Here is a 144179-nt window from a genome sequence, read left to right as displayed (position 1 = left end):
GCTGAAAAGTTGCAGCTGGAGTTCAATGTGGATAAATGTGAAGAGTTTCATTTTGGAAGGTTGAATTTGAATGCTGAATACAAGGATGAAGACAGGGTTCTTGGCAGTGTGGAGGAACAGAGGGATCTTGGGGCCCATGAACATAGATCCCTCAAAGTTGCCACCCAAGTTGATAGGGCTGTTAAGAAGGCATATGGTGTTTTGGCTTTCATTTACAGGTAGATTGAAGTTAAGAGTTGCGTGGTTTTACTACAGCTCTATAAAACCTTGGTTAGACCATGCTTGGAATATTGTGTCCAGTTCTGGTTGCCTCATTGTGGGAAGGATGTGGATGCTTTAGAGAGGGTGCAGAGAAGATTTACCAGGATGCTGCCTGGATTGGAGGGCGTGTCTTATGAAGGGAGGTTGAGTGAGCTCGAACTTTTCACACTGGAGAGAAAAAGGAAGAGAGGCGACTCATTAGAGTGTACTAGATAATGAGAGGCTTGATAGTGTAAATAGCCAGAGACTGTTCCCCAGGTCAGGAATGACTGCCACAAGAAGTCATAATTTTAAGGTGATTGGAGGAAGGTACAGGGCAGATGTCAGAGATAGGTTCTTTATGCAGAAAGTGACGGGTGTGTGGAATGCACTACCAGCGGTGTTGGTGGTGCCAGAGACATCAGGGACATTTAAGCGACTGCTGAACAAGCACATGGATGGCAGTAAATTGAGGGGTGTGGAGGTTAGGTTGATCTTAGACTAAGATAAATGCTCAACACAACATTGTGGGCAAAAAGGGTCTGTACTGTGCTGTACTGTTTTATATTCTATGTTCTATGTAAAGTGATGGAAGGGGTCATCAACAGTGCTATCAAGCAGCATCTGCTCAGCAATAACTTGCTTAGTGACGCCCAGTTTGGGTTCCGCCAGGGCCACTCAGCTCCTGACCTCATTACAGCCCAGTTGATTTGCACTGCATCTACAAGCATCCACTCCCTCCACCATTCATGCTCAGTAGCAGCAGTGTGTACTATCTACAAGACCCACTGCAGAAATTCACCAAAGATCCACAGATAGCACTTTCCAAATCCATGACCACTTCTATCAGAAGGACAAGGGCAGCAGATACATGGGAACACCACCACTGCCAAGTTCCCCTCTGAAACACCCACCATCCTGACTTGGAAATCTATCACCGGTCCTTCAGTGTCACTGGGTCCAAATCCTGGAATTCCCTTCCTAATGGCATTGTGGGTCAACCCACAGCATGTGGACTGCAGCAGATTAAATGAGGCAGGTCACCACCACCTTCTCAAATAAGGATGGGTAATAAGTACAGCAGGCGATGCTCACATCCCTCAAAAAATAAACAATTTTTTTTTAAAAACCCTGCGGAGAGAGCATGTTGACTAAGATTGGAGAACTGTAACATCAGGAGAGAAAGTGACATCGGTAGAAGTGTTGAGGTTGTAAACCAGGTCTTGCATTAGGTTTGCATTATTCCAGGCCCAAAGAGCAGGATGAAAATTCTTTGAGGGACATTATGCTGAGGAGAAGAAGACATGCCCAATGCACAAAAAGCAGTGTTCTCACCACAAAAAGCTGCATCGTTTTGCACAGAAGCATACAGTTAAAACCAAACACAACAACGGTACAGGTATCCTCTGGAGAGATAACAGCTTAAGATCTTGACGAATCACTCTATAATGTAGCAGGCTGGTTTAGTCAGTTTAAGAGTCAGTGAGACATGGTTTGTGACTTTCGAAATGAGGACTGCAGAAGGAAAATATTTACTCAATATGAAATGCCAGACATCAGTGCATCATGCATTCACAGACATGTACAAAGTGGTGCAACATGACAATGTAAAAATGAAGTAAGATTAACTTATCCAGTGCTGAGCAGACAGATTACCCCATGAGTCTAATGAGTTCCAGATCATAGGCAGAAGCAAGAGCCAGTTGAATCAGCTGGAGTAAGTCAAAAGTTTGGACGAGTAATACTTAACATATCAATAGAGATTTACAACATGTCGCAGTGCATGAAACTATTGATCATGCCCCGAGGAGTACAGGGCTTTTACAGGATGTGATGATAGATTTAAGATTTACAGATATTAATATCCTTTCAAGAGTTTGAAGTTCAAACTAGTGGCATATGGGTTTTGGTCGATTTTTTTATGAAGATGTTCAACTATTAATTGGATAAGTCTTTCTGGAACCATGATTTTAAACCCAGTACTGTACATATCAGAAAGCAAATGACTGGAGTGTTAATGAGTGTTTCTTTATATTAGACAGCAAAGAGAAAACTTTACAAGAAAAAGTAGCTCACTTTTGGGTTTTAATTTTATCTCGGAAAAAAAAGAGGTTGGACAAGTTTTGTGACAATTTGAAGGAGACCTGATTGAAGTCAGATGCTCATCAAGCCCTTCTTTAGGAGATTATTCAGAGCAGTTATGACAAAGAAAAAGTTTAGTTTGTGTAACTCACAGGCTAGGGTTTTTTGGTTAGAATTCAGCAATTTCAAACCTACAGCTCAGTGAGCAAACCTACACCCAAAACTCAGCGATTATTAAAAGACTGGGAAAGTCTTAAGTTCTCACTTATGTAAAATTCCAGGGAAATGCCCTGACACTTCACTAATTGAGAAAAAATTCTGACAGATTTGATGTAGAGCCATAAAGTCATACAGCATGGAAACAGACCCTTCAATCCAACACATCCATGCCAGCTAAGTTTTCCATTTGCCTGCATTTGGCCCATATCCCTCTAAATCTTTGCTACTCAAGTACCTGTCCAAATAGCTTTTAAATGTTGTAATTGTACCTGCATCTACCACTTCCTCTGGCAGTCCATTCCACACACAAACCACCCTCTGTGTGAGAAAGTTGACCCTTTTAAACCTTTCTTCTCTGAATTAGTGGAACTCTGAAGAAGAGAGTTAGAGAAGTTAGAGGAAAATATGTTAGCCATTGAGAGCAAGTTTAGGCTATCCAGGGGCACAGTAAAGTCTTCTGGTTTAAAGTGCATTTATTTCAATGCATGATGCAGAAGAGCTGAGAGGATGGATTGACTCTGGGAACTGGGATATGATAGCCATAACAGAAACATCACTGACAGAAGGACAGGACTGGTAACTCAACGTTCCAGGGTGCAGAAGCTTTTGGCATGACAGAAGTCGACGGTGTGGTACTGGAAAAGCACAGTAGCCAGGCAGCATACGAGGAGCAGAAGAATCAATGTTTTGGACATAAGCCCTTCATCAAGAAGTACAAGGAAGCAACGAGGGGGAGTTGCCCTTTTGATAAGGAAGAACATAACAATAGTGCTTAGAGAGGATATTCTTAAGGAGTCATGAAATGATGCCGTATGTTTAGAACTTAGAAACAAGAAGCAGATGGTCACTTTGTTGGGGCTGTATTACAGACTCCCAAACAGCCAAATAGAGGAGAAGATGTGTAGAGAGATTACAGACAGCTCTATAAATACAGTGGCTCAGTGGTTAGCACTGCTGTCTCACAGCACCAGAGTCCCAGGTTCAATACCAGCCTCAAGCAACTGTCTGTGTGGAGTTTGCATAGTCTCCCGTGTCTGCGTGGGTTTCCTCCAGGTGCTCCGGTTTCCTCCCACAATCCAAAGATGTGCAGGTCAGGTGAATTAGCCATTCTAAATTGCCCATAGTGTTAGATTACTTACAGTGTGGAAACAGGCCCTTCGGCCCAGCAAGTCCACACCGACTCGCCAAAGCACAGCAACCCATTCCCCTACATTTATCCCTTCACCTAACACTATGGGCAATCTAGCATGACCAATTCACCTAACCTGCGCATTTTTGGACTGTGGGAGGAAACTGGAGTACCTGGAGGAAACCCACACAGATACGGGGAGAATGTACAAACTCCACACAGTCACCTGAGGCGGGAACTGAACCCGAGTCTCTGGCGCTGTGAGGCAGCAGTGCTAACTGCTGTGCCACCATGCCGTTAGGTGCACTAGTCAGAGGGAAATGGATCTGGGTGGGTTACTCTTCAGAGGTTCGGCGTGGACTTGTTGGGCCAAAGGGCCTGTTTCCACACTGTAGGGAATCTAATTTAATCTAAATAATAGATTCGTAGTAGTTGGAGTTTTTCATTTCCCCCATATTGATTGGGCCAACTAGAGTGTAAAAGGTCCAGACACAGTGGAATTTGTCAAATGTGTCCAAGAAAGTTTCCTAAATCAATATGCAGAGGGCCCTACTCAGGAGGATGCAACACTAAAACTCCTCTGTGGAAATAAGGTCGCGCAAGTGACTGAAGTGTCAGACGGAAAGCACTGAGACCAATGACTATCACTTTCTTAGTTTTACATAGTAGGACAGGTCCACAGGTTAAGGTGCTAAACTGGAGCAACTTATCTATGCCCTTCATGATTTTATAAACCTCAATAAGGTCATCCCTCAACCTCCTACAGTCCATTGAAAGAAGCCCCAGCCTATCGAGTCTCTCCTATCTCAAGCCTTCCATTCCTGGCAACATTCTGGTAAATCTTCAGCTTAATAATCTCCTTCCTAAAGCAGGCCAAAAAGAATTGTACACAGTACTCCAAAGTGGCCTCATTAACAGTCCTGTAAGTTAACTAAGTCTACTTCTGTTTGTCATTTATATTAATGATTTAGTTGGAAGGTATGGTTAGTAAGCTTGTGGATGACACCAAGATCGGTGGTTAGAGTGCGCAGTGAAGAAGGTTATCTAAGATTACAAAGAGATCTTGATCAATGGGGTCAATGGGCTGCGAAGTGGCAAATGGAGGTTAATTTGGATAAATGTGAGGTTTTGCATTTGGTAAAACAAAGACAAGATTTATACAATTAGAAGTAGGGCCTTAGGCAGTGTTGTAGAACAGAGAGACCTAAGGGTTCAGGTATATATTTCTTTGAAGTTTGCATCACATTTGATGGTTAAGAAGGCATTGAGCATGTGTGACATATTATGTTATAAGTTATCTTTACTAACTTACTCACCAGCTCAGTGCATTCATTAATACCGAGTTCCTGTTCATTCATTCATAACCCTTTACTAACCAATTGCTTACTACAACACGGTTTTACTCATTCATTCATAAAACTGCATTTTGTAGTATATTTTACGATTACAACATAGACTCTATGACTTGATAATGTGACGGTATTGGCCATAGATAGGATTTTGCTTGTGTTTTGACATCTTTCAAACTATTATATTTAGATAGCTTAGTTTGTTTAATTCATTTTTATTTCATTTATGTAATAAACTTCTGTTTTAGTGTTAAAAACAGATCTACAGCTTTGTGCAGTTCAGTGGAAGACTGCAATGTTAATTTTATTTAAGAAGACCTACCAAACCAATTTCATTCTGGGATCTGACTTATCGCAGTGGCTCAGTGGTTAGCACTGCTGCCTCACAGCGCCAGGAACCCGAGTTTGACTCCAAGCTAGAAAAGCAGAAAATAAGCAAATAATTTAAAGACTGACAACTCCTCCAGATTAGATTAACAGCATGGGTGACAGTGAAACTATCCAGGTCAAGACACCAGGTTATAATCGAACAGGTTTGTTGGAAGTTACATGCTTTCAAAGCTCTGCCCCTTCATCAGGTGAAGTGCAGAGAGGCATATACACACAGAATTTATCGCAGAGAAATCAAAAGATCATACAAGTGGTGTGTGTGGAGTGTCAACAGGCTGAATAGTAAGTCTTTACAGGTAATCAAAAAAGTCAGACAGTGTGAGTAAAGTGTGAACAACAAGTGAAGGGATGATCTATGATCCAATCAATTGAGGCAGAGAGATAATTGCAAAAAATTAAACATAAGCTGATGCTGGAGACAAGTCAAATAACTGGACTGACCTGACAGGTATAAGAGTCATGTGCCAAGGGTCTAACCAAAGTAACAAGCTTCTAAACTACTTCTAAACAAGTACAAACTACTTAAGGTAGAGATATCACAACAAGCTATCAAGTTGATGGTGTGAGAACAGGACATTGAGGTAGGGTCAAGTGTAGCACAACATGAATCCAAGATCATGTTGAGTCTGTCTTCATGGGTATGGAAGTTGGTTATCAGTTGGATAGAGCCCTCAAGGATAGTGGAATTGGAGAGAAGGCAGGAATAGGATACTGATTAAGGATGATCAGCCATGATCATATTGAATGGTGGTGCAGGTTCGAAGGGCAGAATGGCCTACTCCTGCACCTATTGTCTTATTGTCTATTGTTTCTGCTCAGTGATTCTGCGTTTTTGGATTCCTCAAAGGCCATCTCAAAGGATGTTTACCTGAAGATCGTAGGCTGAGTGGCCTTGACCACCTGAAGTGTCCCCCAATTGGAAGGGAACATTCCTATTTGGCGTCTGTTTGCACACAGTCCATTCACTCATTGGCATAGCATCTGCATGGACACACATATTTCCAACAAGGACAGAAGCCTCAGTAGCTCACTCTACTGCAAGCCAACAGATAATCTCATGTACTTCTCTAGCTTTCACCCTCAACATGTTAAAGAAGCTATCACCAAGAGACAAGCCCTGCTCACGATCTGCTCAGGTGAGCAGGAATGCAACTTATACCTAAAGATGCTGAAAGACACCATCACAAGAATGGGATACCAGTTCCAATATGCCACAGCGAAAAACCACAACGACTGCCTCAGTAGACAGACACAGGACATGACTGATAGAGTACCCTTCATCATCCAGCACTTTCCCAAAGCAGAGAGACTACACCATGTTGTTCACAGCCCTCAACATGTCATTGATGACGATGAACATCTTGCCAAGATCATTCCTACACTTCCACTTGTCACCTTCAAACAACCGCTAAATCTTAAATGGACCATCCTTTGCAGCAAACTGTCCAGACTTCAGATTAACCTCAACCACAATACCACACAATACCTCACCATGGCAACCTCAGCAAAATGTGTCAGAGTGTCAACATGGATGCTACTATCACATGTAGGGACCCCACCATGTGTACGGCAGATACTCATGTGACTTTGACAATGTTGTCTACCTCACTGTAGGCAAGGATCCCCAGAGACATGGTATATTAACAAAACCATGCAGACGCTACAACAAAGCACAAATGACACCATGCAACAAACACCAGACAGGAATGCTCCCTCCCAGTCAGGGAACTCTTCAGCAGTCAAGGCCATGCAGCCTTCGATTTCCAGGTAAGCGTCCTCTAAGGCGGCCTTCAAGATACACAACAATGCAGATCACTGAGATAGCCAAGTTCCATACCCATGAAGATGGCCTTGGGTTCATGTCGCACTTCATGTAACCCCACCATATCTCTGTGTCTGTAAACTCTTCCTTACTGTTCTGTTTTCACACCATCACCTTGATAATTTGTTAATATCTTAATTAGTTTGCACAGTTTTGGAATACGTGTTACTTTGGTTAGACCCTTGGTATGTGACTCTTATACTTATCATGTTATTCCAGTTATCTGGTTTATCTCCGGCATCACCTTACATTTAGTTTTTTGTAATTATCTCTCTGCCTCAAATAATCCGATCATAGGCCATATCTTCACTTGCTATTCAGCCTGTATATTCACACTGTCTGACATTTTTGATCATCTGTAAAGACTTGTTATTCAGCCACTCACACCATTCATATGATCTTTTGATTTCTCTGCAATAAATTCTGTGTCTATCTCTGCTCTTCACCTGATGAATAAGTTGTTGGAGTATAACCTGGTATCGTATAACTTCTGACCTTGTTTACCCAGTCCAACACCAGCACCTCCACATCATGAACCTATTCGGAAAACTTGAGAGCCTGCATCAACACAAAGGATCTGAATAAAGCTGTGAAGATTTTTCACTAATCTATAAACACCTACAACACAGAAGGAGGCTGTTAGGCCCATCATGTCTGCGTTGGTCAACCAAGATCTGATTCAACTAATCCTGTTTTCCACACCTTGGTGCACAATCTCAGAGGCAAATCAATATCTAAACATTGCTTAAATGTGATGAGAGTTTCTGCTTAGCCACCCATTCAGGCTGTGAATTTCAGACTCCCACCACACACTGGGTGAAAATATTTCTCCTCCCCTGCTTAGCCTTCTATCTCTTACCGATACTTCCTTCTCATTGACCAGTCTATTAATGGAAAAATTGCATTTCTATCCATTCTATCTGTGCCTCAAAGTCTTATACACCCCTATCAGGTTCTCTCTCAGCCTTTGGTGCTTCAAGGAAAACCATCCCAGTCGATCTAGCCTTTCTGCATAGCTCAAACGCTCTAGTCTAGCCAACATCCAAGTGAACCTCCTCTGCACCCCTTCTAGGGAGACCACATCTTTCCTATAATGTGGTGAGCAGAACTACATGTAGTGGCATAACCTGAGTCTGGTCCAATTCCAGCCAAACCTCCATGTTGTTGTTTCTGTGCTCCAAATGCTTTCTTTCTGTCCTTTTCCCATCAGTGATCTGTTAATATGCATGCCAAGTTCCCTCTGAACTTCAGTACTTTCCAGGATCACATCATTCACACCTTGCCTTAATAGTCCACCCTGAGTGTATTATCTCACACTGTCCTAAATTGAATACCATTTCCCAATCCTCCTCACCCTTTACCACTTACCAATTTTCATGACATCCTTGAACTTCTTGATCATACCCACTCAGTCTAACTCATTAATGTACACCAGAAACAGCAATCATGGCACGACCCCACTGAAAACAGACTCCCAATCACAGAAACATCCCTCTAACATCACCCTCTGTTTCCTGCCAATTTTGGATCCAATGTGCCACTTCACCTGGATCCCAGGGGCTCTTACTTTCTTGAACAATCAGTCATGAGGTTAATGATCAAAATCCTTAAAGGGTGCATTACATCAATATATTATCATCATCATCAACAGTCCTGATTACCAGCTCAAAGAATTCAATCAAATCTATAAGATACAATCTTCTCTCAACAAATGGTATGGTAGCACAGTGGTTAGCACTGCTGCCTCACAGTGCCAGAGATCTGGGTTCAATTCCCGCCTCAGGCATCTGTCTGTGTGGAATTGGCACATTCTCTGCATGGGTGTGCTCCAGTTTCCTCCCACAGTCACAAAGATGTGTCGGTTAGGTGAATTGGCCATCCTAAATTGCCTGTAGTGTTAGGTGAAGGGGTGAATGTATGGGGATGGGTTGCTCGTCGGTGTGGACTTGTTGGGCTGAACGGCCTATTTCCACTATGTAAGTAATCTAATCTAAAACCCATGCTGACTATCTCTAACTAATTAAAGTGTCTCCAAGTGTAGGTATATTCTGACCCTCACGACTCTTTTCCGTTACCGCTGCCACAGATAGACTGTAATTTCCTGCAATCCCTCACTTCTTATTAACAATGGGACAATGTTAGCAGTCTGCTAGTCCTCTGGCACCTCACCTGTGGCCAAAGATGGTTTGAAAATTAGTGCCAAGGCTTCTGATACTGCCTCCCTTGCCTCTCTGAGCAGCCTGGGAAATGTCCTATTCTGGCCATTACATGAATGTTGCCTTTGATGTAAATGGTGGGTAATGGCAGGTGTAGCTGGAGAAGGCAACGCCTTTCTGATGACATACTATGTGCCCTTCAGGAGATACAGATGATTTCAAAAAATCAGTGCAATGCTTTTCTGAGTTTGTCAACTGCCACCATTTTTCCTCAATTTGTTATCAGATTGTGAACCATTTCTTTAATCAATGACCAACTGCATGAAGTGGTCCTGGAGCACTGAACAAGAAGCAGCATTCACTAGAATCAAACATATATGGTGGAGTTATCATGCCGAGTGATACAGGATTTGGAACAAATCTTAGTCCAGTAAGGACAACCAATTGGTTTTGCACTCCAAGGTTTAGAACAAACAGACTGACTCTACACTCAAATTGAGGAAGAGTGTCTGACCATTATCAACATCATTACCATGAGGATTACCATTGACCAGAAACTGAACTGGGCTGGCCATATATAAACACCATGGTTACAAGAGCAGGTTGGAGGGTAGACATTCTGTGGAGTGTAACTTAATTCCTGACTCCCCAAAGCCTATCCACCATCTACAGAAGTGTGATGAAATACTCTCTACTTGCCTGGATGGGTGCAGCTCCAACCACACTCACGAAGCTTGGCCCCATCCAGGACAAAGCAGCCCACTTGATTGGTACCTCCATCCACAACCATTTCTTTCCTCCACCGCTGATGTTCAGTAGCAGCAGTGTGTACTAGCTACAAGATGCTCTGCAGAAATTCACCAAGGCTGTTAAGCAACACTTTCCAAACCCATGACTAATGCCAGACTATTGAGAGAGGTAGTGGAAGTGAAACATAGAATAGTACATTCAGCCCACCATGACTGTACTGAGCATGATGCCATTCTAAATAAATTCCATCTGCCTGCACATGGTCCATATCACTCTATTATCTGCCTGTTCACGTGCCTATCTAAACTCCTCTTAAATGTTGCTTGTATCTGCCGGAACCACTCCCCCGGCAGCATGTCCCAGACACCTATCACGCTCTGCATAATAAACTTTCCGCACATGTTATGGACCAGACTAGACCCCCTCAATATATTTTAAGCAGGTGGCCTAGACCCTAACTTTTTCTTATTTTAAAGTAGATGTGAAGTGGGTGTTCCAGTGTGATGCAATTGGTCAAACCACTCAACGTTAAGCAAAACACAATTTATTTCAACTCGACAGTTAACATACAAACAAAAACATGTTAGTTAAAATACAAATTAAAAATGCTATAGTTAAAATACAGACAAAGGAAAAAAGAGTTTAGAATAACTGAGCTCATGAAAACTTCAGCCCAACTCGTCTATACTGACCAGATATCTCAATCCAATTTAATCCCACCTGCCAGCACTTAGCCCATTCCCCTCCAAATCCTTCCTATTCATATATCCATCCAGATGTCTTTTAAATGTTACAAACGTACCAGCCCCCACCACTACCTCTGGCAGCTCATTCCATATACATACCACCCTCTGTGTGAAAACGTTGACCCGTAGGTCTCTTTTATATCTTTCTCCTCTCACCCTAAACCTATGCCCTCTAGTTCTGGACTCAGGGAAAAGACTTTATCAATTTGTCTTATCCATGCCCTTCATGATTTTATAAATCTCTATAAGGTCAGCTTCTGACATTCTAGGGAAAACAGCCCCAGCTTGTTCAGCCTCTCCCTGTAGCTCAAATCCTCCAACGCTGGCAACAACCCATTAAATCTTTTCTGAACCCTTTCAAGTTTCACAACATCTTTCCGATAGGAAGGAGACCAGAATTACACACAATATTCCAACAGTGGCCTAACCAATGTCCTGTACAGCCGCAACATGACCTCCCAACTCCTGTACTCAATACTCTGACTAATAAAAGAAAGCATACCAAACGCCTTCTTCACTATCCTATCTACCTGTGGCTCCACTTTCAAGGAGCTATGAACCTGCACTCCAAGGTCTCTGTTCAGCAACACTCCCTAGGACCTTACCATTAATTGTATAAGTCCTGCTAAGATTTACTTTCCCAAAATGCAGCACCTCACATTTATCTAAATTAAGCTCCACCTGCCACTTCTCAGCCCATTGGCCCATCTGATTAAGATCTCGTTGTAATCTGAGGTAATCTTTTTTTGCTGTCCACTACACCTCCAATTTTGGTGTCATCTGCAAACTTACTAACTGTACCTCTTATGCTTACATCCAAATCATTTATATAAATGACGAAGAGTGCCTTGTGGCACTCCATTGGTCACAGGCCTCCAGTCTGAAAAACAACCTTCCACCACCACCTTTGAGCCAGTTCTATATCCAAATGGTGAGTTCTCCCTGTATTCCACGAGATCTAACCTTGTTCACGTCTCCCATGGAGAACCTTATCAAATGCCTCACTGAAGTCCATATATATCACATCTAACACTCTGCCCTCATCAATCGTCTTTGTTATTTCTTCAAAAAATCTCGATAAGGATGTTGATTAATTGGAACAGCATTCCCTACATCTACATCCTGCATAATCAATTTAGTACTTCCCAGCTTATTTCGACATATCTCCCATGCAATAGTAATGACTCTTTCAGGACATTTTGATTTTCCTCTTCAAGGTAACTCAATAATTACCAATAAATGCCAATTTTTGAGAACTTCCTCATTGTCCAATCTAATTTGAGGAATGTCCAGTTCAGAACCCTCTGAACTTGGTTCTTCACTCTGTGTTGTAACCAGTAACACATTCTCCTTTTGCTTTCCTTCCCTATCAAAATACTTTTCGAGCAAATTCACATGACGCACTCTGTGAGATTTCTTTCCAACTGGCATTCTTATCAAATAGTTTGCCTCATTCAATCTCCTTATGATTAGATAAGGTTCACTAAACCTTGTTTTTAGAAGTTTACCTATCACCGGATGTAACACTAACACTTTATCTCCATTAGTAAAAGGGTGAGTTTTTTTATTGCTTGTCTGCTCCCTGTTTCATCATGTGCTGTGATAATTTTAAATGCTGTCTAGCCAACTCCTCTCTCTATTTAATTGTTCCCAAAAGTTTGACACATAATCCAAATATGTGGTCTCTGAATTCTGACTTACCAATTTTTCCTTAATTAATTTCAATGTTCCTCTCACTTCATTTCCAAAAAACTAATTTAAATGGACTCTGAATTTGGTAGATTCATTTGGGGCATCCCTAATTGCAAAAAGTACAAGCTTAATTCCTGTATCCCTATCCTCTGGATAGTCTTTACTATAAGCCCTCAACTTGTCTTTAAAGTTTGATGCCATTGTTCTAACATTCCCTGTGATTCTGAACGGTATGAAGTGGGTATGAATTCCTAAGCTATCCATAATTTCTCTGAATAATTTTGATGTAAAATTAGAACCTTGATCTTATTGTATCTCTGAGGGTAGTTCATATCTAGTGAAAATTTTGAGTAACTCTTCTACAGTCCTTTTAGCTGTGATATTGTGCAATGGAATGGCCTCTGGAAATCTAGTGGACACATCCATTATTGACAACAGATACTGATTTGTTTTAGGTAGGGATTCTAAGCAATTAAGTAATACTCTTGTAAAAGGTTCTTCAAATGCAGGAATGGGTATTAAAGGTGCTGGTTTTATTACTACCTGAGGTTTTCCCATTACCTGACATGTATGACATGTCTGGCAAAATTCAATTACATCCTTACACAGTCCAGGCCAATAAAAATATTTTTGTATTTTAGCTTAAATTTTTCTTACCCCTAAATGACCTCCTATTAGTAATTCATGTGCTACCCGCAATACTTCCTTTCTACAACCCTTTCTGCTAATACAACTTGATTATCTTCTGTCCATTTCTCATCCAACTGAATATGCGATGGCCTCCATTTTTTCATCAAGATTTCATTTTTAAGAAAGTAGCATTCTGGAATACACTCAGACCCTTCTTCGGCATATGTCTTTCAATTGCTTCAGTTTTTCATCTTTCTGTTGCAGAGTCATAGAGACATAGGAAGGTAGAGCACAGAAACAGACGCTTTGGTCCAACTCGTCCATGTCAACTAGATATCCTAAAATAATCTAGTCCCATTTTCCAGGACTTAGCCCATATCCCTCTCAACCCTTTCTATTCATGTATACACCCAGATGCCTTTAAAGTGCTGTAGTTATACCAGCCTCCACCTGACAGCTCATTCCATACATACACTATGCTCTGCATGAGAAACCTTCCTCTTAGGTCCCTTTTAAATCTTTCCCCCTCACTCTAAAGCTATGGCCTCTAGTTCTGGACCCTCCCACCCTAAGAAATATACCTTATCTATTTAACCTATCCATGCTCCTCATGATTTCATAAACCTCCGTAAGGTCACCCCTGACCCTCCGACACTCCAGGGAAAGTAGCCCCAACCTATTCAGCCTCTCCCTATAGCTCAAACCCTCCAACTCTGGAAGCATCCTTGTAAGTCTCTTCTGAACTTTCTGTTGTAACTCAGCTAATTTCTCTGAATGAACAATATCCACTTTTTCCTTCACCTATTATTGTTTGTTCTCAAACATTCAATCAAACGTGCTCTCTGATAATTGTACTTCAACCTCCTTATCTTTATTTTTTGATTTCTCCTCCTCTTCATCCAATAGCTTTGTGACCTTGTTATCCTGTAATAGCTTTCAACGCACAGTGGGCAGCACTCTTACCTGTGAACCAGCTACATTGTTACCAAGGACACATTGCATTCCTGGAGACAAGAGTTCCTCAGGTGTCCCTACCACCACTCCTCCACTTTTCACTGGACACTCCAACCTTATTTAATATAATGAAGCACCTTTCCTCTCACCATGAATTTCCCATATTAACACTATTTCTGGCAATAGTCCTTCTGAATTACGTATCTCCTCATCTTTCGCCATCAAAGATTGACATTTTCCCGTATCTCTTCATACTGTAGTTTCCTTATCTTCTTCTCCTGGTATTGTGAGTAAACCTTACCTTCGCAAGTAAATGGTTTAAGAAGATCTGACACTTCCTCCTTAACCAACCTCTGACCAGGTTGTACATTCTGGTGCAGCTTTTTAGCCTCCAATGTGCTTTCCTTTACCACCTTAACAAAGTTCACTGGCTTATCCTGGTTTCCTACATCCACCTTCCCAGTGCTTTTCCTAACCTGCCAACTCTGTGACTTCATGTGGCCTACTTCATTGCAGTGAAAACATTGGACCTTTTTAACTTCTCTTTCCCCTTCATGGGTTTCCATTTTACCCTGTGGTAAGCTATCTTTATTATCTTCATCGAGATTTACTTTTGACGAACCACCTGAGAATTTCTCTTTTCCCCAATTTCTGACTCTCACAGATTGAAATTGATGTTGGAAGCCATGCTTTGACTTGGGAACTAACACATATCCATCAGCCATTTCCGCTGCTAATCTTACCATCTTAACTCTCTGCTCTTCCACATGAGTTCTCACCACTTCAGGAAATGAATTTTTGAACTCCTCTGAAATAATTGCTTCTCTAAGAGTGTCATATATTTTTAATACCCTTACCAACCTATCAAAACTGCAATTCATAGAGTCATAAAGTCATAGAGATGTACATCATGGAAACAGACCCTTCGGTCCAACCCGTCCACACTGACCAGATATCCCAACCCAATCTAGTCCCACCTGCCAGCACCCAGCCCATATCCCTCCAAACCCTTCCTATTCAAATGCCTTTTAAATATTGCAATTTTACCAGCCTCCACCACTACCTCTGGCAGCTCATTCCATACATGTACTAACCTCTGTGTGAAAACGTTGTCCCTTAGGTCTCTTTTATATCTTTCCATCTCACCCTAAACTTACACCCTCTAGTTCTGGATACTCCCACACCAGGGAAAAGACTTTGTCTATTTATCCTATCCATGCCCCTCATAATTTTGTAAACCTCTATAAGGTCACCCCCCCAACCTCCGACGCTCCAGTGAAAACAACCCCAGCCTGTTCACCTCTCCATATAGCTCAAATCCTCCAACCCTGGCAACATCCTTGTAAATCTTTACTGAACCCTTTCAAGTTTCACAACACCTTTCCGATAGGAAGAAGACCAGAAACGCGCACAATATTCCAACAGTGGCCTAACCAATGGCCTGTACAGCTGCAACATGACCTCCCAACTCCTGTACTCAATACTTATGACTAATAAAGGAAAGCATACTAAATGTCTTTTTCACCATCCTATCTACCTGCAACTCCACTTTCAAGGAGCTATGAACCTGCACTCCAAAGTCTCTTCGTTCAGCAACACTCCCTACGACCTTATCATTAAGTGTATAAGTCCTGCTAAGATTTACTTTCCCAAAATGCAGCACCTCATGTTTATCTAAATTAAACCCCATTTACCACTTGTCAGCCCATTGGCCCATCTGATCAAGATCCCGTTGTAATCTGAAGTAACCTTCTTCACTGACCACTACACCTCCAATTTTGGTGTCAACTGCAAACTTATTAACTATGCCTCTTATGCTCACATCCAAATCATTTATATATATGACAAAAAGTAGTGACCCAGCACTGATCCTTGTGGCAATCCACTGGTCACAGGCCTCCAGTCTGAAAAACAACCCTCCACCACCACCCTCTGTCTTCTATTTTTGAGCCAGTTCTGTATCCAAATGGCTAATTCTCCCTGTATTCTGTGAGATCTAACCTTGCTAACCAGTCTCCCATGGGGAATCTTGTCGAACGTCTTACTGAAGTCCATATCGATCACATCTATCGCTCTGCCCTCATCAATCTTCTTTGTTAACTCTTCAAAAAGCTCAGTCAAGACATGATTTCCCACGCACAAAGCCATGTTGAATATCCCTAATCACTCCTTGCCTTTCTTAGATTACTTACAGTGTGCAAACAGGCCCTTCAGCCCAACAAGTCCACACCAACCCATCGAAGCCCACCCACCTAAACTTACCCCTGCACCTAACACTACAGGCAATTTAGCATGGCCAATTCACCTAAAATGCGCATTTTTTTGGACATTGGGAGGAAACCGGAGCACCCGGGGAAACCCATGCAGACACGGGGAGAATATGCAAACTCCACACAGTCAGTCACCCAAGGTGGAAATTGAACCCCAGTCTCTGGTGCTGAGAGGCAGCAGTGTAACCACTGTGCCACAGTGCCACTCAACTAACCACTGTGCCACCATGCCGCCCAAATACATGTCCCTCAGGATGCCCTCCAACAACTTGCCCACCACTGAGGTCAGGCTCACTGGTTTTTCCTTACCACCCTTCTTAAACAGTGGCACCACATTAGCCAACCTCCAGTCTTCCGGTACCTCATCTGTGACTATCGATGATACAAATATCTCAGCAAGAGGCCCAGCAATCACTTTCCTAGCTTCCCACAGAGTTCTAGGGTACACCTGGAGTTGTTGTGGGTAACATTGCAGACCTGGAAATTGGGATTGTAGCTGTTTTATCCCCCTCCTATGTGCTATCCTAAGTGCTGTGGAGCCTCCTGCGAAGCACCTCCAGTACCCCAGCTCAGCGAACATACCCACAACTGAAACCAGCCACTCGAGCTACATTCCTTTACATAAACCTTGAACTGATCAAAATTACTTTGTTTTATCCTTTCAAACTCAGCTACCTCCTCTGATAGTGATGCAAATGCCTCACTCGCTCTACTTACCAGCTTTGTTTGGATCAACAAAATCCACATGGTTGCCAGACACTTCATTTGTTTAGCCACATTCTTCAATGAAATGAAAAAGGCTTCACATCCTTCTCATCAAATTTAGACAAAGCTTGGACATATTTAAACAGATCGCCACCAGGCCTTTGGCTATGATGGGTTTGTCAGTCCTCACTATATCTGCCTTCTACCTTCACCTCCATCCTTCTAAATTGACTTTCCTGTCTAAGTGCCAACTTCTGAAGTTCAATTCTCTTTCTTTCTGTTTTTCTTCTCTCTCTCCTCCCTTTCTTCCACCAGGGTCTTCCTCTCCTTTGTTTTTCTCCTGCCAAGGCTATTCTTTCCTTTTCTCTTTCCTCTGCTTTTAATCATAATTCAAACCATTTCAGCTCCTTTTCATGTTCAAGCCATTTCATTTGCAATTGAATTCTAGCCATTTCCAAAGATTTTGATGGCACTTCTATCAAATTTAAATGCTGAGCTATTGCTGTAATTAACTCCCCTTTTCTCAGAGGCAAAGCTAACTCTGACTGCAGCTTGTCTGTCAGTTCCAACAGCCTTGCCTTGCTCACTTTTTGTAAAACCCCCAAAATCACTTCTTCCACTTCCCGAAAACTTTTAGTGACTGAAAGTGCCATTGCTACATAAGGTATGGTCTGTTTCAACCAACTGAATTCAACACTTGAAACAAAAAGACACTAACACCTACCACTCACTGCCCTTGAGTCCAACAATCCTCAACCCAAATAGGAATTATGGAAATATAACCCCAAAACAGCTCCCAGTTTGTTATGGACCAGACCAGACCCCCTCAAAATATTTTAAGCATGTGGCCAAGACCTTAACTTTTTCTCCTTTTAAAGGTAGATGTGAAGTGGGTGTTCCAGGTTGATGCAACTGGTCAAACCACTCAACATGAAACAAAACGCAATCTATTTAAACACTATAGTTAAAATACAAACAAAACAAAGAGGAATTTAGAATAACTGAACCCATGGAAAACTTAACTGAATAATAGTTACAGTACCTATTCCTAATTAACTGTTGCAATACAACAACATCCCATAAACATACCACTTGGCAAAAAGGTAAATTCAGGCACAGATTCTTACACATTGCTAGACATTAAGAGAGATTTCAGAGAAAGTCACACTTAGGAATCATTTACTGAAGTTTCAACTCTTCTGGCACCCAAACAGAAACAACTGCTACAGCCACTCCCCTTCTGCTGGTAAACTGTTTAAAAAAAACTTAAAGACCTGTTAAACTATTGATTTAGGCCAGCTCCCATAGCCACTTTGGGGAGTGAGGGGAAGGTGTGTTTGGTGGTGGCATTTTTCTGGAGATGTTTGAAATGGTGGAGAAGGATCCTTGGAATGCAGGGGCTGGTGGAATGAAAAGTGAGGACAAGGGAAACCCAGTCACGCTGTTGTGAGTGATGGGAAGGGGCAAGACGAAAGCAGGGGTGATAGGTTGAATGCGGTTAAACCACAGTGGGTGGGAAACCACAGTCATGAAAGAAGCAAGCTATGTCAGCGGTACTGTTTTGGAAAATGGCATCATCCAAATAGATATGAAATCAGTGAAGGAACTGGGAGAATGAGACAAGCTGGAGTGAAGGGCACTACAGGAGTCAGTGGCTTTGTAGTGGATGACAGTGGATAGTTTATTCCATAGGCGGAAGTGAGGACTACAGATGCTGGAAATCAGAGTTTAGATTAGAGTGGTGCTGGAAATGCACAGCAGGTCAGGCAGCATCGAGCAGCAGGAAAATCGACATTTCAGTCAAAAGCCCTTCTGATTGAGGCAAAGAGGTCAAGAAAGGGAAGGGGAGTGTCGGAAATGGACGATTGAAAGTTATAGAGGAATGGAAACTGGAGTTAAAATGAATGAAGGTTTAAAGGTCCTGGCATAAGCATGAAGCTGCACCAAAGCAGTCATCGATGTACCGAGAAAAGTGTTGTAGGAGAGGGCCAGTGTATGGCTAGAACAAGACCTGCTGTGCTCTTCCAGCACCACTAATCCAGAATCTGGTTTCCAGCATCTGTAGTCATTGTTTTTACCCCAAGGATTATTCCACATAAACTGGCAGGCATAACTGGAACACATGCGGATGCCCATAGCCACTCCTTTGACTTGGCAGGAGTGAAATGAATTAAAGGAGAAATTGATCAGTAACAGAACATGTTCAGACAGGCGGAGGAGGGTGGTGGTGGAAGGGCATTGTTCAGGCTTCTGGTCAAGGAAGAAGCCAAAAGCACTCAGACTATCCTGGTGGGGAATAGAAGTATAGAGGAATTGAACATGCATAGTGAACAGGAGGCACTTAGGGACAAGGACTGAAAGTTGTCAATATGGTGGAGGGCATCAGAGGAATCATGAATGTAGATGGTCAGGGTCTGGACAAATGGAGAGAAGATGGAGTCAATATAGGAGGCAGTGAGCTAGGTGGGGCAGGAACAGGCTGATATGATGTGCCTACTGGGACAGTCTGGTGTGTGGATATTGGGAAGGAAGTAGGAGTGGGCTGTCCATGGTTGGGAGACTGTAAGGTTGGAGGCAGTGGGAGGTAGGGGGGAAGATCTCTGAAGGTAATGAGGTCAGTGACAGTCCTGGTAACCCAGACTTGATCAGTCAAAAAATCCATTCATGAAAGAAGAGACTCTGGAATGTTTTGGGCATTTCACACACCTTGGCAAGCACCTCCCTCAAAAGGTAAACTTAAACAACATGATATTACAAGATATCACTGGCTCATTGTTCCACCAATTACAGCAATGAGGGCTTGACAACAAAGATCTTTGCAAGTTGATTGAAATTCCAGTGAACACAGTACTTGTCATCATCACATTCCTGTGCTTCAGTGAGACCTGGACTGAGTATCAAATACACAAGACACATAAAGAAATGCCCCCTCACAACTTCCAAATTCAATAAAAGGGCTATCAATTAAACACTAGAGTCCATGCATAATCTCAGACTAAGGAATCACACATTTAAGGTAGAGATGATGGGGGGGTTTCTTTTCTCAGATGATCACAAATCTGTGGAATTCTTTAACACAGAGGGCTGTCAAAGCTGAGTTAAGTATAGTTAAGCTGAGATGGACAGATTTTTAATCAGTAAGGGAATCAGTGGTTATTGGGAAAAGGCAGGAAAGTGTTGAGGATTATCACATCCACCATGATCTCATCTAATGGGCTGAATGGCCAACTCCTACAGTTTATGGTTTAACTGAAGCCACTCACAAGTATTCAGGCAAAACCCTTGCAAATTCAGTGACAATACACTGAACACTGCCTGGATGAATGAAAACCATCTCCCAGACCAGAATCTGATTTCTCAACTTTTGAATGGCCAGGGAAAGACACCAAAACCATTTCAGAAACACTCTGAAGCTCTGCCTGAAGCAAGACAGTGCTGACATTAATGACTGGGGGCGTCTCACTACCAACTTCTCAATGTGGCAACAGCTCATCCATCAAACTGCACCATGTTTTGAGTTCAAATGCCTTAATGATGATGCAGAGCAGCAGCAGAGAAGGAAACTAATCTTGAATTCTGGACCACATCACCCTATATGGGAAATCCTGGACCAAATGCCCAGTGATTTGCGAGTTGAGAATTAGCCTGTTCAGTTTCATGAAGACCTACAGTAAAGGTACACAATCCTGCATCCGAAATCACGTTTTTCAGAATTTTGAATTTTTCAGATTTCAGAACAAATTTCAGAACCCCCTGTGGGGTCTAGGGTAACACCGCGTAATCAAACAACAGTTCTGCAGCAAAAACGTATGAATACTCACACTAAGTGGGATAAATAAAGACAGGAAATACGACTACATTTATTTATAGAGTAATATACTGATAACTGAAATACATAGACTTTAAATACTCAAGAACATTTTATATCGAGAAAAAAAATCCAAAAAAAACATTTGGTAAAACTTAAACATACATTCCTTTATTGAATATAACTTTATTGCCTGATTTTATAGCAATTGAATTAAGCTTTCTTGTTTAGTATTGTGTGGGCATTCAGATTAGTGGGGTATGAATGCTAGGGCAGTTGTTTGCTCCTCCTGCAGAATGTGGCAGGTGAGAGACATGACACACGTCTCCGCTGGCTACATCTGTGGGAAGTGACCCAATTCCAGCTCCTTGAAAACTGTGTTAGGGAATTGGAGCTGGAGCTGGATGAACTGCGGATCATTCGGGAGGCTGAGGGGGTAACTGAGAGGACTTACCAGCAGTTGGTCACTCCTGAGGCTCAGGATAAGGATAGATGGGTTACAGTCAGGGGAGGAAAGGGGACAAACAGACAGTGCAGAAATGCCCTGTGGACATTCCCCTCAGCAATAAGTATACCATTTTGGATACTGCTGCGGGGGATGACCTACCAGAGGAAAGTCATAGTGGTCAGTTCTCTGGCACTGAGCCGGACACTGTGGCCCAGAAGGGAAGGGGGCAGAACAGAAAAGCGCTAGTAGTAGGAGACTCGATTGTTAGGAAAATTGACAGGAAATTTTGTGGTCAGGATCGGAATTCCTGGAAAGTTTGTTGCCTCCCTGATGCCAGGGTCCGGGATGTCTCCGATCGGGTGTATAAGGTTCTAAAACGGGAGGGCGAACAGCCAGAAATCGTGTTACATATTGGCACTAATGATATAGCCAGGAAAAGGATCGAAGATATAAAAAGTGATTTCAGGGAGTTAGGGTGGAAACTGCAGAGCAGGACGAACAGAGTAGTGTTCTCTAGTTTACTATCGGTGCCACGAGATAGTGAGATGAGGAACAGGGAGTGGACGCAGCTTAACATGGGGCTGCGCAGCTGGTGTAGGAGGGAGGGCTTCAGATATGTAGATAATTGGGATGCCTTCTGGGGAAGGTGGGACCTGTACATGAAGGACGGGTTGCATCTGAACTAGAGGAGGACCAATGCCCTGGGTGGAAGGTTTGCTCGAGTAGTTCAAGAGGGTTTAAACTAGTATGGCAGGGGGGGTGGGAACCCGAGCTGTATACCGGAGGTGAGAGTTGATGCAGATGAGGCTATAGCAAGAGGTAGCGCAGCCAGTGGGAAGGAATTTCCTGGGAAAGAACCAAGAAATCAGTTAAAGTGTGTTTGCTTTAATGCAAGGAGTATCAGGGATAAAAGTGATGAGCTTAGAGCATGGATCAGTATCTGGTGCTATGATGTTGTGGCCATAACAGAGATGTGAGTTTCTCAGGGGCAGGACTGGTGGCTGGATGTCCCAGGGTTTAGAGCATTTGAAAAGAATGGGGAGGGGGAAAAAGAGGAGGAGGTGTAGCACTACTAATCAGAGAGGATATCACAGCTACAGAAGCTTCCATTGTCAAGGAAGATCTGCCTACTGAGTCAGTATGGGTGGAAAATAGGAACAGCAAGGGAGCAGTCACCTCGTTAGGGGTTTACTACAGGCCTCCCAATAGCAGCAGGGAGATGGACGAAAGCATAGGTCGGCAGATTTTGGGATAGGGTTGTTGTAATGGGTGACTTTAACTTTCCCAATATTGATTGGAACCTCCTTCAAGCAGATGGTTTGGAAGGAGCTGTTTTTGTAAGGTATGTTCAGGAGGGTTTCTTAACTCAGTATGTTGACAGGCCGACAAGGGGAGAGTCCATTTTGGATTTGGTGCTCGGCAATGAGCTGGAACAGGTGTCAGATCTTGCGGTAGGAGAGCATTTTGGTAATAGTGACCACAACTGCCTCACATTCTACATAGCTATGGAGAAGGAGAGAAGCAGGTATAATGGGAGGATATTTAATTGGGGAAAAGGAAACTATGATGCTATCAGGGGTGACTTGGGAAGCATGGACTGGGAGCAATTGTCCCATGGAAAGGGCACTATAGACATGTGGAGACTGTTTAAGGAACAGTTGTTGCGAGTGATGAATAAATATATCCCTCTGAGACAGGCAAGAAGGGGTAAGATAAAGGAACCTTGGATGACAAGAGCAGAGGAGCTTCTCGTCAAAAGAAAAAAGGCAGCTTACATAAGGTGGAGGAAGCAAGGGTCTTGCACAGCTCTAGAGGATTACAGGCAGGCGAGGAAGGAGCTCAAAAATGGTCTGAGGAGAGCCAGGAGGGGCATGAAAAAGGCTTGGCAGGAAGGATTTGGGAGAATCCAAAGGCATTTTACACATATGTGAGGAATAAGAGAATGATCAAAGGAAGAGTAGGGCCGATCAGGGATCGCATAGGGAACTTGTGTATAGAGTCTGAGGAGGTAGGGGAAGCCCTAAATGAGTTTTTTGCTTCTGTCTTTACTAAAGAAAAGGACCTTTGTAGTGAATGAAACCATTGAGGAGCAGGTAAGCATGCTGGAACGGATAGAGATTGAGGAAGCTGATATGCTGAAAATTTTGACAAACATTAAGATTGCTAAGTTGCCAGGGCCAGACCAAATTTGTCCTCAGCTGCTTTGGGAAGCAAGAAATGTGATTGCTTCACCGCTTGCGAAGATCTTTGCATCCTCACTCTCCACCAGAGTCGTACCTGAGGACTGGAGGGAGGCAAATGTAATTCCTCTCTTCAAGAAAGGAAATAGGGAAATCACCAGCAATTACAGACCAGTCAATCTCATGTCTGTCATCTGCAAGGTGTTAGAAAGGATTCTGGATAGGATAGGATTTATGATCATCTGGAAGAGCATGGCTTGATTAAATGTAGTCAGCATGGCTTTGTGAGGGGCAGGTCATGCCTCACAAATCTTATTGAGTTCTTTAATGATGTTACTTGACAAGTTGATGAGGGTCGAGCGGTGGATGTTGTGTATATGGACTTCAGCAAGGCATTTGATAAGGTTCGCCATGATAGGCTCGTTCAGAAGGTCAGGAGGAATGGGATACAGGGAAATTTAGCTGTTTGGATACAGAATTGGCTGGTCGACAGAAGACAGTGATTGGCAGTAGAAGGAAAGTATTCTACCTGGAAGTCAGTGGTGAGTGGTGTTCCACAGGGCTCTGTACTTGGGCCTCTACTCTTTGTAATTTTTATTAATGACTGGGATGAGGGGATTGAAGGATGGGTCAGCAAGTTTGCAGACGACACAAAGGTTGGAGGTGTCGTTGACAGTATAGAGGACTGTTGTAGGCTGCAGCGGGACATTGACAGGATGCAGAGATGGGCTGAGAGGTGGCAGATGGAGTTCAACCTGGATAAATGCAAAGTGATGCATTTTGGAAGGTCAAACTTGAAAGTTGAGTACAGGATTAAAGGCAGGATCCTTGGCAGTGTGGAGGAACAGCGGGATCTCGGTGTGCAGGTACATAGATCCCTTAAAATTGCCACCCAGGTTGACAGGATTGTTAAGAAAGCATATGATGTTTTGGCTTTCATTAACAGGGGGATTGAGTTTAAGAATCGTGAGATCTTGTTGCAGCTCTATAAAACTTTGGTTAGACTGCACTTGGAATACTGTGTCCAGTTCTGGTCGCCTATTATAGGAAAGGTGTGGATGTTTTGGAGAGGGTTCAGAGAAGGTGTACCAAGATGCTGCCCGGAATGGAGGGCTTATCTTACGAAGACAGGTTGACTGAGCTCGGACTTTTTTCATTGGAATAAAGAAGGAAGAGAGGGGACCTAATTGAGGTGTACAAGATAATGAGAGGCATAGATAGAGTTGATAGCCAGAAACTTTTTCCCAGGGCAGAAATTGTTAACATGAGGGGTCATAGTTTAAAGCTGTTTGGCGGAAAGTATAGAGGGGATGTCAGAGGTGGGTTCTTTACACAGAGAGTTGTGAGAGCATGGAATGCGTTACCAGCAGCAGTTGTGGAAGCGAGGTCATTGGGGACATTTAAGACACTGCTGGACATACTTATGGTCACAGGAATTTGAGAGTTCATACATTAGGTTTACCTTACATGAGGATCAATGGTCGGCACAACATCGTGGGCCTGTTCTGTGTTGTACTGTTCTATGTTCTATGTTCTACAGCTTCAGCACTATAGCGACATTTTTAAAGACTTCTTCAAGTGTCATCTGTCTCATTAAGATGGGTTTCTGTCTAAGCAATCTCTCTTTAATTGAGTAAATTGCCACAATCTCTTGTTCACTGATAAATGAACATTGTTCAAGGCCAGCAATTAACTGATCACGCATTTTCACCAGATCATCTATCGGGATCTTTTCAACTGTGTTCACAAAGTCACCATCGTCATCATCATCATCATCATCACTCCTATCCTCACGCTGATCTGTATTTAAAACCATTTCAGCAATTTTTCCATCACTCTAGGAATGCCCAACAGATGCATCATTGTCAATGTTCAGCATTTCTTCGATGTCAGCTTCCTGGAATTTATTTAGACTTCCGTACGATAAACTTGGTGCGTAAGTTACAAAGTTTGCTGTCATCTTTTTCTCATCAGTGACACGAAATCCTTTATCTGTAGGTTCATTTACACCAAACATCGTTGTAGGCCATGGTCTGTGCCAATCATTTGTTAATTCTTGATTCCTGATGAAGGGTTTTTGCCCAAAACGTCGATTTTCCTGCTCCTTGGATGCTGCCTGACCTACTGTGCTTTTCCAGTACCACTTTAATCTAAACTCATTTGTTAATGTTGATTTATCTATATACTTCCAAGCATTAGCAGCTGCGTAAATTTCATCCTTAACAGTAAACTCTGCCAGGAAGTTTTGGATTCCTACCCCTCTGTTGACTGCAGCAAGCAAACAGTTTTAAAAATTGTCTTTTTATTTGCTCTTCATGGAGCATAAAATTCCCTTGGTCACAAGGCTGTAATATAGATGTCACATTAGAGGGCAAGTAAATGCTGAAAACATTATTTTTCAGAAGAAATTTGGCAGGGGGATGTGTGGAGCAGTTATCCAGGAACAATAACATTTTACAGTTTTCTTCCAGTCCAGTTTGCCTGCAATGAGCTTGTGCCACTGGTACGAAGTGTTTACTGAACCAGTCTAAAACATTTCTCGGGTTACCCATGCTTTCTTGTTTGCATAATACTGCACAGGTAAATTGCACACACCTTTCAGACATCTCGGATGTTTGCTTTTTCCAATCACTGCCAACTTCACCTCGTGTGTGCCTAAGGCAGTTAACCTGTTCTTATTATCCTTAAAACATGCTGGTTTTCTCTCATCAGCCGTTGTTAACGTTTTTTCTAGGGACATAGTGCTAGTCGAGGGCTGTTGCATCAGTGTTGTAAATTTGTTCAGGACTAAGGCTTTCGTCAGATATTATCTTGGCAAAATTGTCAATATAATTTTCAGCTGCTTCATGGTCAGCAGAAACCTTTTCACCACAGATTTTCCAGACATTTTACACCATTATGCTTCTTAAATTTCTGCAGTCAACCTTCTGAATATTGACACTCACCTTCAACGGTCAGTTCTTTAGGATATCTTTTAGCTTGTTTCATGACCAACAAAACAGTCTCTTCTTTGTTATCGAATCCACTCCAACACATGATTAAGATCTTCATTTTTTGCCCTGTGCAGTGTTATCTTATTTTCATTAGTTTAGAGTCAGCACTGTTATCATAAAATATCAGTAACTTGTCTTTCTGTATCTTTAATTCATACACAGTGGTAGTTCTGATATCATACTTTTCAGTAAGATGCCGCACAGATGCACCACGATCAACCTTCTGTAATAACTCCATTTTCTGCATTTTTGATATCATCAGATGTTTCCTTTTCTTTTTGTTGCTGTTATGCAAAGGTGTATCTTCAACTCTTTTTGGCATTTTCACTGTGAAATTAAACACAATTAAACACTGTGAAAAAAATGCACAACTGGCCATTGCTGGGCCACGCCGCCAAGTGGGTTGAGTGGGTGTGGACTTTGCATGCCAAACAAAGTTTCACAGCATCCTTTTTTTATCAGGGAAACCAGGATTGAACGCGATATTCCAAAGTGCCCTAACCAATGTTCTGTAAAGCTGCAACATGACCTCCCAACTCCTCTACTCAATGCACCAATAAAGTCAAGCGCACCAAATGCCTTCTTCACTATCTTATCTACCGATGACTCCACTTCCAAGGAACTATGAGCATGCACCCATCCCTTTGTTCAGCAACACTGCCCAGAACCTTACCATTAAGTGTATAAGCCCTGCTCTTATTTGCCTTCCAAAATGCAGCACTTCACATTTATCTAAATTAAACTTCATCTGCCACTGTTCCGCCCATCTGATCAAGGTCCTGTAGCATGCTGTCTTCTTTGCTGTCCACTATCCCACCAATTTTGGCGTTATCTATAAACTTACTAAACATACCTCTTATATTCACATCTGAATCATTTATATAAACGACAAAACGTAGTGAACACAGCACCGATTCTTGTGGCACACCACTGGTTACAGGCCTCCAGTGCGAAAAACAGCCCTCTACCACCATCCTCTGTCTCCTACTTTCAAGCCAGTTCTGTATCCAAATAGCTACTGGAGATGGGTCACTGTAAATGAAACATTTGCTGCTTCATTGGGCTTCAGTGAGACTACACCAGGAGTACTGTGGATTATCTTGGTCTCCTTACAGCCCTATAACAAAATTGAGATTATTCCCATTGGAATCTAAAAAAATGAAAGGATAAATACTTTCAGGTTGTTTACCCAGCCCAAAGAGGCTAAAACTAGGGGTCATAAAATCATGGCAAGGTGTCAGTGGAAATGAGGTGAGGAAACTTTTCTTCACTCAGGAATTTATCGTACTTTGGAATTCTGTCCTTTGGAGGCAGTGGATGCTCAGCTGATGAGTACATTCAAAACAGAAATGAATTGATATTTTGAGGGAGGGCACTAAAGGCATTGGAGTTTGAGAAGACTGGCTGGCAAGTAGAGTTGATGTAGAGTTGATGGCCCTGTCCCTTTAAAAGGTACAGCATGCTGAAGGGACTGCATGGTCTCCTCGGCTCCTATTTGCTCCTTTCTCCAATATGCATTTGTTCATTACTGCATTCTCAACTGGACTTTACGCTCAAACCTCTCGGAAACCCACAATCTTCAATCTCCGAGGTGAGAATGCTGTGCACTGAGTCATGGCTGATGAAATGGCTGCAACTCTAAACCACAACATCTAAGGTTCCCAATTTTTATGTGTTTTTCTCAAAACGGCTGAAACCTGTACATCGCTCCTTGTCTCCATGAGATCACTGTTTTTCCTCAGCAACTTTCATTTCCCTTAAATTGTCCTTCTGTTCTGCTGTTATTTATAGGCTTTCTTGGTATATAAAGTCATTTTAGCAGAGAATGCAGTCACTTGCCCCATTGAGTTTGTTACTGATTTGGAGGTGCTGGTGTTGGACTGGGGTGCACAAAGTTAAAAATCACACAACATCAGGTTATAGTCCAACAGGTTTAATTGGAAGCACTAGCTTTCGGAGCGCCGCTCCTTCATCAACCACCTGATGAAAAAGCGTTGTTCCGAAAGCTAGTGCTTCCAATTAAACCTGTTGGACTATAACCTGGTGTTGTGTGATTTTTAACTGAGTTTATACTGGCCATTTTCAGAGCAAATTAATCTGCCCATTTCCCCATGCTCTATCTCTATTGCCTAGTAAGTTTATTTCTCACAAATGTCCATCCAATTTTCTTTAGAGATTATTTATTATGATTGCTCTCACCAACCTCATCAGCAATACACTCCAAGCCACTACTACATGCTGAATAAAGACAGTCCTTCTTTGCATCACTTCTTATCTTATCATGATTACACACTGGGCATAGTTATCGAGTGAGCCTGTGAACTAAGACTATGTTTAAGCATTTATGTCCCTTTAGTTTGTAAAGGTTTCAATTTAAAAATAACCAACAACACAACTCTTAAAATAGCCAATAGCACAGCTCTTTGTTCTAAACAAAACTAAAGGTTAGCTTATGATGACTTATTACTGAAATTTACTTAAATAAAAAGTGTTAAAGTTGTTAGATGAAATAAAGATACAAATACTTTAAATAAGTATGCACAAGAAAATTTAAAAAGCTCAGTCTCAGCTTTCACTTCTTGGCTTGGTTGTAGGTTCTTTTTCTAAATTGAAGAGGTTGAAAAGTTGAAGTCAGATTCAGCAGCTGTGATGGCATCTGTAGTTGAATAGTTAGGGTTTGTTCCTACAGATCAACTTCGCAGAACAGGTCCTGGGAGGAAATGAAGGTTCCTTCCTTTCACTTTTATGACCCTGTAGGTTGTGGTTCTGGATAGTCTGGTTCAATGTAATAGTTCTGGATACCTCCCTCAGTCTCTGTGTTGAGAAATAGTGACTTCTTCAAGATGCCCCCCTCAAGGTGCTCAGATGGTTCTCCTCAACCTGACTGCTTTCAATCAACTTTAACACAGACAAAACAAAATGGTTGTGAGTGTTGCAGTATGGTTTCTGTATGGTTATCACTGTTAACTCACAGGGCCAATGACCTGGGTTCAATTCCGGCCTTGGGCAAGGGAGGGTTTAGAGGGATATGGGCCAAATGTTGGCAAATGGAACTAGATTAGTTTAGGATATTTGGTCAGCATGGACAAGTTGGACTGAAGGATCTGTATATGACTCTAACCCTAATTTAGGCCAAGTGGACTGGGAAAAGCTACTTGCAGATAAATTGTCAGAGCAGTGAGAGATATTCAAGAAGGAAATCATGGGAAAACAGGGCAAACATGTTCCCGAAAAGACAAAAGAGAGAAAAAAGATGGAGAACCCTGGTGTCACGGGACATAAGAGAGAGCATGAGATAGTAATGATGGGTAGAATAAAGGAAAGCTCAAAGGGCATATACAGAGCAAGAAAGTAACTAGAGGCCATTGGGGAACATACAGGCAATCTGTGTGTGGATTCAGAGAACCTGGACACAATCCTCAAAGAATACTTTGCATCATGCTTCACAATGAAAGAAGGTGCTACAGGTATAGCCATCAGGTGAAGGACTGTGAAATATTAGAAGAGGAGAAAGAGGAGTTATAAGTGGGTTTAGCAGCCTTAGAAATGGATAGATCCACAGGCCAGGATGAAATATATCCAAGCAATTAAGGGAAGCAAGGGAGGAGATATCAGGAGCACTTTCCTTCTGGCTGTAGATGAGATGTCAGAGGACTGGAGGACTGCTAACATTGTTGCATTGTTAAAAAAAGGAAGGAAGAAACAAACTAAGAAATTACAGAACAGTCAGTCTAGCCTTGACATCAGAGAAGATATCAGAAATAATTCTGAGGCACAGAATACATAGAGACATATGTTTAATCAGGGATAGTCAACTTGGATTTGTTAAGGATGTGTTTGACAAATTTCACAATATTTTCTGAGGAACTGACCAGGATTGTTGATGAGGGTAATGCATTTGATGTTGTCTAATGGTCTCTAGCTGGACTTTTGATAATGCCCCTCATGACAGACTGGTCAAGAAAGTACCATAAGAGTCCATGGGATCCAAAGCACAGTGGCACATTGGATCCAAAATTGGTTAACAAGCAAGGAGCAGAGGGTGAAGCTGGAGGGATGTTCTGCGACTGGGAATATTGGGTTCTGCTGTGACTGCTGTTGGGGCGCTTTGCTGTTTGTGGTATACATTAATGATTTTGGCTTAAATGTAGGAGTTATGATCAAGAAATTCGCTGATGACATGAAAATTGGCAAGGAGATAAATAGTGGGGAGGGTAGCTGAAAGATAGCAGGAAGACCAACACACTGGTCAGCTGAGCAGAGCTGGGGAAATGGAATTCAATTCAGAAATGAGTGAGGTAACTCACTTTGGGAGGACTGATTAGGTAAGGGACCCTGGAAAGTACTAAAGATCAGAGGGACCTTGGTATGAATATTTTCAGATCCTTGACCATAGCAGGGCACGTAGATAAAGTGGTTAAGAAGGTACATGGGATATTTGATTTTATTTGCGGAGGCATAGAATATTAGAGCAGGGAGATAAAGCTGAACCTGTATAAAACATTGATTGGGCCACAACTCAAGTATTTTGATTACCACATTAAGGGAGGGATGTGATTGAAGAGGAAATTTTCTGGGATGATGCCTGGGCTGGAGAGTCTGAGCTGTGAGGAAAGATTGGAAAGGCTGGGGTTGTTTTCCTCAGAACAGCAAAGGTTGCAAGGGAATTGATCAAGGTGCATATGATTATAAGGTACATAGATTCGATGAATAGGAAGGTATTTTTCTATTAAATAAAGGGGTCATTATCGGGGGCACAGATTTAAGAGGTAGAAGGTTGAGAGGAGCATTGAAGAGATTTGTTTTCATGCAGAAGGTGGTGGGAGTCTGGAACCTACGGCCTGGAAGGGAGCATCAGCTGCATGTAGACATTCACCTGCATTGCCCGAACTATGGGCCATGAACAGGAAAATGGAATTATTGCAGTCAGCTCTTCATTGATTAGCACAGATATGATAGACCGAAGCACCTACTTTCATGCTGCAAATGTGTGAGAGGGGAAAATTTAAAAATGACCTGAAGGGTAATTTTTTTCACTGAGTGCAGTGCATGTACAGAATAAGCTCCAGAGGAAGTGATGGAGGCAACAGCATTACAATATTTAAAAGGCATCTGGATGGGTCTATGAACAGGAAGAGTTTAGAGGGATGTGGTCCAAATGTGGCAAAAGGGACTAGGGCAGATTGGGACATCTGGTCAATGTGGATGAGTTTGCCGTCATTTATTTCCGTGCTATGTGACTCCAAAAGTGAATCATACAGTGATGTATTCGATAATTTGTACCACTATGGTGGCTCAGTTAGCACTGCTGCCTCACATGCCAGGGACCCAAGGTCAATTCCAGCCTCGGGTGACTGTCTGTGTGGAGTTTGCACATTCTCCCCGTGTCTGCGTGGGTTTCCTTCCATAATCCAAAGATTGCAGGTTAGGTGAATTGGCCATGCTAAGTTGCCCATAGTGTTCAGGGATGTGCAGGCTAGATGGATCAGCCATGGGAAAAACAGGGTTACAAGGATTAGGTTAGGGGGTGGGTCTGGGTGGGATGCTGTTCAGTGGGTCAGTGTGGATCGGTTGAGCTGAATGACCTGTTTCCACACTGTAAGGGTTCTATGGTAATGAAAACTTGCTGCTGCGATTGGGTGAAATCATTCAGACATTTGAATTTGTTTTCCAATTGTTTATTTCTCAACTAATATTAAATACTCCGCATACCTGGAAATTTGCTCTGTTCTTTATTCACGGTGTGTTCCGTGACTTCACTGTTTGGTGTAGGGTACTGATAAACTATTTGACAATGCCTCTTTCTCAGCAGGACCTGTGGTGACATTCCTTCTGTGTTCTCAGGTTACATCAGTGGAGACTAAGGGATTTGCATTTCAGCAGTTACATTCGATTGAGAGGCTCACAGTGCTGCTGCAGTGTTAATGAGTACAGAGCCACCCAAACAGACAATGCACAATGTTTTATTGTGCTACAGCAAGTGGAGCAGTGGGTGGGCACATCCTGAGGCCAGTTAGAGAAGGACTGCAGCCAGTGAGGGAAATTTGCAAATTTCCCCACACTTTGGGTACCCTGGTGTCCTAGAAAAGAGAGCACGAGGTGTTCATCGAAACCTTGGAGGACTTTAGAGAGAGGTGGGGACTACAGGGTCTAGAGTGAATGACATGCCCTCAAACTGCATTTTAATTTAGTCTTCCATCATTCTTTTACTTTTGCTTTGTTGCTAGTAATTTGTTTTATGCTTTACTTTGTCAACTAGGTGATTTGGTGATGGTTATTTAAAAAAAAAGCTTTGATGATGAGTTGGAAATATGCATATTTTCTTGTTTTATGTTGCTTTTAAATGTGATAAGTCCCACACACAATAGCACCATTCCTGTGAATGGAGTGTATATCCGATATTGGCTGTAATTGCAGACTGTCCCAAAGCTGTGGACAAGTTAAACTGCAATCAGCACTCCACAGACTTTTCAATGGGATAACTCAGCTTGCTACGCTGCAGTCTTGTTTCTCATTTATGATATGTGGGTGATAAACGGCAAATAGATCTTTAAAAATTGAACTTTACAGAGAACATAGATCAGTACAGCTCAGTACAGGCCCTTTGGCCCTTGATCCTGTGATGACCTTTTATCCTACTTATTAACTAACCTACATTTTACTTTCATCCATGTGCCTAACCAAGCATCACTTAAATTTAGATTAGATTAGACTTACAGTGTGGAAACAGGCCCTTCGGCCCAACAAGTCCACACCGACCCGCCGAAGCGCAACCCACCCATACCCCTACATTTACCCCTTACCTAACACTACGGGCAATTTAGCTTGGCCAATTCACCTGACCCGCACATCTTTGTGACTGTGGGAGGAAACCGGAGCACCCGGAGGAAACCCACGCAGACACGGGGAGAACGTGCAAACTCCACACAGTCAGTCGCCTGAGTCGGGAATTGAACCCAGGTCTACAGGCACTGTGAGGCAGCAGTGCTAACCACTGTGCCACCGTACCGCCCATGTCCGTAATGTACCTACTACCACTGCTGGCAGTGCATTCCAAGCACCCACCACACTCTATGTAAATAACTGACCTCTGACATCTCCCCTAAAACCTTCCTCCAATCAATATAAAATTATACCCCTTCATGATAGCCATTTCCACCCTGGGAAAAAGTCTCTCGCTATCCACTCTTTCTATGCCTCCCATCTTGTACACCTCTCTCAAGTCACCTCTTATCCTTCTTTGTTCCAATGAGAAAAGCCTTAGCTTCCTCAACCTTTCTTCATAAGACATGCCCTCCAGTCTAGGCAGCATCCTGGTAAATCACACTGGTGATTTATTGTGAAAGACTGGTGATGCTTATACCTGTTCAAGATCCATTTTTATTTACATTTTTAAAAGTTGTTTTTATTAAGGGGACTGCAGTTTAAGCAGGTCATGTCTGGTTAGGTCTGAGGAAGAATCAATCGACATGGGCGGCACGGTGGCACAGTGGTTAGCGCTGCTGCCTCACAGCGCCAGAGACTGGGGTTCAATTCCCGCCTCAGGTGACTGACTGTGTGGAGTTTGCACGTTCTCCCCGTGTCTGCGTGGGTTTCCTCTGGGTGCTCCGGTTTCCTCCCACAATCCAAAGATGTGCGGGTCAGGTGGATTGGTCATGTTAAATTGCCCGTAGTGTTAGGTGTAGGGGTATGTGTGGGTTGCGCTTCGGCGGGTCGGTGTGGACTTGTTGGGCCGAAGGGCCTGTTTCCACACTGTAAGTAATCTAATCTAAATCTCCTCTGCACCGTCTCTAAAACTTCAACATCCTTCCTATAATAAGGTGACCAGAACTAAACACATTATTCCAAGTATGGTCTAACCAGGGTTTTATAGAGCTGCAACATAACCTCACTGATCTTAAACTCAATCCCCCTTCGTGACAATTCCATCAACTTGGGTGGCAACTTTGAGGGATCTATAGAAATGGACCCCAAGATCGCTCTGTTCCTCCACACCACCAAGAATCCTCCCTTTAACCCTGTAATCTGCATTTAAATTTGGCCTTCCAAAATGAATCACAACACACTTTTCCAGGTTTAGTTTCTCATTAACGATACCTATACCAACCAAAGCTGCAATAAAATGAAAATGTGCAGCTATTGGAAATCGGACTTATCAGGAGAAAATGCTGGATATATGCAGCAGGACAGGCAGTGTTCTGTGGAGAGAGGGAAACAGTGGTAAGATTTCTTTTCACAGAAGGTGGGTGAAATAACTCCCATACAGGCTGGTACCTCATCATCAAGTCACCCTTTATTTACACGGAGAGAATCCTTGACCTAGATCCAGCTCCTTCAGAGCCAGCCCTCAGAACGAATAGAACCCCTGACACTCCTGTTATTATGTCAGCCAAGGCTCCTAGATTGGACTAGATTAAGAATTCCATCCCTACTTGCCCTTGAGAAGGTGGTGGTGAGCTGCTGGCTTGAACCATTACTGGAGATACCTAAATACAATACCCTAAAAGAGGCAATTCCAGGATATTAACTCAGCAACAGTAAAGGGACAATGAAAGATTTCCATGTCATGATGGTGAGTGATTGGGAAAGGAGCTTGCAGTTGGTGATGTTTCAATGTTTCTGCTGCCCTTGTCCTTCTACATGAACAATCCTGGATTTGAAAGGTGCTGTCTAAGGAACCTTGGGGAATTTCTGCAATGCATCTTGTCAATGGTACATGCCAGCAGTGGAGAGGGTGAATGCTTGTGGATGTGATACTAATCAAGAGGACAGCTTTGTCCTGGATGGTGTCAAGTTCCTCAAGTGTTGTTGGAGCTGCACTCATCCAGGCAAATGGAGAGTATTCCATCACACTCCTGACTTTATATGGTAAGTTCAATTCAATTTCTTGCCAATGGTAATCCCCAGGATATTCTTAATGGGGGATTCACTGGTAGGAATACAATTCAATTGTTAGAACAACGAACATTACATCACAGGAACAGGCCCTTCTGCCCTCCAAGCCTGCACTGATCCAATCCTCTACCTCAACCTGTTGCCTATTTTCTAAGGATCTGAATCCCTCTTTTCCCTGACCGTTCATGTATCTATCTAGATACATCTTAAATGACGCTATCGTGCCCGCCTCTACCACCTCTGCTGGTAATGCATTCCAGGCCCCCACCACCCTCTGCGTAAAAGACTTTCCATTCATATTTCCCTTAAACCTTTCCCCTCTCAGCTTGAACACATGAACCCTAGTAATTGAGTCCCCCACTATGGGAAAAAGCTTCTTGCTTCTTGCTATCCACTCTGTCTAAACCTCTCATGATTTTGTGCACGCCAATCAGGTCCCCCCCCTTTCTAATTAAAATAATCCTAATCTACTCAACCACGGTGGCACAAAAGTCTGCAGGTTAGGTGAATTGGCCATGGTAAATTGCCTGCAGAGTTAGGTAAATATAGGGAGTGGGTCTGGGTGGGTTGGTCTTCAGAGGGTCAGTGTGGACTTGTTGGGCCGAAGGGCCTGTTTCCACACTTTAAGTAACCTAATAGCTCATGCCCTCCACACCAGGCAACATCCTGGTCAACCTCGTCTGCACCCTCTTCAAAGCATCCCAAGTTAGATTATCTCTTATTGGAGACATTTGTGTGATGTGAATGTTACTTGCCACCTTTCCCGGAAATTGTCCACATCTTGTTTCATTCAAACATGGAGTGTCTCAGTATCTGAGGAGTTGCAAATGGTGCTGAACATTGTGCAATCATCAGCAAACATTTCCACTTCTGACCTTATGATGGAGGGAAGATTATGGATGAAGCAGGTGAAGATGGTTGGGCCTAGGACATTGCCCAAGGAACTCTTGCAGAGATGTCCTGCAGCTAAGAAGACTGACCTCCAATAACCACAATCATCTCCCTTTGTATGACTCCAACCAACAGAGATTGTTTCTACTGATTCCCATTGACTCCGTGGGAATTGGATGCATGGAAAGGTACATTGGGAAGAGAGAGATTGTTGGAGTGGATCAGGCAATAGCAGAGGGAACTTCACCTTCTGAATGCTCAAAGATCAAAGGGCAGGAAAGGGGTACATTCATTGATGGTATTGCCCTGGAGGTAGCGGAAAGGCAGTCGGTTATCTGTTTGGGAGGATGATGCAATGAAAGGTCAAGACAAGAGGAAGACCATGGTGGATCTTGAAGAATGGACTGAGAGAAGTGTTGAAATCAGATCATTCCTCTCTCCATTCCCCTTCCATCCCAGAACGGCAACACAGGGAACCATACATTAGCAACATTGCACATCTTCAGTGGAGGAGAGAACATTTTGTTGGACATGAGAATCACAAATACCACAAAATATTCACCTGATGTCAACTGTCACTAAGATGTGAGTTAAGTGATGTGAGTGGAATCACCTTGAGAGATCAAAAGCAATACCCCATGGCAAGCTCAACAATTGTCCACATCTCTGGGATCTTAATGAATCACTCACGATGTCCAGTCATTGGAGACCAGCAGCACTGTCCTAAAAGAGAGCACATACATTTATATAGCGCCAACTCTGACCTCTGTGCTGTATAACTAGTTCTTCTTTTTGAAGTATATTTTGCCAACAAAGTCTTTTGGCTATGTTTCTTCTTTATTTATCGGAGTACAAGAATATGGAGGTGATGTTGAATCTGTATAAGAGCCTTGTTAGACCTCAGCTAAAGCAGTGTATACAGTTGTGATCACCACATTATAGGAAAGATTTGCAAAAGCAATTTACAAGAATGGTTCCAGGAAAGAGAAACTTAAATGAAGAAGAAATTGGGACTGTTCTCCTTCGAGAGAAGAAAGCTGAAAGGGGATCTCTAAATCATGGGTGGGTTGGTCAGAGTAGATAGGGAGAAGCTGTTCCTGCTCATAAAATAGAACCTGAGGAAACAGATTTGAAATGATATGTAAACAAAGCAAGAGTGATGTGAGAAAACCTTTTCAGACAGCAAGTAGTTGGGGTACAGGATGCATTGCCTGGAAATGTGGTGGAGGCAGGTTCAATCGAGGCATTCAGGAGTGGTATTGGCTGGTTATTTAATAATGAACTGTATTCCTGGGTCGATGATGTGGAGGAGCCAGTGTTGGACTCGGGTGGACAAAGTTAAAATCACCCAACACTAGGTTATAGTCCAACAGGTTTATTTCGAAGCACTAGCTTTCAGAGCACTGCTCCTACATCAGACTTGGTGAAGGAGCAGCGCTCTGAAAGCTAGTGCTTCCAAATAAACCTGTTGGGCTATAACATGGTGTTGAGTGATTTTTAAATTCTTCCTGGGTCTAGCTGGTTTGAGGCTGGTGCTACAGGGACAGTGACTAGGGATGGAGAACCCCCTGCCCTGGTTATGGGCTTCAGGACAAACTCCTCAGAAACAGGGCTCAATCCAGGAGCTCTTCAACTTTCTTAAACACCTTAAGAGACTGCAGTTTTGAACTCTTCACACGATAACCCTACACTGGGCAATCCTCTGCACGGTTCAGATTAGTTTGCCTCTTGCTCATCCTCTCCTACTCCTTTTTTTGCAATCCGGCCTTCTCCATCTTATCCAGATCACTGTAGTCACAGCCCCTTTAACATCCAGCTCTGTCTGAAGTTGTGAATATCCCACTTTCGCCCGATCTTAGGCTAAAATCTTTAAGATCTGGATTCTTAAAACGAATCATTGGAATGAGCGGAATGCTTTCTAAGGAAAGGTATGTGTATAGATTCCTAAAGGTGTCAGCACAGGTAGACAGGATGCTTGCTTTCATTTGCCAGGGTGTAGAATCTAGGAGAAAGTGAGGTCTGCGAATGCTGGAGATCAGAGTCGAGAGTGCGTTGCTGGAAAAGCACAGCAGACCTGCAGCATCCAAGGAGCTTTCCCAGACCTGCAGCAGACCTCTGTACTTCTACATCCTCAGGAGGATACATGCCCTCAACAAACGGTATTTATCTACTGCATCAGACATAAAAGATTTGCTCCTCAGATGCTGTCTGACCTGTTGTGCTTTTCCAGCAACACATTCTCGACTTAGAATCTAGGAGCAAGTCTTGTACATTGACAGAATTTGCTGGAGAAACTCAGAAGGTCTGGCAGCATCTGTGGAGAGAAAGCAGTGTTAATGTTTGGAGTCCCTTCGTCAGAACTGTGATCTGTGACGGTCCCAAGCTGTAAACACTGCTCAGCGAGATCACCCCTGAAGCAAAGGTCTATATCTATTTGCATCCAACCCCTTGTGCCTCGGGGGGGGGGGGTGGGGGAGAGACTGAGCTGTATGGCTTTTCTCTCCTGCAATCTTTCAGACAGACAGACAGACAGACTGCTGGCGCCCGGAGTCTGGCTGCTGTCAATGGGCGGCTGAGAAAGTCCTTTGCCGTTTTCAAATGTTGTTCCGCTTGGTTTAAAGAGGCCACTTCTGCAGAACTAGGGGGTAGACTGAGACTAGCTGGCTCACCCCTGCTGACAGCCAGCACGAAGTACGTGCCGAGTGGTCTCCATTTGGACTGTGACCATTCCGGCAGCATTGACCCCTGCTATCTTAGCACCAAACTCTTATTTTTATTAAAAAAGGCACCAGTTTCCAGTGCAAATCATTCAGCTGGACCTTTGAGAAGTCGAGCTGTTCTGTGTGTGTGTGTGTGGTTAACCTGAATGTGATATTGCAAAGATCAAAGATTAACTTATAAAGTACACCTTATCTGTATGAAACTTTAGAGCAATTTTATTCCGCGTTCTGTGCCCTTGTATGGCCGGGGCTGTGGGTTCTGCTGGTTTGGGAGGAGAGAGGAAGCCTTTCATTCAGAGAGGGTGAAGACACTGGGCGGAACTACAGCGAGTCACTCCAGTCCCGGGAGTGAGAGCCCCTGTCACTCTGTCCGTCTCTTCCAGGCAGGCACAGCGGCGATGTGTTAGTGCCCGGGACTGAGCGCCGTCTCCGGGAAGATGGTCACCTATACAGTGACAGTGGCTACAGGGAGCCAGTGGTTTGCAGGCACAGATGATTATGTTTACCTGACCCTGCTGGGAACTGAAGGTTGCAGCGAGAAAACCCTTTTGGATAAACCCCTCTACAATGACTTCGAGCGAGGAGCGGTGAGAATCAGTCTCTTTGTTAACCCCTTCTCACTTTACCTCCACGTGGTATCTACTCAAAGGCTCAGCTCCAGAAACTATCTCTATCCTCTCACATGTGGCTGGACTCCAGAGAGATCCCTTTTGTTCAGTTCCCCCCTTCCAGCCCTCTCATTCCCAATGCCACTTGTTTTCAGTTTAACTTATCCCATTTCTCCACTCTCTGTCTTACAGACCCACTCTCGCTCGTTATTGATCGCTTTGATCTGGCCATCAATGTCCTCTACAATTTCCCTGACTTCTTCATTTCTGTCAAACTGACCCTCCCCTATCTTTTCCCCCTTCCTCTGACTCTCTTTTCTCTCCCCCGCCTACCCTCCTCAGTCTCTTCCAACCCTATCCGAACTCTCCCCTCCTCCTGTCTCTCATCACCTATCCACCTCTCTTCGTCTTTCTCCACAAAACCAGTCTCCACTCTCCCGTTCTTCCCCACCTCCCCCAGTCTGCCTTCCCTCTCTATTTCCTTCCTATCTCCTTTAGCTGTCAGTGTCTGCTTCCTCTCTTGCTTCACTCTCCCCTATCGTTCAAGTCTGCCTTGTCACTCCATCCCTCCACCTCCCTTTCCTCTCATCTCCTACCGCCACTCCCCCGACTTCACACTCTCTTCCCACTAGTTCAGTCTCACCTCCATCTGCCCAGACCTCCCCTCCCTTCCCCTCTCAGAGAGGGCTGAGATGATATCTGTGCCTGTATTTTGAGTGGAGTGGTGCCTGTATTTACACTAGGACCAGTGTGTCCTCCCTATATGCTGCCTCTCTGTCACAAGCTCTGCCTGTATATGTCTGGCAAGGCAAACTTGTGCTCAGCCGTTTGTTGTAGGGTGCTGCAACTTTCAGGAAACTGATTAGATTAGATTCCCTACAGTGTGGAAACAGGCCCTTCGGCCCAACAAGTCCACACCGACCTGCCGAAGAGTAACCCACCCAGACCCATTTCCCTCTGACTAATGCATCTAACGTTACGGGGCAATTTAGCATGGCCAATTCACCTGAACTGCACAGCTGTGGGAAGAAACTGGAGCACCCGGAGGAAACCCACGCAGACACGGGGAGAATGTGCAAACTCCACGCAGACAGTCACCTAAGGCTGGAATCGAACCTATGTCCCTGGTGCTGTGAGGCAGCAGTGCTAACCACTGAGCCGCCGTGTCGCCCCTTGATGTGCCCCTCTGCCAATGCCACTCATGCCTGGTCTAGTGGCCACCCTTTAACACTCATTTGGAACTGGAGGACCCTTGGTGAAATGGAGAGCAAGTATTATCATTTCTACTTGGATCCAACCAGAACCCCCCTCTCCCCCCGCAAGATGCTGAGACATCCCCCATCCCGATCTATACAGGCAAATAAATCAGACAGATTGTATCTCCTGTCAAGAGAAAAATGAAAATAACATGTTGCTGCAGATCCAGCTCTGAGAAGAGTCAGCTCACAGCCAGAAAGCATCGCTCACTCTTGTGTGTAGTCTATCGTCAGCCTGCTGTTGTTCTGGGTTTCTCTGAAGGGCCATTCACCTCATGTCTCTGTGAAATCCACGAATCCCTCCTCTCATCCAGCCCTTCAGGAACAGAATCTGGGGAAACTGTTCCTCTGGGGAAATAGTTCACCCCCATCATTCCCCATGGATCAGAGTCTGAGGAGAACCATAAGGAATATCAGTATTCCATTCTTGCTAGCTCCCTTGTTCCAAAGCCGATTCTCCCCAGCCCCAATCAAAATGGGATCCATCCATTTGACAATTCTTTGTCTTTAATGGTAACTGCTCTTATCCAGAAGAAACATGTAACAAACTAATTAGACTCTAATGAAACTAATTAGACTTTAATGGTGTAGTGGTAGGTCCCTATCTCTGATCCAGCAGGCCCTGGTTCCAGTCCCATGTCTTTAGATTACTTACAGTGTGGAAACAGGCCCTTCAGCCCAACAGGTCCACACCGACCCGCCGAAGCGCAACACACCCAGACACATTCCCCTATATTTACCCCTTCACCTAACACTGTGGGCAATTTAGCATGGCTAATTCACCTAACCTGCACATTTTTGGACTGTGGGAGGAAACCGGAGCACCCGGAGGAAACCCACACAGACCCGGGGAGAATGTGCAAACTCTACGCAGAGAGTTGCCTGAGGCAGGAATTGAACCCAGGTCTCTGGCACTGTGAGGCAGCAGTGCTAACCAGGTTGATTGACAAATATGGGAAATAATTTTAACATGTTGCAATTGACAAGAGTGAGGTCAACTGTGATGCCCTTACTAGTTCAATAAATGTATTGTACTGGAGGGGGTGTGAAGGAGTGTAGCTGAGGATGCAGCACGTTAGCAACAGAGAGAGGCTTGATAAGCTTGGTTTGTTTTCAGTAGGACAGAGAAGGTTAAGCAGGTACCTGATCAAAGTATTTAAGATTATGAGGGGCATGGACAGGGTGAATAGAAAACAGGGCATCATTTTAAAATGAAAGACAGGAGGTTTTGAGGAGATTAGAGCAAAAACATTCTCACCCAGAGGGTAGTGGGGCTCTGGAATGCATTGCCTGGGCTGGGGGGAGGTGGGGGCAGGGGGGATTGGTTGAGGCAGGAAACCTTACGACCTAAAGAAAGTACTTGGATGAGCACCTGAAATGTATAAAATTCTAGGCTGTGGGCCTAGTGCAGGAAAGTGGGACTAGTCTCAGAAATCATGCACTCTTGGCAGTACAGACTTGATGGGCCAAAGGGCCTCATCCATCCTGTATGTCTAGGTTTACGTTGAGAGTTTGCTGACACTGACCCCAGTTAACTAGTAGCTGTAAGGCACAGGGGAAGGATCACTAATGGTTTGAAACAAACCAGTTCAAGTTTGCTTTGACCCAAACGTAGGGTTATTGTGAGTTTGCCCGAGTCATGTTCCCTCTCAAGCGCAGCATAGAGTGAGGTCCCAGAGTGACTTTCTGAAACCTCCATTGAAAGTTTAGTGTCAGAGAGTTCATTTCATGTTTAGTGATGTTATTATGGTGCTCATAGTGGTTCCTGATTATAGTTATTCATTCACAAACTCCTGAGTCAGCCTAGATCTCTGGGAAGTGGATATTGGAAGGATTTGACAGAGAGCTGGTTCCTGGCTGTGGCCAGTGCTCAGTACCTGTTTGGAGGTAGGGGAAAGTCAGTTACTGGTTTGTGAGGCTGGAATGAGGGGGGATGAGCTTAGAATAGTTTACAGGTTGGCACAACATCGAGAGCTGAAGGTTCTGTGCTGTATGTTCCATGTTCTATGTTCTATGAATTTCACCGATCCTGACTGGGATGTGTGATCAGTAAAAGCGTATGTTTACTGAACCATACTGACACCAATTCCAAACTCCAGGTTTAGGTAATAACCTCTGTTTTGGCACCTTGTAATATACTTTAAATATGATACATCAGTGTTCTCTCTTAGCCATCATAATAACTATATACTCTTAAAAACTCCAACCAACTTGTCAAACATGATTTGACTATTTTTAGCATGTATCATTCTCTAAATGCTTACCACATCCCTAATGCTAGTTTCTGGTGTTTAGAGGGCTAACCAATTGGCTAACCAATTCATTGTTACTCGTTTTTTACTCTTACCCCTTCCTGAAGAAAATCCGCTGGGATTGTCCTAGAAAAGAGGGAATCAAAACCAATGCACCCACTATCTTTACAGCTAGCTCTGTTAAAATCCATGATATAGACCATCAGGTCCAGGAAATTTGTTGGCTTTTTTAGATTCATTAAGTGCTGCAACACTATTTCCTCATTAACGTTTATTTGCTTAAGTTCCTCGTCTGCGTTAAATTTTTGGTTTCCTACTGTTTAGATTAGATTACTTACAGTGTGGAAACAGGTCCTTCAGCCCAATAAGTCCACACCGACCCGCTGAAGTGCAACCCACCCATCCCCCTACATTTACCCCTTCCCTAAGGCTATGGACAATTTAGCATGGCCAATTCACCTGACCCGCACATCATTGGACTGTGGGAGGAAACCGGAGCACCCGGAGGAAACCCACGCAGACACGGGGAGAACGTGCAAACTCCACACAGTCAGTCGCCTGAGTCGGGAAGTGAACCCGGGTCTCAGGCGCTGTGAGACAGCAGTGCTAACCATTGTGCCACCGTGCTGCCCACAATTTCTGGGATTGTTTTTCGTTTTCCATTGTGAAAACAAATGCAAACTATTTGTTTAGTTTCCCAACCATTTCCTCATTCACAATTGACCTCTGTCTCCTCCCATCAGTGACACACATTTAATTTCTCTAATTTCTTTTTCCCTACACCCTGATGGATCTCTTATAATCTATGCTTATGTCACTTGTAATTTATTCTTTTTTTTATCAATTCCTTAGTTCTCTCTTGCTGAAAACTAAAATCCTTCCAATTCTGAGGCTTGTTACTCTTTTTAGCATTATAACCTGTTTGTTTTGTTCAATAGTAGGTACAATTCTTCAAAATTAAATCAAGTGAGTTTCTTTGCTTGTTTTATGTTTATTAATCCTAGTTCATAATCAAAAATGTAAAAGCTGCCAATGATGCTTGATTTACAGTACACTAAGTATTCAGCAGTTAAACTAAGCAGTCTTCTATTATATTGGGCATATTAAATTAAGACCGAGAGAGGGAAAAACACTCTCCTTTCATAGAATAGGATCCCTACAATATGGAAGAAGAGTATTCAGCCCATCAAGTTCACACCAACTGTCCGAAGAGCATCCAACCCAGACCCACTCCTTCCCCATTATCTTGCATTTACCATGGCTATCCCCTGCACATCCCCAGGCACTGTGGGCAATTTAGAATGGCCAACCCACCTAAACCTGCACATCTTTGGACTGTGGGAGGAGACCCATGCAGACACAGGGAGAATGTGCAGACTCCACACAGACAGTAGCCCGAGGTGGGAATCAAACCCGGGTTCCTGGCTCTGTGAGGCAGCAGTGTTATTCTGCTCCAAAAACCTTTCTAGCATTTAATTTGATTATTGATAAAGGAAATTTTTTTCTAATTTGCCTCTAACTGAGGGTAGTGTGAAGGGGAGAAGATATCACAAGGTTTGTGTACGTAGTGAGCTCAGAGCTAACCCACAGTAAACGAAAGAGAATTTGAATATTTAGTTGGAAGCACTGAACAATTTGTCAAGACTCATTGATTGAAAAATTAAAAAGATCTTGCTGGATAAACCTTGATGTTGGGCAACTCCCACATGGGAGAAACTGTTTCTTTTTTGTTTAGAAGTTTTCAAACCTGATTTTAGACCAAAGTAAGGAAACCCTGATTTAGTCACACTTTCACTTTGTAGGGATTGTATGTAACAGCATTTTTAAAATATATCTATTCTTTCAGGGGGTTGTAGATACTGCTTGGTAAGCCAGTAGTTATTTGCCCATCCCTAGTTATCCTTAAGAATTTAGTTATGAGCTGCCTTCTTCAACTGCTGTCAACTACGTGCTGTAGTAAACACACAATGGAATTAGGGAGGGAATGCCAGAATTTTGATCGAACAACACTGAAGGAACGGTGATATACTTCCAAGCCAGGATAGAGGGTGGCTCGGAGGGGAATGTGCAAGTGGTGGTGTTTCCATGTATCTGCTCCCCTTGTCCTTCTCAAGGGGTTTGGAAGATGTCGTCAAAGAAGGTTTGCTGAGTGCTTCAGTGCATCTTGTGGATGATACACATTGAGTATTGTTCAAACTGCGCTCATCCAGGAAAGTGGAGCATTTCCTGGATGAGCGCATCATGCTCCTGACTGACATTACGTTCCCTGTAAACTCTGCAGCCGTGGAGCTACTGGGAGACCCCCCATGCGTCACCCTATTTCTACTCTGCTTTTTAAACATCCCATCCACGGAACCCAGACCTCCATGCAGGAACAGGAGCAATGAACGGATGATTGCTGCCTTGTAGATGGGGACTTCCTAAGTGCTGTTGCAGCTGCATTATTGATATGGCTGGTCTTTCATATAGAAGAGATTCCCTACAGTGTGGAAACAGACCCTTTGGACCAACCAGTCCACCTCGACCCTCCGAAGAGTAACCCATCCCCCTCTGACTAATTCACCTAACACGCAGACACAGGGAGAATGTGCAAACTCCACACAGACGGTCACCTAAGGGCTGGAATTGAACCTGGGACCCTGGTACTGTGAGGCAACATTGCTAACCACTGAGCCACCATGCCACCCCGGCATGTTATAGGTACTTTCTGCTTCTTTCATGGCCAACTAATCTTTTGCATATGCCACCATGTTACTAAGTATACCACATTTTCAGGAGTAACCTTTGATGTGACAATTTATCAAATGCTTTCTGGAAATCTAAATACTACATATACCCATTTCCTAATATCCACAGCACGAGTTACCTCCTCAAAGTAGATTGGTCAAATATAATTTTACCTTTCACCAACCATGTAGACTGAGCCAAATAATCTTGATTTAATCTAGGTGCCAGTATCTGCTTGCTGTCCTCATTACAATCAGCCCTCTAGTAATGTTCCTCTTTGCTTTGTGTAGGTAGACTCGTATGATATGACAGTGACAAATGATATTGGCGAAATCCTGTTGGTGAAGATTGAGAAGCGTAAATACTGGGTGCAAGATGACTGGTATTGTAAATACATCACTGTAAAAACTCCCAATGGTGATTACATGGAGTTCCCATGTTACCGATGGATTACTGATCACAAGGAAATCGAGCTACGGGATGGACACGGTTAGTGCAAAGTTTGAAACTGAACTTGGGCAGTGAGTGGGAGTAGGTGTAGCATGTTTGGCACTCTGTCTGTATTGGGTTAGCTACTCACAGAGCGTTGCAGCTGGCCATTCTGTCACTTGGCGAGATGAGGAAAGGTCAGCTAGGCTACCTGCTTCTGATCCCATCTAGTGAGCAGCCACCTACACATACCCCAACCCCTTGAGTGATGATGTAGGTGCAGCTGTCAGACTCTGCAGTCACATTGTTGTCAAATTGTTAAATCATACACACGGGGCCAGAATGCTATGAGCAATTGTGGGAATGGGGTGAATCAATAATGAAATCACCAAAAGAATTGTGCATTTGGGAAGATAGACTTGCTTAGTGATGAATCGAGAAACCAACGTTAATGTCAGAAACAGACCATGGTCACACTGTGGTGGTACGACTGGGCCTAATAATATTGACAATGTGGCCATCTCCCAGCAATTATTATATCCCTATCCCAGGTCCATGGGACCTGATCCATAGATCATGGAGCAGAATCTCAGAAATCAACAATTTTGTTTACGAAATCTGCTAAAGAGACGGGAAAATATACAATTGCATGGGGTAATTGATGGATTGGTGAGGAGGTAAAATGATACATAGATGTGATATTGGTCAGCTGCAGGTATACATCTCAATCTTATCCAAGTTAAAATCATGAGATTTATCCAGCAGCTGGTTGTAGAGGGCTCCCTAGCCTTAAACTTTCATATCACAGGCGCCCTTTCAGGAAATATCTGCTAATGTCAGCAATATTTCCAGGTTTGCAAATCCATCTTGTATGAGGGAATTCATTGAGGCTTATATCCCAGAAGCAACAGTGATATCTCCACCTTTACAGACAGAGCAGCCTCTCACTGGTATGAGATCGCACATTGCTTTGTGTTTCCTATGGCCACCCTGACAGCAAACATGCAAAATGAATGTGGGAGAAGTCCATTCAGTCCCTCAAGTCTGTCTTCACCAATCAATAAGATCATAGTTAATTGAATCATTGTCATAACTCCCTTATAGATTAAAAATCCAACTCAGTAGATTATAAATTCCCCAGCTGCTATGGTGGAATATGCTGACAGCATCACTGCAGGCATCAAGATAACTCATCAGCAAGAAAACCATTCCTTCCAGATCCTGCAGTTTTATCAAAACAATCAGCAATTTGGTCACAACCATAGGCAGTACGTCACTGGATACGGTATCTATTCTCCTGACAGCAGACAAGACTTATTCATCTTGAAAGGCATAAAAATATATGAGCAAGGAGCAGTAGTAGGCCATTCAGCCCCTTGATCCTACTATCGGATTATAATACCAAATGCATGTTCCCATCTACCCTTTCACCTCTGTGCTCAACAAGAATCTATCCATCTCTGACTTAAAAATATTTAAGCACTCTGCTTCCACCATCTTTTCAGAAAGAGGTCCAAAGACTCATAACTTTCTGAGGGATATATAAAAGAAAAACCATGTCTGGTTTAAATGGGCAACACCTGTATTTTAAACAAGTGGTCTTAGCCCTTCCCAAAACAAGAGAGCTTTGGAAAATTAAAAGTAATGTATCAACGGTCTCACTAACCACTTCCATTCAGGCCTTAGGATAAGGTCCATCTGAGCCTGGACACTTGATGCAGCTATAACAACTTACTCAGTCCCACTTCTCTAGTGATTATGTTTTTCTTGTACTACTCCCTCACTTTCATTTCTCACTGCTTCTAAGATGTATTCTGTATAGTGAAGAGTTATGCAAAGTAACTATTCCATCTGCCATTTGTTTACTTTCCATTATTAATTCTACAGTCTCACTTGATATCAGACTAACCCACTTTGTTGACTCTTCTCTTTAAATATTTATAGATACTCGTATTATCTGTGTTTATATTTATGACTAGCTTTCTCTGATACTGTGTATCTTGGACATTGTTTGCTATTTTTGTTTTATTCTGTCCAATCTTCTGATCTGCCACTGATCCTTGCTCAATTATGTGCAATTTCTTTATGTTTGATGCTCTCTTTAACAATTCTCATTAACCACAGATGGTGGGAGGGGTTCGTCCCTTGGAATTTATCTCACTCTTTGAAATGTATCTACTGTGTGTATTCTTAAATACCACTTAAATGTCTCCACTCTATCCTTTAATTTGTCAATTCACTTTAGCCAACTTCACTTTCAGGTCGTCATAAATCCCCTTGTATAAATTTCCATCTTCCTTAAACTAAATGTAAACTCCCATCGTATTATGTTCGCTGCTACCTAGGGGCACCTTGACTATGAAATCAATAGTTAATTTTACCCCAGTGCACAAGTCTCTGTTCCAGTTTAGTCTATTCACTGATCAGTTCAAGAACATGCTGTTCTAGGAACATATCCTGTCAACATTCCATGAACTCCTCATCTAGGCCTGGATTAGAATATTAGATGCTACATACAGACTTGATGGACTGTGCTGTCAGTCTCTGTGACGCTATGACCTTTGCCAATCTGAGTCTACGGATATAGATGTAGATTAAAATCTCCCATGATTATTACTGCGCCTTTCTAACAAGTTTCCATTATTGTTTCCTTTATGTTCCACTCTGTCCTGTGATTACTATGAGAAGACCACTTTATTATTTCTCGTTTCTATCCAAACTGCTTCTACGTCCTGTTTTACTAAATGTAGGTCATCCCTCTACTGTGCTAGCTGACTGAACCATTCCTCTACCTTTTCCTAGATGTCTTCCTTCCTAAGTGTCCTATACGCTTCAAGATTCAGCTCAGAGTTGATCATTCTACAGTTATGTCTCTGTCCTGGTGATCAGCTCATACTTATCTAAGACTGTTTGCATTTTCAGTTCATCTGTTTTGTTTCAAATGCTACTGCATTCAGATATAAAACCTTTAGTTTTATTCTTTTATTAACTGTATTCTTATCTGTTGGTTTATTCTTAGAAATATAATGCCTTACTGTCACTGTCGGTTTATCATTTCCCATATTCATAATTTTCTCTTTGCCCTGGGTTCCACTTTTTGATTTGCAACATCTTCCTAAATGTGATCGTTGCTCTGACTGTTCATTTGGAGAGATGCTGGCCGAGTGGCATTATCTTTTTTAAGAATCATACAATCCCTACAGTGCGGAAACAGGCCAGTCGGCCCATTGAGTCCACCACTGACCCCCCCACCAAAGACCACCGACCAACCAGATCCACCCCCCTACTCTAACCCTGCATTTCCCATGTCTAATCCACTAAGCCTGCATATCCCTGGAACATCTGGGTAATTTAGTATGGTTAATCCACCTAGCCTGCACATCTTTGGACTGTGGGAGGAAACCAGAGCATCCGGAGGAAACCCACGTAGACACGGGGAGAATGTGCAAACTCCTCACAGACAGTCACCCAAGGGTGGAACTGAACCTGTGCCACTAGCACTGTGACACAGCGAAGAAGGGCTTATGCCCGAAACGTCGATTCTCCTGCTCCTCGGATGCTGGCTGGCCTGCTGTGTTTTTCCAGTACCACTTTTTTCAGCTCTGGTCTCCAGCATCTGCAATCCTCACTTTCGCCCATTCATGATACCATAGTCAGTCAGCTCATCCACTCTGCAGGCTCCACTCTCATCCAGGCAAGCTACAAGATCTCAAACCTGTTGGATAATTAAAAAGTTGAGGCTTCTGTGCTCTGTCTCCTGGATCCTATCATAGGAATCCAAGTAACTTTACCTCCGTCTTTGATAAGTTGCAGTGTCTGTAATTCAGTCTCCAGCTCATAAACTTTGAGCCAAAGCTATTGAAACTTTGAATATTTGACTGAGGCATATTGGTCTGGCCCAACCGATTCCCACACGCTTTGACACATCGCTGTTCTGTCATGTTTGAAAGTGTTCTAATTAACTACTTCATTATTTTGCTAAATTAAACATGAGCTGTTTTCGATATTTTATTAACCTTACTATTTCACTGGATATCTTATTAAAAACTCTATTTAAGGCTGGAAAGGACTGCAAATGTTCATTATGAAAGACGTAGCACAAGTATAATTGTATATATTTATTAGAAAAAGGAGTGATCAAAGGATTGAATGACAGATAAACTGATACTTTATAAAAGAAATGAGTAGAAAGTGAAGGACTGTAGACCAATTAGCTTCATGCTAGTGGTACAAAAGGTGGGGGACAGTGGAGAGGACGTTTTACTCTATATCTAACCCCGTGCTATATCTGATCTGGGAGTGTTTTACTCTGTATCTAACCCCGTGCTATATCTGATCTGGGAGTGTTTTACTCTGTATCTAACCCCGTGCTATATCTGGTCTAGGAGTGTTTTACTCTGTATCTAACCCCGTGCTATATCTGATCTGGGAGTGTTTTACTCTGTATCTAACCCCGTGCTATATCTGATCTGGGAGTGTTTTACTCTGTATCTAACCCCGTGCTATATCTGATCTGGGAGTGTTTTATTCTGTGTCTAACCCCGTGCTATATCTGATCTGGGACGTTTTATTCTGTATCTAACCCCGTGCTATATCTGATCTGGGAGTGTTTTACTCTGTATCTAACCCCGTGCTATATCTGATCTGGGAGTGTTTTACTCTCTATCTAACCCCGTACTATATCTGATCTGGGAGTGTTTTATTCTGTATCTAACCCCGTGCTATATCTGATCTGGGAGTGTTTTATTCTGTATCTAACCCCGTGCTATATCTGATCTGGGAGTGTTTTACTCTGTATCTAACCCCGTGCTATATATGATCTGGGAGTGTTTTATTCTGTGTCTAACCCCATGCTATATATGATCTGGGAGTGTTTTATTCTGTGTCTAACCCTGTGCTATATCTGATCTGGGAGTGTTTTACTCTGTATCTAACCCCGTGCTATATCTGATCTGGGAGTGTTTTATTCTGTGTCTAACCCCGTGCTATATCTGATCTGGGAGTGTTTTACTCTGTATCTAACCCCGTGCTGTATCTGATCTGGGAGTGTTTTACTCTGTATCTAACCCCGTGCTGTATCTGATCTGGGAGTGTTTTACTCTGTGTCTAACCCCGTGCTATATCTGATCTGGGAGTGTTTTACTCTGTATCTAACCCCGTGCTGTATCTGATCTGGGAGTGTTTTATTCTGTGTCTAACCCCGTGCTATATATGATCTGGGAGTGTTTTACTCTGTATCTAACCCCGTGCTATATCTGATCTGGGAGTGTTTTATTCTGTATCTAACCCCGTGCTATATCTGGTCTAGGAGTGTTTTACTCTGTATCTAACCCCGTGCTATATCTGAGCTGGGAGTGTTTACTCTATATCTAACCCCGTGCTATATCTGATCTGGGATGTTTTACTCTGTGTCTAACCCCGTGCTATATCTGATCTGGGTGTGTTTTACTCTGTATTTAACCCCGTGCTATATCTGATCTGGGAGTGTTTTATTCTGTATCTAACCCCGTGCTATATCTGATCTGGGAGTGTTTTACTCTGTATCTAACCCCGTGCTATATCTGATCTGGGAGCGTTTTATTCTGTGTCTAACCCCGTGCTATATCTGATCTGGGAGTGTTTTATTCTGTATCTAACCCTGTGCTATATCTGATCTGGGAGTGTTTTACTCTGTGTCTAACCTCGTGCTATACCTGATCTGGGAGTGTTTTATTCTGTATCTAACCCCGTGCTATATCAGATCTGGGAGTGTTTTACTCTGTATCTAACCCCGTGCTATATCTGATCTGGGAGTGTTTTACTCTGTATCTAACCCCGTGCTATATCTGATCTGGGAGTGTTTTACTCTGTATCTAACCCCGTGCTGTATCTGATCTGGGAGTGTTTTACTCTGTATCTAACCCCGTGCTATATCTGATCTGGGAGTGGTTGCGTCAGTTTAATTTTGGTTGAAAAAGTAAAGCCGTAAGATAGAAAAATAAACACATTTTAAAGAAAAAGAAATGGGTTTATCTGAACAAATGTTAAAAATGTAAGAACAAAAGCTCCAGTTATTGTAAATGTATATCTTTACAGCTTGCTATGGGGCAGCATGGTGGCTCAGTGGTTAACACTGCTGCCTCACAGCACCAGGGACCCGGGTTTGATTCTGGCGTTGGGCGACTCTGTATGGAGTTTGCACATTCTCCCTGTGCCCGCGTGGGTTTCCTCTGGGTGCTCCAGTTTCCTCCCACATTCCAAATGATATGCAGGCCATAGTGTTAGGTGCATTAGTCAGAGGGAAATGCAGGGAAATGAGACTGGGCAGGTTACTCCCTGGAGGGTCAGTGTGGACTTCTCGGGCTAAAGGGCCTGTTTCCACACACTCTTTAACTCTGTGTGAACTGTCCCTGGAACAGGCACTCTCTGTAACACAGTGTGAAGACTGTCCCTGGAACAGGCGCTCTCCATAACTCCGTGTAAAATGTCATTTTGCAGCCAGATTATCACGCGATGACCAGACTCAAATTGTCCGACAACACCGCCGCAGAGAACTCGAGGAGAGGCAGAAGATGTACAGGTAAATGATTGTGTCCCTAGAATGAGGGATGTTGTTTTTTTCCTGAAGGTGGCGAAGTAGAAGTGTCTGAGACCTATCCGTATCTTCCCGTAATCATTTGGAGAGCGATTGGCATGGGGAATGCTGAGTGTTGCAGGTTCTTATGGTCTACTGGGCTATCACTGTGTCTGCAGTGAATGTGAGGACAGGGGATACATTGCCTTATCTTTGCCTACGGAACCGACTGATCCCACACGGACTCCGAACTACATTCCAACCAACAAAATTTGGACCCAACCAGGATGAATTCAGATTTCTCCAGTTTCCTCATTTCCCCTCCCCCCACCTTGTCTCAGTCGGTTCCCTCAACTCAGCACCGCCCTCCTAACCTGCAATCCTCTTCCTGACCTCTCCGCCCCCACCCCACTCCGGCCTATCACCCTCACCTTGACCTCCTTCCACCTATCCCACCTCCATCGCCCCTCCCCCTAGTCCCTCCTCCCTACCTTTTATCTTAGCCTGCTTGGCTCTCTCTCTTATTCCTGATGAAGGGCTTATGCTCGAAACGTCGAATTCTCTATTCCTGAGATGCTGTGCTTTGACCAGCAACACATTTGCAGCTGTGATCTCCAGCATCTGCAGACCTCATTTTTTACTCCAAGAGTAACCTTGCCACTCATTGTGCCCACAGTGAACAGTCCCAGTATCATCAGTCTCTCTCCTCTCAGCCCTAACTCAGTTTGGGGTGTCTGTCTGAAGTTGGTGGGCTTTGTTTGACTGGCTTCCTGCAGCTGACTTGTCAATGTAGGTGAGACCAGACTCTCCTACAGTGAGCTGAGGAGTGGGGGTGGGCTTTTAGCTCTGCATCTGAAGGCTGACCAACTCTTGACACGCCCCCCACCCCCCGCCCCCAGCTTCCCAGTCACCGTTTCACAAAATCTGCAGGAATCACTCTGATGGAGCCGCACAACTGACTGCTGCACAATGAGAGTTCTCGGGAAGTTACCACTCTGCTTTTCACATTGTGGATTCAGGATTTGGAGACGCTGGTGTTGGACTGAGGTGTACAAAGTTAAAAATGACACATTACCAGGATATAGTCCAACAGGTTTATTTGGTAGCACTAGTTTTCGGAGCTCTGCTCCTTCATCAGGTGGTTGTCTGAAGGAGCCGAGCTCCGAAAGCTAGTGCTTCCAAATAAACCTGTTGGACTATAACCTGGTATTGTGTGACTTTTAACTTTGAGATTCAGGACTACCCTCCAGTAATTTATCGATTCAAACAGAAGTGTCCATGCCTCACGGCATGTCCCTTTGCCACAACTCTGGAGATGTCAAATGAGCTTCCTTCAACTTTTGGTAGCTTTGTTTTCAAGATTCAATGTTTTCCATCTAGTTTATTGGCTGTGCAGGGGATACAGTGTTTCACTTTGTGAAATAAAACCGTGCACGTGTTCCATTATTAAACTCCAATTCTTTTTCCTAAGCTACTATTAAATCTGTGTCCATTCTCCTTTCAGGCAGAGGAAATTGTTCACTTTGTTTGCTCGATCCAATCAGAAATACCTGAAATTTTGGGCATTCTGATTAAATCCCCCATTACCTCTGTGAGGAGATTATCTCCAGCCACTCAATGGAGCTGAATTCCCTCCTCCCTTGTACTGTTAGAATCCATACAGCGTGGAATCAAGCCATTTGACCCAACAATTCCACACCAACCCTCCAAAGAGTAGCCCACCCAGACCCATTCCCCTAACCCTATATTTGCCCCTGACTAATGCACCTAACCCACACATTCCTGAACACTATGGGCAATTCACCTAACCTGCACATCGTTGGATTGCGGGAGGAAACTGGAGCACCCAGCAGAAACCCACGCAGACACGGGGAGAATGTGCAAACTCCACACAGACAGTCCCCTGAGGCTGGAATCGAACCTGGGTTCCTGGCGCTGTGAGGCAGCAGTGCTAATCACTGTGCCTCCCCACCCTGTGCGCCCGTATTCGAGTGAATCTCCTCTGCTTTCTCCCAAAGGGAAGTGCCTGACCCAGAATTGGATACAGTTTTCCAGCTTCACTGCCAACTGTGTATAAAAATATGAGACATCACTTTCATGCTTGTGTGTTTCACACTTCTATTTAAAAAGCAGACATTTTTTTTAATAGACCTCCATGTAGATGCTGAGTTCCCTACACTCCTGCAATCCCCTTTAAAATGGTCCCATCGATTTTCGCTCCCGTGTCATTCCCCAGAGCAGACCTCCGATGACCCTGGTGAACATGGCTGTTTTGTGTGTTGCAGATGGAAGGAATGGCACCCAGGCTTCCCACTGAGTATCGACGCCAACTATCACAGTGAGCTCCCCCGTGACATCCAGTTTGACAGCGAGAAAGGAGTTGACTTTGTCCTGAACTACTCCAAAGCGTGAGTAGAGACTCTGTTCACTGACTACAGCCCTGTTCACACAACTCCCCCCCCCCAACCCCCCGCACCCCTCCCCCCCCCCCCAACCCCCCACAAATGATTCACTGGACACGAGGGCTCCTGCCCAAAAAACACGATAGTCTAAGCATCAACTTCTGGGCCAAGCCCAGTGAGCTGATCCCTGCTGTGACACTGGGTAAGGAGCAAGGATCAGATAAGATTCCAGTCCCGACAGATCCCACCTGACAAGCTATAACAGACCAAGTTACGATGCCTCTTGGGGTTGAATTCCTTTCAGCATTTAGGCTGAGTATGAACAGTGGCAACTTGGGTGGGGCAACTGAACCTCACAGCCTCCCACACACACCCTCCACACTCACATACACCCTCCACTCCCACACAAACCTTCCACTCCCACACAAACCTTCCACTCCCACACAAACCTTCCACTCCCACACACACCGTCCACACTCACATACACCCTCCACTCCCACACACACCCTCCACTCCCACACAAACCTTCCACTCCCACACACACCGTCCACACTCACATACACCCTCCACTCCCACACACACCCTCCGCTCCCACACAAACCTTCCACTCCCACACACACTCTCCACGTGCGCGCGCGCGCGCACACACACAAACACGCACTCTCCACATTCACACCCTCCACATACACACACACACACACACTCCACACACTCCACAAACACACACACATACACCCTCCTCACTCCCACACACACCCTCCACACTCACATACACCCTCCTCACTCCCACACACACCCTCCACTCCCACACACATTCTCCACACTCACATACACCCTCCTCACTCCCACACACCCTCCACTCCCACACACACCCTCCACTCCCACACACATTCTCCACACACTCCACACACACATATACACACACACACACACACACACACACACACACGCCCTCCACATTCACACCCTCCACTCCCACACACACCTTCCACTCCCACACACACCCTCCACTCCCACACACACTCTCTACACACTCCACACACACACACACACACACACACACACGCCCTCCACATTCACACCCTCCACTCCCACACACACCTTCCACTCCCACACACACCCTCCACTCCCACACACACTCTCTACACACTCCACACACACACACACACACACACATGCCCTCCACATTCACACCCTCCACATACACACACACCCTCCACACACTCCCCACACACACACACACACACACACACACACGCCCTCCACATTCACACACACTCCACACACACACACACACACACACACACACACACACACGCCCTCCACATTCACACACACTCCACACACACACACACACACACACACACACACACACACACGCCCTCCACATTCACACACCCTCCACACACACACACACACACACACATACGCCCTCCACATTCACACACACTACACACACACACACACACACACACACACACACACACACACACACACACACACACCCTCCACATTCACCCCCTCCACACACTCCACACACACACACACTCCACCCACACACACACACACCCTCCACATTCACACCCTCCACATACACACACACTCTCTACACACTCCACACACACACTCCACACACACACACACGCCCTCCACATTCACACCCTCCACATACACACCCACACCCTCCACACACTCCACACACACACACTCCACACACACACTGACGCCCTCCACATACACACACCCTCCACACACTCCACATACACACACACACGCACACACCCTCTACACACACACTCCACACATACACACACGCCCTCCACATTCACACCCTCCACATACACACACCCTCCACACACACACACACACATATACACACACCCTCCACATTCACACCCTCCACACACACCCTCCACACACACCCTCCATACACCCCTGTACCCTCCACACACTACACACACGCACACGCACGCGCGCGCACACACGCCCTCCACATTCACACCCTCCACACACACACACCCTCCATACACTCCACACACACACACACACCCTCCACATTCACCCCCTCCACACACTCCACACACACACACACACGCCCTCCACATTCACACCCTCCACATACACACACACTCTCCACACACTCCACACACACACACTCCACACACACACACACACACACGCCCTCCACATTCACACCCTCCACATACACACCCACACCCTCCACACACTCCACACACACACACTCCACACACACACTGATGCCCTCCACATACACACACCCTCCACACACTCCACATACACACACACACGCACGCACACACCCTCTACACACACACTCCACACATACACACACGCCCTCCACATTCACACCCTCCACATACACACACCCTCCACACACTCCACACACACACACACACATATACACACACCCTCCACATTCACACCCTCCACACACACCCTCCACACACACACCCTCCATACACCCCTGTACCCTCCACACACTACACACACACACACGCACGCACGCGCGCGCACACACGCCCTCCACATTCACACCCTCCACACACACACACCCTCCATACACTCCACACACACACACACACACACCCACACACCCTCCATTCACTCCACACACACACACACACAGGCACGCACGCCCTCCACATTCACACCCTCCACATCATATACACACACCCTCCACACACTACACACGCACACGCACACACACGCGCGCACACACACACACACACCCTCCACATTCACGCCCATCACATTCACGCCCTCCACATACACACACACACACTCCACACACACACATGCACGCCCTCCACATTCACATCCTCCACATACACACACACCCTCCACACACTCCACACACACACACACACACACACACACACACACACTCACCCACCACACACACACACCCTCCATACACACCTGTACCCTCCACACACTACACACACGCGCACACATACACACACACACACATACGCGCCCTCCACATTCACGCCCACCACATTCACACCCTCCACATACACACACACCCTCCACACACTTCACACACACACACACACACACACACTCCTCACTCCCACACACACCCTCTACACACACTCTCCACGCACTCACGCACACATTCTCCAAACACACTACACACACACGCACCCTCCATTCCCGCACACACGCTCCACACTCACACACACCTCCACACTCACACACTCTCCACACACACACTCCACACACACACTCCACATACACACACTCCACACTCACACACACCCTCCATTCCCACACACACTCTCCACACACACACACCCTCCACTCTCTCACACACACCCTCCACACTCACACACACCCTCCACACTCACACACACCGTCCACGTCCACACACACCCACCACACTCACACACACCCTCCACACTCACACACACCCTCCACACTCACACACTCTCCACACACACACTCCACACACACACTCCACATACACACACTCCACACTCACACACACCCTCCATTCCCACACACACTCTCCACACACACACACCCTCCACACTCTCACACACACCCTCACACCCTCCACACTCACACACACCCTCCACACTCACACACACCGTCCACGTCCACACACACCCACCACACTCACACACACCCACCACACTCACACACACCCTCCACACTCACACACACCCTCCACACACACACACCCTCCACACTCACACAAACTCTCCACACACACACAAACACACACACACCCTCCATTCCTACACACACACACACCCTCCACATTCACACCCTCCACACACACACACACACACACACACACGCAACCTCGACCCTAACACACACTCCACACACACACACACACACACGCGCACACATACGTCCTCCACACACACACACAGCCTCCATATTCACACCATCCACTCTCACACACACACACATACATTCCACACACTCACACACACACTCCACAGTCACACACCTACACACACCCTCCACACACACACACCTTGCACATTGACACACATTCCACACACACACCCTCCACACACACGCACACACACACACGCACACACACACCTTGCACATTGACACACATTCCACACACACACCCTCCACACACACGCACACACACACACACACACCTTGCACATTGACACACATTCCACACACACACCCTCCACACACACGCACACACACACACGCACACACACACCTTGCACATTGACACACATTCCACACACACACCCTCCACACACACGCACACACACACACGCACCCTCTACACTCACACATACACCCTCCACGCTCACACAAACTCTCCACACAAACACACACACACCCTCCACTCCTACACACACCCTCCAGTCCCACACACACTATCCACACTCACGCACACCCTCCACTCCCATGCACACCCTCCATTCCCAGACACAGCCTCCATTCCCACACACACCCTCCACACTCACACACAGCCTACACACTCACACACACCGTCCACTTCCACACACACCCTCCACACTCACTCATACACCCTCCACACACACAAACACACACACCCTCCACTCCTACACACACCCTCCAGTCCCACACACACCCTCCACACTCACACACACACCCTACACATTCACACCCTCCACACACGCACACACACACACCCGCAACCTCGACCCTAACACACACTCCACACACACACACACGCACATACGCACACACACATACATCCTCCACACTCACACACACAGCCTCCATATTCACACACTCCACTCTCACACACACACTCCACACACACACACACACACACACACACGCACACTCCACGCACACACACCCTCCATATTCACACCCTCCACACTCACACCGTCCACACACTCACCCTCCTCACTCCCACACATACCCGCCACACACACTCTCCACACACACACACACACACACCCTCCACACACACACACACACACACACACACCCTCCACATTCACACCCTCCACATATACACACACCCTCCACACACTCCACACACGCACACCACACACTCACACACACACGCCCTCCACATTCACACCCTCCACACACTCCACACACACACACACACACGCCCTCCACATTCACACCCTCCACATACACACACTCCACACACACACACACTCCACACACAGATGCACACACATACACACACACACGCCCTCCACATTCACACCCTCCATATACACACACACCCTCCACACACTCCACACACACACCCCACACCCACACACACACGCCCTCCACATTCACACACCCTCCACACACTCCACACACACACACACACACGCCCTCCACATTCACACCCTCCACATACACACACACACTCCACACACTCCATACACACAGACACACACTCCACACACACACCCTCCACACTCACACACATTCCACACACACAAACATGCACACACACACACACACCCTCCACACTCAAACACACACCCTCTACATTTACATCCTCCACACACACAACCTCCACACCCTCCACACACACACAACCTCCACTTCCACACACACACTGCTCACTCACACACATATTCCACACTCACTAACACTCTACACATACACACACACAAATACCTTCTGCACTCACACACACACTCCACCCTCCACTCTCACACACACCACACACACACCCTCCACACTCACTCACACTCCACACACACACACACGCACACGCACACACACATACACACACACACACCTTCCGCACTCACACACACACTCCACCCTCCACTCTCACACACACTCCACCCACACAGACACACGCACACCCAAACACACACACACACACCTTCCGCGCGCGCACACACACACACACACACACACACACATACTCCACATATACACACACTCCACACACACACAGCGCTGGAAAGACACATTCCCACTCTCCCTGACCCACAAACAGCGCTGGATAGGCACATTCCCACTCTCCCTGACCCACACACAGTGCTGGAAAGGCACATTCCCACTCTCCCTGACCCACACACAGTGATGGAAAGACACATTCCCACTCTCCCTGACCCACACACAGTTGGAAAGATACATTCCCACTCTCCCTGACCCACACACTGCGCTGAAAAGGCACATTCCCACTCTCCCTGACCCACACACAGCGCTGGAAAGGCACATTCCCACTCTCCCTGACCCACACACAGTGATGGAAAGACACATTCCCACTCTCCCTGACCCACACACAGTGATGGAAAGACACATTCCCACTCTCCCTGACCCACACACTGCGCTGGAAAGGCACATTCCCACTCTCCCTGACCCACACACTGTGCTGGAAAGACACATTCCCACTCACCCTGACCCACACACAGTGATGGAAAGGCACATTCCCACTCTCCCTGACCCACACACTGCGCTGGAAAGGCACATTCCCACTCTCCCTGACCCACACACAGTGATGGAAAGACACATTCCCACTCTCCCTGACCCACTCACTGTGCTGGAAAGGCATTTTCCAACTCCCCCTGACCCACACACTGTGTTGGAAAGGCACATTCCCACTCTCCCTGACCCACACACAGCGCTGGAAAGGCACATTCCCACTCCCCCTGACCCACACACTGTGTTGGAAAGGCACATTCCCACTCTCCCTGACCCACACACAGTGATGGAAAGGCACACTCCCACTCTCCCTGACCCACACACTGCGCTGGAAAGGCACATTCCCACTCTCCCTGACCCACACACAGTGATGGAAAGACACATTCCCACTCTCCCTGACCCACACACAGCGCTGGAAAGGCACATTCCCACTCCCCCTGACCCACACACTGTGTTGGAAAGGCACATTCCCACTCTCCCTGACCCACACACAGCGCTGGAAAGACACATTCCCACTCTCCCTGACCCACACACAGCGCTGGAAAGGCACATTCCCACTCTCCCTGACCCACACACTGTGCTGGAATGGCACATTCCCACTCTCCCTGACCCACACACAGTGATGGAAAGGCACATTCCCACTCTCCCTGACCCACACACAGTGCTGGAATGGCACATTCCCACTCTCCCTGACCCACACACTGTGCTGGAAAGGCACATTCCCACTCTCCCTGACCCACACACATTGATGGAAAGGCACATTCCCACTCTCCCTGACCCACACACAGTGCTGGAATGGCACATTCCCACTCTCCCTGACCCACACACTGCGCTGGAATGGCACATTCCCACTCTCCCTGACCCACACACAGTGATGGAAAGGCACATTCCCACTCTCCCTGACCCACACACAGTGCTGGAATGGCACATTCCCACTCTCCCTGACCCACACACTGTGCTGGAAAGGCACATTCCCACTCTCCCTGACCCACACACAGTGATGGAAAGACACATTCCCACTCTCCCTGACCCACACACTGTGCTGGAAAGACACATTCCCACTCTCCCTGACCCACACACAGCGCTGGAATGACACATTCCCACTCTCCCTGACCCACACACAGTGCTGGAATGGCACATTCCCACTCTCCCTGATCCATACATAGTGCTGGGAAGACACATTCCCACTCTCCCTGACCCATACATAGTGCTGGAATGGCACATTCCCACTCTCCCTGACCCACACACTGCGCTGGGAAGACACATTCCCACTCTCCCTGACCCATACATAGTGCTGGGAAGACACATTCCCACTCTCCCTGACCCATACATAGTGCTGGAATGACGCATTCCCACTCTCCCTGACCCACACACAGCGCTGGAATGGCACATTCCAACTCTCCCTGACCCACACACTGCGCTGGAATGGCACATTCCCACTCTCCCTGACCCACACACTGCGCTGGAATGGCACATTCCCACTCTCCCTGACCCACACACAGTGCTAGAATGGCACATTCCCACTCTCCCTGACGCACACACTGCGCTGGAAAGGCACACTCCCACTCTCCCTGACCCACACACAGTGCTGGAAAGGCACATTCCCACTCTCCCTGACCCACACACAGTGCTAGAATGGCACATTCCCACTCTCCCTGACGCACGCACAGCGCTGGAAAGGCACATTCCCACTCTCCCTGACCCACACACAGTGCTGGAAAGGCACATTCCCACTCTCCCTGACCCACACACAGTGATGGAAAGACACTTTCCCACTCTCCCTGACCCACACACAGCGCTGGAAAGATACATTCCCACTCTCCCTGACCCACACACAGTGATGGAAAGACACATTCCCACCCTCCCTGACCCACACACTGCACTGAAATGACACATTCCCACTCTCCCTGACCCACACACTGTGCTGGAATGGCATATTCCCACTCTCCCTGACGCACACATAGTGCTGGAAAGACACATTCCCACTCTCCCTGACCCACACACTGCGCTGGAAAGGCACATTCCCACTCTCCCTGACCCACACACTGTGCTGGAAAGGCAAACTGCCCCTTTCTTTCTCTGTTTTTTAGCTTGAACTGTAACTGAGTTTATTGGTGTTGAATATTGTCCGGCTGCCACCCACCTTGTATGCCACCATGTGTGGTTTCTGAGTACCAACTGGTTGGCTTTCAGAGCATGATTGATTTGGGTGTGCGGAGGAGACTGAACATGCCCATTATTACTCAAATCCTGTGGCAATTTGTCATGTTTACCCTGACCAGAATCCAGTTCCCAGTCAATTGTCAACCCACCTTTCATAACACTTTGCCATCCACGAGAATCGTAAAACCCCTACAGTGTGGAAGCAGACCACTTGGTCTGTCGAGTCCACACCAACTCTCTTAAGAGCATCCCCCCATCCTTTTCTTGTAATTGTGCTTCTGATGAGAGGTTACTCTGCAAAATTATCCACATAACATTCTGTGGAACATGGCCTCTTGTATAAATTTATTTTAGAATTGTGGTAAACATAGCCACAATAACCTAATAATAAGACCTCCTCTAACCTAATAATAAGACCAATTGTGACTAGCAGGTAAGTGCTGCATTTTCCTTGTTTGTTTCTTTAGATTTAGTTGGTTTTTGTTGTTTTTTTTAAGGAAAGCTTACTTTTAGAGGGATGGCAGTGCAGAGAGGGCAATGTTCCTCTTGCAACATGTATGAGGTGAGGGAAGCCATTAGCGTCCCTGCTGAGTACACTTGCAAGAAGTGCACCCATCTCCAGCTCCTCCAAACCCGTGTTAGGGAACTGGAGCTGGAGTTGGATGAACTGCGGATCATTCGGGAGGCAGAGGAGGTCATTGATCGGAGCTTTAGGCAAGTAGTTACTCCGAAAGTTCAAGATAGATGGGTGACAGTGAGGGGGAGTGGGAGGAGGAAGCCAGTGCAGGGACCCCCTGCGGTCATTCCCCTCAAGAACAAGTATACCGTTTTGGATACTTGTGGGGGGGATGACTTACCAGGGGCAAGCAACGAGGTTCAGGCCTCTGGCACAGAGCCTGGCCCCGTTGCTCAGAAGGGTAGGGTGGAGAAAGGTAGAGCAATTGTTCTTGGGGACTCGATAGTGAGGGGTACAGACAGACGGTTTTGTGGGGGCGACAGGGACTCACGTTTGGTATGTTGCCTCCCAGGTGCAAGGGTACGTGATGTCGCTGATCGTGTTTTCCGGGTCCTTAAGGGGGAGGGGGAGCAGCCCCAGATCGTGGTCCACGTTGGCACCAACGATATAGGTAGGAAGAAGGGTGAGGATGTCAGACAGGCTTTCAGGAAGCTAGGTTGGAAGCTCCGAGTTAGAACGAACAGAGTTGTAGTCTCTGGTTTGTTACCCGTGCCACGTGATAGAGAGTCGAGGAATAGGGAGAGAGAGCAGTTAAATGCGTGGCTACAGGGATGGTGCAGGAGGGAGGGATTCTGGTTTCTGGACAACTGGGGTCCTTTCTGGGGAAGGTGGGACCTCTATAAAAAGGATGGGCTACACCTGAACCTGAGGGGCACCAGTATCCTTGGGAGGAGGTTTGCTAGTGCTCTTTGGGAGGGTTTAAACTAACTCCGCGGGGGCATGGGAACCAGGACTGTAGCTTTAGGGTACAGGACCTTGAGTGTAGGGAGGTTAGGAATAATGCAGCGATCTCTAAGGAGGGTGCCTGTAACCAGAAAGGTGGATTGAAGTGTGTATACTTCAATGCCAGAAGTATAAGGAATAAGATAGGTGAACTTGCAGCGTGGGTTGGTACCTGAGACTTCGATGTTGTGGCCATTACAGAGACGTGGGTAGAACAGGGACAAGAATGGCTGTTGCACGTTCCAGGGTTCAAATGTTTTAGTAGGATCAGACATGGGGGTAAAAAAGGGGGAGGCGTGGCATTACTTGTCAAAGACAGTATCACAGCAGTGGAATGGACGATGGAAGAGGACTTGCCATCTGAGGTAGTTTGGGCTGAGGTTAGAAATAGGAAAGGTGAGGTCACCCTGTTAGGTGTTTTCTACAGGCCTCCTAATAGTCCTAGAGAAGTAGAGGATAATATTGCGAGGATGATTCAGGAAGAGTGAAGGTAGCAGGGTGGTTGTTATGGGGGACTTTAACTTCCCAGATATTGACTGGGAGAGCTATAGCTCGAGTTCATTAGATGGGTCGGTGTTTGTACAATGTGTGCAGGAGGGTTTCCTGACACAATATGTCGACAGGCCAACAAGAGGGGAGGCTATATTGGATTTGGTTCTAGGTAATGAACCAGGCCAGGTGTTAGACTTGGAGGTAGGTGAGCACTTCGGGGACAGTGACCACAACTCGGTGACTTTTACTTTAGTGATGGAGAGGGATAATCGTGTGCCGCAGGGCAAGAGCTATAGCTGGGGGCAGGGAAATTATGATGCAGTGAGGCATGACTTAGGTTGTGTGGATTGGAAAAACAGGCTTCAAGAGAAGAACACTAATGAGATGTGGGGATTGTTCAAGGAGCAGCTACTGCGTGTCCTCGATAGGTATGTACCAGTCAGGCATGGTGTAAAGGGCCTTGTGAGGCAGCCGTGGTTTAGTAAGGAATTGGAGTCCCTTGTGAAAGGGAAGAAGGCGGCATATGTAAAGATGAGGCGTGAAGGTTCAGTTGGGGCGATTGAGAGTTATAAGGTAGCCAGGAAGGAGCTAAAGAGGGAGCTAAGAGAAGCGAGAAGGGGACATGAAAAGTCTTTAGCTGGTAGGATTAGGGAAAACCCAAAGGCTTTCTATAGGTATGTCAAGAATAAAAGGATGACTAGGGTAGGTATCGGTCCAGTCAAGGATAGTAGTGGGAAGTTGTGTGTGGAGGCGGAGGAGATTGGAGAGACATTAAATCAGTACTTTTCATCAGTATTCACTCAGGAACAGGACACTGTTGCTGATGTGAATATGGAATCACAAATAATTAGAATGGATGCCCTGGAAATATGCAGGGAGGAGGTTTTGGGAATATTGGAAAGGATGAATATAGATAAGTCTCCTGGGCCTGATGGCATTTACCCCAGGATCCTATGGGAAGCTAGGGAGGAGATAGCAGAGCCATTGGCCTGGATTTTTATGTCGTCATTGTCTACGGGAATAGTACCAGAGGACTGGAGGATAGCGAATGTGGTCCCATTGTTCAAGAAAGGGAGTAGGGATAGCCCTAGTAACTATAGGCCAGTGAGTCTGACTTCAGTGGTGGGCAAAGTCTTAGAGAGAATGGTAAGGGATAAGATTTATGAACATCTGGGTAGGAATAACGTGATCAGGGATAGCCAGCATGGTTTTGTGAAGGGCAGGTCGTGCCTCACAAACCTTATTGATTTCTTTGAGAAGGTGACTAAGGAAGTGGATGAGGGTAAAGCAGTAGATGTTGTGTATATGGATTTTAGTAAGGCGTTCGATAAGGTTCCCCATGGTAGGCTAATGCTAAAACTTCGGAGGTATGGCATTGAGGATACATTAGAGGTTTGGATTAGGAATTGGCTGGCTGGAAGGAGACAGAGGGTAGTAGTTGATGGATTATGTTCATCTTGGAGCGCAGTTACTAGCGGTGTACCACAAGGATCTGTTTTGGGACCGTTGCTTTTTGTTATATTTATAAATGATCTAGAGGAAGGACTTGAAAGCTGGGTAAGCAAGTTTGCGGATGACACAAAAGTCGGTGGAGTTGTGGATAGTGAGGAAGGAAGTGGTAGGTTACAGCGGGATATAGATAAGTTGCAGAGCTGGGCAGAAATGTGGCAAATGGAATTCAATGTAGCTAAGTGTGAAGTCGTTCACTTTGGTAGGAATAACAAGATGATGGATTACTGGGCTAATGGTAGGCTACTTGGTAGTGTGGATGAGCAGAGGGATCTTGGTGTCTATGTACACAGATCTCTGAAAGTTGCCACCCAGGTAAATAGTGCTGTGAGGAAGGCATATGGTGTACTGGGCTTTATTGGCAGAGGAATTGAGTTCCGGAGTCCTGAGGTCATGTTGCAGTTGTATAAGACTCTGGTGAGGCCTCATCTGGAGTATTGTGTGCAGTTTTGGTCGCCATACTATAGGAAGGATGTGGATGCTTTAGAACGAGTGCAGAGGAGGTTTACCAGGATGTTGCCTGGAATGGTAGGAAAATCTTATGAGGAAAGGCTGAGGCACTTGGGGCTGTTCTCATTGGAGAAGAGAAGGTTTAGGGGAGATCTGATAGAAGTGTATAAGATGATTAGGGGTTTAGATAGGGTAGATACTAAGAACCTTTTACCGCTAATGGAGTCAGGTGTTACTAGGGGACATAGCTTTAAATTAAGGGGTGGTAGGTATAGGACAGATGTTAGGGGTAGATTCTTCACACAGCGGGTTGTGAGTTCATGGAATGCCCTGCCCGTATCAGTGGTGAACTCTCCTTCTTTATGGTCATTTAAGCGGGCATTGGATAGGCATTTGGAAGTTATTGGGCTAGTATAGGTTAGGTAGGATTCGGTCGGCGCAACATCGAGGGCCGAAGGGCCTGTACTGCGCTGTATCCTTCTATGTTCTATGTTCTATAGCTCCTGTTAGCACCAGTGTTTCAGCAGCTATGGCACTTTAACAATCCCTCCTAGTTTTATGGTTTCCCAGATCAAATACAGTACACAGTGATCCTGAGTGACTTATTTGACTTTAGATTTATATCTCACCTCAGGGAGCACTTTTACTGTATACAACATTCTGTATAATATGATAATATAATAAGTTCTTTCTAAAATCTTCTCTCCAACTCTTTTTATTTGACATTGATTATCAACGTACCTTCTAATTTGTTTTTATTAAATAAAACGTCCCTCTTGCAAGGGCTTCCCACTTTTCATGATATTCCCAGTCTGTTCCCTTATCCTTGTTATTCCTCCTGTCTCATTCTAATTCCTTTTGCAAGCTCATAAAAGCTCAGCAAAAGAAAGAAGAGTTGATATAGCTTTATCTCTAACGTAACAGAATAATATAATTCTTTTTAACATCATTTAACTATGAAACAGCAACTGTTTCAATATAGTAACATACCATAAATACACCCTTGGGCAAAGTAAAGTCAGTAAACAGATTGTTTCACATGTAATTCTGGCAGCCGGGAGAGAAGCCCAACTTATATCTGTAGCAGAGAGAGAGAGAGATGTAACTGGTTCCACACCCAGCTTCAAGATCCCAACAACTACTGTTAACTAAACTAAAACTCTGGTTCCATGGGTGCCTGACTCCACCCATTCAGGCTGCTTCTATTGTTCCAAATTATTTTTACAAACCACAAAACCTCACAGCTGTTGATTGGCTTAGGTCAGACAGCTCAGTACCAATGGCTCAAAACCTCTCATAAAAAAAACCTGGACAAAATACACCTCTTAAAGCCCATCACACAATCTATAGGTTTAAACTCCTGTCTCTTTTCTCACCCTTTTAATGTTTGCATTTCCCAGTGTCTTTCCCTGTTCTCCTTATGATGGTTACTGTCTTCCTGGCCACTTCAGGCATATCTTTGATACCAATGTTCGGTTGTTGTTCTCTGCAGCAAGAAGCCTTATCCTTTGTTCTATATCACCTCGTCCATGTTTAGCTAGCCCATCCAGTCCTCTCTAACATGAGTGTATAGGAGAGAGGGAGAGAGAGAGAAAGAGTGTGTGTGTGTGTGTGTGTGTGTGTGTGTGTATATTTGTAGTATGTGTGAGTGGGAGTGAGTGCATGTTCACGTGTGTATGTGTGTGTGAGCTAGTATATATATGTTCGTGAGCAAACGTATGTGACAGTCTATGTGTGAGTGAGAGCGAGTGCATGTGTTTGTGTGAGCGAGTGTGTATGTGTGAGAGCATGAGTGTGAGAGCACACATGTGTGTAACAGAGAGAAAGAATGTGTATGAGAGTGTGTGTATATGTTTGTGTGAGCAAGTGTGTAAGCGAGAGAACGTGTGAGAGCACACGCTTGTGTGAGAGAGTGAGTGTATGTTTTTGTGTTAGCGTGTGTGCGAGAGAGCATGAGTGGTAGAGCAACACGTGTGTGTGAGAGAGTTGTTTGTGTGTGTGCGTGTGTGTGAGTTTGTCTGTCTGTGTCGATGTCTGTCTGTGTCTGTGTGTTTGTGTTTTGTGTCTGTCTGATGGAGTTCAATCCAGGCAAATGTGAGGTGATGCATTGTGGGAAGTCTAATTCTCGAACAAACTATATGGTAAATGGAAGAGCCTTGGGAAGAGTTGATGAGCAGAGATGTCTGGGAGTTCAGGTCCGTTGTACCCTGAAGGTGGCTGCTCAGGTGGTTAGAGTGGTCAAAAGGTTGAGGGGGGACCTGATTGAGGTCTACAAACTCATGAAGGATACAGACAGGATAGATAGAAATAAGCCTTTTTGAGGGATTCAGTAACAAGAGGTCACGTTTTCAATGTGAGAGGTGAAAAGTTTAAGGGGGTTACACGCGGCAAGTACTTTACACAGAGGGTGGTAGGTACCTGGAACACTTTGCCAGAAGAGGTAGGAGAGGCAGGTGTGGTAGATTCATTTAAGGTGCGTCTGGACAGATGCATGAGTAAGTGTGCAGCAGAGGGATACAGATGCTTAGGAATTGGGCAATAGGCTTATACAGTACATTTGAATCAGCTCAGGCTTGGAGGGCCGAACAGCCTGTTCCTGGGCTGTAAATTGTCTTTGTTCTTTGTTCTTTTTGTTCAGTGCCATTAAACTTTGTGGATGTACCTTAACTGCTTGGTAGCCCTGCTGTCAAATTACTATTTTCCCACCTTTTCACTGCAATGCTACCTAGACTTTTCCACTCTTTCCACCCTTCTCTTATATGATGTACCGTCTCTCCAGATTAAAATTTATTTGCACAAAAACAGAAATTGCTGGAAAAGCTCAGCAGCTCTGACAGCATCTGTGGAGAGGATTCAGAGTTAACATTTCAGGGCAAGTGACCCTTCCTCAAAACTTACAAACATTTATTTGCGTTCGCTTTATACAGTGTTGTAAGACTCACCAGATTTTCTGTGAAACTTCAATTTAATGAATGGCCTGTGTGCAAGGTGTTCATTGCCAAAAATCAATTAACATTAACTGTAGCCACAGGTATTTGCAGTCAGTTAACCATGGACTGTTAACCATGGACTATAGCCATGGACTGTTAACCATGAAGTGTAGCCATGAACTGTAGGATGATGGAATTAGGTGGAGACAGGAGAAGGGGTCCTCAGAGGGTGGGATTCACATTCGAAGAAGTAGAGGCTGTGGAAAAAGTGTTCAACATCGAGATGTATGCTAAACTTGTTGTCATATGTGGACTGACCATTTGTCCCTCAGTGAGGGGGAGATCAGGGAGTTGGTAAAACTGGTAGGGTTTGTGGCTTCCACCTCGTGTTAAGCTGGAGTTGGGATGGGGCTGGAGATTGTCTCTGGGGTGAGTATGTGTGTGAGAACAATCATGTGATTGGCCGTGACATCAGTGGTTACGTGATTGGCAGTGTCAGTGAAAGTGACATCAGTGGTGGTTGTGAAAGTGTAGGCAGCGTCAGCTAACCAAAGCTGCATCTCTACACTATTCTTTGGCTCCAGTTTATCTGCAAACTGCGCTTCAAAGGCTGTTGGAATGAGGGTCAGTTACTTCTCAACACATGCAGCAATCCTCCAGCAATCCCTGACTGAAGCCATTCTTTTCCCACCAGACCGCCATCTCCAAGACCATCCACCATTAAAAATACGAATATGAAAAAAGATATTGTCTTTGCACAAGGGAATGAAATTTAAAAGTAAGGAGGATCGACTGCAGTTGTGCAGATAATGGGTGGGAACACATGTGGAGTATGAAGAACAGTTTTAGCAACCTTATTAAGAAAGGATGTAAATTCTTTGAAAACACTTCAGGCAATATTAATTCATTTGATATCTGGGATTGGGTATGGCGGTGTGGAGGGTTACCTTGGAAGTAAAGACTACGCAGACTGAACTTATTTCCATTGGTGTTTGGAAGAATGAAAAGTAATTTTATTGGAAGTTACAAGATCCTGAAGAGAGTGATTAAGTGGGTGTTGCAAAGATGTTTGTTCTTGTGGGAGAGACGAGACCTGGGGAACACGGTGGAAAACTAGGGGAGCTCACATTTAAGATGCAAATGAGTTGGAAACGTAATATTTTACACAGGCTCATTGGTTGGTGGAATTCTCTTTAGAGAGAGTTGAGGTAGAGCCACTTAAAATTGTCCAGGCAGAGGCTGATGGATATTTGACTAACAAAAGAGTTAAGGCTTCTGGGGGAAAACAGCAAAGTGGAGTCCTGGCTCCAGTCCAATCAGCCACAACCTTATGAAATAGTCAGGTGTATTTGGGGGGGCTGAATGGCCTCTTCCTGCATTGACTGTGTACAGGCTGGGATATCAGTTTTGTCACATCACTTGGTTTTGATACAATCTGAGGAAGATGATTTCATACCCTTGGTGCTAATCACAGGGTCTGTTAGTGAGGCAATTGAAGATCCCAGGCCATCACTATAATATTAAATGAACAGTCATTTTCTGACTCCTGTTAGAATGCTGTTACCAGCGCTTTTGGGGAAATCAGACACCATCCCCCTGTTTCCACTGAGTATTTGGTCCCATCGCTGTCTACGAATGCAGATCAACCTCCAGAAGCTGACCCCTCTGAGGGTGGGTCCAAGCCCCTTTCCATTGCTTGCACCCAGCAACCTTCCTCACACCCTCGCTGTCCCAGCACATCCAATACACCCAGCAACCTTCCTCATACCCTCCCTGTCCCAACATATCCAATACACCCAGCAACCTTCCTCACACCCTCCCTGTCCCAGCATATCCAATACACCCAGCAACCTTCCTCACACCCTCACTGTCCCAGCACATCCAATAGACCCAGCAACCTTCCTCACACCCTCCCTGTCCCAGCACATCCAATACACCCAGTAACCTTCCTCTCTCCCTCACTGTCCCAGCACATCCAATACACCCAGCAACCTTCCTCTCTCCCTCACTATCCCAGCACATCCAATACACCCAGCAACCTTCCTCACACCCTCCCTGTCCCAGCATATCCAATACACCCAGCAACCTTCCTCACACCCTCACTGTCCCAGCACATCCAATACACCCAGCAACCTTCCTCACACCCTCCCTGTCCCAGCATATCCAATACACCCAGCAACCTTCCTCACACCCTCACTGTCCCAGCACATCCAATACACCCAGCAACCTTCCTCACACCCTCACTGTCCCAGCAAATCCAATACACCCAGCAACTTTCCTCACACCCTCCCTGTCCCAGCACATCCAATACACCCAGTAACCTTCCTCACACCCTCACTGTCCCAGCAAATCCAATACACCCAGCAACCTTCCTCACACCCTCCCTGTCCCAGCACATCCAATACACCCAGTAACCTTCCTCTCTCCCTCCCTGTCCCAGCACATCCAATACACCCAGCAACCTTCCTCTCTCCCTCACTGTCCCAGCACATCCAATACACCCAGTAACCTTCCTCACACCCTCACTGTCCCAGCAACCTTCCTCTCTCCCTCACTATCCCAGCACATCCAATGCACCCAGCAACCTTCCTCACACCCTCCCTGTCCCAGCACATCCAATACACCCAGTAACCTTCCTCTCTCCCTCACTGTCCCAGCACATCCAATACACCCAGCAACCTTCTTCTCTCCCTCACTGTCCCAGCACATCCAATACACCCAGCAACCTTCCTCTCTCCCTCACTATCCCAGCACATCCAATACACCCAGCAACCTTCCTCTCTCCCTCACTATCCCAGCACATCCAATACACCCAGCAACCTTCCTCTCTCCCTCACTGTCCCAGCACATCCAATAAATCCAGGAGAATTCCAAATGTCTTTCTAATGAAAGGAAATGTCTTTGTGCAGGATGGAGAATCTGTACGTGAATCGGTTTATGCATATGTTTCAATCTTCATGGAGTGATTTTGCAGACTTTGAGAAGATTTTTGTTCGCATCAGCAACACAATTTCAGGTACGACATGTATTTATTCTGCACTCTAGACACTGTGAGCTCCTAATGCCCCCAGGTCGGCTTGCTCCCAGCATCCAAACAGCCATGCCAGGTTAAAACTCAATCCTGCCACTTGCTCAGCTTTGGTCTAAATAAGGCATCCTCTGGACTTTTTGTCAAATCATAAAAATAGAATAATACAGGTGATGGAAATCTGAAATAAAAGCAAAATGCGCTGGAGAAACTTAGCAGGTCTGGCACTGTGGAGAAATAACAGATATAGTTTCAAGTCTGATCTCATTCTTTTTGAGCACTGACGATACTTGTGTTCTGGTGAAGTCCAGTCTTAGCTGGAGAACAGCATCTTGTTTTCCATTTAGGCACCCAGTTATTCTGCTTTTGTCACTAGAGCTTAATCGTATGCATGTTGAGGAGGAAAGGTCAGCTGAAGGAGGGACCAGGCCTGCACTGAGTTATGACAGTCAGGAGAAGTGGGAAGGAGGCAAACTGATGAGGAGGGTGGTAATTTTTGTGCCTCTTGCAGAGTACGTCATGCAGCACTGGCAGGAGGATTTCATGTTTGGATACCAGTTCCTGAACGGATGCAATCCCGTCGTCTTCCAGAAATGCAACAGATTGCCGGAGAAATTCCCCGTCACCAATGAAATGGTGCAGATCTGCCTGGAGCGGCAAATGACACTGGAAGAAGAGATCGAGGTACAGAGATCCTGAACCTCCGGTTACTGCAGAGATACAAAGGGCACAGCTGTGGACAAGGTGCCTGTCAGGGAGGGCGATCAGTATGAGGGTGCAGGGAAGGGTATCAGCATGGGAGTGTCCTGAAGGAAGGCGACACCAGTGAGGGTGAGGGACGGGGGGGGGAAGCAAAAAGGATTAAAATAGGACTTGGGAAGCTCAGATCCCTGATCACGTAGCAGTGTGCCTCACAACGTCCAAAACCGATCACTTCAGTGAGAATCAGCAGATCGAAAAGGCAGTTGTCATTTCTTAATATCCACATCAGCGGCGTTCAGAAATTATCCAGCAGTGATTCCAGTAGTTATCGTCAACTGGGTAAATCCCCAATGCAGATGAAGATTGACCGTCAGAAGAAGGGCAGTCTGGCGAATACATGCAGTGCCTCTGCAGCAGCGTTACTGGCAGCATTTCCTCTGGGCGTCCATACTGTCATCGCAGCCGATGAGAACTGGTATACGCCAGCCTTGCCAGGACAAAGTAGTCAGCCTGGTCACCTCTCCTTGTCCTTAGATTCTTCGCTGTGAGAGGGTAGGATATTACCCTAGTGCACAGCCTTCCAGAGTTGAACAGCTTGGTGAGATCCGGGGCTAATATCAGATCTAAAGGTTGGAATACAGGAAAATCTCCAGCACAAGGGGAGAGCACCTCCACCCAAGCACAGGTCACTATCCTGAGAATCCACCCAGCCCAGGTCACTGCCCTCCCTCCCCCGATCGCCCCCAGCCCAAGTCAGCGCCCCTCCCCCGATCATCCCCAGCCCAAGTCACTGCACCCCCCTCCCCCGATCACCCCCAGCCCAAGTCACTGCCCCCCTCCCCCGATCACCCCCAGCCCAAGTCACTGCCCCCTCCCCCGACCACCCCCAGCCCAAGTCACTGCCCCCCTCCCCCGATCACCCCCAGCCCAAGTATTTACCCCCCTTCCCCGATCACCCCCAGCCCAAGTCACTGCCCCCTCTCCCGATCACCCCCAGCCCAAATCACTGCACACCCTCCCCCGATCACCCCCAGCCCAAGTCACTGCCCCCTCTCCCGATCACCCCCAGCCCAAGTCACCGCCCCCTCCCCCGATCACCCCCAGCCCAAATCACTGCACACCCTCCCCCGATCACCCCCAGCCCAAGTCACAGCCCCCCCCTCCCCCGATCACCCCCAGCCCAAGTCACAGCCCCCCCCCTCCCCCGATCACCCCCAGCCCAGGTCACTGCACCCCCCTCCCCCGATCACCCCCAGCCCAAGTCAGCGCCTCCCCTCCCCCGATCACCCCCAGCCCAAGTCAGCGCCTCCACTCCCCCGATCACCCCCAGCCCAAGTCACTTGCCCTGATCGCCCCCAGCCCAAGTCACTGCCCCCTCTCCCCCAATCACCCCAGCCCAAGTCACTTAACCCCTACCCCAGATCACCCCCAGCCCAAGTCACTGCCCCCCCTCGATCAGAGCTGAAAATGTGTTGCTGGAAAAGCACAGCAGGTCAGGCAGCATCCAAGGAGCAGGAAATTCGACGTTTCGGGCATAAGCCCTTCATCAGGCTTATGCCCGAAACGTCGAATCTCCTGTTCCTTGGATGCTGCCTGACCTGCTGCGCTTTTCCAGCAACACATTTTCAGCTCTGATCTCCAGCATCTGCAGATCTCACTTTCTCCTGCCCTCCCAAATCACCCCCAGCCCAAGTCACTGCCCCCCGGGATCACCTCCAGCCCAGATCCATGTCCCTGCACTGACACCTCATCCCAGGAAATGTGCAAAAGAGAGAATGTCAATTCATAGCGTGTTTTGATCTCCTGACAGAAAGGAAACATTTACCTGGCAGACTACGAGGTGATGGATGGAATTCCTGCGAACTGCACTGATCCCTGCACCATCCAGTACCTGACAGCACCCCTGTGCCTGCTGTACAATAATGCCCAAAATAAACTGGTGCCCATCGCAATCCAGGTAGGTGAGCTCTGTAATAAAGAAAGTCAAAGCAGAGAACAAGGCATTACCACAAGTGAACAGGCGTCAGGGATTAGTTGAAACCAGGTCTTAACATTCTGTTGGTTGTGAGGGAAAGTTTTCTATTTCCAGTCTTTGTGGAGGACAGAGTTGAAACTTAAGTATTGTAGAAAGAATGTGATTGTTGGATTATAGGTCAGGAGGCCATTCTGCCCATTGCTTCCTGTGCCACCTTATTTTAAGGAACTAGCCAATTTCTTTCACTCGCACAGACCCTGCAAATTTCTCTTCAGGTGCTTAACCAACTTCTTCTTAAAATTTACTGTTTGATCGGCTTCCAGGCAATTTGCTGTACAAAGAAAATTCTCCTCTTCAGATCTGGTAGTGTCCTGGAGTTACCAAGCCCCCAAGAGAATAGTTTCTCACTTGCTGTTCCATTAAATCCCTTCATTATTTTGAACGCTTCTAATAAATCTCGTCACAAGCTTTCCCTGCTTCAAGAGGAACTATCCCGCTTCTACAAGTACCGGGAGCTTCTACCCCTTCATTCCATTCTGGTGAATCTCTAATGTGCTCCAGGTCTTGACATCCTTCTATGGTGTCCAGAACTGGACAGAATACTGTAATTGGTGCTGAACACAAATTATGCAGTAGAGTGGAGGAAGCTGAGATGGTTAACGTCCTTTCAAACAACTCAGAGGAGGCATTGTGAGTTGGCTGAAAGTACGTTGTTGGATGGGACATGGAGATGTGTTTTATGTTGCACTTTCCACACACTCAGGATTTCTTCTCAGTGACTAGTCAACGACTCCATTACTGTTGTGTCACATGACTAAGGAATTGACACAGGTCATGAGTTTATATCAGTTAATACTTCCTATGTCACAGGGTTTAGAGAGATATAGATATAGAAGATATAACATCCCTACAGTGTGGAAACAGGCACCTTTGGCCCAACAAGGAGGGGTCGAGAGTGTGGTGCTGGAAAAGCACAGCTGGTTAGGCAGCATCCGAGGGGCAGGAGAATTGATGTTTTGGACATAAGCCCTTCATCAGGATTCATTCCTGATGAAGGGCTTATGCCAAAAATGTTGATTCTCCTGCACCTTGGATGCTAACTGACCGGCTGTGCTTTTCCAGCACCAGACCCCCCTCCTTCAAACTACACATTTTGAATATTCGTTGATTGGTTGATTTGATTTATTGCCACGTGTACCTAATTACAGTGAAAAGCTTTGTTTGCCAGCAGTACAGGCAGTTCATAGTAAGCAAGGACATACAGGTAACAACAAATGCTAGAGACTACAGCAGATCAGGCAAGATCCATGGAGACAGAGCAAGCTAATATTTTGAGTTTAGATGACACTGCATCAGAGCTGCGGAGATAACAGAATTTATGCTATAGTTGGGGGACAGATGTGGTGCTGGCGGGGTTTAGGGTGCTGATGGAGAAAAGATGTTGGGCAGATTAAGTGATTGGAATGTGAGAAAGGCAGAACAATGGTGTGTCTCCTGCCAGACTGGAAAGAACAGACAGTCCCACTGGGATGGGGGAAGGAAGAGAGGTCACAGTGACAGAGAATATAACAAGTAAAGCTAAAACAAAAGTAAGAAATGGAGTTGATTCACAATTTTAAGGTGTTGAACACATTATTAAATCCAGTGGCCGCAAAGTGGCCTAGTCTGAAGATGTGATGGTGTCCTTCCAGTTTGTGCTGGGAATCACTGGAACACTGCAACGTGCCGAGGACAGACATGGGCATACAAGCAAGACACGGTGTTAAAATGACCAACTGCAGTAAGGTCAGGGTCATGTTTGTGCACAGACTGGAGATGTTCATAGATACAGATCATAGGGTGAAAGAAACTTGGACAGAGTGAGGCATCTAGGTTACACTGAACAGGGTGTGCATGAGGCAAGATAAACATTAACAAGATCAACAATATTTGAAATCAGGGAGTCCATTCATCAGTCTAGTAACAGCAGGGAAGAAGCTGCCCTTGAACCTGCTGGTGTGTGTGTGTGTTCGTGTGTGTCCAAGCTTCTGTATCTTCTACCTGATGGAAGAGATTGGAGGAGATCTTTACTGGGTGCGAAGGGTCTTTAATGATGTTGATAGTCATTCAGCGGCAATGAGACATGTAAATGAAGTGTGTGGATGGGAGGTTGGCTTCTGTGATGGTCGGGGCATGTGCACACAACCTTCTGTAGTTTCTTACGTCCTAGGCAGAGCAGTTGCCGTACTAGGCCGTTACGTACCCGGACAGTGTGCTTTCTGTGGTGCATTCGTAAAGGTTGGTGAGGGTCCTTATGGACATGCCAAACTTCCTGAGCCACCTGAGGAAGAAGAGGCGATGCTGTAATGTCTTGATCATCACATCTACATGGAAAGTCCAAGAAAGGTTGTCAGTTATCATCACCCCTAGGAACTTAACGCTGTCAACTCTCACCATCTCCACTCTATTATGAAGTCAGTGATCAGGTCTTTAGTTTTGAGAGGGAGGTTGTTCTCAGTACACCAAGTCAGTAAGTTATCTCCTTCCTATACTCTGACTCATCATTGTTTGATCTCTGTCCTACCCCGGTGATGTCATCAACAAATTTACAGATGGCATTCATTTGGAATTTGGCTACACAGTCGTGGCTGTGCAGGGAATACCATAGGGAGCTGAGAAGGCAACCTTGAGGAACTCCAGTGTTGAGTGGAGGAGGTGCAGTTGTTTATCTTCACTGATTGCAGTCTGTGGGAAGCTAAGGATCAAGTTGCAAAGGAAAGTAGTGAAGACCTAGGTTTTGGAGTTTTGAGATCAGTCTGGAGGAGATAATGATGTTAAAGATGGAGCTGTAGTTAATGAGCAGGAGTCTGATGTAGGTGTCCTTGTTGTCCAGATATTCCAGGGTTGAGTGCAGGGCGGAAATGGTGTCCGCTGTGAACCTGTCACTTTGTTAGGCAAATTGTAGGGGATTGAGGCAGACTGGGAAACGAGGGTTGATGTGTGCCATAACCAGCCTCTTGAAGCACTCCTGGAGGTCAGAGCCATTGGGCAGTAATCATTAAGGTAGGTTGCATTTGCTTTCTTAGGTACTGGGATGATGGGTGGTCTTCTTGAAGCAGATGGGGATTTAGGCTTGTAGGAGGGAGAGGTTGAAGATGTCAGTGAATACCTCTGTAAGCTGATCCGCACAGGAATCTAACTGCATGGCCATGGCCTCCATCTGGAGCCATCACATTCCTTGAGTTGACTCTCAGGAGGGCTGATCTGACATCTGCAACAGTGTCTGAGGGGATAGGTGTGTCTGGGGCTGTCGGGGCAGGTGACACCGCCCTTCTGTCATTCTGTTCAAACCGAGCAAAGAAAGCATTCAGCGCATTCAGTCTTTGTCCCCTACCTTGCTCTGCTTCATTACATTTCCCGTTATGTTGTTTAGGCCTCGCCACAGGTGGCAGGAGTCTATCTGGTTGGTTTAAGCCTCTGACTTGGTCCGGTACGGCCTTGAGGCATCTCTGATGGCTTTGCAGAGGTCATATCTGGATTTTCAATTTAGGTCTGTGTCTTCCAACTTGAATGCTGCACATCTGGTCTTCAGCAGGAAGTAGATGTCCCAGTTCATCCAAGGTGTCCGGTTGGGGAACACCTGGAATGAGTTGTTTGGCACGCAGTCCCTCACACAATTGCTAATGAAGTCCATCACGGTGGTGGTGTACTCAGCCAGGTACTGCTGAGTACTTGAATACGATCCAGCCCACCAATTCCAAGCAGTTCTGGAGATGCTCTTCCTTTGTCTCAGATCAGCATTGTATTTCTTTCTCTGAGGGACTCTCCTGTTTCAGCTGCTGATTGTAAGCTGGAACAAGGAACACAGACTTGTGATTGATTGCGTGAAGTGTGGGCTGGTATTGGAGCAGTCGGTGTCTTTGATGGTCGCGTTGAAGGATGTTCAGTCCTCTAGTGGGGCAGGAGATGTGTTGGTGCTACATTGGCAGCACCCTCTCGAAATTAGCCTGGTTGAAGCTGCTGGTCACGATGAAAAAAGCTTCAGGGAACCTCACCTTCAGAATATTTCATGTGGTGTACATTTCATCCAGGGCACTCTTCATGTCTACCCGGGGTGATATGTAGACTGCTGTCAGGGCTGGCAGAGGTGAACTCAAGGAGGCAAATAGCAGGGCCAGCATTTTACTGTAAGGGATTCTAGGTCAGGGGAGGGAATGGCTTGCCAGGATCTGAGCATCAGGAAGGTGTTGATCAGGTAGCATGACCCACTGCCCTTCCCCTTACCTGAGGATGCCCTGTGGTCCATGCAATGTATGGAGAACCCTTCAGCTTACAGGGCACAGTTTAATATGAAAGTTACCATATGACAAGTGTTGTACCATCAGGCAAGACAAGAGCACTGAGATTATGAATCAAATCAGATTTTATTCAGTAGCGTCAAGTCATTGAACAACGAAAAACAATTTCGGTAACAAACACATGTTATACTTAGAAATAACACAAAGCAGACTTCAAACTGGATTTAAAACCCAGCTCATAGATAGAGAGCCCCTTATCTCTGAAAGTTGCCACCCAGGTAAATAGTGCTGTGAGGAAGACATATGGTGTACTGGGCTTTATTGGCAGAGGAATTGAGTTCCGGAGTCCTGAGGTCATGTTGCAGTTGTATAAGACTCTGGTGCGGCCTCATCTGGAGTATTGTGTGCAGTTTTGGTCGCCATACTATAGGAAGGATGTGGAAGCTTTAGAACGAGTGCAGAGGAGGTTTACCAGGATGTTGCCTGGAATGGTAGGAAAATCTTATGAGGAAAGGCTGAGGCACTTGGGGCTGTTCTCATTGGAGAAGAGAAGGTTTAGGGGAGATCTGATAGAAGTGTATAAGATGATTAGGGGTTTAGATAGGGTAGATACTAAGAACCTTTTACCGCTAATGGAGTCAGGTGTTACTAGGGGACATAGCTTTAAATTAAGGGGTGGTAGGTATAGGACAGATGTTAGGGGTAGATTCTTCACACAGCGGGTTGTGAGTTCATGGAATGCCCTGCCCGTATCAGTGGTGAACTCTCCTTCTTTATGGTCATTTAAGCGGGCATTGGATAGGCATTTGGAAGTTATTGGGCTAGTATAGGTTAGGTAGGATTCGGTCGGCGCAACATCGAGGGCCGAAGGGCCTGTACTGCGCTGTATCCTTCTATGTTCTATGTTCTATGTTCTCCCTTGAGACAAAACACTGTGGATACAAACTTCTGACTACCTGTCCTGAACTTTAGATTAATATCTTTTCCAGCTGAAGTGGGTCACTTCCTCACCACACCCAGTTACCCACATGCATGAACGGAACATGGCATTCAAAATCTTTATTTTGTAGTCCCCTTGAGATTACCACCCAGTCTTATTCAAATGTTGCTGTGAACATCTAATTTGCTGATAATGTGGCACTGCTTAATTTGCTTGAATGGTTCTATGTACACATGATCTCTCACTCTAATACAATGAATTCTTTCATTATGTTCATCTTTTCTGAAAATGAACAGTATCCCATTCATTCCAGTGGCAGTGTTCTCTGTACAAGGCTGGTCATGGCTGATCAGAATTACCTGGTAGTGAGCTGTGTTTCCTATTCTCACAGCCTGTTTCTTTCACACAGTGAAAATGAAAACACGGTCCTTAAGACTTATTTTTAAAAGTTAATAAAGATAGTCTTTATTCGTTCGTGATTAATTGTTTATTGAGGTGTTGCGGACTGTTTATGCTTTTGTCAAGTGTGACTCAGTAAAAATGGAACAGTCATATTCCAACAGCTGCAGGTGGTGTTGCCTTGTTAGTTGAGTCAAATACATAGTACAGCACAGAAGAAGGCAATTCAGCCCATCACACCTGTCCCAGCTCCTGAAAGAGCTACCCAACTAGTCCCATTCTCCAGCCCTATCTCTATTGCCTTCACTTTCAAATATATATCCAGCTCTCTTTTGAAATCTCTCATGGAGTCCACTTCCGCCACTGTCCCAGGCAGTGTATTCCAAATACTAACAATTCTCCAAGAAAAGATGTTTCTCTTCATCTCACTCCTAGCTCTCTTATTGAAAGTCTTGAAATTGTAACCCTTAGTTATTGGCATGCTGACTAGTGGAAACAGAATGCCCGTCTTTACCTTGTCAAAATTGTTCATAATTTTGAACATCTAAATAAGCTCACCTCTTAATCTTCTCTGCTCTAAGGAAAATAAGCCCAATCTCTTTAATCTTTTCCTGTATCTAAAATTCCTCATTTCAGGTTTTATTCTTTGCACCCGGTCCAGGGATTTAATATCCTTCGTGAAATAAGGTGTCCAAAACTGAATCAACGTGGCCTTGCTTTTATATTCTAAGTCTCTATTTATCAACTCAAGGATCCTAAAATCCTTCTTCACAGCTGCTGCAGCATGTCTGGCCACGTTCAATGAATCATGCATGTGAATCCTAAAGTCCCTCTACTCCTGTATTTCTGTCAAAGTTATATGCTTTGCTTCAGTAAGCAGTTTACCCTCCTAATTTCTTATGGTCCTCACTCTATCCCTAACTAATCCTTTACTATCAATATGCTTGGCAAACAATTTACTGTTAGAGCTCGGCCTGTTATTGTTTTCTCATGCTTTCTTTTAGCCTTCCTTATTCCAGCCTTCGCTTCTCTCCTGCATTGGAGATACTCCTCCTGATTTCTTTGCTATTATTATTCCAGTATGGATCATTTGCCTCCTTTTTCTTCCATATTTCTTGATCAGTATTCATAGTCATCCAGGGTTCTCTGGCTTTGAATATCCTGTGTTTATGTCACATGGGTATGTAACTCACAGTTGCACAGTGGTTAGCACTGCTGCCTCACAGTGCTAGGGAGCCAGGTTCAATTCCTGCCTCAGGCGACTGTCTGTGTGAAGTTTGCACATTCTTCCCATTCTGCGTGGGGTTCCCCCGGGTGCTCTGGTTTCCTCCCACAATCCAAAGATGTGAAGGTTAGGTGAATTGGCCATGCTAAATTGCCCGTAGTGTTAGGTGTAGGGGAATGGGTCTGGGTGGGTTACCCTTCAGAAGGTTGGTGTGGACTTGTTGGGCTGAAGGGCCTGTTTCCACACTGTAAGTAATCTAAGCCTCGGAGAGGGTAACTAGCTTGCACAGTATTCATCTCTCTTTTGGAAATCTCCCCATTCTCATGCACTGTTTTAGCTATCAAAAAAGATTTCCAATCAACATATCGCAGTTCAACATTTAGAACCCTAAAATTTGTCCTTTTCCAATTTAATATTGAACCTTATTATATTGTGATCGCTATTTCTTAAATACGCCCCCAGTCTGACACTCTCCACTTGGCCTGCCTCATTGCTTAGAATCAGAGCCACCACAGTTTCCTTCCCGGTAGGACTGGAGATATCCTGTTCCAGAAAGTTCTCCAGCACACATTACAGGAATTTCTCAATTTCTGTGCTCCACACTACCTTTTTCCCAATCTGCCCTCAGATAATTGAAATCCCCAATTATCACAACCCGACTTGTCCTGCAGATTTCTGCAAGTTGCTACAAATGTTTTTTGGTACTTTATCTCCACTGTTTGGAGGTCAATAATAAATACCCAACAAGGTCACCGTTCCTGTTTCTCACCTCCAGCCATACAGATTCTAATTCAGGAACTGCATCTTGTTCAAGGACAATGAAATTAGCTTTGACCCCACGGATTGGTTCTGGATCCTCTTTTGTTTGCCATTTAGATAAATGATTTGGATGAGAATATAAAAGGCACGGTTAGTAAGTTTGCGAACGGCGCCAAAATTGGTGACTCAGTGAAGAAGAGTTTCTAAGATTACAAAGAGATCTTGATCAAATAGGTCAATAGGCTGAGAAGTGGTAGGTGGAGTTCAATCTGGATAAATGTGAGGTTTGGATTTTGGTACAACAAACAAGGGTAGGGCTTATACAATTAATGGTAGGCTCTTGGGTAGAGTTGGAGCGGACCTAGGAGTTCAGGTGTGTAATTATTTAAAGTTTGCGTCACATGTAGACAGGATGGTTAGAAAGGCTTTTGGCACACTTGTCTTCAATCTCAGTCCTTTGAGTACAGTCAGTTCTCCTATAACGTGGTAGTTCTGGTCTCATGCAATCCCTTGCTATAAGAACATTGTGTACTAACAGCACCATTTAAAGTAATGGGGCTGAAATTGTAATATAACAACCACATGCTTTCAAAGTTTGCACTATAGAAACAGTGTCTCCAGATTGTCAATCATGTTATAGCGAATTCGCATTAACCAAACATGTGTTACAGTAGAACGATCTGTACTGAAGTTGAGAAGTCATGTTGAGGTTGTACAGGACATAGGTGAGGCCTCTTCTGGAAAATGTGACTGGTCGCCCAGTTATAGGAAGGTTATTATCAAGCTGAAGAGGGTTCAGAAGAGATTTACCAGGATGTTGTCAGGTATGGAAGGTTTGAGTTATGGAGAAAGGCTGGGACTTTTTTCACTGGAGCATTGAGGAGGTTGAGAGGCGACCTGATAGAAGTTTATAAAATATTGAGAGGTATAGATAGAGTTAATGATAGTTGCCTTTTCCCTAGGATAAGGGGTTTCAAGACTAGGGAGCACATTTTTTAACATAAGAGCTGAGAGATTTAATAAAAACATGAGAGGCAATTCTTTTTACAAATCAGGTGGTTCACATGTGGAATGAACTTCCTGAGGAAGTGGTGAATGCAGGTACAATTACAATGTTTAATATCTATTTGGATAGATACATGAATAGGAAAGATTTGGAGAGATATAGGCCAGAAACAGGCAAGTAGGACCAGTTTAGTTTGTGACTATGTTCAGCATGGACTGAAAGGTCTGTTTCCATGCTGTCTGACGATATGACTCTAAGACTGCTACACCTCCTCCCTTTGTACTTACCTTGTTTCTGCTAAGTGCCTTATAATGCAGGTGTTAAATATCCAATTCCTTCTGATTTGAGCCATATTTCTGTCAATGCCACTATGCCATTTCCCCTCAAGCAATTTCTGCTTGCAGTTCCCCAATTTTGTTCACAATACTCTGTGCATTTACAGGCATACAGTTTAATGGTGCCCCTATCTCTTTCTTGCCCATTGGAAGGCAACAATTTCTTTGTTCGCTGTCCACTCTCTAACCTTCCCTTTCTTACTTTTCCCTGCTCCCCACCTTCTGTCTTTTGCCTTCTCTGGTGCAACTAAAACTAGAGCTCATTGGTTAATAACGTACATTTGCAAAATGTTTCTAAGGACACCAAATTGCCTAAATCTTGTACTAAGATCCAAAACTCAGAATTACTTACAACCCATTCATGTTTATAACAACATTAGTTTTCCTTCTTATTGCATCGATAATTAATTTGTTTGTTGCTGTCCATTAATTCCTTTATTCCTTCCTGGTGGCCTAGTCATCCCTCCCTCACTGACCTTTGAGTATATTTTGAGCAATGCTGATTCAGAAGAAAATCATTACTTTGGCAAGTTTTCTTGTCACCGTACTTGTCCCTGCAATTCAGTCAGTGCTATTGAAGTTAACATAACAAGTCCCATGTTGCATTAGCCAGTCCATTCTGACACTTTCCTTCCCACTGTTTAACGCAGTCATTCTCCCTTAGCTCTGTGTTCTGTTTCACAGTGTTCCCAAGCTCTGCCTTTTGTTCTGAGGTTTATTTAGGATTTACTTCCAACTACCTTTGGCTTCTGATTAAAATCCTGCAACAGTTACGGATCAAATACCTGGCCACCAGTAACACAAAGATTTTGTTTTTTTTTCAACAGCTGAAACAAGAACCTGGGCCAGATAATCCCATATTCCTCCCCACTGACAATAAGTATGATTGGTTGTTGGCAAAAATATGGGTGCGGTCAACAGACTTTCACGTTCATCAGACTGTCACCCATCTCCTGAAGACTCACCTTATGTCGGAGGTGTTTGGTATAGCTCTGTATCGACAGCTCCCAGCTGTTCACCCTCTGTTCAAGGTACGCTCTCTTGATCTTCGGCTCCCTAAGATATTGTCAGAGGGGTGTAGCAAAAATATCTGCTCATCATGAACTGGGTGAGACTGGGATCAATTCTGTGGCTCCATCCCCGGGAGTGGGCTGAAATCCCATTCCAGGGAAGGGAGATATTACTTCCTTTACACTGACTGTTAACTTGAAGTTAATGTGGTTAGTCCCTGTCTCATTCCCAGTGAATACTCAGCAAAGGTACAATTGTCAGTGTCCATGACAATTTCTCTGTATCCAGCTGTATGCTGTCCCTGTCCTGGGAGTGTTCAATATGGGACAGTGTAGAGGGAGCTTTATTCTGTATATAACCACATACTGTACCTGTCCTGAGAGTGTTTGATAGGAGACAGTGTAGACGGAGCTTTACTCTGTGTATAACCCCATACTGTACCTGCCCTGAGAGTGTTTGATAGGGACAGTGTAAATAGGCTATCAGAGAGAGAGAACAGTGCCCAGGGATGAGTTTGAATGAGTTTTGGATGGGATTGACACAGAGCTGTAAGAGTGTTTGGATATTTTAATCTGTCTGTTTTCACTGATGTCAAAATACAATCAGTCAGTTGCCAGTTAACATCTTCCCTTTCCTTTTCCCACTGCATGGGCCTTCAGCTCTTGGTGCCTCATGTTCGATTTACCATTGCAATTAACACCAAAGCAAGGGAGCAGCTGATCTGTGAGTGTGGCCTCTTTGACAAGGTAAACCCAGCTGTGAGAAACTGTTTGCATTGGTTCATGTCTTGAGCAGTGTGCCTGATGTTTATTTGGTTGTGTACAGGCGAACGGCACAGGAGGAGGGGGTCACGTTCGAATGGTTCAACGAGCCATGTCTGAACTCAACTATAAATCCTTCTGCTTTCCTGAGAGCATCAAGATGCGTGGGCTAGACAACACTGAGGCTCTTCCTTATTACTACTACAGGGATGATGGCCTGAGAGTCTGGGAAGCTGTCCAGAGGTAAGTTGGAGGCCAGCTCCTTTTCCCAACATCTGGATTTCAGGATGGGTTGAACCCAAGTGCTTAGGGACAGATTAGGATGGATCACGGAGAGATAGTGGTGTTGTGGTATTGTAACTGAACGCGTCTTCCAGTGGCCCCAAGTTCATTCAGTCATCCAGATATCCCAGATTAACGCTCTAAGGGTTCAAGTCCTCCAATGGCACCTGATGGGATTTAAACTCATTTCATACCATCTGAATTGGGAAGTTAGTCTAAGTAATTGCCATTAATATTATAAAGACCAAAAGTCACTGATGTCCTTTACGAAAGGAAAATGCAGGTTTTACTGGGTCTGGCCTACATTTGATCGCAGGCCTAAAGCAATGTGGTCGACTCTCTGTCCTCTGTCATTGCACTCATCAGTCACTCAGTTCAAGGGCAACTAGGGATGAGTATCACATCACAGAACCTTAGAAATTGTTGTGCCTTAGAAGGAGGCCATTCAGACCATCATGTCTGCACCTGTTCTGTTACCAAGTGCCAATACTCAACCCCCATTCTCAATTACCCTGAACACCATTTTAATGCAAATAATCATCCCATTCCCCTCTTGAATGCCTCAATTGAACCTGCCTCCACCAGATTGCTAGGCTTTCCTATCCTAACTACTTTCTGTGTGAAAAGATTTACTCTCATATCATCCTTGCTTCATTTTCACATCATTTTAAATGTATGCCTCTCACATCCCTTTCTCCCCTACAGGCAGAAACAGCTCCGTCCATTTACTCTACCCAACCTGCTCATGATTTTGAAAATCTCTATCAAATCTCCTCTTGGCCTTCTTTTTCCCCTCCCTTACCTTATGATCCTTTCTAAAAGCTGCTGACCCAAACACCTTCCTCTGCTGAGAAAGGTTCTGTGCATTATTGCTTTCCTCACTGGCTGGCTTACAGTCCAGCATTACCTGTGTGTGTTTGCAGTAAGTCGGATAAGGAAGCAACAATTAAAAATCAGGATTCATAGGGCTCAGTGATCACGCTTGTAAATTTGAAAAAAGTATAAAAAGGACTTTAAGAATGAGGAGAATGTAGTCTCAATAGGAATACTGAAGAAAGTAAAAAGGTAAATTGATGCATTTAGATTAGATTACTTACAGTGTAGAAACAGGCCCTTCGGCCCAACAAGTCCACACCGACCCGCCGAAGCGCAACCCACCCATACCCCTACATTTGCCCCTTACCTAACACTACGGGCAATTTAGCATGGCCAATTCACCTGACCCCGCACATCTTTGGACTATGGGAGGAAACCGGAGCACCCGGAGGAAACCTACGCAGACACGGGGAGAATGTGCAAACGCCACACAGTCGGTCGCCTGAGTCGGGAATTGAACCCGGGTCTCAGGCGCTGTGAGGCAGCAGTGCTAACCACTGTGCCACCGTGCCGCCCACCCCGTACCACCGTGCCGCCCACCCCGTACCACCGTGCCGCCCACCATTGGAGAATGACAACTTACCTCAGCAATTTTAAGGCAACTGTCTCAGCATTTCCACTTCCCAGGTCAGTGAGCACACACACTGTTCACTAACTGTACTGGTATCGAGAGCAATACAGAACCCACCAGAGATTCTGGGATAAAGTGCATCACTGTATACCAAAAAGCCTAAGGACATAAGAGTATAATGACCAGGGTCTGGCATAGACTATTCAACCTCTTCTGCCTTCTAATACGGTCATGGCTGATCTCAACTCCACTTTCCTGCCTACTCTCCATAAGCCATCAACCATTCCTAATTAAAAATCTCCTCCTAAAATGTATTCAATGTCCCCAACCACAGATTCATGACCCTTTGAGAGAAGTACTTCTTCATAATCTTTGTTTTCAACTGCTACCCTCTTTTCCTAAAACTACGACCACTCATTCTAGATTGCCCTAGATGAGGAAACATCCTCTATACATCTACTTTTAAATCCCATTTAGCATCTTAACTACCTCAAAGTGCACTTCTGAAATAGTGAGACCTTTCTGTTCTAATTGTTACTGATGAGTGTTCCTTTATTTCTGACAGTTTTGTCACCGAAGTGGTGAACATCTATTATGATAATGATGAGGCTGTTCAGACAGACCAGGAACTGCAGGCCTTTGTGAAGGATGTCTTTGTGTACGGTCTGAAGGACAACAAAAGCACAGGTAACTGCCTGGTCACGAATGTGACTCAAATGTTATTGAATGACAGAGTTGCCTCAGTATATGCCAAGAGCTGAAAATGTGTTGCTGGAAAAGCGCAGCAGGTTAGGCAGCATCCAAGGAGCAAGAGAATCGACGTTTCGGACATGAGCCCTTCCTGAAGAAAGGCTCATGCCCGAAACGTCGATTCTCCTGCTCCTTGGATGTTGCCTGACCTGCTGCGCTTTTCCAGCAACACATTTTCAGCTCTGATCTCCAGCATCTGCAGTCCTCACTTTCTCCTCAGTATATGCCAACTCAGCTGTGTGGTCTCCCAGCATTGGGGAAATTCATCTCCCTGCTCAGATGGTGTTAGCTGGAGCTGCAATGGATACATTGGTACCCTCATGTACCTCAATCATGACCATTGGTCAGGTACCAGCCTTGACACTGCATTTAGGGTCTATGTAAATGGGGAAGACCTCATAGCTCAGTCAGCCCCTGACCTCCTGTAGATAATGTTCATTCCAGACCCCGAGATGGTCCCATTCACCATGTATGTGACAGAGCACCTATACTCTTGGAACTCCTTGTGTGATCTACTTTTGAATCATCTTGTCCATCACTATGACTATAGCCATGGTTTATCTGAACCCTTGGGAAGAGGATCGAGTGAAGGCAGTTGAGGTAGTGCCACAGCCAGTAAAGCGAGAAATTAAAATGAGTGCAATCAGGTTTAAAACCATTTGCTCAATCTATCAGATTCTAGGTGTGTGCAGCCTCTGAATATGAGAACCAACAAGAGGGAAAAGCACACTCGACCTCATCCTTACCAACCTGCAGATGTATCTCTCCATGACAGTATCGGTAAGGGTAACCACTGCTCGTGGAGATGAAGTCTTGTCTTCACATTGAGAATAACTTCCATTGCGTTAAGTGGCGCTATCACCATGCTAATTAGGACAGATTGCAAATAGTGACTCAAGATTGGGCACCTATGAGGCACTCCAGCATAATCTGTAATCTCATGGCCCACTCACCCAGTACCATCAAGCCAGGGGATCAACGCTGGATCAATAGAGAGTGCCAGAGAGCATGGCAGGAGCAGCACCAGGCAAACCTGAAAATGAGGAGTCAACCTGGTGAAGCTGTAAAACAGTTCTAGTTGGCAAACAGCAAAAACAGCAAGTGACAAAGCTAAGCAATTCCACAACCAACGTATCATATCTAAGCTCCGTAGTGCTGCCACATCCAGTCATAAATGGTAGTGAACTATTTAACAACTCACTGGAGGTGAAAGCTGCACAAAGAACCCCATCCTCAATGATGGAAGAGCCCAACATATCAGGCAGAATTCAGCTCTTTTGTCCATGTAATGGGTCTGGAGCTGAGTGACTTTGATAGAACCCAATCTGGGCGTCACTGAGCAGATGCTGCTCTGATAGCATTGTTGGTGACACCATCACTTTACTGATGTTCAAGAGTCAACTGTTGGAGTGGTAATTAGCCAGGTTGGATTTGTCCTGCTTCTTATATACAGGGCAAAACTGGCAAGCTTCTACATTGTTGGGTAGATGTCAGTGTTGTAACTGTATTGGAACAGCTTGTCTAAGAGAGAAGGAAGTTCTGGAACTCAGGTTTTCAGTATTAAGGGCAGCACAGTGTTTAGCCCATTGCTGTCTGACAGCTACAGAGACCTGACCTGCATTCAGTTCTAGCCTTCGGTGACTATACGTGTGGAGTTTGCACATTTTCCCCGTGCCTGCACGGGTTTTCTCCGGGTGCTCCGGTTTCCTCCCACAGTTTAAAGATATGCAGGTTGGTCTGGCCATGCTGAATTGCCCATAGTGTGCATGGGTGTGCAGGTTAAGTGGTCTGGCCATGCTAAATTGCCCATAGTGTGCATGGGTGTGCAGGTTAAGTGGTCTGGCCATGCTGAATTGCCCACAGTGTTCGTGGGTGTGCAGGTTAGGTGGACTGGCCATGCTGAATTGCCCATAGTGTCCTGGGATGTGCAGGTTAGGAGGACTGACCATGCTAAATTGCCCACAGTGTTCAGGAAGTGCAGGCTTGATGGTGATGAGGCTGAAACATTTGCAGCAATCCTCAGCCAGAAGTGTTGAGTGGATGACAGCCACTTCAATTCACTCCACATGATATCAAGAAACAGTTAATGGCATTGGATACCACAAAAACTATGGTCACTGACAACATTCCAACCAATAATTCATCTTAGTAGTGAAATTGAGAGAATTGAAGGCAGATAAATCCCCATGCCTGATGATCTACATCCCAGAGTACCTCTGGAAGTGGCTGTAGAAATAGTGGATGCATTGGTGGTCATCTCTGGGATTCTATAGACTCTGAAAGAGTCCCTGCAGATTGGAGAATAGCTAATGTTACTCCATTATTCAAAAGGGGAGATAGAAAGAAACCAGGGAATAATTGATCAAGAAACCTAACATTGGTAGTGGGGAAAATTCTCGAATCCATTATCAAGAGCTTTATAGCGGAGCATTTAGAATGCAATGGCAGAATCAGACAGTCAGCATGGATTTATGAAGGAGAAATCATGGTTGACAAATCCGTGGGAATTCTGTTATGATGTGACTAGAAAGGTTGACAAGAAGGAGCCAGTTGATATGATATGTTTGGACTTTAAGAAAGCATTTGACAAAGTCCTGCACAAGAGATTATTGAGCAAAGATTAAAGCGCATGGGATTGGGGGAAGTGTATTGAGATGGGTAGAAAACTGGTTGGCAGAGAGGAAACAAACAGTAGGAATTAAATGGGTCTTTTTCAAATTGGCAGGCAGTAACTAGTGGGATCAGTGCTAGAACTCCAGCCATTCACAATATATTAATGGTTTGGGTGAGGGAGCAAAATGTAACATCTCAAAGTTTGCAGATGATACTAAGTTGGGTGGGAAGGTGAACTGTGACGAGGATGCAGAGATCCTTCAGCATGATCTAGACAGGTTTGGTGAATAGGCACATCAATGCCAGATGCACTTTAATTTGGATAAATGCGAGGTTAACTTCCTCTAATTACAGAGGCACTAGGAAGCTGGAGTTAATGTGGCTTCCATACCCTTCATTAGCCTTTCACAATTTAATATGAACCCCCAGTCTGCTGTCTCCCCTTCTGAACCAACCCTTACTCTTTTCTTAAATGTCCAGAAATGCTCTTACACATATGGAACAGTTACTTCTCATTAACAAATCACCCATAATATGCTGGAGGTGTATGACAGTATGCTCCTGTCAGGTGCCACGAGCGAATCCATGAGGAAAGGTATCATGACCCTCATCTACAAGCAGAAGGAGAAGAGGGAGGAAATTAAAAATTAGTGGACAATATCATTGCTGTACGCAGGTTACAAAATCCTGTCCAAAGGTCATCGCCAACCAGATAAGGTCTGCTCAGGGATCAGTGATTCAACCCAACCAAACCTGTGCTGTACCATGCAGGACGATCTCTGAGAGCCTCATGCTCCTCAGGGATACGATCACCAACCTGCAGGACAGGGGGATGGAGGCCTACCTCATCAGCCTGGACCAGGACAAGGCCTTTGACAGGATATCGCACACCTACAGATGGGACATGCCCTCCAAAACAGGCTTTAGGGTGGGAACCTGAGTTGGATTCAACTGCTCTACATCAACATGGTTAGCACAGTCTCAATCAATGGGTGGGAATCGGAAAGCTTCCCGATCAGATCCGGAGTCAGGCAGGGCTGCCCACTCTCTCTGTTGCTTTGTTTGTGTGTTGTATAGAGCCATTTGCTGGGTCCATCAGGAAGGATGTGAGTTTGAGAGGGGGGACTATTCCAGGCAGTGGAAGCCTGCAGGTCACCATTTTCTGTTTGGGTCCGCTGTCATTCTGCAGACTCATGAGTATCTGAAACCAGATTGAACTGGCCTCAGGAGCCGAGGGAAATCGAAGCAAGAGCAAAGCAATGTTCTTTGGGAACTTGGCCAACCAATCTTTCATTCCCTTCACTGTCAGGATAGACTACCTGATAGTGCTGGGAATATGGTTCGGAGGGGCTGGGGCGTGTGCATAGATCTGGGAGGGGTACACCACCAAGGTGAAGCAGAAACTGGCCCTGTAGGAACACCTCTCCCTCTCCATTGCGGGTAAACATCTGGTCAATCAGATGGGAGGCGCTCTCTCCGTTGTTGTACCCATTCCCCAAAACTGTGCTGTTTCAGTCACCCAAGCCATCTTCCATTTCTTCTGGAAGCCTAAGATAGACTGTGTCTGCAGGGTCTCCATGTACAAAACTCTGGATAAGAGGTGGGGAGAACGTACCCAATGTTGCCCTCACCCTGATGGCCTCCTTTGTTTGTGGCTGCCTCAAGCTGTGTGTAGACCTTAGGTACAAACACCATGTGTCATTACACATTGAGGTTCTCCCTGTCCCTGGCATTGCGAAGGATGGGACATACCTCCATGCTGTGCAATGCTTCAAGTGGTCAGACTGTTCCCTATCACCTGTCCTTCATAGGGAAATTTGCAAAGGGAAACATCATTGTCCACACACCCATCAGGAATTGGTCAGTCAGCACATAGCGTCCTCAAGCCCTGTGGGAAAAGGAAAGGGTGGATCCTGTCACATGATTCCCTGAGCTGACTGTCAAAGTCATTTTGAGAAGGGTTCTACCTGTGAGATCTTTTATGTACACCCAGTCAGCCTACTCTACTGCACACTGCCCTCAGAGCGGCTGTTAGGGTGTGGGTAGAGACTGTCACGCATTCTTGTTCTGAAATGTGCCTTTTCAAAGGAAGTCGAGCGAAAGGTTTTGCCAAGGTTCATCCCAAGCCTCTGTGTTCTACGGTTTGTTCCCTGGGACACACACCAAGCCAAAACATCAACTGCGCCTGGAAGACCATCAACTTGGTGAAAGGCGTTCTTTGTTCTGCCCGAAACTTGCAGGTCTTCCAGGAGTTATCCTTCTTCCAGAAGGAGTTGACCCTGACTGAATGTTGCAGGCTTGCATATTCCAGGGTCCTGGAATATGTGCTGGGGGAATGCGCTAACCTCTGGGACAGCTGCCACCAAAGCACAGCGGGGAAAAACTCACTGCCTGAGGTCCTCCTGGCGAAGGTACGTGTGGGTCCATTCAGTTATCAGACTCTCCTAGTGCCTCAAATATATGTAAATGTTAGTACTGTGTAAGAGAGGTTGAGTCAAAGTTCAACATTTTGTTTGTTTGCTAGATATGCATATGCATGTCAATGTGCATATAGAGAAAGTTTTTTAAGAGTAAAGTTATATTTTTGAAAGAAAAGAAAACTGCAATTTCCAGACAGGTTTTCACTCCACTTCTACTCCCACTGTGACCACACACTGACCTTTCCCGTTCTGGGATATCGGGGAGGGGGAAATCACACACTGACCTTTCCCGTTCTGGGACATCGGGGAGGGGGAAATCACACACTGACCTTTCCCATTCTGGGACATCGGGGAGGGGGAAATCACACACTGACCTTTCCCGTTCTGGGACATCGGGGAGGGGGAAATCACACACTGACCTTTCCCGTTCTGGGATATCGGGGAGGGGGAAATCACACACTGACCTTTCCCGTTCTGGGATATCGGGGAGGGGGAAATCACACACTGACCTTTCCTATTCTGGGACATCGGGGAGGGGGAAATCACACACTGACCTTTCCCGTTCTGGGACATCGGGGAGGGGGAAATCACACACTGACCTTTCCCGTTCTGGGACATCGGGGAGGGGGAAATCACACACTGACCTTTCCCGTTCTGGGACATCGGGGAGGGGGAAATCACACACTGACCTTTCCCGTTCTGGGACATCGGGGAGGGGGAAATCACACACTGACCTTTCCCGTTCTGGGATATCGGGGAGGGGGAAATCACACACTGACCTTTCCTATTCTGGGACATCGGGGAGGGGGAAATCACACACTGACCTTTCCCGTTCTGGGACATCGGGGAGGGGGAAATCACACACTGACCTTTCCCGTTCTGGGACATCGGGGAGGGGGAAATCACACACTGACCTTTCCCGTTCTGGGACATCGGGGAGGGGGAAATCACACACTGACCTTTCCCATTCTGGGACATCGGGGAGGGGGAAATCACACACTGACCTTTCCCGTTCTGGGACATCGGGGAGGGGGAAATCACACACTGACCTTTCCCGTTCTGGGACATCGGGGAGGGGGAAATCACACACTGACCTTTCCCGTTCTGGGACATCGGGGAGGGGGAAATCACACACTGACCTTTCCCGTTCTGGGACATCGGGGAGGGGGAAATCACACACTGACCTTTCCCGTTCTGGGACATCGGGGAGGGGGAAATCACACACTGACCTTTCCCGTTCTGGGACATCGGGGAGGGGGAAATCACACACTGACCTTTCCCGTTCTGGGACATCGGGGAGGGGGAAATCACACACTGACCTTTCCAACACTGGAGTGTTGGGGAGAGGGGTCACACACTGACCTTTCCCCCTGTGGCACAGTGGGGGTGTGGGGCACCACACACCATTTCAGTTAAGAGCATCTTGGAGAAATGGCAGTGCTGATGGACCTCCGGGCTACTCTGACCAGACAGGTGACATTAGGCTAGCACATTGTATGAATAACACCTTTAATTTTACAGGCTTTCCCAAAACAATCAAGACAATTGAGAAGCTTATTGAGTATCTGACTGTGGTCATCTTCACCGCCTCTGCTCAACACGCTGCTGTCAACTTTGGCCAGGTATTACATTCATATCATTCACAAATTCCTCACTGTCCTTTGTCTTGTTTTGTACAGTCAGCCAGAACAGTAGGTCAGTGTACATCCAGTGTGTGACTGAGGCACATAAAGTATGACATCATGCACTGAACTGTACAGAACAGGAACTGGCCCCAGTGGCACTAGGAACATGCACAGAAGTCACTAGGCAGCTAGTTACTGACGTACTCAACACTGGAGATGCTTTCTCAGCCCCAGTGTGGGCCTTTGACAGTCGGTGGAAAGTCTTACACCATAAGACCATAGAAGCAGAAGTGGCCATTCGGCCCAACAAGTGTGCTCCACCATTCAATCATCATTGACATGTTTCTCAACCCTATTCTCCTGCCTTCTCTCTGTAACATTTGATCTCCTTGCCACTCAAGAACCTGTCTATCTCTGTCTTAAAGACACCCAATGATTTGGCCTCCACAGCCCTCTGTGGCAATGAGTTCCACAGCTTGACAGCCTATGGCTGAAAACATTCCTCATCACCTCAGGTCTAAAGTGTCATCCCTCCACTTTAAGGCTGTGCTGTCTGTTCCTAGTCTCTCCTACTAGTGGAAACATCTTCTCCCTGTCCACTCTATCCAGGTCTCTCACTGTTCAATAACCTCTCAATAAAGTCACCTTTTATTTACACAAGGAAAGTTCTCAACTTTGACATAGCTTTATCAGAATGTCAGAATCTCTGACTGTCTTTTTTTTTCTTTTTTGTTTTTATCTTTTTTATATATTTTTTCTTACCCCGACAGTACTGCAGTAGTGCTTATTTTTTCCCCTTCAATTGACACACTCATCTGCCTGGCTAAACTAGTCCTCACCCTCTCTTTCCAATCCTCCCACTTCCTCCAAACCATGGGTAGCCATGGGCACCAACATGGGACCCAGATATGCCTGACTGTTTGTCAGGTATGTGAAACAGTCTATCTTCCGCAGTTACACCAGCACCACCCCCCACCTATTCCTCCACTACATCAATGACTGTATCAGTGCCACCTCTTGCTCCCATGAGGATGTTGAACAGTTCATCAAGTTCACCGACCTCAAATTCACCTGGACCATCTCGGACACCTCCCTCCCCTTCCTGGAACTCTCCTTCACAATCTCTGGTGATCGACTAACCACAGACGTCTATTACAATACCACCGACTCCCATAGCTACCTAGAGTACATCTCCTCTCACCCTACCACCTGTACAAACGCCATCCCTTATTCCGAATTCCTCCGCTTCCGCCGCATCTGTTCCCAGGATGACCAATTCCGCCTCAGAATGTCCCAGATGGCCTCCTTCTTCCATGATCACAATTTCTTTTCCCACATGGTTGACGATGCCCTCCAATACATCTCCTCTACTTCACACACCACCGCCCTTGAACCCCACCTTCCTAACACAACAAGGACAGAATTTCCCTGGTCCTCACCTTCCACCCAACTAACCTCCACGTATATCGCATCATCTTCCACCATTTCTGCCTCCTCCAAACAGACCCCAGCACCAGAGATATATTTCCCTCCCCACCTCTATCAGTGTTCCGGAGAGACCATTCCCTCTGCGACTCCTCGTCAGGTCCACATCCCCCACCAGTCCACACCCCACTCCTGGCACCTTTCCCTGTCACCACAGGAAGTGCAAAACTTGCACCCACATCACTCCCCTCACCTCTGTCCAAGACCCCAAGGGACCTTTACACATCCATCAGAAATATACCTGCACCTCTACCAATATCATCTACTGCATCTGTTGCACACAATGTTGTCTCCTGTACATTGGAAAAACAGGACGCCTTCTTGCGGATCATTTCAGAGAACATCTCTGGGACATCCACGCCCACCAAGCCCACCACCCCAACACTTCAACTCCCCCTTCCACTCCGTCAAGGACATGCAGGTCCTGGGCCTCCTTCATCGCCAAACCCTAACCACCTGATGCCTGGAGAAAGAACACCTCATATTCCTCCTTGGGACCCTGTAACCACATGGGATAAATGTGGATTTCAACAGCTTCCTCATTTCCCCTCCCCCCCACGTTATCCCAGTCCGAAGTCTCCAACTCAGTACCGCCCTCCTGACCTGTCCATCATTCCCTCCCGACCTAATACCTTGTCTCTCACCTTCATCCACCTATCGCTTTGTCAGCTACTTTCCTCAAACCCCACCCTGCCTTCCTTTTTATATCTCAGCTCCCAGCTGACAAGCCTCATTCCTGATGAAGGGCTTATACCTGCAATATCAATTCTCCTGCCCCTCAGTTGCTGCCTGACCTGATGTGCTTTGCCAGCAACACCCTCTCGACTTTGATCTCTAGCATTTGCAGTCCTCACTTTCTCCTAGTGCACTTCCTGCAATGATGGGGAAAACTAACAGCAGCAGCTGTCCTTGGGGTTAATGGGGATGGTGTGGGAGAAGAGGTGCTAGAATGGGCTGTGTAGTTTGGGGCAGAGGAGGTCAGCTCCTCCTTTGTGGAGCCTGTCATTTTCTCAGAGCTGTTTCACTTCCTCATGAGAGTGTGAGATATTCTTAAGGCTAAAGTGTTCAAAGAATATGGGGTGAAAGTGGGAACAGCATACTGAGTTGGATGATCGGCCATGATCCTATTGAATGGTGGAGCAGGCTTCAGGGGCTGAAAGCCCTACTCCTGCTCCTCTTTCCTTGGTTTCCTCACTGTGTTCATTCAAAACCAACACAGAGCAGAGGTCACATCATAGCCTCATTGCATGTGCTGAGAAACGACTGTGCTCAAAGTGCCAGTGAAAATTGAGAATACTAGGACTCAGCAGATAGGCCACCTAGTAAAGTTTAATTCCTGTCCAGTTCAGTTATATTCTCCTTAGTGAGGCTGAAATTGAGGGAATGGGCATCATGGTGGCTCAGTGGCTCATCATACTGCTGCCTCACAGTACCAGGGACCCGCGTTCGATTCCAGCCTCAGGCATTGTTTGTGTCTGCGTGGGTTTCCTCCAGGTGCTCTGGTTTCCTCTCACAATCCAAAAGATGTGCAAGTGAGGTGAATTAGCCATGCTAAATTACCCATAATCTTAGGTGCATTAGTCAGGGGTAAACAAAAGGAAATGAGTCAAGGTTACTGTTCGGAGGGTTGGTATGGACTTGTTGGGCTGAAGGGTCTGTTTCTGTAGGGAATCTAATCAAACCAATATTCAGCTTGACTGTCCGTTAATTCTATGTTGTAATTTTCTTTACTGACAGTATGACTGGTGTTCATGGATCCCGAACTCTCCTCCCACAATGCGGCAGCCCCCACCTTGCCAGAAAGGTGTTGTGAATGTGGAGTACATCATTGAGAGTCTGCCAGACAGAGGGCGCTCATGCTGGCATCTGGGTGCTGTATGGGCACTCAGCCAGTTTCAGGACAATGAGGTAAGGACACACTAAATAGCCAGTGCCTAAGGGTAGGGATGTGACTGCAGGAGACTCCCTGGACAGGAGGTTCAGTGTCCTATAACCCACAAATCACATCACCATAAAACCATGGACCATAAGACATAGGAGTGGAAGTAAGGCCATTCAGCCCATCGAGTCCAGTCCGCCATTTAATCATGGCTGACGGGCATTTCAACTCCACTTATCCACACTCTCTGCGTAGCCCATAATCATGAATTTCAGGAATTTATCAATCTCTGCCTTGAAGACATTTAACATCCTGGCCTCCACTGTGCTCCGTCGTAATGAATTCCACAGGCCCACTACTCTCTGCCTGAAGAAATGTCTCCTCATTTCCATTCTAAATTGACCCCCTCTAATCCTAAGGCTATGCCCAAGAGTTCTAGTCTCCCCACCTAATGAAAATAAATTCCCAGCGCCCACCCTTTCTTAGCCATGCATTATCTTGTAAATTTCCATTAGATTTCCCCTCAACCATCTAAACTCTAATGAATACAATCCCAGGATCCTCAGCTGTTCATCGTATGTTCGGCCTACCATTCCAGGGAATCTCCGTTGGACACACTCCAGTGCCAGTATGTCCTTCCGGAGGTATGGGGCCCAAAATTTGATACATTATTCTAAATGGGGCCTAACTAGAGCTTTATAAAGTCTCAGAAGCACATTACTGCTTTTATACTCCAACCATCTTGGGATAATGACAACATTACATTTGCTTTCTTAACCACGGACTCAAATCTGCAAGTAAACCTTTAGAGAATCCTGGACTAGCACTCCCAGATCCCTTTATGAATTTTCTCACCATTTAGAAAATAGTCCATGCCTGTATTCTTTTTTTGAAAGTGTAAGACCTTGCATTTGCTCTCATTGAACTTCATCAGCCATTTCCTGGATCACTTTCCTAAACTGTCTAAATCTTTCTGCAACCTCCCCACCTCTTCAGTACTACCTGCCTCTCCACCTAACATTGTATCACCGGTGAACAGAATGTCCCCAGTCCCTTCATCCAGATTGTTAATATGAACAGCTGCGGCCCCAACACTGAACCTTCGGGACACCACTTGTCACCAGCTGCCATTCTGAAAAAGAATATTTTATCCCAACTGTCTGCCTTCTGTCACCCAGCCCAATCCTCAATCCATGCAGTAGCTCATCTCGAACACCATGGGCCCTCACCTTACTCAGCAGCCTCCCGTGAGGCACCTTATCAAAGGCCTTTTGGAAGCCTAGATAGATAACATCCACTGGGATTCTCTAGCCTAACCTACTTGTTACCTCTTCAAATAATTCTAACAGGTTTGTCAGGCATGACCTACCCTTACTAAATCCATGCTGACCTGCTCTGATCCAACCCTGCACTTCCAAGAATTTAGAATTCTCATCCTTAACGATGGATTCTAGAATTTTTACCGACAGTTGAGGTTAGGCTAATCGGCTTGTAATTTTCCATCTTTTGTCATGATCTTTTCTTGAATAAGAGGAGTCACAATAACGATTTTCCAATCATCTGGGACTTTTCCTGACGCCAGTGATTTTTGAAAGATCACAACCAACGCCTCCGCTATTTCCTCAGCTACCTCCTTCAGAACTCTACGATGTAGCCCTCGGGGCCAGGAGATATATCAATTTTTAGACCTTTTAGCTTTTCTAGCACTTTCTCTTTTGTAATGGCTACCATACTCTCCTGACTCCTGACTCTCCATAATTGTTGGGATATAGCTCATGTCTTCCACTGTGAAGACTGACACAAAGTACTTATTCAGTTCTTCAGCTATTTCCTTAACTCCCATTACTAGCGTTTCTGCATCAATTTGGAGCGGCCCAATTTCCACTTTTGCCTCTCGTTTGTTTCTTATGCATTGATGTCATTTCTAATATTACTGGCTAGTTTACCTTTATATTGGATCCTCTCTTTCCTTATTTCTCTCTTTGTTATCCTCTGTTTGTTTTTGTAGTCTTCCCAATCTTCTGATTTCCTAATGTTCTTGACCACTTTATAGGCTCTCTCTTTCTGTTTGATATATTTCCTGACTTCCGTTGTCAGCCATGGCTGTCTAATACCCCACCCTCCTATTCTTTCTTTTCTTTGGGATGAACCTTTGTACTGTGTCCTCAATTACACCCAGAAACTCCTGCCATTGATGCTGTACTGTCTTCCCCACCAGGCTCTGCTTCCAGTCGATTTTCGTCAGTTCCTCTCTCATGCCCCTGTAATTACCTTTATTTAACTGGAACACCATTATATCCGATTTTGCCTTCTCTCATTCAAACTACAGATTGAACTCTAGCATATTATGATCTCTGACTCCTAAGTGTCCTTACTTTAAGATCTTTTATAAAGTCTGGCTCATTACATAGTACTAAGTCCAGAGTAGCCTGCTCCCTTGTGTGCTTCATCACAAGCTGTTCCAAAAAGCCATCCTGTAAGCATTCCATGAATTCCCTTTTGTAGAATCCACTGCCAACATTATTCACCCAGTCAATTTGCATATTGAAGATATGATCACTGTGGCCTTGCCTTTCTGACATGCCCTACCTATTTCCTGGTACATCTTACGCCTCTGGTCATGACCTCTGCTGGGGTCAAGTGCCGTTAATTCATCTGCTTTGTTACCATTACTGGCACTTGACAAAGTGTCACATCAAAGATAACAACATAAGATAAAAGCTCGCAGCTTTAGGAGGAACAGTTCAGCAAGTCTAAGGGATTGGTTTGCAAATAGGAAGCAGAGAACAGGCCTTAAGTTGTAACTGGCTTTGTGCCACTGGGATCAGAGTTGGGGCCTCAACTGTTTGCACTTTATCTCAAAGAATCAAATGAAGGGACTGGAGGTTTTGTTGCTAAATTTACCAATCGTAAGTACGAAGGTAAGTTGTGAGGAACGCATAAAGAGCAAAGGGATGCAGATAAGTTTTAGTGAGTGGACAAAAATTTGGCAGGTGGAGTATGATATGGAGACGATGTAAGATTGTTTACTTTGTGAGAATGATAGAAAAGCAGACCATTGGTTAAATCAAGAGAAAGAGTTCAGAATGCTGCAGTGAGAGGAAGTTGGGTGGCTTTGAATATGAAACACAAACAGTAAGCATTTGCAGCAAATAATGGAGGAAGTGAGATGAAATGTTGGCCTTTATAACAAAGGGGATGTAAAAGTGAGGAAGTTACAATTGTACAGGACATTGAGACCACATCCAGAGCAATGTGTACAGATTCGATTACCTTATCTGAAAAAGGATGTAATTGTGTGAGTATGTGGATGTAGGTTTGCTTGCTGAGCTGGAAGTGAGCAAACCTACATCCAGAACCTAAACTTGAGCTACAGATCTTCTCAAAACTTGCTGTGTGAGTATGTTCCAGGGATGAAGGGCTTATCCCATAAGAAACGTTGGACAGACTGAGTCTGTATGCAGCACAGGTTTGGGGTGTGAGAGACGATTGCATTGGGGGGACTCAGCACGGTAGATGCAAAGGGTGTTTCCCTTAGAATATAATTCTGCAAAAATTCTGACCGGACCTGAACTCTGCTTTTCATCCGCAGATGCTGTTAGGTCTGCTGAGCTTTTCCAGAAACTTCTGTTTTTGTTCTGATTTCCATCATCTGCAACTCTTTGGTTATTTCATTTTTGTACATTTCTTTCCATTTTTCTCAACCTAATTCAGCATTCAATCTATTTAAGATGAAATGGAATTTTCTCATAGACTTCTCGCTACCCCCACCATGCTGTATCTTGTAGTTTCCAGAAATTTCAAGTAATTACACTGTTAGACCATGACACTTGAGCTTCATTCAATATATGTGTCAGTTTACACCTTGTTCTGCGTTATTGTTTGGTATTCTGTTATGTAATGTAGTTTAGTAGCGCCTCATAAGGAGCTCTGGACATTTGTATACAGAGGTGCATGAGCATATCACTCTCATTTCATATTGGAATAACATAACATGAGATGATTTATATAAATATTTATCAAAGATGTTTGTTATTTCTGCAGCTGTTCCTTGGAATGTATCCAGATGAACACTTCATAGAAAAACCTGTCAAGGAAGCTATCCGGAATTTCCAAATGCACCTTCAAGAAATTTCAAATCGTATTGCAGAACGCAATAAAAATAAGAAGCTTCCATATTACTACTTCTCTCCAGATAGAATACCCAATAGTGTAGCAGTCTAAGGGTCTGATGTACCTCAAACAGAGAGAGAAAGAGACACAGAAAGAGAAAGAGAGAGAGAGAATATGGTCAAATGGAATAGGCAGAAAATCTCCACTTCGTGCTTTACATGTTTTGCAATCGGCTCCTTGTGTGAAAATCATCACTTCTGATTTTTGAATCATCTTCTGCTTAAAGCAATGATGAGAATATGAGGCTTTAGCACAGTCAGGCTTTGATGTATTGCATGCAGGCAACCCTATTTTAACCCTGACAATCCCTCACCCTCACTCCTGGACATAAATCTCCCCAGATTAACCTCAGCACTAATCTGGGTCTATGATTATTTTAATTCGCCTCCTGGTTTGTAACATTTTAAACTTATTTCATCTTTTGGAACAAAGTGTTTAAGGCCCATTCCTATTTGTCCCTGGAAAGATGGTGAGAAGGTGGCCGTCTTGATCACTGCAGTTTTTGACGCAAAAGTGTTTCTTGTTATGAGGGATGTCCCAGGAATTTGACCTGACAAAAATGAAGGGGTGAAGACATTTATCCAAATTGGCTGCACGTTGGTTCAGTGGTTAGCATTGCAGCCTCATGGGACCAGGAGCCAAGGTTCGATCCCACCTTTGGGCAACAGTCTGTGTGCAGTTTGCACATCTGCATCTTTTTCTTCAGTGTGCTTCGGTTTTCTCCCACAGTCCGAAGGTGTGCAGGCTAAGTGGATTGGCCATGCTAAATTGCCTGTAGTGTCCAGGGAAGTGCAGGCTAGATGGATTAGCTTGGTGAAGTGTGGGTTATAAGGTACAGGGAGGTGGGTCTGGGTAGGATGCTCTTCAGAGGGTTGGTGTGGACTCGATAAGCCACATGGCCTGTTTTCACACTGTTTGGATTCTGTGATTCTAAATCAAGATGACATGTAGATCATGGAGAGACTAGCAGGTACTCGGCGTCTTATGACATTATTGACCTCATCCTCACTGACAACTGTTGCCAAGTTGACGAATGCTTAAAAACAAAGCAAAACAATAATCCTTTGTCAACAAGACATGCTTCTTTAGCCAGGCATGATTTGGAGATGCTGGTGTTGGACTGGGGTGTACAAAGTTAAAAATCACACAACACCAATTTATAGTCCAACAGGTTTAATTGGAAGCACACTAACTTTTGGAGCATTGCTCCTTCATCAGGTGATAGTGGAGGGCTCAATCCTAACACACAGAATTTATAGCAAAAATTTACAGTATGATATAACTAAAATTATACGTTGAAAAATTGATTGTCTGTTAAACCTTTCATCTGTTAGAATACCGTGACAGTTTCACTTCTTTCATGTATAAATGGAAGTTTTAAAACCTGAGAATGGAACTTTTTTAAAAAAAGGTTTTGAGATTTACAATGGGAAAGGCTGTAAGCATTAGGAATAGGAAGGAGTGATATGGAGCGATGGATAAGAGGCCCAGAGTAAACAACAGCAAATGGGTTAGATCTGTATCTCATGCCTAAACCCTCAACAAATTTCCCTTTGTTGAAATGGCCATCTCATGACATATACAAAATTAGTGGGAAGGAATCCTCTGTCACAGGATTGGATGTTACTGGCTGGGCCAACATTGATTGTGAGTCCCTAATTGCCCTTGAGCTGTGTAGCTTGCTAGTCCATTTCAGAGGGTAGTTAAAAGACAACAATATTACTGTGAGTCTGGAGTCACATGTAGACCAAACCAGGTAAGGATAGCAGTTTCCTTCTTTAAAAGACAGAAATTAACCAAATACTTTTTTTTTACATCAATCCATGATAGTTGATATGGTCACCATCACTGAGACTAGTTTTTAATTTCAGATTTACTTATTTAATTTAAATTCTGTTAGCTGCCTTGTGGGATTTGAACCCACAATCCCAGAGCAACAGTCTGGGTTTTTGGAATCCCAGTCCAAGGACATTATCATCATGTCATCGCCTTCAGTGTGAACAGGTGCTTCCTAACTTCATCCTGAACCCCCTCCACCCAGCGCTTAATCATAAAATTCTGCTCAGATGTCCTCGTCTGTTCACCAGTTCATCGTAGAACATAGAACGTTACAGCGCAGTACAGGCCCTTCGGCCCTCGATGTTGCGCTGACCTGTCATTAAAATCTGAAGCCCATCTAACTTATGCTGTTTCATGTACGTCATCATCTATAACCAAGGCAGAGTAAAATCCCTGGGACCATTCTGGTGAAGCAGTATTGCAGATCCAAAAGGCAATCTGTCCCTTCCTGAGAAATAGCACCCAAATCTATAAACAGCCCTTTAGATTGGGTTAAACCAGAGCTGGCTAAATCAGTAGTGTGACCATTACCTCTCTCTGTATCCCATCTCCTTAACTTTAAAAAAAATTCTTGTGTTAATTCCACTCTCTGTGCCTGTTCGCTCATTCTGAGTGTATTCTTTAACTCTATCTACTTCTCCCATTTGCAAGCTTCTGAACATTTAGAAATTCCTTTCGGCCAATCAAGAAGAGAACAGAATAGCTGACCTCGTACTTGTTGATATTTAATTCCATCTGTTTTGGTTTTTGTGTAGCCAAAAGAGCTGTGAGACGGACCAGGACAGTTCTTGACGGACACCACCAGTAGCATTGCCTCTCATTTTCTTTTGGGCTGCACCAGCTTCTGAAGTACCACTATTCACTGTGTGCAGAGCATCACAGCTGCTGTGTGCGTGTGCATTTTACAGGAATATTGAGCACCAGTCACATCCCATTGAGTGAGCATAGCGCTGTTTATTCCAACTCTCCCCCCAAACCAATTCCAGAGAGAAATGCCTAAAGGTGGCTTCCAGTTGCTGTGCAACTTTATTGTTATTTGTTCACAGTCAGATTTTTTTTAGATTAGATTACTTACAGTGTGGAAACAGGCCCTTCGGCCCAACAAGTCCACACCGACCCGCCGAAGCGCAACCCACCCATACCCCTACATTTACCCCATTACCTAACACTACAGGCAATTTAGCATGGCCAATTCACCTAACCTGCACATTTTTTTTGGATTGTGGGAGGAAACCAGAGTACCCGGAGGAAACCCACGCAGACACAGGGAGAATGTGCAAACTCCACACAGTCAGTTGCCTGAGTCAGGAATTGAACCCAGGTCTCTGGCGCTGTGAGGCAGCAGTGCTAACCACTGTGCCACCGTGCCGCCCTTACAAGATTTATGGAATCTTGTTGAATGCCATGTGCAACCTTTAGACAGACCTGCAAACACTGCGACATCCACCAAGTTAGTTACCGTCTCACAACATTTAACCAGGTTTTCTTGACCTGACTTACTCTTTACAAACACAAATTGGATTGCTCTCATTTCTCATTGGTCCAATTATGCACATTCACCCTGCCCCAAACACAATACATTCAAATAGAATACAAAGTTTTAAATTCTTAGTTTTTCACCTTTCCTTAAATTATGAAGTGCCTTTTGCAATTTTCCAACCTACGGGAACAATCCCAGAATTGAGAGAGCTTTGGAAGGTCATAACTCTCTGGAATATGTGCAGCTTCCTCAGTTTCTTGTTTTACGATTGAGAAAGGGGATGTATGAAGGGGTTTACTGATAAAGGTAACAGTTCCACTGATTACAGAAGTGAGTCAACACAGTAACAATGCAGAGACCTAATCCGGTTTATATTTAAACAGAAAGGGATAAGTCACTTAGCCAGAACTTAGTCTGAAAATGATCTGATGTAACAAGGAGGAAGATAGTCTCATGTGCATAGAGAAGAACCATTGCAGTAGGTAGTGTGAGCTTCTGCAGTGAAAGTCAGGAAATGTTTCTTTATTAAAGGTAGGGACTCTTATTTTGGACCCTTCTGTATTATAGTGCTACACTTCTGATAGCTCATTTTTGGTATTACAAGCTCATAAAATATGGAATGCTTCTATTAAAGATGCCTTTATAAATGTTGCTTGTTGTGATGTTTTCTCATATTAGTGGGGAATTGAAGGGCTGCTGTGTCCTACCAATGTGTGAATCAGTTGGTGAATGTTTGATGGGACAATAGGATTATTGTGCTTCTCAGATAGAGCCTTCCCATGAGTCAACATGTTCCTCATTGTTCCCTTTCCTCCAGCATTCTGTCTGAACAGAATCTTGGAGCCTCTCCCCTAGCAGGTTTGGTGCTGGGGAGCATTTAATCAGATAACAGATGGGAAATCCACCAATCTACCACTCCCAGCCCAATAGATTCATGGTGGGAAGGCCTATGGATGCCCTTCACTTGGTATTTAAAGGCCACATCACTTCCACCTCTGAAATGACCAGGTAGTTTGGGGAGGTGAATCACCATGCAGTGTACATGAGTAAATCTTGGCATGTTTACTTAAGGTTCCATTTGGGGGCCTGAATAACACCCAGAAGCTGATCCAGTGACCTGACTTTGGGAGGACTTTCTGACTTCCCTATTACCACCCTCTGTGACCTTTACCCGACCCTCTGAACTCCACCTCGGTTTCACCTGCACCTGAGGAGGACCCAGAGACAGTCACTAGCACTAAAATGAGTAAGCGGACTCCAGCGTGAGTAGAAGAGAAATGAGTCAAAGTAATGTGAAGTCGATTGATTTTTGAAAATCTGCTGTTTGGGTCTCTGCTTCAAGTTTAAGAGCTGCGAGGTTATGCTGCAGCTCTATAAAGCCTGGTTAGATCATATTTGGAATATTGTGTTCAGTTCTGGTCACCTCATAGAAAGGATGTGGAAGTTTTAGAGAGGGTGCAGAGGAGATTTGCCAGGATGCTGGCTGGAAGAGGGAATGTCTTATGAAGAAAGGTTGAGGGAGCGAGGGCTTTTCTCATTGGAGCGAAGAAGGATGAGATGTGACTTCATAGAGGTGTACAAGATGATGAGGGCATAGATAGAGTGGATAGTAAGAGACTTTTTCCCAGGGTGGGAACGGCTATTACAAGGGGGCATAATTTTAAGGTGATTGGAGGAAAGTTTAGGGGAGATGTCAGAGGTAGGTTCTTTACTCAGAGAGTGGTGGGTGTGTGGAATGCACTGCCAGCAGTGAGAGTAGAGTCAGATACATTAGGGACATTTAAGCGACTCTTGGATAGGCACATGAATGTTATGTCGGTTAGTTTGATCTTAGATTAGGATGAAAGGTCAGCACAACATCGAGGGCTGAAGGGCCTGTAATGTGCTGTACTATTCTATGTCCATCACCAATGCTCAGGAGCAGCAGTGTGTAGTATCTACAAGATACAGTGCAGAAATTCACTGAAGATCTTCAGATGGCACCTTCCAAATCCATAATCACTTCCTGAAGAAGGGCTCATGCCCGAAACGTCGATTCTCCTGCTCCTTGGATGCTACCTGACCTTCCACGCTTTTCCAGCAACACATTTTCAGCCATAACCACTTCGTTTAGAAGGACAAAGACAGCAGAACACTATCACCTCCAAATTCCTCACCACCTTTCTTGGAAATATATCACTGTTCCTTCACTGTCACTGGGTCAAACTCCTGGAAGACCCTCCCTAAAATGGCATTGTGGGTCTACTTACAGTGCACGGATGCAACGGTTCAAGAAGGTAGCTCACCATCACCTTCTCAAAGGCAACTAGGGATGTGCAATAAATGCTACTCCAGCTACGAATGCCCATTGCGAATAAAAACTTGATCCAGAACTGCATATTTGTGACTGAGGGAATAACAACAGTTTCTTTGAAATGACAAGGAGGCTAGTGTTCTTTCAAAGCTGAGGTCAAGGCTGGGATTATGTAGGAGGAGTCTAACTCTTCATCTAAACCTTGCCTTATGGCCAACCTAGAGTTCCATTTAATGGTCCCTTCACCAAGGGGAAAAGTTCCTTCCTCTCTACCTCATCTATGCAGTTCATAATTTGATCCATCTCAGTCATGTCCTCTCTCAATCTCCTCTGCTCCAAGGAAAACAACCCCAGTCTGTCGATTCCCTTGTTCTAACTGAACCTCTCCAGCTCAGGCAACTTCAGGGAAATCTCTGCACCCTCTCCTATCACATTTCGCGTATAATGTGGATTCCAGATCTGAACACAATACTCCAGCAGTGGCATAACCAACATTTTATATGGTTCCAGCATCATCTCCCTTCTCTTAAACTCCATGCCTTGACTAATAAAATCAAGTATCCCATCTTTCTGAAACACTTTATCCACTTGTCCTGGTACACTAAGGGACCAGTATGCATGCACACCAAGATCCCTCTAATCCTCGATGCTTCCCAGGGTCCTACCATTCCTTATGTATTCATTTGCCTTGTTTGCCTTGCCCAAGTGCATCCCCTCACACTTATCTGAATCAAATTCAATTTGCCACTGATCATTTGACCTGCCCATCTATGTAAGGCGAAAGTGAGTACTGCAAATGTTGGAGATTAGAGTTGAGAGTGTGGTGCTGAAAAAGCACAGCAGGTCAGGCAGCATCCGAGGAGCAGGAAAATCAGCGTTTCAGGCAAAAGCCCTTCATCAGGAATGAGGCTGGGAGCCTCCAGGGTGGAGAGATACATAGGAGGGGGTGGGGGAAGGTAGCTGAGAGTGCAATAGGTGGATGGAGGTGGGGGTAGAGGTGATAGGTCGGAGGGGAGGATGGTGCAGATAGATGGGAAGGAAGATGGACAGATGGGACAGGTCATGAGGACTGTGCTGAGCTGGAAGTTTGGAACTGGGGTAAGGTAGGGAGAGGGGAAATGAGGAAACTGGTGAAAATCCTGTAACCTAAGGATGGCCTTGACAGTATTTACCACCCCAATAATTTGGAGTTAATATTACAAGAGCAAAATATGCTAAAGTAATTGAAGTTATAGTCAGTAACGTAAGCTAAAAATATCAGGAAAGGTGTGGCATGGCAGTTTGACCAAGCAGAATGCCATCCTGTGCCATGTAGGGAGTTATGGACACTTTTCATGCCCAAGACCTGCCCTAGTGTCAGCAGCGGCAAAGTCAGAACTCTGGGTTCAGAGCAAGCAGGGGCTACAGTCTCTGAGGTACATCCATGAGACAGTGAACTATGTGATAACACATTCAGAGAGGTGGTTACACCACAGATACAGAATGGTGAAAATGATAGATCCGTGGCCAATGCAGCAACAGCCAGGCCTGAGGCACCACAGGAGGGGAGGAAGAAGGGTAATCAGGCAGTACTGATAATAGATTTCTCAGTTAGAGAAACAGATAGACATTTCTACATCTGTTAACGTGACTCGTGGGTGGTTGAGTCTTGAGTCAGGAATAACACAGTGCTACAGTAGGAAGATAAGACAGATGAATATGTGACTGGAAAGATGGTGGGGGTGTTTGCTGAGATGCTGGGACTGGCTCAGGGGCGATGACACTTGTTGCCAACTGGACGTGTTGCAGCTGAACAGTGCTGGGACAGAGGTTGTCATGGGGAGTTTTGCTTGTGCCAGTGGTGAAGATTTAAACAAACTGAGGAGGAATGTGGGAGCACGGAGAGACTATGAGGCAGTAAATATCAGGGTGATCAAAATATGCTGCGAGAGGCAGACTGCACTAAACAGAGATAGTTACTAGGTGGAGTTGGAGTAAAGGAGAAAGTAATGAAGTCTCAACCAGGGTGATTAAATTAGATTCCCTACAGTGTGGAAACAGGGCCTTCAACCCAACAAGTCCACACGAACCCTCTGAAGAACAACCCACCCAGACCCATTTCCCTCTGATTAATGCACCTAACACTATAGGCAATTTAACATGGCCAATTCACCTGACCTGCACGTCTTTGGACTGTGGGAGGAAACCCACACAGACAACGTACAAATTCCACACAGATAGTCATCCGAGGCTGGAATCAAACCTGGGTCCCTGGTGCTGTGAGGCAGCAGTGCTAACCACTGAGCCACCATGCCATCTGATGGTGCGTGGAATAACTTCAGGGGCGTAGAGTAAATATGGCTGGGGAGTTATAGGCACAGATTGATGATGTGATTATACTAGAGACTTGGCTCCAGGAAGAACGAGACAAAGTGCTAAATATTCATGTTTACAGATGCTCGAAAAATAGGAGAATAAGGAAAGAAGCGACAGTATTTTTAGTTAAGGAAAGCATTGCAATCGAGGAGAAAGAGGATTCAAGGACAAATTGATTTGCATAGAGCTGAGGAATAAGAAGAGTGAAATCACATTGCTTGGTGTAACATATCAACCACCAGTTAATAAGAAAGATTAGATTAGATTACTTACAGTGTGGAAACCGGCCCTTCGGTCCAACAAGTCCACACTGACCCGCCACCCACCCATACCCCTACACCTAACACTGTGGGCAATTTAGCATGACCACTTCACCTAACCTGCACATCTTTGGACTGTGGGAGGAAACCGGAACACCCGGAGGAACCCCACGCAGACACGAAGAGAACATGCAAACTCCACACAGTCAGTTGCCTGAGGCAGATATTGAACCAGGGTCTCTGGTGCTGTGAGGCAGCAATGCTAACCACTGAGCCACCGTGCCAAGGATGATGGTAGAAAACGTCATTGGTCAAACCACAGTAAGAATAATCAATTGATAAAGAGAGGATAGAGCCAAGATGGAGGTGTGCCAGATAGAGTGGAACAAAAACTTGGTGAGAAAGCAGTACCTGAACCTTCAAAGATGATACAGACACATTCAGGTATATTTCCTCAAAATGGAATGATAGGACAAATAAATTCAGAGCTCCCTAGATCACAAAGGAGATAGAAATTAAGTTAAAGAAGAAAGTGTCCTTATTAGGTAATAAATGCAATAATAATCAAGCTGAAGACAGAAGATAATTTGGAGATGTAAAACTAAAGACTGGAAGCAAAGAAGGATTATGAAGAAAAGATTGGCAGCTAACATGAAAGGAAATCCAGATATCGCTTCTGTTACTACAGCAAGAGTAAAGGGATAGTAAAAGGAAGTGTGAGGTTAATTAGAGGCCTGTAAGGTGATTTACAATTGGAGGTAGGAATATGGCTGAGGTGTTAAATGAATACTTTGTCCCTACCCATAAGGCCAATGCTGTCGAGACCATGCTGCCAGATGATGAAATTCAGTCTCTGGAAAGGTTTACAATTGATGAGGAGGAGCTATAGGATAAACTATCAGTACTCAATGGTGATAAGGCACAGGGTCTAGGTTAGATGCATTTGAGGATTTTGAAGGAAGTCAGAATGAAAATTGCAGTCACTGGCAATAATCTTTCCACATTCTGTGGATTCAGGGATAGTGTCATAGGGCTTGAGACTTGCAAACATTATGTCAAAAAGTTTTAAAAAGTCTATAAAATTCGACTCAGCAATGAGGAAGTATAACTTTGATAGTAGGAAATCTGTAGAAACAATTCTGCAGTTACATGGAAAACTGGAGCTTGATTCAGATAGGGCAGCTCGGGGTTGTCTAGGGAAAATCATATCTAAGTAACTTCATTACGGTATGTGAAGACATAACAGAGAAGTCGATAAAAATAATGCTATTGATGTGGTGACTTTGAAAATGTATTTGTTACAATGCCATACAATAGACTTGTGAGAAAAAATATAAGGGACAATAGAGAAGATATAGAATATACTGCATAGATATGTGGTGGAGGCAGATTCAACTGAGTCATTCAAGTTACCTACTTCACTCAGATTACAGGGAAATTACAGGGGATGAAGTTAAATGCTCAAAGACCCAATGTAGATATAATGGACAGAACACACCGTAATAATTCAGAGATTCTGTGAAATTATTATTCATCTGGCTGGGTATATGAATAGCAAGGATTTGGAGGGATAAGGGCTGGGTGCTGGCAGGTGGGACCAGATTGGGTTGGGATATCTGGTCAGCATGGTTGGGTTGCACCATGCTGTCTCTATGATTCTCTAAGAAAATTATGAACAATCAATTATCTGTTTTTGCTGTTTGTTCAAGGATGTGTTTGTGATAATAAATAGTATAAATGGAAGTGCATAAATTAGTACAAGCCCTCCCAAAGTTTAAAGAAACGTGTGTGGAATAATGCTTTGTGTTGCTTGAAAAAATAGCAAAAGAAATGAAATGGCAATGGAGACTGAACATCACCTGTGTAGAGCTAGTTGACAGAACACATTAGATTTATGGATCACTGTCAGAGGAGGTTTTCATGGATTATGATGCTGATCAAAATGTTACCTTTGGTGCATATGAAACAAACAGGCAAATGTTTGGAAATTTAAAGGAACAATATGGGAAACCTTTACTGAATTTGAAAGTTTAAAGCCAAGTAGTTTTGTCCAGTGGAGACATACATTATGAGTAAATATCATGCATGATGTTCAGAGAGATTATTTTTGAAGAATTTAAAACTCATTATATTTAGTAACTAGAATCAACGTTGAAGACCAGACAGTCGCGACTGTGAGGCAAGCAGCAGCAAAAGCTGACCATTACTAGCTAATCCATCAAACAAAATCTTTTGGCCATCACCCTCATGAACCTGAGAACACTAGAAGAGAGAAAGGAAGATAAGTAGCCAGGGTAAAAGGAAGAGGGCTGGAATGTCCCAAGGAATCCTCCTTAGATTAGGGAGGAAGATGTTGGGAGTGAAGGACAAAATGGGACATTTTTGTTCAGATGCTGAAAAATGTAAGGAAAGCATATTGAATTTATTGGAGTTTATAAGAATGACTCCAAATAGCGAACTCAAAAGGTAAATGCCATGGAGTAAATTGAATACAACTATGAAACATGAGTGTGAGTGCAGGAGTGGAAAACTGGGTGCATGAAAGTTAGAAAGAATTTTTATTGAAAGGAAAAGAAGCTTCTGTTTAGAGTTATAGAGACGTACGTCGATTCTCCTGCTCCTTTGATGCTGCCTGACCTGCTGCGCTTTTCCAGCAACACATTTTCTACCTTTGGTCCAACCCGTCCACGCTGACCAGATATCCTAACCCAATCTAGTCCCACCTGCCAGCACCCGGCCCATACCCCTCCAAATCTATCCTATTCATGTACCCATCCAGATTCTTTTTAAATGTTGCAATTGTACCACCTCCACCACTTTCGCTGGCAGCACATTCCATATACATACCAACCTCTGTGTGAAAACAGTGCACCTTTTATATCTTTCCCCCTCACCCTAAACCTATGCCCTCTAGTTCTGGACTCCCCCACCATAGGGAAAAGACTTTGTCTATTTATCCTATCCGTACCCCTCAAGAGTTTATAAACCTCTATAAGATCACCCTTCAGCCTCTAATGCTTCAGGAAAAACAGCCCCAGCCTATTAAACCTCTCCCTATAGCTCAAATCCTCCAACCCTGGCAACATCCTTGAAAAACTTTTCTGAATCCTTTCAAGTTTCACAACATCTTTCCAATAGGAAGGAGACCAGAATTGCACACAATATTCCAAATGTGGCCTAACCAGTGTCCTGTACAGCTGCAACATGACCTCCCAACTCCTGTACTCAATACTCTGATCAACAAATGAAAGCGTACCAAACACCTTCTTCACTAGATAAAAACAATGACTGCAGATGCTGGAAACCAGAGTCTAGATGAAAGTAGTGCTAGAAAAGCACAGCAGTAAAGGCAGCATCCGAAGAGCAAGAAAATCGACATTTCGGGCAAAAGCCCTTCATCAGGAATAGAGGCAGGGTGCCTGCAGAGTGGAGAGATAAATGAGATGGAGGTGGGGGTGGGGACAAAGTAGCATAAGAGTACAATAGGTGAATGGGGGGGGTGGAATGGAGGCGATCGGTCAGAGAGGAGGGTGGGGGAAGGTAGCAAAGAATACAATGGGTAAATAGGGGTGGGAATGAAGGTGATAGGTCAGAGAGGAGGGTGGAATGGATAGGTGGAAAGGAAGATAGGCAGGTAGGACAGGTCATGGGGACGGTGCTGAGCTGGAAGGTTGGAGCTGGGGTGAGGTGGGGAAAGGGGAAATGAGGAAACTGGTGAAATCCACATTGATGACATGTGGCTGAAGTGTTCCCGAGGCAGAAGATGAGGCGTTCTTCCTCCAGGTATCGGGTAGTGAGGGAGCGGCAGAGTCCTCGGCAGAGTGGGAGGGTGAGTTGAAATGTTGGGCCATAGGGTGTTCAGATTGATTGGTGCAGGTGTCCCGGAGATGTTCTCTAAAGCGCTCTGCTAGGAGGCGTCCAGTCTCCCCAGTGTAGAGGAGACAACATCAGAAACAACTGATAAATAAATGATATTGGTGGATGTGCAGGTAAACCTTTGATGGATGTGGAAGGCTCCTTTGGGGCCTTGGATGGAGGTGAGGGAGGAGGTGTGGGCGCAGGTTTTGCAATTCCTGCGTGGCAGGGAAGATGCCAAGAAGGGAGAGTGGGTTGTTGGGTGGGCATGGACCTGACCAGGTAGTCACAGAGGGAGCGGTCTTTGTGGAAAGCGGAAATGGTGGGAAAGGAAATATATCCCTTGTGGTGGTGTCCATTTTGAGGTGGCAGAAATGTTGTCGGATGAGGGGTTTATGCGCAGGTTGGTAGGGTGGAAGGTGCGCACCAGGGGAGTTCTAAGGAGACCATCTGGTGTGTCCTGTGGTGGAACTGGTCCTCCTTCTTCACTATCCTATCTACCTGTGACTCCACTTTCAAGGAGCTATGAACCTTGAGGTCTCCAAGGTCTCTTTGTTCAGCAACACTCCTAGGACCTTACCATTAAGTGTGTGAGTTCTGCTAAGATTTGCTTTTCCAAAATAAACCTCACGTTTATCTGAATTAAACTCCATCTGCCCCTCCTCAGCCCATTGGCCTATCTGATCAAGATCCTGTTGTAATCTGAGGTAACCTTCTTCACTGTCCACTACACCTCCAATTTTGGTGTCATGTGGAAACTTACTAACTATACCTCTTATGCTCACATCCAAATCATTTATGTAAATGATGAAAAGTAGTGGACCCTGTGTCAATCCTTGTGGCACTCCACTGGTCACAGGCCTCCAGACTGAAAAACAACCCTCCACCACCACACTCTGTCTTCTATCTTTGAGCCAGTTTAGTATCCAATGGCTCGTTCTCTCTGTATTCCGTGAGATCTAACCTTGCTAACCACTCTCCAACGGGGAACCTTGTCAAACGCCTTACTGAAGTCTACACAGATCATGTCTACTGCTCTGCCCTCATCAATCCTTTGTTACTTAGATTAAATTAGATTAGATTCCCTACAGTGTGGAAACAGGCCCTTCGGCCCAACCAGTCCACACCAACTCTCCGAAGAGCAACCCACACAGACCCATTTCCCCTTGACTAATGCACCTAACACAATGGGCAATTTAGCATGGCAAATTCACCTGACCTGCACATCTTTGGACTGTGGGAGGAAACCGGAGCACCCGGAGTAAACCCACGCAGACACGGGGAGAATCTGCAAACTCCACACAGACAGTCACCCAAAGCTGGAATCGAATCTCGGACTCTGGTGCTGTGAAGCTGCAGTGCTAACCACTGAGCCACCGTACCGCACACTTCTTCAAAAAACTCAATCAAGTTTGTGAGACATGATTTTCCACACACAAAGCCATGTTGACTATCCCTAATCAGTCTTTGCCTTTCCAAATACATGTACATCATGTCCCTCAGGATTCCCTCCAACAACTTGCCCACCACCAATATCAGGCTCACTGGTCTATAGATCCCTGGCTTGTCCTTACCACCTTTCTTAAACAGTGGTACCATATTAGTCAACTTTCAGTCTTCTGGAACCTCAATGATACAAATGAAACAAATATGATACAATATCTCAGCAAGAGGCCCAGCGCTTGCTTCCCTCGCTTCCCACAGAGTTCCAGGGTACACCTGATCAGGTCCTGGGGATTTATCTTTTCGAGACATCCAGTACTTCTTCCTCTGTAATATGGATATTTTGCAAGGTGTCACCATCTATTTTCCTACATTCTATATCTTCCATGTCCTTTTCCACAGTAAATATTAATGCAAAATACTTGTTTAGTATCTCCCCCATCTCCTGCATCTCCAATCAAAGGCCATCTTGCAATCCTTGACGGGCCATATTCTGTCCCTGGCTACCCTTTTGTCCTTAATGTAAAAGCCCTTTGGATTCTCCTTAACTCTATTTGCCAAAGAAATCTCATGTCCCGTTTTTGCCCTCCTGATTCCCCTCTTCTGTATACTCCTACTGCCTTTATACTCTTCTAAGGATTCACTTGATCTATCCTGTTTATACCTGACATATGCCTCCTTTTTTTTCTTAACCATGCACTCAATTTCTTTAGTCATCCAGCATTCCCAAAACCTATTAGCCTTTCCTTTCACCCTGACAGGAATATACTGTTCTCTGGACTTTCATTATCTCATTTCTGAAGACTTCCCATTTTCCAGCCTTCCCTTTACCTGTGAACATCTGTCCCCAATCAGCTTTTGAAAGTTCTTGCCTAATACTGTCAAAATTGGCTTTTCTCCAATTTAGAACTTCAACTGTTAGATCTGGTCTATCCTTTTCCATCAATATTTTAAATCTAATAGAATTATGGTTGCTGGGCCCAAAGTGCTCCCCCACTGACACCTCAATCACCTAACCTGCCTTATTTCCCAAGAGTAGGTCAAGTTTTGCACCTTCTCTAGTCGGTACATCCTTATACTGAATCAGAAAGTTTTCTTGTACACATTTAACAAATTTCTCTCCATCTAAACCCTTAACACCATGGCAGTCCCAGTCTATGTTTGGAAAGCTAACATCTCCTACCATAACCACCCTATTATTCTTATAGATAACTGAAATCTCCTTAGAAATTTGTTTCACAATTTTCCTCTGACTATTAGGGGGTATATAATACAATCCCAATAGGGTGATCATCCCTTTCTCATTTCTCAGTTCCATCCAAATAACTCCCCTGGATGTATTTTTGGGAATATCCTCCATCAATACAGCTGTAATGTTATCCCTTACCAAAAACACCACTCCCCCTCCTCTCTTGCCTCCCTTTCTGTCCTTGCTGTAGGATTTGTATCCTGGAACATTAGCTGCCAGTTCTGTTCATCCCTGATGAAGGGCTTATGCCCGAAACGTCGAATTTCCTGTTCCTTGGATGCTGCCTAACCTGCTGTGCTTTAACCAGCAACACATTTTCAACTGTGATCTCCAGCATCTGCAGACCTCATTTTTTACCCTGTTCATCCCTGAGCCATGTTTCTGTAATTGCTATGATATCCCAGTACCATGCCCTGAGTTCATCTGCCTTCCCTTTTAGGCCTCTTGCATTGAAATAAATTTATTAGTCCTACCTTGTCCCTGCCTGCCCAGTCTGTTTGACTCCCTTCTGTTCTCAACTGCACCAGTCTCAGATTGATCTCTTTCCTCACTATCTCCCTGGGTCCCTCCCACCCCACCAGTATCTTCGTCCCCTTCCAATTTGGGTGCAATCCATCCTTCTTATATAGGTCACTTCTACCCCAAAAGAGATTCAATGATCCAAAAATGTGAATCCTTCCCCCATACACCAGCTCCTCAGCCATGCATTTATCTGCTCTGTCTTCCTATTCCTGCCCTCACTAACGTGTAGCACCAGGAGTAATCCAGATATTAGTACTCTCGAGGACCTCCTTTTTAAATTCTTGCCTAACGGTCTGTAATGCCCCTTCAGAATTTCAACAGGTTAGGTGAGTTGGCCATGCTAAATTGCCCATAGTGTTAGGTGAAGGGTAAATGTATGGGAGTGGGTCTGGATGGATTGCGCTTCGGCGGGTTGGTGTGGACTTGTTGGGCCTAAGGGCCTGTTTCCACACTGTAAGTAATCTAATCTAACCTAATTTTTTCCCTTCTTATGTCAGGTAAACTCTGTATCTATATTCAGAGATATAAGTTACTGAAGTTTGTTTGCTGGAGAGCTCCATTTTTCAAAAAGCTTTGTTTTCTCTCCAGAGAGTGCATTAAAAGCCAAAGTTGTAATTAACTCAATAAATGGAGAACACTTTACAGTCAGATAAACAAATTACAGATACACATAACATTGCCACAGTGCAGCACAGCACTGCAGTTTCCACATGTGGTCTGACCACCCTAACCAGACCCCAGTCCAACCCCATCACAGCTCCACTCACGGCTTCCAGCTCACTCCCCTCCAACACCCAGCTGCCCCAGCTCTCCCATCCACTCCCTCCAACACCCAGCTGCCCCAGGACTCCCATCCACTCCCCTCCAACACCCAGCTGCCCCAGCTCTCCCATTCACTCCACTCCAACACCCAGCTGCCCCAGCTCTCCCATCCACTCCCACCAACCCCCAGCTGCCCCAGGACTCCCATCCACTCCCCACCAACCCCCAGCTCTCCCATCCACTCCCCACCAACCTCCAGCTGCCCCAGCTCTCCCATCCACTCCCCTCCAGCCCCCAGCTGCCCCAGCTCTCCCATCCACTCCCCACCAACCCCCAGCTGGTTCAGCTCTCCCATCTACTCCACTCTAACCTCCAGCTGCTCCAGCTCTCCCATCCACTCCCCACCAACCCCCAGCTGCCCCAGCTCTCCCATCCACTCCCCACCAACCCCCAGCTGCCCCATCTCTCCCATCCACTCCCCACCAACCCCCAGCTGCCCCATCTCTCCCATCCACTCCCCACCAACTCCCAGCTGCCCCATCTCTCCCATCCACTCCCCATCAACCCCCAGCTCATTCAGCTCTCCCATCTACTCCACTCTAACCTCCAGCTGCTCCAGCTCTCCCATCCACTTCCCAGCAACCCCCAGCTGCCCCAGCTCTCCCATCCACTTCCCAGCAACCCCCTGCTGCCCCAGCTCTCCCATTCACTCCACTCCAGCCCCCATCTGCCCCAGGTCCCCCATCCTCTCCACTCCAGCCCCCAGCTGCCCCATCTCTCCCATCCACTCCCCATCAACCCCCAGCTCATTCAGCTCTCCCATCTACTCCACTCTAACCTCCAGCTGCTCCAGCTCTCCCATCCACTTCCCAGCAACCCCCAGCTGCCCCAGCTCTCCCATCCACTCCACACCAACCCCCTGCTGCCCCAGCTCTCCCATTCACTCCACTCCAGCCCCCATCTGCCCCAGGTCCCCCATCCTCTCCACTCCAGCCCCCAGTCTCCCATCCACTCCCCACCAACCCCCACCTGCCCCAGGCCTCCCATCCACTCCCCTCCAGCCCCCACCTGCCCCAGGCCTCCCATCCACTCCCCTCCAGACCCCAGCTGCCCCAGGTTACCCATCCACTCCACACCAGACCCCAGCTGCCCCAGGTCTCCCACACACTCCACACCAGACCCCAGCTGCCCCAGTTCTCCCATCCACTCCACTCCAGCCCCCAGCTGCCCCAGGACTCCAGTCCACTCCTCTACGCCCCTCCTGCCTCTCCAGCCCACTTCACTCTGACTCACAGCTGCTCCAAGTTAAGTTTTCATATCAGGAAACAACACTTTAACATCTTATAAAAGAAAGAGAGGAAGAAAGGGTATTTAAAAAAACAGATGAATTGATGAGCCCCCGGCTGAGGAGCCCGAATGCTGCCCATTCCACTGCCACCGTCTTAGTTCAAGTTAGAATTTCATAATTGATAACCTGGTTGTGTCACATGTTGGAGGATACCTTTGTAAAAAATAAGTAAGTTTTTTCGTTTGTTGTTAATTTGTATATTTCATATTTGCAACAACTTATGGAATTGTGGGTCTTGTTTTCCAGTGCATATTCCCATCAGCTCCTAACACTGTGAATATCCCTACTTCAGACCTGGAGATTGAGGGAGAATAGTTGATAATGTAACACCACTACAAATGAGAGAATTTAACTACACTGTCATTTACACAGAACATTGTGGGCATGGATTTATAACAGGAAAGATTGACACAGCGGTATAATGAAATGAAGACATTTTCTAAAAAGAAGTGCAGAGGGGAAGTGTTATAGAAGTGTATAAGATCTTAAGAGGCATGGATAGCGTGAATGCGCTCAGTCAATTTCCCAGGGTTGGGAATTCGAGGACTAGAGGGCATCAGTTTAAGGTTACAGGGGAAAAAAATAAAAGGGAACCTGAGGGGAACATTTTTATACAGAGAGTGGTACGCTTATGGAACGAGCTGCCAGTGGAAGTGATTGAGGCAGGTACATTAACAACATTAAAAAGCTTTTAGACAAATATATGGATAGGAAAGGTTTGGAAGGATATGGGCCAAGTGCATGGAAATGGGGTTAGAATGGATGGACATTTTGGTTAGCGTGGACCAGTTTGGGCCAAAGAACGTGTCTCTGTGCTGCAGGACTCTATGACTCAGTGCCTCTATGAGATGTGGATAATTCACTGTTGATGCCCCCAGGAATGAAACCGGTGACATCAATAGGTCAACTTTCGCATTTTCTTCAGAATGTAGATGTAATAGGGTTGTGGTTATGTTTACACATCAGCCATTTTCATTATTAAAAAGTGAGTGGAACTCTCTCAATACTTCCAGGGTACATGAGGCAGGAACCACACAGGAACAGCAGGAGGCTGTTCAGCATCTTGAACCTAAGCCACCCTTCAGTATGATAAGAGTCAATGTGTATTTTAACTCCACATCACTTCATATGAACCTCACAGAAATCTATCAGTCTTGGTATCAAAGCATTGATCAGCCTCCTGCTGTTCCTGTGTGATTTAAAACTGGGAGATGCAGATTTTCACCTTTTGTACTTCCCCATCTTCCTGACTTTGTTGTAGTTTTCAGATTATGCCTACTGTTGTGGATTCTGTCTGAGAAGGTATAATCTTCTAAATTTAGGGATTTGATCATTTATGTGTCTCATTGATTTTGCAATATTCAGAATGCATTCAGATAGAAGTTAGTTTGAGTTCATTTGGGAGCAAGGTGGGTGAAAATTCAGTAAAGGTATTTTTGTGCAACTTCCTCTGCCTTCATATTCTTGCGCTAAATTGCTTCATAGAGAGACATTAACACCTGAGTCGATGCCAGTTTGGAGAAAAAGAAAAAAAGTTGACTCCAGCTCAGAAACTTTTGCATTTCATTTAAACACATCATCTTCATTCGCATCACTGCCTTAAGAGAGGCAAATTGTTAAATAAGACATGAATCACCCAGTTACAGGAAGACAACCAAAAGCTGAAAAACAACCACCAGGAGCTGCAAATATTCAGCAGCTCCAGCAGCAGCTGTGGAGAGGAATAGAGTTAATATTTTAGATCAATGACCTTTCCTTAGACATTAGTTTTGAAGAAGGGACCCGACATGCAACTTTAACAAGAGAGTGTTTTACCTTCATGTTTGAATTTAGTGTCGGGTCTCTAAGTTTCTTCAATCCCTCTGTCCATCTCCTCCACCTTCATTTCCAAAGTATGAGCAGCCTCATGGCCTTTTTGTCACTGAGATCGAGTCAATCTGATCAGCTGTACCAGCTAAATCCTTACCTTCAGCCCAAATAATGAGCACAACATTGCTCACTAACGTCTTTTTACTGTCGTTCAGCTGGGTAGGACTGCTCACACCCAGTTCCATCAATATCTCTCTATTTGGAGCTAAAGAATCACTTACAATGGCTTCTCTTGCTGCTTGTCCACTTAACTCTGGTCTTCCCCTGAGATCTATCCTGCATCCCATCCTATTTCTCACCTACAGGCTACTCCTCAACAATATCATCTGAAATGCTGATGTCAGTTTTCACTAGATCATTGACCTCCCTCAGCTCTACCTCACCCCCACCTCTCCCAAGACTTTCACTGTCCCTAAATTATCAGGCTGTTTATCTGGATGAACAGAAATACCCTTTAATTAGATATTAGCCATTGCTTTTGGCTCCCATCACAAACATCATCCCCCACTCTCTGACAACACTGTAAGAGTAAGCAAGTCTGTTCACAGCTTTGGTATCACACTTGACTCTGAGATAAACCTCCAACCATTATTTCACACCATCACTGAGACTGTCTCTTCCCAGCTCGGCTTCTTGATGAGCCATCTCAGCTCATCTGCTATTCAAACCCTCATCTGTGCTATACTTGCCTCCAGATTAACATGTTCCACTGCTCTCTGGGCTGGTCTGCCTTTTTCTAGCTTTTGTCAACTCCAGGTCATTCAACACACTACTTAGTTCACATCAAGGTCTGTTCCCCATCACCGCCTGTGCTCACTGTCCTACACTGACACCTGACCAATTAAGCAACATGACAGTTCTAAAATTCCCATTCAGGTTTTCAATCAACTCTTTTTACCTCGTCTCTCCCTAACTCTGGAACTTCCTCCAATTCCAAATCCCTCTGTGATATCTATACCCTTCTAAATCCAGCATTTTGTATAATCTCAGTTACATACCTTCAGCTGCCTCAGTGTCTAGTTCTGTATTCCCCCTGTTAATCCCTGCTTCCCTACCTCACTTTACTCCTTAAAGATGCTCCTTCAAACCTACCTCTTTGACCAGTCTTCTGGTCATCTAATTAATATGGATCTTGGAGTCACGCTCAGTTACATAATGCCTTTTGTAAAATGCTATGGGATGCATCATTATAGAATCCCTACAGTATGGAAACAGGCCATTTGGCCCACAAGTCCACACCAGCTATCTGAAGAATATCCCACCCAGACTCATTCCCCTAACCCATAACTCTACATTTCCCCTGACGAATGCATCAAACCTACACATCTCTGAACACTATGGACAATTTAGCATGGCTAATTCACCTAACCTGCATTGTGGGAGGAAACCGAAGCACCCAGAGGAAACCCATGCAGACTCCACACAGACAGTCGCCGAAAGGTGGAACTGAATCAGGTCCCTGTTGCTGTGAGGCAGCAGTGCTAACCACTGAGTCACTGGACCACCCTAAAGACATTTTACATTGTCTTTAAGATACTATATTGTTTTTGTTGTTGTTGTTGAAAATAAATACAAATTACTTTGTATTAATAAACTATTACTATTAATTACTATTAATAAACTGACAACCGACAATCACCTGATGAAGGAGTGGCGCTCCGAAAGCTAGTGTGCTTCCAATTAAACCTGTTGGACTATAACCTGGTGTTATGTGATTTTTAACTATTAACAAACTGACCACTCTTTCCCAGAATCCTATTAACATGCTGTTCCAATAACATAATTATTAACTATCACATAACTTAATCTCAAGACCAAACAGTCTCTATCTTCTCCATTGTCTTCAATCTTCTATCTGCTGATCTCCCTGGGTCTTCTTTCTTTTTATTGAGAGTATGTTTTACAGGGAAAGGTACCTTTTAATACAATGTCTTCTAATTTTTTTGAGAGCAAGAATTTTAGATAGGCAGTTAGCTCTCTGGCTCTCTGGCAGTTGCTCTGTTTTCAGTGGCAGTTGTCATTGTCAAAGTGCCCATATTTTTTAGACCCTCAACATTGTTCCTTCTCAATGGTCCAATGTTGTCAAAACAGCAAATTCAAATCCTGGTTTTAGTATCCTGGGCATAATTTAAAGTAATTGGTTAAATTTGAATTGTTGTCAAAATAGTACCCAAAACAGTATCCCTTTAATAGCCAATTAATACATGTATCTATTGTGGAACAGTCCAATCTTTCCATTCTGCCAGCTGAGCCTGCATTTTAAGTTTACTTCTATATTCAGGAAACACTCTCTATTTTAAAGTGAACAGATATGCTTTGGACTTTGTAACACGTCCCTCCTTGAGGAAAAAAGAACCATTATAATGAAAAGATGCCTTCATCTTTTCACTCTATTCTTAACATCCTTACTATGAAATATATATGTCATTAATCTAGGTTATACTTCTCATATTAATTCTGTGCACATACATAACATTGAAACCGATATGGTCCAAACTTATCTACAACTTTTCTGCTCAATCCACAATAACTCATCTGCAGTCACAATTTTTATGACCCTCGACATGTACAATTTATAAATTAAAAGTCTGTAACATAAGACTCAAATGAAAGAGACTCCGAGTTTGGTCTTTAAATCTTACCAAAAATGTAAGGGTGTTGTGGTCCGTGTACACAACGGTGTCCGAAACACTGTTCGTCACATAAACATTAAAATTTTATAAGGTCTGTACCAAACTCAATAACTCTTTTGCATTGATGGAGTATTTTCTTTGTTGGCTCTTAAGTTTCTTCAAAAAGTAGCCAACTGGCTGTTCAATTCCATTATCATCTTCCTGCATCATACACCTCTGACCGATATCTCTCACACCAATTGCAACTTTGAAGTATTTCAAGAAATTTAGTGTTGCTAAACCTGATGCAGTTGTTAGTGTGGCTTTAACTTTCTCGAATGTTTCCTGGCGTTGTTCTGTCCACTACAATTTTGTACTCTTCGTTAGTAAATCTGTCAGTGATGCAAACTTCCGGTAAAATCCGCTCAGTCCCAAACTTGAAGTACCTCTTTCTTTGAGGATGGTCATGGAAATTCCTCGATGGCTTTGTCTTCACATTCCTTGGGGTCATCCTTCCATGTCCAATGAACATCACCTCTACAGTCGCAAATTCTGTTTTCTTTATATCTATTACCAGTTTTGCTTTTTGTACTCGTTCAAAGAGCTCTGCCAACTATAACCATATGATCTTTCCATGAATGGCTAAGGTTCACAACATGGTCGAGATAAACTGCACAATTTCTTAACCCAGCCACAACTCTGTTCATGAGTCTTTGGACTCATGAGGCTCATAAAGGGCATCACTTCGAATTAATATCGCCCATTTGGGGGTTACAAATGCTGAAACGTTTTTCACTTTTTGTGATAAAGGTACCCTCTCTAATAACCACACAGTACGTCTAAATTCATGATGTAAGTGGCTTATCCAACTTTCTCTATACAGTCCTCCAACCTTGGTATTGGATAGGAGCCCAATTTAGCTACGGTGTTGACCTTCCAATAGACTACATAAAATCACGGTGGCTCAGTGCCTTACAGCACCAGGGTCCCAGGTTCAACTCCAGCCTTGGGTGACTATCTATGTGGAGATTGCATGTTCTCCCCGTGTCTCCGTGGGTTCACTCCGGGTGCTCCGGTTTCCTCCCACAATCCAAAGATGTGCCGATCAGGTGAATTGGCCATGCTAAATTGCCCACAGCATTGGGTGCATTAGTCAGAGGGAAGTGGGTCTGGGTGGGTTACTCTTTGGAGGGTCAGTGTGGACTGGTTGGGCTGAAGGGCCTGTTGTTTGAAAAAATAGCAAAACAAATGAAATGGGGATGGAGACTGAACATTACCTATGTAGAGCTAGTTCGAATTAAATCCTGTCAGGTGTGGGAACTAACACGATTAGCAAACTCCACTCACTCTGACTCAGTTCGATGATGTCTTTGATGAGCATTGCAATCACCTCATTCTGGATCAGTGTGACTTTGAGAGGATTAAGCCTGTAAGGGTGTTATTTTATTGGAACAGCATTCTCTACTTCCACCTCACACACATAGTAGTAGTCATCCCCATTCTATTCTTGCATATGTCCTTATAATGTTGCAACAATTTGAGGCAGATAGCTCACTGTCCTATCTCATTCCCTAAGGACTTCCTCGGTATTTAATGTTTTTTGAGATTAATCAAAATCCACGCCATTTAGGTGGACTCCTTACTCTGCGAGGCAGTGACTGACATCTGTTTCTCCAGTTCCCTCTCTTTATTATAATAAGGTTTTAACATATTGACATGACATGCCCAATATAATTTTTTTTCTATCTGGCATCTTTACCAGAGAGTTTACTTGACTCAATTTTTTTCTCAGTTTGATAGGGGACCACTAAACCTGGCTTTAAAGGAATCTCCTATCACTGGTAACAAAACTAAAACGTCATCCCCATGGGAAAACATCTGAATTTTAGTGTTTCTATTTGCCTCCTACTTCATTATATGCTGTGCGCTCATGGAGCCATTGAGTCAGAGTCCTACAGCATGGAGACAGGATCTTTGACCCAAACAGGTCCATGCTGACCCCACTTGGCTCATATCTTTCTAAACCTTTCCTATCCATGTATTTGTCCAAATGCCTCTTAAATATTGTTAATGTACCCACTTCAACCACTTCCGCTGGCAGCTCATTCCACATGTGTACCACCCTCTGTGTAAAATAGTTACCCCTCAGGTTCCCTTTTATTCTTACCCCTTTAACTGATGCTCTCTTGTGCTTGATGCCCCAACGCATGGGAAAAAGACTGAGTGCATTTACCATATCCATAAGACCATAAGATATAGGAGCAGAAATTAGGCCATTCAGCCCATCAAGTCCGTTCCGCATTTCAATCATAGCTGATAAGTTTCTCAAGAGAAAATCGACATTTCAGACAAAAGCCCTTCATCAGCCCTTCCTGCTCCTCAGATGCTGCCTGACATGCTGTGTTTTTCCAGCACCACACTCTTGACTCTAATCTCCAGCATCTGCAGTCTTCACTTTCACTCTGGTTAGTATCTTAACCTCATTTTCCCGTTTTCTCCCCATAACCCTTGATCCCCTTGATACGCAAGGATCTACGCATTTCCTTTCTAAATATACTTAATAACCTGGCCTCCACAGCCTTCTGTGGCAATGAATTCCATAGATTCACCACTTCCTGGCTGAAGACCTTTCTCTCTTATCTCCGTTCTAAAAAGTCTTCCTTTTACTCAAACACTATGCTCTTGGGGCCTAGTCTCTCCTACCAATGGAAACATCTTCCCAACATCTACTCTATCCGGCCATTCAGTATGCTGTATGTTTCAAATAGATCTCCCCTCATCTCTCTAAACTCCATTGAGTATAACCCCAGAAAACTCAAACGCTCCTCATATGTTAAGCTTTTCATTCCTGGCACCATTCTCGTTAGTCTCCTCTGAACACGCTCCAGGGCCAGTATACCCTTCCTGAGAAATGGGGCCCAAACCTGCACACAATTCTCCAAACATGGTCTGACCAGAGCCTTATCGAGCCTCAGAAGTACAGCCCTGCTTTTGTATTCATGTCCTCTCAAAATAAATGCCATCATTACATTTGCCTTCATAACGACTGACTCACCCTGTAAGTTTACCTTGAGAGAATCCGGGACTAGAACTCACAAGTCTCTTTGCAATTCACATTTCTGAATTTTCTCCCCATTTAGAAAATAGTCCATGCCTCTCTTCTTCATACCAAACTCTATGATATCACACTTTCCCACGTTGTACTCCATCTGGCACTTCTTTTCCCACTCTCCTAACCTGTCCAAACCTTTCTACAGTCTCCCTGCCTCCTCCCTGAATGTGTACCTATCTTTGTATCATCTACAAACATAGCCCTCAGTTCCACCATCTAGATCGCTGGTGAAAAGTTATGGTCCCAACACTGAGGCTTGTGGAATACCACTTCTCACTGGCTGCCACCCTGAGAAAGATCCTTTTATGCACACTCTCTGCTTTCTGCCAGACAGCCAAGCTTCTAACCATGCTAGCACCTTGCCTCTAACACCATGGGCATCTCTGACAGCTTCTCTAATACAGCGACCTCCTGTGCGGCACCTTGTCAAAGGCTTTCTTGAAGTCCAGGTAGATAACATCCTTTGTCTCTCCTTAGTCTAACCTGCTCATTACTTCCTTAAAGGAATCTAGCTGATTTGTCAGGCATGCTCATCCTTCACAATGGATTCCAGGATCTTACCCATGACTGAGGTTAGGCTAATCAATCTATAATTTTCCGTCTTTTGTCTGACTCCCTTTTTGACCAGGGATGTCATGTTACCGATTTTCCAGTCTTCTGAGAGCCTCCCTGATTTTAGTGATGCCTAAAAGATCACCATTAATGCCTCTACTATCTCTTCAGCTGTCTCCCTTAGATTCTGGGGTGTAGTCCATCTGGTCCAGATGATATATCCACCTTCAAGCCGTTCTGTTTTTCTAGCACCTTCTCCTTGGTGATGGCCCCCATGCTCAGCTCTGCCCCCTCACTCTCTTGAATCTTTGGGATATTACTCATGTCTGTCATCATGAAGACTAATGTGAAGTTCCTCAGTTCCTCAGCCATTTCCTTGTTCCCTACTATTATCTCTTCAGTGTCATTTCCAGTGGCCCAATGTCCACTTTTGCCTATATTTCTTCCATTATATTACTGGCTGACTTACCCTCATATTTAATCTTCTCCTTCCTTTTTTCTTTTTTTGTTGTCCTCTTTGTAACCTTCCCAATCCTCTGGTTTCTCACTGCCCTTTGCCACATTATATGTTTTCTCTTTTGCTTTTATGCTATCCCTGACTTCCCTGGTTGCCTCATCCTCCCTGTACCAGGCTTCTTTTCCTCGGGATGGATCTCTGCTGTGTCTCCTGAATTATTCCCAAAAACACCTGCCATTGATATTCCACTATCTTTCCTGCTAGGCTCCTCTTCCAAACAGTTCTACCCAGCTCCTCCCTCATGCCTCTGTAGTTGCCTTTATTCAGCTGAATTACCATTGCACGTGATTCCACCTTCTCCATCTCAAATTGCAAAGTAAATTCTATCATGTTATAATCACTGCATCCGAAGGGTTCCTTCACCTTAAGGTCCCTTATCAAGTCTGCCTTATATCACAACATTAAATCCAATATTGCCTGTTTTCTACTGGGCTCCACCATAAGCTGCTCCAAAAAGCCATTTTACAGTCATTCCACAAATGTGATTTCTTGCAGTCCACTGCCAACCCGAATTTCCCAGTCCACCTGTATATTGAAATTCCCCATGATCACTGTAACTTTACCATTCCTACACATTTTTTTCTAATTCCTGGTGAATCTTGCACCCCAGCTCCTGATTACTGTTTGGAGGCCTGTACATAAATCCAACTATGCTTTTTTTAACCTTTATGGTTCCTCAATTCTACCCACATGGATTCTATACCATCTGACCCTGCTTGGTTTCTTCCTGTTGATTTAAATTCATTTCTTACTAATAAGGGAACCCCACCCCCTCTGCCTACCTACTTATCTTGTCAATGGGATGTATATCTTTGAATATTCAGATCCCAATCCTGATCCCCCTTACAGCCACGTCTCTGTGATGCTCACCACATCATACCTGCCTGTTTTGATCTGCACGTAAAAAGTGAGGTCTGCAGATGCTGGAGATCACAGCTGAAAATGTGTTGCTGGTTAAAGCACAGCAGGTTAGGCAGCATCCAAGGAACAGGAAATTTGACGTTTCGGGCCAGAGCCCTTTCCTGATGAAGGGCTCTGGCCCGAAACGTCGAATTTCCTGTTCCTTGGATGCTGCCTAACCTGCTGTGCTTTAACCAGCAACACATTTTCAGCTGTTTTGATCTGCACCACAAGGTCATTTACATTATTCCTTACACTGCCTGTCATGTGGTATGAATGGATAAGTCCCCTATTCCATTTGGGATTTATCCTAAGATTCTCTGGGAAGAGATTGTAAACCTTTGGCTTTGATCTATATGTCGTCATTGCTCACAGGAATAGTGCCAGAAGACTGGAGGATGACAAATGGTGTCCCCTTATTCAAGAAGGGGAACACAGACAACCCTGGTAATTATAGACCTGTCAGCCTTACTTTGGTTATGGAAATTCATAGGATCCCCACTGTGTGGAAGCAAGCCCTTCGGCCCAACAAGTCCACACCAACCCTCCAAAAGGGTCCACTCAGACCCATTCCCCTATCTTAATAGCTTACATTTGCTCCTGACAGTACACCTAATCTATACATCCCTGAACACTATGGGCAGTTTAGCATGGCCAACTCACCTAACCTGCACATCTTTGGATGGTGGGAGGAAATCAGAGTGCTTGGAGGAAATCCATACAGCTACAGACACAATGTGCAAATCCCACACAGACAGTCGCCCAAGGATGGAATCGAACCCAGGTCTTTGGCTCTGTGAGGCAGCAGTGCTAACCATTGAAGCATCATGCCAGTTGTAGGTAAAGTGTTGGATGGGTTATATGAGATAGGATCTATAATCATCTAGAGAGAAATAATTGATTAGGCATAGTCAACACGGTTTCGTGAAGGGTAGGTTGTGCCTCACAAACTTTATTGAGTTCTTTGAGAAGGTGACAAAACAGGTGGATGAGGGTAACCACAGTTGATGTGATGTTCATTCTGGAGTTCAGTTACTAGTGGTATACCACAAGAATCTGTTTGGGGGCCACTGCTGTTAGTCATTTTTATAAATGGTCTGGATGAGGGTGTAGAAGGATGGGTTAGTAAGTTTGCAGATAACACTAAGATCGGTAGAGTTGTGGATAGTGCTGAACAATGTTGTAGGTTACAGAGGGACAGAGATAAGCTGCAGAGCTGGGCTGAGAGGTGGCAAATGAAGCTTAATGCAAACAAGTGTGAGGTGATTCACTTTGGAATGAGCAATAGGAATAAAGAGTACTGGGTTCATGGTAAGATTCTTGGTAGTGTAGATGAGCAGAGACATCTTGGTGTCCATGTGCATAGATCCCTGAAGGTTGCCACCCAGATTGATAGGGTTGTTAGGAAGGCATACGGTGTGTTGGCTTTTATTGGTAGAAGGATTGAGTTTTCGAGCCACAAGGTCATGCTGCAGCTGTACAAAACGCTTGGAGTCTTGTGTATAATTCTAGTCACTGCATTGTGGGAAGGATGTGGAAGTTTTGGAAAGGGTTCAGAGGAGATTTACTAGGATGTTGCCTGGTATGGAGCGAATGTTTTACAAGGAAAGGCTGAGGGACCTAAGGCTGTTTTTATTAGAGAGAAGAAGGTTGAAAGGTGACTTAATTGAGACATATAAGATAATCAGAGGGTTAGATTGGTGGACAGTGAGAGCCTTTTACCTAGGATGATGATGGGTAGCATGAGGGGACATAGCTTTAAATTGAGGGTGATAGATATAGGACAGATGTCAGGGGCAGTTTCTTTATTCAGAGTAGTTGGGGTGTGGAACACACTGCCTGCAACAATGGTAGGCTCACCAACTTTAAGAGCATTTAAATGGTCATTGAATAGGCATATGGATGAAAATGGAATAGTGTAGGATAGATGGTCTTCAGGTTGGTACCACACTTCAGTGCAACATTGAGAGCTGAAAAGCCTGTGCTGCATTGTAATGTTCTATGTTTGATGATCTTATACACTTCTATAAAGTCCCCCCTCAGTTTCCTATGCTCTAATGAAAAGGTCCTAGCTTGCCCAACCTCTCCCTACAACTCAGACTCTTGCAGCCCGGCAACATCTTTGTAAATTTCTTCTACACTCTTTCCAGTTTAATAACATTCCTCCAATGGCAAGGTATCCAAAACTGAACCCAATACTCCAAATGCTGCCTCACCAACATCCTGTACAACTGCAACATAACTTCCCAACTTCTATAATCAATTATTTGACTGATGAAGACCAGCCTTCTTCACTGCCCTGTCTACTTGTGACTCCATTTTCAGAGAACCATGCACCTGAACTCCAAGATCCCTCTGTTCCACTTATCTATATTAAACTCCATTTGCCTTATCTCAGCCCACTTCCCCAGCTGATCAAAGTCCTGCTGCAATTTCTGATAACTTCCTCACTGTCCACAATACCTCCTATTATAGTGTCATCTGCAAACTTACTAATCATGCCTTGTACTCTTCAGGTGCTGTTCAGCTAACTCACCTACCCGGTTTAATCTCTCTCTGACCTCAGATGCATAATCCAAATGTGAGATCTCTGACTTCCGTTCTATCAATTTTTCTTTAATTTGTTTCAAAGGCCCTCTCACTTCATGTCCAAATATTAACTCAAAGGGAGTAAACCTTTGTAGATGCAGATTCATTTGGGGCATCTCTAATGGCAAACAATACAAATGGGATACCTTTATCCCAATCATTCAAGTAATCCTGACAGTACACTCTTAACATGGTCTTCAGGGTCTGGTGCCGCCTTTCCTAAGCTCCCTGGGTTTCAGGATGGGATGCACTTAATTTGAAGTGCTGTATGCCTAAACTATCCATGACTTCCTTAAATAGGCTCGCAATAAAATTAGACCATTGGTCTGACTGAATCTCTTTGGTCGTAAAGGGAGCTAACAATTCCTCCACCACCCTTTGTGCCTTCGCACTCCAGAATGGATTTGCTTCTGAAATTCTGGTAGACACTTCCATTATGGTTAGCAAATACTGGCTCCCACATAGTTTTCAGGAGGTGATCTACACAATCAATCACGACTTGCATGAAAGGTTCTTCAAATGCAGGAATTGGCACAAAGGTCCTGGATTAGTGGTGCTGGAAGAGCACAGCAGTTCAGGCAGCATCCAAGGAGCAGCAAAATTGCCCGAAATGTCGATTTCGCTGCTCCTTGGATGCTGTGCTCTTCCAGCACCACTAATCCAGAACCTGGTTTCCAGCATCTGCAGTCATTGTTTTTACCTCATTGGCACAATGGCTTACCAACTATTTGGCATGTACAGCAAAATTTAACCACTTCCTTATGCCATCCAGATCAATAAGAAATGCTTTTGTACCTTGTACTACCGGTAACACTTCCTGTCTATGCTACCAACAACACAATCTGGTGTACTTGTTCCCATTTTTCCTCTGCACTAGCCTGTTGTCATTTCCATTTTTATCTTAGGATTCTATGCTTAAGATAATAACTCTCAGGAATACATTCTGATTCCTTTTCTGTGTATGCATGATAATATATACCTTTTATTGTCTCATCTTTCTGTTGTAAGTCCATTAGCCTTTCCAGCAATATATTTTTCAGCTCTGATCTCCAGCATCTACAGTCCTCACTTTTTCCATTAGCCTTTCCAGACTACACACCTCTGTCTGGCCCTTTGCCTGTTCAGGCTTTTCCTGCACCGTTTCATCAACCAGGGTGTCCGCTAACTGAACCTCAACTCCCTCATCTTTGTCTTTAGTTTTTGCTTCGTGCTGTGACTTATGACAGTGGGATCTTGTTCCTACACAGTCTGGAAAAATTCCAATTCTTTTGACTCCTCAGACTCCTGGTCTCCCTTGGGCTTTTCCACAAGGGGTAGGCAAAAATGAGGACTGCAGGTGCTGGAGACCAGAGTCTAGATTGGAATGGTGCTGGAAAAGCACAGCAGGTCAGGCAGCATCCAAGGAGCAGGAGAATCGACATTTCGGGCAAAAGCCCGTCATCAGGAATGCACCCCTTTTCCACAAAGGGTGTCACTCCCACCTTAGAGCCTGCTAAATCATTCCCAAGTACAAACTGAATTCCTGGAACTGACACTTTGTCAATCACTCCCACTGTAACTTCCCCAGTGTTGAGTTGGCACTCCAACCTGATCTTACAGAGGGGAATACTAAATTTCTATCCATCTATTCCACAAATTATCATCCTCCCAGGTAACATGTCAGAAAGAGTGCAAATACATACATCTCTTACTATTAGAGACTGACCAGATCCCATACGTCCTAAAATTACAGCCTCTTTCCCTTTTCCCACTGTTCTTTCTGAGTAAACTTTACCCACAAAGGTGAAGTCTTTATAGAGATCAATCACTAACTCAATACTGACCCCTGCCTAGGCTGTGCACTCACCTGCAGGTCCTTGACTTTTCTTTGGGTTTTCTTTATTACTTTCACTAAAGAGGTTCAGCCTGTTTTAGGAGAAAGTGAGAACTGCATCTGCTGGAGCTCAGAGTCAAGAGTGTGGTGCTGGAAAAGCACAGCAAGTCAGGCAGCATCTGAGGAGCAGGAGAATCGATGTTTTGGGCATAAGCCCTTCATCAGGAATGAGGCTTGTGGGCTGGGGGTGGTGGGAGATGAATGGGAGGTAGGGGTGTGGATGGGGGTGGGGAGAATGCAATAGGTAGATGAAGGTGGGGTAGAAGGCGACAGGTCAGAGAGGAGGGTGGAGCAGATAGGTGGAAAGACGATGGACAGGTCAAGTTGAAAAGTTGACTGTGACTTTATGTGCCCCACTTTACCACAGTGGAAACACCTGATGCCTTTCACCTCCTTTTAACTCCTTTGGTCTACTTTTTTCACCTGTGGTAAACTATTCCCAGTGTGATCTGCTCTTTGTTTTGTAGTTAAGGATCTCCTCTTCTTCCAAATTTCTATCTCTCAGGGGATGAAATTCTTGTCCAAAGCTAAATGTTGCCTTATGCACCAATACATATTCATCTGCCATCTCTGCCACTCTCCTCACCTCTTGAACTTTCTGTTCATCCACATGAATTCTTATCATCTCTGGAAGTGAGATTTTGAACTCCTTCAGCTGAATAATCTCTCTTAGAGCCTCATAGGCCTTACCTATTTCCAAGGCCCGCACTCATCTGTTAAAATTACTATGTTTAATTCTTTCAAACTCAACAGTAGACTGACCTGGTTCCTTCTTTGTGTTTCTGAACCGCTGTCTATAGGCTTCTGGTACCATTTGACATCTGCATAATCTCTTGACCCTTCATCTGACAGCACTGCAAATGCCTCACTAGCTCTGCCTACCAGCTTAGTCTAAACTAGAATTACCCATAAATTCTCTGCCACTCCATCTGCCTAGCCAATTTTTCAAATGAAATAAAAAAGGCTTCACCATTTTTCTCATTGAAATGTGGCAATGTTTTTATACATCCCAATCTTCTCCCTTCATCTCCATCCTGTTAACTTGACTTTTCTGACGAATTTGCAGCCTCTGCAGTTCCAATTCTCTTTCCCTCTCTCTTTCTTTCCTCTCTCTTCATTTTTGCTTGACTTTTCTTTATCTCCTAACTCTAGTTGCCTCATTTGCAATTTAGGTTTTTCTAACTCCACTGCATTTGTCTGTTTCTCTGATATACCTAAGTACTTGACCAACTCTATAATAATTTCAGCTTTCCTTTTGTCACTGGTTAAACACAATTCTAACCTGTTTGCTAACTCAAAAAGTATACCCTTTCTCTGTCTTTCTAAACTTTCTTGGCAAATTTGGGTTGCATCTTCAAACCTCCTTAGCAATATTAAGAGCTGTTTCTCTCAGTTTTAATCTAACCAACTACACATAACCGAACTTATACTGCATTTTCTTACCCACACCTTATTTAAAGATCTAGGACACTAATCATTGAGTGTGTTTAAATCTGCTGGGACTTTTTGGACCCCAATTCTGTTCAAATCTGTCCTGATCCATCCAAACCTGTCCAAATGCCAGACTAGTTCTGTCCAAACCTATCTAAATCCTGAACATTGAGCCCCCAAACTGTTACAACATTGAAGTCAAACCTCTCTGTTAATTAAAATCAAACACCCAGGAAAGCTTGCCTTGCCTTGTAATCTGTTAAAGGTGTGAGGGAGCAAAAGAGAACTCATACCTTTACTATTTAAAGAAAAATAACAATTCACTTTCATAACAGAACACTAAACAAAATTATTAACAAACTGAACACTCTTTCCCCAAACTGAACACAATCTTATTAACATGCTGTTCCAATAATACTCTTATTAAATGTGACATTAAGTTAAGCTCAAGTCACAGTGTCTCTCATCTTCAATCTTCCGTTTGCTGATCTCCCTGGGTCTTCTTCTTTCCTTTTATTGAGCAATCAACTAGACCACAGAGACTGCTCTCTTATTAGAGAGAGAAGTAACTGGTGGTGATTTAAGCTGAGGGCCATCAGACCTTAGGCAGGGAAGAGGTTGAGAAGGACAGCCCTTCATAGTAACCTCAAACTAGTGATGGGAATTGAACCCATGCTGTTGGCATCACACTGCTCTGTGAGCCAGCAATCCAGCCAACTGAGCTAAACTGATTCCCTTTTTGTTGAGTATGTTTTACAGGAAAAGGTAGCTATTTAAAAAGTGTCTTCTAATTTCTTTGAATGCAAGATGTTCGATGGGCAGTTAGCTCTCTGGCTCTACAGCAGTTGCTCTGCTGTTCAGTGGTAGTTGCTCTGAGCAATTTTCAAAATGTCCTCTTTTTTTATGCCCTCAACATTGTTACATTTTAGTCTGATGTTGTCAAAAGAATAAATTTAAATTCAGTTGGGTTTTAGTATCCTGGGCATAATTTAAAGTAATTGGTTAACTTTGAATTGTTGTCAAAACAGCAACCAAAACTCAGTGCCCTTATGGATTCACAGACAGCTTTCAATCCTTAGGACTGTCTGAAGCTGGCTCCTTCATCAGTTTGGATCATGGCTACACCATTGATGACTGTCTCCCAGTCTGCCACTGGCTTCTATATTTCTTCCCATCTTCACATCTGTCCTATCTCCATTGACCTCAATTCACGAATATTCCCCCATTCCATTTTTCCGACATCTCAGTCACACTTATCCTCTCCAGCCTCGACAGATAATCACGCCTCATCCTTTTTTCTTCAAACAAGGAGTTTTCTCCAGGGTTGAGAGAAGTTTTGACATTATTTTCTCACACTTCTGCACTCCACCCTTCTTTCAGTACTTATTTGGGGATGAGGACGTCACTAATTGGCACAGCATTTATTGCCCATCCCGAATTGCCCTTGAGAAGGTAGTAGTGAGTTGCCTTCTTAATCAACTAGCCTCTATGGTTTGTGGGTAGACCCAGAGCAGTTAGAGAAGGAATTCCAGGATTTTGACCCAGTGACAGTGAAGGAATGCCAATAAATTTCCAAGTCAGGGTATGATGTGGAAGAGCCGGTGATGGACTGGGGTGGACAAAGTTAAAAATCACACAATCCCAGCTTATAGTCCAACAGGTTTATTTGGAAGCACTAGCTTTAAGAGCACTGCTTCTTCATCAGGTGGTGTGAAGCAGGACCATCTCAAAAGGTTCTGTGTCTTATGGTTCTGCTTCATAACCACCCGATGAAGGAGCAGCACTCCAAAAGCTAGTGCTTCCCAATAAACTTGTTGGGCTATAACCTGGCATTGTGTGAATTTTAACCAAGTCAGGATTGTGAGTGGCTTGGACAGGAACTTGCAAAGAGTGATTTCCCGTGTGTCTACTGCCTTTGTTCTTCAGGATAGTAAAGGCTATGGGTTTAGCAGGTGAAACGTGGCAAATAGTCAGAGATTCCACGCTGACAATGCCATTGAAGTCAAGGGGCAAAGGTTTGATTCTCTTCCTCATGGGAGGCAATCATTGTCTGGCACAAATGTTACTTGCAGCAGCTCAACCTGGATTTGTCCAGATCTTCAGTATCTGAGGAGCTGCAAATGGTGCTGAACATTGTGCAATCAGCAGCAAGCATTTTCATTTCTGACCTTATGATGGAGGAAGGCCATTGATGATACAGCTAATGATGATTGGGCCTAGGACATTACCCTGAGGAACTTATGCAGCAATGTCCTGGAGCTGAGATGACTGACCTTCAACAGCCAGGACCAAGTTCCTATGTGTCTGGTATAACTCCAACCAGTGGAAAGTCTGTTCCCTGATTTCCATTGACTCCAATTTTGCTAGGGGTCCTTCATGCCACACTCGGTACAATCTTGATGCCGAGACAGTCTTCTCTCATCTCATCTCTGGAATTCAGCTCCCTTATCCATGACAAAACTTATTTCCCCTCCAGAACCGGGACAGAGCTACCCACTTCCACCTGCCAATTTCCAAAATCACTGTCATTTCTGCCAGCTCCAAGTCTGCCTCCAATTCCTTTCCTAGATTTCCAGTGGGTGTATTCTCTCTGTGATTCATCGAATCCCTACAGTGTATTGGTCCGTTGGTCCAACAAGTCCACACTGACCCTCCAAAGAGTAACCCACCCAGACCCATTCCCCTAACCTATAATCCTATCTTTTCCCATGACAAAGGCACCGAACCTCGACATCCCTGAACATTATGAGCAATTTAGCATGGCCAATTAATCTGACTTGCACATCTTTTGGACAATGGAAGGAAACCGGAGCACCCAGAGGAACCCCACGCAGACACTGGGAGAATGTGCAAAGACCACATAGACAGTCACCCAAGGTTGGAACCGAACCTGGGTTCCTGGCACTGTGAGACAACAGCGCTAGCCACTAAGCCACTCATTACTCCACTCTGCCATCAACTCAGCACCTACTCCCCTTCCAATAACACCTTCCCTTGGCAATTCTTGGACAAATATCAAAATCTGAACTAATCTCAACTTTTACTTAATTCAACTCAATCCAAATTGTTCCAAATATTTCTCATGTTTCTCAATTTGAAGTTTTCTACAGCTTTTTTGAGGAGAAGTGTTTTAAAGGGCTTTGAATGAGCAAATCACATTAACTCGTTGCCCAAAGGTACAAAGTTTAATCTTTCCTTATCTCCTCAATGATCATTCTGAAACTATTTCCTTTATTTCAACCCACATTCGGACTCTGAAGTATAAAACTCTTCTGATGAAATACCTCAATTCATGATTCACTATTTCCTCTGGCCTTGCTACCTTGTAGCAACTTGGGTTCATGTCCTTTTGACACCTCCACTCTTTTGCTTGATTCACAAATGATGTAGTTGCTTGGATCAAACACGCCTGCCAGTACAACAAAACAAAGTATTGCAGAAGTAGGAAATCTATGACAACAGCAGATATTGCTGGAAAAACTCTGGCAGATGCATCTCATTTTCCACTTGGGGACCCTGAAGCTTATAGGACTCAATATTACATTCAATAATTTTAGAACGTGAACATCTTCTTCCAAATCCTTCATTCACCGTCACACACCTGTCCCTGGCCCTGCCATAACATGGGCTGCTTTCAGCACAGCCAGCCTACTTTCACTTACTTTAGACCCGAGTTTCAGTTTTTCTTTCTCCCTGGCTCTTGATTACTGATACCTTTGCCTGCCTAACTAGCTTTCTGTTTCTTTGAGCTCCAACTTCACCTATTTTCTTATTCCTTACCCCACACTTTATCCACCCCAGTCCTCAGCATAACTTCATCTTCCTAGTTACTTTCCGTTCTGAAAAATGTTCATAGGGTCATAGAGATGTACAGCACAGAAACAGACCCTGCGGTCCAATTCATCCATGCCGAACAAATATCCCAACCTAATTTAGCAGCCCTCCACATGGTCACTGGAATCAAAATGTTAACTCTGCCAGACCTGCTGAGATTCTCCAGCAATTTCTGTTTTTGTCACCTCTGCCAGTATGATATGGTATGAGTCAAACAGAACAGAAACATGTTCTACCATGGCAATGCCATCCTTCAAATACAAACTGTCCTAATACCAATTACCCCCACTTGGTCCATAGTCTACTCTGCCCTGGCATTTTAAATGCTCATCCAGATGCTTCTTAAATGTTGTGAGAGTGCCTGCCTCCACCACCCTCTCAGGCAGCATGAACCATATTTCTACCGATCTCTGGGTGAAAACCTTCCTCAGATCTCTCTAAACCATTTATTCTTCACTTTAAACTTGTGCCCCCTAGTCTCAAGCAAATCTGCCATGTGTATTCTCACGATCTACTCTGTCTATTCCTCCCATCGTTTTATGTATCTCAATCTGGTACCCACTTCATCCTCCTCTGTTCCAAAGGGAAACTAACCCAGTTTATCCGGCGTCTCCTCATAACTAAAACTTTTCATTCCATGAAACATCCCGGTAAATCGCCTCTATGCCCTCTCTAGTACAATGACATGCTTCCAGTAGTGTGGGGACCAGAGCTACACACAGTATACATCTGTGCTTTAGAGTTGATAAAGTGTGGCGCTGGAAAGAGCACAGCAGGTCAGGCAACAACTGAGGACCAAGAGAGTCGACATTTTGAGTTTAACCCTTCATCAGGACTTCTCCAGCATCTTCAGTCCTCACTATCTCCTAACCAATGTTTTATAAAGTTATAATAAGGCTTCCTTGCTCCTATATTCTATGTCCTGGCTAATGAAGGTAAGCATCCTGTATGTTGTTTTCACCATCCGTTCTACCTGTGATGACACCTTCAGAGAGCTCTGGACTTGTACACCAAGGTCCTTTTGTTCCTCAGTAGTCCCACCTTCATTGTGGAAATCCTTCCTTTATTAGACTTCTCAAGATACATCACCTCATTCTTATTGGGATTGAATTCTGTCTGTCATTGCTCTGCCCAATTTACCAGCTGATCAATGTCAGACTGTAGCCTGAGACTATCAACCAATTTTCATGTCACCTGCAAACTTCTTAATTATACCTTCGACATTCATATTCAAGTCATTAATGTACAAAGCAAACAGCAATAGTCCCAGCACCAATCCTGTGACACAGCATTGGTCACAGGTTTTCACTCACACAAATCACTCCCCACCCCGGGCCAACATCACCTTATTTGCCAGTCAATTTTAGATCCAGTTTGCCAACTTTGCCTTGGATCCCTTTTGGACCAACCTTCCACATGGACCTTATTAAAGGCCTTACCAAAGCCTATGTAAACCACATTAGTCACACTCCCCTCATTAATATAGTTAGTCATCTTTTCAAAAAACTCAATTAAATCAGTCAGACAGGATCTCAGTCTAACAAATCTGTGCTGACTGTCTCTGATCAATCCTTGCCTTTCCAAGTGCTAATTAATCCTATCCCTCATATTTTTTTCAATTATTTCCTTGCCACTGACATCAGACTAACCGGTCTGTAATTATCTGGCTTATCATTGCTGCCCCTCTTGAACAAAGGAACCACATTCACTATCCTACAGTAGCCTGGCACTCCTCCTGTGGCCAGCAAAGAAATATCTCTGCCAGTGCCTCACCAATCTCCTCCCTTACCTGGATACATCTTATCAGGCCCTGGGGAACTATGCATCTATATACCTGTTGAAACATTGAATACTTCCTCCTGGTTAATCTTAATGTGTTTTGGAACATCACCATCCTAACTGAAATCTCTGGCTGCAATGTTTTTTTCTTCTTTGTGAATACAGATGAGAAGTGTTCATTTAAGACATTATACCACATTGTGTATGAAACTTTTATGTGGTACCTTATCAAATGCCTTTGAGAAATCCAAGTCTATAACATCTCCTGGTCCCCTTACTTACCATTCCTCAGCATTCTCAAACTACTCTAAGAAATTTGTGAAACACCATTTGCCTTTCAGAAAACCATAGTGAAGTGTCTGGTCAGAGTGAGATTTTCACAATTCACAGTCAGGACTTAGAGTCATAGAGATGTACAGCACAAAAACAGACCCTTCGGTCCAACTCATCCATGCCGACCAGATATCCCAACCCAATCTAATCTCGTCTCATTTGTCAGCACTTGGCCCATATCCTTCGAAACCCTTGTGAACCAGCTACACATCCAGCTGCCTTTTAAATGCTGTAATTGTACCAGCCTCCACCACTTCCTCTGGCAGCTCATTCCATACATGCAACATCCTCTGTGTGAAGATGTTGCCCCTTTGGTCCCTTTTACAACTTTACCCTCTCACCCTAAACCTATGCCACTGTTCACAAAATATAAACTGCCCATCACACAACTTCCTTCTCTTCTACACTTATAATCTGTGAAAACCATTCAAATATTCATTCAACACTTTGACACTTCCGTTCTGAGAAATTCTAAAAACGCACACGTACACCCACTGCACTCCTCCCAGAATGTACTAAATGTTAACATAGGCTCCTGCTGATGATTTTAAGAGAATGCATTCACTGTCACTGGCAGCTGTTTGCAACATTTTCCGGTCTTTTTTTCATTGGTCATTTTTATAAATGATTCTTTCAAAGGGATGTTCCTCTTTCAGCTGTTCCTGTCCCCTTAATTGGATTACTGAGTTACCCTAAAAGGCTAGAGCTGATGAAACAACCTGAGTTTTATGGCAAAGGATATTATCAGACGGTATAAAGGGCTTATAAAAACAAGAAACATTGAAAATAGACAGCAATTTGGACACTCCCTGTGGAGAGAGAAACAAATCTTTTCAGTCATTGACCTCTCAGACTCCGCCTGACAAGCTGAGTATTTCTAGCATTTTCTGTTTTTGTCCAGCATTTGTAGTTTTTTTTTGTAAATGTTCATTCATAGAAAGGAACAATGAGTTGCTGCAGCCCAGAGGCCATTGAATGGATAGTTATGCATCTGAAAGTGGTGAATGTATTTGTTTCTCTGTCTTTTGCATTTGTTTATCTTTTGCATTTGTTTCTTTATCTTTTGCAAATATCAGTCCAGTGTGGTTTGTGTAGGGAATCAAATGATCTTTTCTGCTGGCTTATTGTTACACCCAGGAAGTAACTGGTTCCCACCATAAAGCACCGAAGGAGACATTGTGCAGGGTCTCAGAATCCAGGTACCACTATCTCCAGGCATTGCTTTGTTTGGTTTGCAAGAGGAAGATGAAAAGGGAAATATGAGTTTGTAAAATGAGACTGGGCTGAGCAGTTTTGTCAATAAAGCCATAAAGACCCAGTGAACCCAAGAAATCAGAGCAAGAGTCAGCACCAGAGAAATGAAAGCGTAAACCTCGGCACTTAAGGAGAATTCTGGCTGTCTAAATTGAAGGAGAATGGTGATTCAGCACCGATTTAGTTCCAAATATACAATGATTCTGACTACCTGAAAAGTGTCGGCGGCTTTGTCAAAGAGGAGCAGCAGCATGGTGTTGATGGAGAAATGGTGATGATTGGAATTGTAATGAAACCAAATGTGTGAAAGGTTATGTGCCAAATGCTAATAAATGAGGTGAGAATAGTTAGGGGTTTGTCT

At 44.8% G+C, this 144179-nt stretch overlaps 1 protein-coding gene across 5 annotated transcripts; it reads left to right on the top strand.

The window, feature by feature from the left end:
- The first annotated feature begins 38360 nt into the window (after positions 1-38360).
- Positions 38361-107727, top strand: alox5a (arachidonate 5-lipoxygenase a). 5 transcript variants are annotated; one of them, XM_060854432.1, is made up of 15 exons: positions 38361-38508; positions 39453-39656; positions 46203-46401; positions 52819-52900; positions 55180-55302; positions 73575-73681; positions 74205-74377; positions 76206-76352; positions 86139-86342; positions 86982-87068; positions 87148-87326; positions 89378-89499; positions 96117-96217; positions 99443-99613; positions 103629-107727. In XM_060854432.1, exons 2-15 carry the CDS (start codon positions 39507-39509, stop codon positions 103806-103808), a joined length of 2025 nt encoding a protein of 674 aa, XP_060710415.1. In that variant the 5' UTR covers positions 38361-38508; positions 39453-39506; the 3' UTR covers positions 103809-107727. The 5 variants fall into 5 exon arrangements, with proteins under 5 accessions (XP_060710415.1, XP_060710418.1, XP_060710416.1 ...); XM_060854433.1 differs by lacking the exon at positions 38361-38508 and adding an exon at positions 38615-38771; XM_060854435.1 differs by lacking the exon at positions 39453-39656.
- Positions 107728-144179: the final 36452 nt, after the last annotated feature.

Source organism: Hemiscyllium ocellatum, chromosome 43 (genome assembly GCF_020745735.1).
Source record: "Hemiscyllium ocellatum isolate sHemOce1 chromosome 43, sHemOce1.pat.X.cur, whole genome shotgun sequence".
NCBI classification, from domain to species: Eukaryota; Metazoa; Chordata; class Chondrichthyes; order Orectolobiformes; family Hemiscylliidae; genus Hemiscyllium; species Hemiscyllium ocellatum.
This window is presented reverse-complemented; position numbering and strand designations above follow the sequence as displayed.

Bases quoted from the DNA above. Each gene is read 5' to 3' on its own strand.
- alox5a (XM_060854432.1), top strand. From the start codon at position 39,507: ATGGTCACCTATACAGTGACAGTGGCTACAGGGAGCCAGTGGTTTGCA. The intron at 86,343-86,981 runs GTACGCTCTCTT...ATGGGCCTTCAG, and splicing joins CTGTTCACCCTCTGTTCAAG to CTCTTGGTGCCTCATGTTCG. The intron at 99,614-103,628 runs GTAAGGACACAC...TTATTTCTGCAG, and splicing joins GCCAGTTTCAGGACAATGAG to CTGTTCCTTGGAATGTATCC.